Here is a 115,470-nt window from a genome sequence, read left to right as displayed (position 1 = left end):
CGAAGAATAAAGGTTCTCAGGACAAATATTGAGTTTCATAGTAATTAGAAGTGGACAAACTCTTTTGTCTTATACTGTATTTCCATGTATGTTTGCATATTTTAATGAATCACTGCAACTATTTCCCGTTTCCCAGGCAAAAACAAATAAATTGGTTCAAGACATTTACATTTTTCCATGCAAAATATGTTTTTAAAACTTACCTCTATTTTTATAACTACCTTAAACCCTCAAGTCATGCAGGATTTGGCACGACCCAGAGCTGTGCAATCAAAAGGGGAATTTATTTACAACACCGCATTAGATATACATATAAACAGTGATCAAGGAGAGCGTTGCAGGGTGTAACGTGCGGTGGAGATGAAGCCAGCCGCGGAGGTGTGCAGGTGGATAGCGAATGAGCAACAGCTTCTGACTTTCCAAAAGTACTCATTTATTTACAATATCAAAAATAAAAGTGTCACCTCTACCACACATTACTAACGAGCACACTAGTCCGCGTACACACGGGAGCATCCATTACAGGGAGAGTACGAAGAAGAACAAAAAGGGGGTGACACACCAGTCATGAGACAGAAGGCGCCGCCATGTGGTGATACACTGCATTACAACAGCAACTGTTACATAGTCCCCCCTGGTGAGAAAAAGGCTGTCCTCAGCCGTACACAGCTGAAAAAGCACACACCACACCTAACAGAACCCTATACATAGAGGTTATAGTTAAGATCGGCACACACACAGGGCAAAAGACCATTTAAAAATGAATCTGGGGAAAATAGGATGAATATGTACAGTGGAAAATCAGTTTTCTTTTTTTTAGTAAATGTCAAGAATGAACCTTAACGCACTAAAGAGCCATAAAACTGGATTAAGTAGAGCAAACAGAAACATCTACATATCATGACTCAAAATAGAAATGCAACAAGATAGCATCAAACAGGTTTAACCAAAACATTTCACTTCAGATCAAGCCTGGTTGTGTGAAAATCATTAGTCCATCTTTTGTTGTTCCAGCCAGACGTAATTCTGGGGCAACATCTGGGCCTGAGATTGTAATGTCCACCAGCAGCTGGGTGCTGAACAGATCTGGGTGAAAGACTGTCTGAAACAGCGCCCACACCAGAAGAAGAGTCAATGTCCGGTAAATCAAAGGGGAATGGCTCAGAGTCAATGTCAGTGACAGCAGGGGGGCCAGGGTGGGCCTGAGACTCAGAGTTCCCTGTGATCTCTCTCCCAGCAGGAGATGAAACAGAATGTTCTTTGGAAGTGAGAGAGTCCCAGGTATGGAACGGTTGCATGTTTACAACATGATAAACACCTGCATCCACACCGGAGTCCACCCAAGCGAGCCTGTAATTAACATCACTGAGTCTCTGAGATACACACAATGGTCCCTCAAACAGTGGTGCAAGTTTAGCAGTAAAGTTAGACTGAGTGTCTGACCTGGGGTGCGTCTTAACTCTCACAAGGTCACCAACACAAAACGTGGCATGTCGATGTCTCAAGTCATAGTAATGTTTTTGTCTGTCATGGCTATAGTCCAGAGCTGCTTTGGCGTGGTCGTGAGCTTCCTGTAGGGAGGCTCTCAGAGTCTCAGGGTAAGGTACACCCGGTTCATCAACACCTGCTGTAGAAGGCTGAGTGATAAGGTCAAGCGGGGTGTCTAACTCACGACCATAAAGCATCATGGCAGGAGTCATACCTGTACTGTCATGGGGGGTGGTACGCAGAGCAAAGCAAATCTGAGGGAGAAACTTGTCCCATGATGTGTGTTTATCACCTACATAAGCGCGGATTGCAGTTTTCAGAGTCCAGTTGACACGTTCAGTAGCATTCGTCTGAGGGTGATAAGCCGTAGTTAGTCTGTGCACCGACCCTAAGGCAGAAACAACATGTTCAAAAAGCTCACTCACAAAAGGAGACCCTCTGTCAGAAATCAGGTAAGTGGGTGTACCATGTCTAGCAAAAATGTCAGTGACAAATTTACCAGCTGCTACCTGAGATGTAGCTTCTTTGACAGCACTGGCTTCGACCCATTTAGTCAAATAGTCAACAAACATGATCAAATATGCATTACCAGCGGGGGTGCGGGGCAGTGGTCCAACAAAATCCACACCAACATACTCCCAGGGTTTCTGGGGGACAATGGGAACCATAAGACCGGCTGCTTTTTTCTGACTTGGCTCAGTGAGTTGGCACACTGAGCATGAAGTCACATAGCACTTCACATCAGCAGCCATCTTGGGCCAAAAGAACCTAAAGCGCAGTCTAGCCAGTGTCTTAGAAACACCCAAGTGACCTGCTGTGGGGTGGTCGTGGTAATAGTCCAGCAAGGTGCCTCTCATGGAAGTAGGGGTGAACAGTTTCAGCTCTTTCAAAGGGTGCAAAGCACATGTGGACTTGGGGTCTCTGTAATACAAAAGAGAGTCATACACAACATACTGCAACAAGGTGGCACTGTCTGAGCTGTTCAGAGAGTCTGCTTCAATGTCTCTGAGGAGTGGACCTGTGACGTGATCATCCAGCTGCAGCTGTCTCAATTGTGAACGGTCAGCCAGAATGACGGGGGGCAGAGTATGAATGTCCAGGCTGCCCATGACAGCATGATCTGGTAAAAGATCTGTCGGCCTGTCAGAGGTCAGAGGCAAAGGGTGGTGTGACAGTGCGTCGGGAACTTTGGTTTGTGCACCAGGTTTGTGCACTATTGTGAAATCAAAGTCCTGCAAACGAAGTGACCAGCGGGCGAGTCGGCCCGTTGGGTTTTGACGAGACATGAGCCACCTGAGACTGTTGTGGTCAGTGAAGATAGTAACATGAACACCTTCAACGTATGGGCGGAAGTGTTCCAGGGCCCATATCACAGCAAGGCACTCCTTCTCCGAAGTGCAGTAGGGGAGTTCAGCTTTGTGAAGGGAGCGACTAGCAAAAGCCACAACATACTCACGACTCTTGTCATCCTTTTGCATCAATGCTGCCCCAAGACCAATGTCACATGCATCAGCGTGAATGGAAAAGGGACGGTCGAAGTCCGGAAATGACAGGATCGGGGCTGATGTGACATGGTCTTTCAAACTGTCCATGGCTCTTTGACAGCTGTCGTCCCAGTGGAAAGCATTGTCCTTTCTGGTGATGGCGTGAAGAGGTTCAGCATGGCGGGCATAATTCTGAATGAAGCGCCGATAATATCCAGTCAAGCCAAGGAACTGACGGACGTGTTTCACCGAGGTTGGGGTATCAAACTCCTTGACCGCCTTTACTTTGTCTGGATCGGGTTTAACACCTGATGATGTGATGCGGTACCCGAGAAAGGTGAATTCATCCAGGCAGAATTGACACTTTTTGAGCTTCAAGGACAAGCCAGCAGCCTGGAGTCTGCCCAGCACCTCCTCAAGATCCACCAAGTGCTGTTCAAAGGTAGGTGAGGCAATAACAATGTCATCCAGGTAGACTGCGCACGTTTTGTAAATGAGGCCAGCAAGCACAGAGTTCATGAACCTCTGAAAAGTTGCAGGTGCGTTGCAGAGCCCAAAGGGCAGCACCCGGAACTGGAAGAGACCACAGTGAGAGATGAAGGCAGTTTTAGGCTTGGAGTCTTCTGCTACAGCAACCTGCCAATAGCCTTGCACTAAGTCCAATGTTGTGACAAACTTTCCCCGTGCCAGAAAGTCCAAAGACTCATCCACACGAGGCAGGGGATAAGAGTCTTTTCGGGTAACTTGGTTGAGCCCGCGAGAGTCCACACAAAACCTTGAAAGTCCACACAAAACCTTGGTTCCGCGGCCGCTCTATTGACAATGACCACAGGAGCTGCCCAAGGGCTTGTGGAAGGTTCAATGATGTTGTCCTTCAACATTTGTTGCACTTGTTCTTCAATCACACGTTTCTTAGCAGGTGACGTGCGATAGGGTGGGAGATTGACAGGTGTTGCATTGCCAGTCTCTATGGCGTGCTCAGTGAGAGCCGTTCGACCAAGATGACCATCAAACAAGGAGCTAAACTTGCTGAGCAGATTGAGTAAAGCATCCTTGTCGCTCTCTGAGAGACTTGCTTCAGACAGTTTGGCTGTTAAGTCTGAGCGAATCAAGTCCAAAGACATCAGTGTTCCAGGCGAATGCGAGTAATCATTTGGAAGGTCCTCTTCATCGTCTGCGAGTGGGCAGGGGATGTCCTCAATGCAGACTGTTCTAGTGGGAATGTGAATAGAAACAGAAGCTCTTGCCATAAAATCCATTCCCAGAATGAAAGGAGAAGACAAATCTGGTATTATTGCAAAACGCTGGTAAAAGTTCTTGTTCATGAATCCAATATTGAGCCAAATAACACCCTCAGGGATGCAGGGAGCATTATTGGCGAGGTTAACTGCAGGAACATTCCACTCACTTGTGTTTCTAGGGTAAGAGTCATTTACTTGAATGAGATCTGGTCGTACAGCTGAGAGGGAAGCGCCCATGTCGAGGGTAGCATCCACAGATGAAGCATTGAAGTTCACTTTCGTTCTTAGTGGGGTATTCCAGTGGACTTGTGAAAAATTGTCTTCCAAGTGTCCAAGACTGTGTCCACCCTGCAGTGAATGGGGCATGTGAGGCTCCGTTAGTAACTGGGGGAAGGCTGGCCTCTGTGAAATGTCCTCCCCCCCGTGGAGTTTCCCGACTGCTTGTATTGCAGCTGGGATGCAGTGCTGCTTAATTCCAACCTTTCGTGGCCTGGGTCAGAGGGGCCAGGCGCCGGCAATGGCTGGACCGGGCCATGCCTAGCGGAGTTTGAGGGTCGTTGTGGCAAATGAGGTTGGGTGTTACAGTTTGGGCAGGTGCGTGTAGTGAACCCTGGCTGAGAGCATTTGAAGCAGTAAGGTTCAGGCTTATAGTTTCTTTGCCACACGAAGGAGGCTGTGGTCTATGCGGTCCAAGCACTGAGTGAAGCTCATGAGCACGCAGCAGCAGGTCCATTACAGAAGTGACATTAGCGCCATACAGGGCAACTCTGTATTTTTCAAGAGCATGTTTACTAATTAGGTCGATTCTGTCTTCTTCAGGTGGAGGGCTCTTCAGTTTATCAAACTCACTCAACATGTGGGCAACAAAGGTTGGGAGTGGTTCGTCCTGAGCCTGAACACGATCCAATATCCCTCTCAGGATGCGTTCTTGGCTGTCGGAGGGCAGAAAAACTGTCTTAAACAGCTGACAGAATTGAGCCCATGACGTGATGTGGGAGCTCAATGCCTTGAACCATTTCCCGGGCTCTTTTGCAAGAAAGTGTGGCAGTTCGTTTAGCAATTGCCCATCAGTTAGGTTCAATGAGGCTTTGTATGTGCCAACTGTATTTAACCAGTCCTCAGGTTGCACTTTGTCATCCCCAGCATACACAGGAGGCTCCAGTTTGGCATGATGTAAAGCTGCCGCAATCACTCTGGAAGTGCTGCTGAGCTCGAGTGAGTGAGATGGGAGGAAAGGATTTGTAGGTTGAAATGGGTTGCTGGGCAGGAACGGATTGGTACTGTTGGTGGGTTCAGTTTTGTCCCTCGCAGGAACATGAGGGGTCGATGTGGCCATCGGGAAAACAGGAGACTGTGGGACTGCAGGAGGGGGAGAGTTCCCCGTTGTGAGTTGGTCCCACTGCTTCAGTAAACTCTGCTGTATGTTCAGTGAGTCACGTAAACAGTCACTAAGCCTATTCACCTCAGTTCTTAATTCCACCACTTGTTGGCTAAGGCTAGGAGTTACATTGTCAACTATCTGGCACACTGGTAATGAGGTAAGTTCCATGTCTGAGTCAGAGTCATCTGGGTAGTGTGCCATTGCGATTTCAAAAAAATTAAGCCGCTCCAGCGCACAGCACAGTCATTTATATCACAGTAAAAGAGTCAGTTAGGTCAGACTACAAAGACAAAACTGCAAAAATGCCGTTCAAGACTAAATTTGGAAAAACCACATATGAAAACGTCACCCAACAACTAAAATTAGACTGAAGTGATCACAACCATGTTATTACAATAGCATGTCTGCAACACTAGAGCTCAATGCAAGATTAGTTTTAAATCATTTCATTATACTGAGCCGAAGACCAGCACTAACAGTTGTAGTCGGCCAAGTTATCACTTACACGTGCTACAGTCCGTCTAGTCTCAGCAGAGGGAAAGAGGAATGAAAAGCCAGCAGAAACGTTCATTTCCAGGCTCCCCACAGAAGAATTAATCCTTAGAAGACGAAAACAACAGCATGTCCGAATAACAGATCCACAGAGTCCATTCGCGACGCGGAGTCAGCTTCTCTCTTTTTCTTTTTTCCAAGCAGAGCAGCGGCACACCGCGGTATCCAGAAATTAGTCGGGTCCCACCTGAGCTGAGGCTGCGGCCACGGCTGGGGAAAACGTCCGAGCGTCCGCAAAAGTGAGAAGATTTCCGAGACAGTTCACGTGCTAGAAGAGAAGAATCCCCGGCGGGATACAAAAATCGTCTGAGGTCCAAGGGAAAAAGTTCGGGCGCCAGTTGTAACATGCGGTGGAGATGAAGCCAGCCGCGGAGGTGTGCAGGTGGATAGCGAATGAGCAACAGCTTCTGACTTTCCAAAAGTACTCATTTATTTACAATATCAAAAATAAAAGTGTCACCTCTACCACACATTACTAACGAGCACACTAGTCCGCGTACACACGGGAGCATCCATTACAGGGAGAGTACGAAGAAGAACAAAAAGGGGGTGACACAGCAGTCATGAGACAGAAGGCGCCGCCATGTGGTGATACACTGCATTACAACAGCAACTGTTACAAGGGCTGGGGGGTTACACGCACACACTCCTCTTTGTACAGTCCGTCACACAAGCACACACAAATGTTCAGAGTTAGGCAATGTCACACATACTGAACTTAGAACTTAGTGAACTTTGCTCTCTTTCCTTTCTCTCTGTGTAAAATACAGTAGCTGAACCTTTCGCTAGCAGATACGCAGTGTGACAAGCTGCATAACAACAGTTGTGTGTTTGTTGAGCTGGTAGAAACATTGCTCACAAAAAATAATGCTCACTTTATATTCACCCTTCTTCTGTAGGACTAGTGACCACAAATTAAGGACATCAAAAAAACACCGTCCCACTGTAACCTGTGACTATGGCAAACAGTCTTGCCTCCTTTATATCTTTTTATGTGATTAATGTGCCAACAGTATTGTCTTTCATGCATTATTGTTTACATTCAAATTGGTTTGATGTTTGAAGACCCAGAGTGAAAAATAAGTAAGTCTCCTCAAATGTCTTTAAACCAAATGTAATGAGCCTATTTTGAAAATGTAAGGAGTAGAAAGTACAGATATCTGTTTAAAAATGTAGGGACTAAAGTAAAAAGTAAAGTAGAGATATCTCAAAATTGTACTTAAGTACAGTAACAAAGTATTTGTTCTTTCTTACTTCCCACCTCTGCTAATAAAATTGTCTTAAGGAAGCAGGACTGATTTTAAAAGTATTGTCTCAGCACAGAATTCCATGTCAAACCTGTATGTGTGACTCACAGGTGCTTCCAGGTGGCTAGAGTCTTTCCCAGCTACCACTGGACAAGACACAAGGTATGCCTGGACCCTGTCTGCCACAGGGCTGGACGCTGGTTTAGCTCACTGTGTTGAGCGAGCGCCCACATGCCGTATGGCTGAGAGCAGCACCCCCAGGCTTGAGTTGGACCCACGGCCCGTTGCTACATGTCTTCTCCTCTGTCTCCCTCTGCTTTCCTGTCAGTTCTTCACTGTCCCTATCAATAAAGGCCAAAAAAATGTTATTAAATTAAAATAAGGTCTGCCACAGGGCTGACACAGAGAGACAGAGAACCATTCACACTAACATTCATGCCTACAGGCGGTTTAGGCTCACCAATCAACCTAACCCCACTAAGTTCCTATCTTTGGATTATGGGAGTAACCTGGAGAAAGTAGTGGGTGGCCAATGAGAGCCTCTTTACTGGGAGGCAAAGTTGTGAGGCAGACATGTTAACCATTATTCCACCGTGCTGGCCTAAACATCAGTCCATTAATTTTAAAAATATACTGAGTTAAAAAGGCAAGCCATCAGGGCACGTCTCCTCTCCCTTATCTTAGTCCGGATCTTCTCTCCCAGATCCACCTGCGTAGTTGCACTGCTTCATCTTTGGGCTGAAGGTAAATTATGCCAGCAACAACTGTGACTACCACCTGATCTATTTTCCTCTTTTCTGATGTGTTATTCTCAATTATATACTCAACTTTATTATCACTTGATTATTTCCCACCATTGGCCCTTTTTACAGGCACACATCTTGCTATAGTAAATATAAAGTAATTAGAAAGTATTTTAACTTGTATTTATACAACTTGTATTTACCTGATGAAGACCCTGGAGCGGTTGGTCCTGGCTCAGCTTCGGCGCCTGGTGAGCTCATCACTGGACCCACTTCAGTTTGCCTACCAGCCTGGGATTGGAGCGGATGATGCCGTCATTCACCTCCTACATCGTTCCATTGCTCACCTGGAGACCACTGGGAGCACTGTGAGAATCATGTTCTTTGATTTTTCCAGTGCCTTCAAGACTATTCTTCCCTCGGTTCTGAAGGACAAGCTGGAGAACTCAGGAGTGGACCATCACCTCACTACCTGGATTTTGGACTACCTCACCGACCGACCACAGTATGTGAGGACTCAGGGCTGTGTGTCGGACAGGGCTGTCTGCCGTACAGGGGCCCCACAGGGAACGGTTCTGGCTCCGTTCCTCTTCACCATCTACACTGCAGACTTCTCCCACAACTCCACCCAGTGCTTCCTGCAGAAGTTCTCTGATGACTCTGCAATAGTCGGCCTCATCACTGATGGGGACGACAAGGAGTACAGAGGACTAACCCAAGACTTTGTGGACTGGTGCCAGCTGAACTACCTCCAGATCAACACCAGTAAAACCAAGGAGCTGGTGGTAGACTTCCGCAGGCACAAACATCCTCCACTGCAACCACTGAACATCCAAGGTATGGACATTGAGGCTGTGGACAGCTACAGGTACCTTGGTGTTCATCTGAACAACAAACTGGACTGGACTCATAACTCAGATGCCCTCTACAGGAAAGGGCAGAGCAGGCTGTACCTGCTGCGGAGACTCAGGTCGTTTGAAGTGGAGGGCCCACTCCTGAAGACCTTCTATGACTCTGTGGTGGCCTCAGCCATCTTTTACGGTCTGCTGGGGTGGCAACATCTCTGCCGGGGACAGGAAGAGACTGAACAGGCTGATTAGAAGGGCCAGCTCTGTTCTAGGATGCCCTCTGGACCCAGTGGAGGTGGTGAGTGACAGGAGAATGGTGGCTAAGCTGTCATCCCTGTTGGACAACATCTCCCACCCCATGCAGGAGACTGTGACAGCACTGAGCAGCTCCTTCAGTGGCTGTGGCACCCACGGTGTGGGACGGAGAGATTTCGCAGGTCTTTCCTCCCCACTGCTGTCAGACTCCACAATAAAGACTTCAACTGATCAAACACACACATCCACACATGTGCAATAATATTAAGTGCAATATTCTTTTTTTGACATAGTTGCATTTTTACTCAGTTCTATAAAGGAATTGCATTCTATTTTTATCCTATTGTATATTTTATTCTATTTATTCTACTGTATATAGTATTTTATTTTATTCTATTCTGTACAGTTGTGTACAGTATTTTATTCTTATTGTATTCTAATTTTGCTATATAACTTTTGCACTGTCCACTTCCTGCTGTGACAAAACAAATTTCCCACATGTGGGACTAATAAAGGTTATCTTATCTTATTTATTTACTTGTACTTTTTCACTGATAACAAGCACTGTCTAGTCTAGTGAATGTAAAATTGTGATCAACATAAAAAATGTAGAGTACTGTATGTGAGCTGGCTGAGCCAGCGATATCATTAAGTACATTATTGTTCCAATTGTAGAAAATCCCCACTGTGTTCTACAAGACCGCGCTGGCACGGCTGGCAGCCTTAATCCAATTTCCCTCGGGATGAATAAAGTATGATCAATCAATCAATCAATCAATCAATAGCAATAGAATAGAATAGTTGGTTATTGTCATTGTACGAAGAAATTTCAGGTGCTCCACACCAACTGTGAGGCTATAAAATATAAATAGTAAGATAGCAAGAATAATATTAAACAGGATATATACATAAAAAAATATAAACATAAGAGATATATATAGACGGGAGGAATATATACAAAATAAGAGAAATATAAACAAAAGAAGACAAAGGCACACATTAGAAGAACAGGTTAGAAAGTCCTTGGAATAAGTGGAAAAGGACTTGGTCTGAGTGTAGAGACCGTGTGTGAGTGGCCTCAGTGATGATGGTTACATTTCTTCAGCTTGCTGTAAAGTGTTGTATAGCTTTAATTTGGACAGTGATGCATAATTGTATTAATTTTTCTATCATATCCCGAAGACACAAAGCCACTCCACCAACTGTTCCATAGAAGTTTTGAGTGGGTCACTTAGCCATCAATGCTCAGTAAATTCATCAGCAAGGGTAGTGATTTACTCTAATGCTCGAATCACAGTGCCATCAGGTGCAGGGATGAATGAGCAACAACTAGCCTCGAACATCCTGCATAAGCCACCCTTTGCTGCCAGAAACATTATCTAATGCCATTCTATTCTGCTAAGTCATCAGAGAAGTTGCATGTAGCTGTTCAGAGAGCCCCTTCACTAGATCCCGAGGGTGATTCAGTAATCTCTGTTGATTGTAATAAAGAAAATTAATCTAATCTACAATTTTTTTCTTTTAAATTGTCAGTCACCAAAAACTGACTGACTGATGAGAAGTGGGCTACTGGAACAAGAAGGTGTCGGTGGGCAAGAGACAAAAATAGCGCACCGTTGGAGTGCTACTACGCAAGTAACCCCAGCAGAAGGGGTTACATGAATATGATGAGTGACCTATGGAATCTTCGATATCCAACATCCACACTGACACTGGTAATCGGAGCAATCGGTGCAGTGACACCCAAGCTGGGCAAGTGGCTCCAGCAGATCCAACATTGGATATCTCTGTCCACAAGAGCAATCCTAGGAACAGCTAAGATACTACACAGGACTTAAGCTCCCAGGCCTCTGGTAGAGGACCTGAACTTGGAGGACAGACCGCCTGCAGGGGAGAGCAGGGAATTATATAATATGTGTACAAGCAGAGTCATTTGTGCTGGGCCCTGTAATTACTGAATGAATGTTTGATACCTCTGCTTCTATTCATTACACACATTTTAACAATAATAACTTAATCACCATAATTCCAAGTGTAATCAAATTAATATTGTATATTATTTATATTTTTATTTAATCATTATATAAACAATGCACAAATATCTTATTTGAATAATTGCTGTCATATAGATGAGAGAAAGTGAGGATAAAACACAGAATGAGCTCCACTGACTCATCTCAGCAGAGAGAGGGAGGCCAACACTGTGCTGTAAACTTATAGTGTAGTTTTCAGCTCTGACGCAGTCTGCTTTCTAGGTTTCTTTCCTCATGTTCAACAGTTAAAACTGTTACATAATTCGCCACCACAAAGAATATAAATTGATTTATTGTGAATAAGATGACCAAAACAGAATTAGAGTTTTACACAAAAGCATTGAATGTTTACCTGTTTCACAAAGCCCTGCTTTGCCCATTACTCATAGAATAAAATAGAATAGAATAAACCTTTATTATCCCACGAATGAGAAATTTGGGTGTTACACAGCTCTTGTAGCAAGGGGAATATAGAAGGAAGAAACAAAGTGGTCCTTTATACATAAGCAACTGAAATTTGTATATGCAGATAACAATGTACAGAAATATGTATAAAAATTGTACAGAGATATGCACACAAGTGTGTGTGGGGGGTGGGGTGAATGATTCTGGTGAAATGTACAGTGAACAAACAAGCTGATGAGTGAGATAACCATGTTAAACTGTGTTATAGAGTCTGACAGCTGCTGGTAAGAATGACCTGCGGTAGTGCTCCTTCCTACACTGCCTACATGCCTAATTAGGTATGGAGAAAAAGGACATTTACAGAGAAATACTCGGTAATTAATCGTTCAGGACATCGCGTGGGTCTATGTACACTGTTTTTGTTGTCACGTACATTTTGCACTTACAACACTTCAGATGGTCATCATCCCTCCTGCCCTTTGTCCTTTCTGTGCAATCCCCTGCCCAGTGTTCACATCTGCCACAGTTGTAGCAGCTTCCAGCCCTATCCTTGGTTTGGCCAGGCCTGTCTCTACGCCTGGTAGAAATGAAATAGTTGTCTTGGCAAAGTGGTCTGTATTGTTACTTAGCACACAGTGCAGGATGGTGGCTATATTGACTGCAGACAACTTTCTGCTAGGAGTAGAGATTGTTGTGGAAGAAAAAGATGCAATGGGGAAATAGGTGTTGTCACAGTCCTGGGTCATGTGACCCAGTGTTTTGAGTTTCCCTGTATTTAGATATTCATTGTTTATGTTTAAGTTCCTTTAGTCATCTTAAGCTCCGTTGTTCAGTTATAGTTCTTTGTTTATTAGATCCCTTCCTCCGGTCCATTCGCACCAAAACCTCTCGCCATAAGAACAGTTTCTTCCCCTCTGCTGTTGGACTCATGAACAATAACCATATGACTGTTCCCACCACTAACACATGACCCTACGCTGTGTTTACTGCATCATTCCATGTTTGGCACTGATCACCACCTGCACTCATGTATATATCTATCTACTTAGCACTTTTAATTCTTATTTTTATGTCTATTTAAGCGTTATATGACAGTATGTTTGCACTAAGCACCGCAGCAATTTCCTAATGTTGTAAACCTGCTCAACATTTGGCAATAAAAACCCTTTCTGATTTCTGATTCTGATTCTTTATTTCATCACCACCATGTTTAAGTCTCCTCTAACCTGTCACGTGTCATGTCTGCGTGTCCTGTGTTGTCAAGCTCATGTCATGCCTGTGTTCCATTGTTCCTGTTTTATTTTGAAAGTCATGTTTCTATGTTCATCGTGTTTGGTGTTACTTTTCCCTATGGTGTCATTCCAGTCAGCTGGTTTGCCCATGTGTTTCCATTTCCCCTGATCACCACCGGTGTGTATTTAGTCTGTTTTCTTTCAGTCTTTGTCAGGTCGTCTGTTTGGTTTCATGTCCAGCCACATCATGTCTCAGAGTTCTTACTAATCAGGATCAGGTTCATGTTCAGTTTATTTCATAGTTCCATAGTCACATGTACCTGTTCAGTTCCATGTCCATGTCTCTTGTTGCAGTTTTCATACTTATTTAGTTTTCTCACAGTTCGCTCTTGGTTTGTTTTTGTGTTCACATTTTGTCAAGCCAAATAAACGGCTTGCCTTTTGTTTAATCTCAGTTCCATCTCCTACTGTGTCTGCATTCGTGTCTCAGTATTCACTCAAAACGTATTCACTGTCATGGTCGGCTCCCGTTGACCATGACAGGTGTTTGTTCCTCTGTTATTAAGAGGGTTGCTGATGGCTGTTCTCTGCAACAGTATGGGGCAGGATGTAGACTTAGGCCTGGAGGGGGCTTGGGTAATCATCTTGCAGCCTCGCATAGATTTTTCTCTCTATTTTAGTTTGCTCATGTTTTTCAGCTTTTTCTAATTACATGTGCACATCCACATTTATCTAACTTGCTCTCACTTTTGCTGCTTTATCCTTTATTTTTCCCACTGTTTACATTTCCAATCATCTGTCTCCTCAAACCTGAACTGTGTTTGCCATAAGGGAAGAAGCACAACTGCCCCCCTCAACCATTTTTTCTGTAATTTTATTTTTGTTTTAGTTTATTTTAGTTTTATTTTTTTGTCTACTTTTGAGTCACCACACTATTTCATCTTCTGTTTATGTATTTTATTTTATGTATTTATTTACTTTTTATTCATTTTAGGATAGAGGTTAAGAATGTCCTAAAGCCACCAAGAGAAACATGTTTTAACCTGTTTACATTTCAACTGACTGTTTTTACTTAGTGAATGAACAAAGTAATATAAGAGGAAGATTAGAATAGAATAGAATAGAATAGAATAGAATAGATTAGAATAGAATAGAATGGCTGCTTATTGTGGGTGCTCCACACCAACTGTGCAGCTATAAAATATAAATAGTAAGATAGCAGGAATAAATATCAAACAGGATATATATATATAAATATAAACAAAAGAGATATATACAGACAGGAGGAATATAAACAAAACAAGACAAAGGCACACATTAGAAGAACAGGTTAGAAAGTCCTTGGAAGCAGTGCAAAAGGACTTGGTCTGAGTCCGTGTGTGAGTGACCTCAGTGATGATGGTTACTCAGACCATGGGTCAGATAGGTGAGCTGGGTGGGAAGGGGTGGGGTGAGGGGGGTAGTATTTGTTAACAGTGTGAATGGAGCAGCAGCTGTTAGTGGGTCTGCAGGTGTGGGACCTGATTGACCTGAGGCTGATCATTTATCAGTCATTTGTTCATTATTTGCTCACAATAAAACAATCTAAGTAGAGACAGTGGCACTCGAGTACAGACTATATTTGTTGAGATTATTTCTTTTTCAACTGAGCCACAGTATGTAGACTCATACAACTTCATATTAATTTTTGTGACTTTTGATTGAGAAACATTAAAAAAAAAACAAGCAAAAAAAACCCCCACATTGATGGTGGTAGACATCTTGTAGTTCCCCATATATTGTTCCCATTTCTTACATAAGCTAGAATAACAGAAATATTGGTTGCATAATTCTAGAAGACAAAGAAGATACGTAGCATACAACTGTAAAAGAAAAAAGTCATTAAAGAGCTCAGAAGGGTTAAATTTGAAATGTTTTCATATTGTTTGACCTTGGATGAATTTGTGATTGTATGTAGAACAAAAACATTAATCTAGATGTCAAAATAACATTAAATTCTTTTTAAGTGAATACAACGAAGAATTAAAGATAAATTTAAAAGAAATGTGAATAAAAAACCATGACAAGTAAGGCATTCATATGGCTTGCCTGACACACCCACCTGAGCTACCGAACCAAAAAGCTCCGCCTCAGTCTTTATATCTTGAGGCTAACTTCAGGCTATAAAAAGAAGGATCAAACTGTAACAAGCGCACACTCTTTAAGTTTGCTTGGTGATCTCCTTTACAAGTAAAGTTAGCTTAATGCTTTAATTATTGAGAACACAGCATTGTTTCATTCGATAGCATTGTTGAGTTTTTCTCTAACTTGCAACCTGTAAATCTCGAGCAGAACCATGGCAGGAGACCGGTCAGATCATCGGGTGCTGCAGTATGAACAAAGTCTTGTAAGTCTTCACTTGTCACCATATGAACTTTGTTCACTTTTCCCACAGTGCGTCTACTTACGAGTAAAACGTGAGTAAAGTGTGATCAAAGCTGGACTAGAGATGTAATGAGTGAATTGTGGTGCGTAACTTATGTAAGTTTATGAAAAAGAAGTATATGCATGTACTTTTTGTCTGTGTGATTCTGACAACTTCTCTGGGTGATTGTATGTTTGAGAAAATATAAGTTTTAAATGATGTTCTACCTCTGGCTTTCAAGTAAAAAGTCTGTGGAGCCATTTTGTCCATTGTTTCAGATTAACTGGTCTTTGATTAACTAGTGAGAGTGAAATGGATCAAAGGCATAACATCCAAAATGGCATAGCCCAGGAGCCAGAAGAAACAAGAGTCCTTCTACATTAGAGAGTATGCATATATCCATAGCATTACCTTAAAATGGACATTAATATCTTTAGGTCTAGGTTCTATCTTCTGAACGAAAAGCCCAACTTTGTTTAAGCAGCATATATTTTTCTTATGAAATTAGTTTTAGCCCTGCAAATATCCCTTTATTTGTTTTTACTTTAATAGATCATCTAAATAATTTGATTGAAATAGGTAATGTTTCTAGAACTGGGTATGCCGTGGAAATACAGTACTTGTACTTCCTAAGCTTGCTTTCTCTCATTTTTGCAAAATACGCATGAACCTGTTGACATCAACTATGCAGCAGTTTCATTTCCAGCAAGTGTCTTACAGCCAACGTTGTTGGTGCGGTGACATTAAAAAAGATGTTTAGCAAACCAAAGCAAAAAAGTGGTTCTCAAAAATGTAAAGAGACAAGAGAGCAGGATGAGGATACCACCAGGTGTATGGATTTGAGCAGTGTTGCAAGGCCCAACGTTACAAAGTTCTGATTGGCAAGCAGTAGCAATCTTTGTGTTTTTGTAAAGGACTAAAACATTGCACCGTTCAGGATGAAAATATGCACTCATATTTTAATACATGCATGTGATATGTCGACAGGCTGGTGAATTGGAAATGACTGTTGAATGAGGAATTCTATAAATCAGTTTGTTTTGTTAGCAAGACTCAACCTGTTTTAGGCTTGTGGTAGCCTATTTGAAGAAGACTGTGTGAGTTTAAGAGCATAAGAGTAAATAAAGGTGTCCCTTCACGCAACCTCTGACTGAGGTGCTGATCAAAAGCTTGAATGATGACAACTGCTATATCTTATTTTTGCTCTTACAGTGTGAATGTGAGTGAGACAGAGAATGAGAGAGAGAATGTAAGATGGCGTGATTGCTCCTGTACAATGTGGCAGAGAGGGGCCCCAAAAAATATCTGCCCGGGCCACAGACACAGTTATGTCACAGAGTTTTTACTGTGGACTTGCTTTTCGGGAGCTGAAAAACAGAAGAAAAAAACACTGTGAACATATTTTCTTTAAAGAGATTTCAAGTTATATAGCTGAGACTGCAGCTACAACACCAATGCCTGCTCATAATTTCACCAAAGCTAATTAAATCTTTGCAAAATGTTTTTGCTGACACTAACACTGTTCACACACACTGTTATGTACTGTAATTTGAAGATTGTCATACACTTTACAGTGGCTTGCAAAAGTATTCGCCCCCCTTGAACTTTCCCACATTTTGTCACATTACAGCCACAAACATGAATCAATTTTATTGGAATTCCAGGTGAAAGACCAATACAAAGTGGTGTACACGTGAGAAGTGGAACGAAAATCATACATGATTTCAAACATTTTTTACAAATAAATAACTGCAAAGTGGGGTGTGCATAATTCAGCCCCCTTTGGTCTGAGTGCAGTCAGGTGCCCATAGACATTGCCTGATGAGTGCTAATGACTAAATAGAGTGCACCTGTGTGTAATCTAATGTCAGTACAAATACAGCTGCTCTGTGACAGTCTCAGAGGTTGTCTAAGAGAATATTGGAAGCAACAACACCATGAAGTCCAAAGAACACACCAGACAGGTCAGCGATAAAGTTATTGAGAAATTTAAAGCAGGCTTAGGCTACAAAAAGATTTCCCAAGCCTTGAACATCCCACGGAGCACTGTTCAAGCCATCATTCAGAAATGGAAGGAGTATGGCACAACTGTAAACCTACCAAGACAAGGCCGTCCACCTAAACTCACAGGCCGAACAAGGAGAGCGCTGATCAGAAATGCAGCCAAGAGGCCCATGGTGACTCTGGACGAGCTGCAGAGATCTACAGCTCAGGTGGGGGAATCTGTCCATAGCACAACTATTAGTCGTGCACTGCACAAAGTTGGCCTTTATGGAAGAGTGGCAAGAAGAAAGCCATTGTTAACAGAAAACCATAAGAAGTCCCGTTTGCAGTTTGCCACAAGCCATGTGGGGGACACAGCAAACATGTGGAAGAAGGTGCTCTGGTCAGATGAGACCAACATGGAACTTTTTGGCCAAAATGCAAAACGCTATGTGTGGCGGAAAACTAACACTGCACATCACTCGAACACACCATCCCCACTGTCAAATATGGTGGTGGCAGCATCATGCTCTGGGGGTGCTTCTCTTCAGCAGGGACAGGGAAGCTGGTCAGAGTTGATGGGAAGATGGATGGAGCCAAATACAGGGCAATCTTGGAAGAAAACCTCTTGGAGTCTGCAAAAGACTTGAGACTGGGGCGGAGGGTCACCTTCCAGCAGGACAACGACCCTAAACATAAAGCCAGGGCAACAATGGAATGGTTTAAAACAAAACATATCCATGTGTTAGAATGGCCCAGTCAAAGTCCAGATCTAAATCCAATCCAGAATCTGTGGCAAGATCTGAAAACTGCTGTTCACAAACGCTGTCCATCTAATCTGACTGAGCTGGAGCTGTTTTGCAAAGAAGAATGGGCAAGGATTTCAGTCTGTAGATGTGCAAAGCTGGTAGAGACATACCCTAAAAGACTGGCAGCTGTAACTGCAGCAAAAGGTGGTTCTACAAAGTATTGACTCAGGGGGCTGAATAATTACGCACACCCCACTTTGCAGTTATTTATTTGTAAAAAATGTTTGGAATCATGTATGATTTTCGTTCCACTTCTCACGTGTACACCACTTTGTATTGGTCTTTCACCTGGAATTCCAATAACATTGATTCATGTTTGTGGCTGTAATGTGACAAAATGTGGAAAAGTTCAAGGGGGCCGAATACTTTTGCAAGCCACTGTATATTATCTGCACTCAAAGGGACTGGATGTTAGTCCATTAGTGCTACTGTGTAGCAAAGCCGGGCACACATCTGGACCTGTTTAGCTAATAATACGCATTTTATATTCAGTACATCATGTGCTTTGCTGCTCACCTGTAAATAAACAAAATAAATACAATGCTAACATAAATTTATTTTCCTAAATTATTTCTTTCTTCAAAAGCCACTTAGGAATCAATGTGCTACTTTTGGAGTGTTTATTACTGCTGCAGTATGTTTATAGAAAAATTAGGAACATCAAATGAACAATGTAAATATGTAACCACATAATAGTAAAAAAAAGAAAAGAAAAGAGTCTTAGCTAGAAGCCAAATCCCTTTCAAATTGTGTCAACTCTGTCTTGTCTTTTAAATGTTTGCCTCTTCTTCACCTCTCCTGCTCTTTTATCACTCTGCGACACACTTAAGTCCCCATTTGCAAGTCGATACCTGTTATAGGCTTCTTCTGCAGATGGGTTTCCAATTATCCAATTCCCAGTTAGTAGTTCACCTTTTCTTTGTAATTAAAAGCACCACTTTATAATCAGTCAGCTGTCAGTTATGCAGAGATCACATTGCAGAATTAATATCAGCTCAGAACAAAATCTACAGTTCCCATCTTTCAGTGAATGTGGACAGTAATGCATTTGCTGTTAGGCTGTCTGCAAGCTTCCTTGCACTGGGAACATTTAGGCTTCTGTACATTACTATAACAATCACTGTTTAAATCAAACTCATCTGTATAAAGATGCATAACTGATTAATCAGGCTATCTGCTGGTAATGTAACTGCTTACACATTTCCTTATTTGCAGACCAGATTCTACAAGTCAATTGTATTCCCCATCCCACATAAGCTTTTTTAACTGTTCAGACATTGCTGATACTAGCACTTATTGCAGGAATTAAAACTAATGCAAGTTAAAGTTACATGCATATTGTTACAAATTTACACTGCAAAGAATTTCAAAAAATCTTAACTAGGTGAATGATACTTGACTATTACTGATTTCCTTATCACATCATTTGATAACAGTTACAGCATAGTTAGCTAACTGGAGCCTCACCTTCTAAGTGTAGAATTTCAGACCCACAGCAAAAACTGCATCGAGTCATTGGTATGAAACAAGATGCCTTACACAGACATTTCCAGGTATAAGACAGGACATTAAGAAATGGTTTATACTCTAAATCGGTCATGTCTACACAATTCCAAATCCATTGAATCAAGTCGCAATTGGCACTCATTTTTCATACATGACTGAGCCTCCTGGAATTTTACTGAACTTAGTAACAAAACTTATGTGGCAATAGCGACTAACCTTGATATAAACAGGACTTGCACGAGATTTCTCAGCTTGTAGTGAGGAGAAAAAGCAGGAGTCAACTTTTTTCCTGACACAAATGTAACAATACACACAATGTGACCTGAGTCAACAAATAAATGTGACTCAAAGCCATTGTTTCTTTGAACTAAATGTCCTGAGTGTGTTTGTGGTTCAAACACACTCATGGATGAATATGTGTGTGTGTGTGTGTGTGTGTGTGTGTGTGTGTGTGTGTGTGTACTATGTTTACATATCTGTGGGGACTATGTGGTTTTAGTGTCAGTGTTACAGTTAGGTTAGGGCTAGGGTTAGGCATTCATTGTTGATGGTTAGGGTTAAGGTAGGTGGGTAAGGAAAGCATTATGTGAATTAGATGTGTTTGACTAAATTACCTGAATTGTCATTATAAATTTCAGGCAACCGTGGTTTGAGCATTATAGACAAATTTGAACATAAGTCAGATCTGTATTTTCAGGACAATGAGTGATCAGCAATATAAAGTACTGTGCAAAGGTCATGATCGATCCTTCATGTTTTTGTTTTTCTGCTTTCTAGGAGCCAGACTGTAACAAATTCAAGGAAAAACATGCTCTGTAATTCAACTACCACAAAATATTTTATAGGAAAATATTTATTATGAGCCTGCTGCATCGTTATGAAATTTATGGTTCTTTGGGGTTCTTAGAGGTTGGATTATTTTTAGCAGAGAAAGCATGTGGGGGAATATTACACAAATAATGATCTAGCTCAGCACACTCAGAACACTCCCTCTCAAAGACTCATCGGTTTACCTGTATATTTTGCCCGTTTCTCCTCTTCTTTTCTCTTTTTTTCTAAACTGAGGACCTGATGGCTTTGACCTTTTCTTGTCCATCTTTCATCAATAATTTTGCACTCTAGTATCAACACCCAACCCCACAACATAAACTATTAGACTAATAGGCCTACACCTTGTATAGGGTCTCTTTTTTTCTGGGATTTCACACAACCCAGGAAAAATAATTAATACACATAATTTACAGCATTATGAATGAAATGTGGTCTATTTGGAAGCAGCCCGCCCCCTCCCCTGTCGACAGGTTGTGTGTGAGACTTCAGCACAGCAGCAGCAGCAGGCGCAGCGAGGGCCCTCGTGCTCACTTTTCACCTATATGTGTGTGATAGAATTTAGAAAACACATTAGTGCAAATTATAAGTCTGTATCATGTCTTCAGTTTTTGTGTTTGTTGTAGGGCTTTCAACGTTAACGTGTTAACGCCGTCATCACGATTAATGTGATTACAATTTTTAACGCAATCAACCTATCTGGAGCGCAGAAGGGACAAACTTTGGACAAACTGCCTGAAATGCATTGACAGAGACATTTCAGAGATTTTGAGTCATTCTGCGCTCCAAATGGTTTAATTGTGTTAAAAATTTTAATAGCGTTAATCATGATAACGGCATTAACGTTGACAGCCGTAGTTTGTTGGTTTATTTTTGTTTAGTTTTGTTTTGCGAGCTGGTTATTAGATGCCGCTCCAGCCAGCCAAAGAATGCCCAGCTGCCCCGCTCTCTCCTTCCTGTGTGGCAAGCAGCAGGCACACCTCACAAACAGAGGGTGCCTTTACTCTTTGCAATAGAAAACTGTTCGGTGCCTAGGCATGATGTCAGGGCAACATGGGTGCGAGCAACTTTTTTTTGCTGATGCCGTCCCCACCATGATGCCACACGATGCCGCCCTGGGCAACGGCTTATGTCGCCCATATCAAAAACCACCACTGCCCCTACGCACGGGGGGCCAAATATGGATTTTTGCAGATGGAAATGAATTCAGACAAGAAATCAGAGCAAAGATACAATTCTGATTTACATCACACAGCCCATTTTGGGACATGTTTAATGTGTTTGTTCTTTGAAAGCTAAATGATGCCGGTGTTTGTTTGCAGATGTATGGGCGCTACACCCAGGAGCTCGGGGTGTATGCCAAAGAGGAGGCCACTCGGCTGAAGGAAAGTGAGAAGAAGGTCAGTCAGCCAAGCCGGACACTGGAACACGACGATGGATGCTGTGCCAAGTGTAAGAGTCAAACCACACAGCCAGCATGGAATATGAAGGACAAGCAGCAAGTGTTATTATTCCTGTTTCTGAAATTAGTGCTTGTTTTGTTATTTTATAGAAAACCTTCTTACCATTTCTAACCATGTGATGGACAAATGCCTATTCACACCACAATGAACAAAATTAGTTTAAAGAAAAAAAGTGCAGTGATACAGATTTTCTAAACCCTATCAAAATTTGGACCTTTTTATCTTTCACAAAAGTGTTCACACAGTCTAAATTCCTGTAGCGGTAGAGAGCAGAGTCACCATAGCAATTTGTATATGGTAGAAATCCACACTGTGTAGCTCGCCATTTGAATATTGGCATTACCACTGAATGAGGCTCAAGACTTAACTGTTCAGGTTTTAATGCTGTTTACTTTTTTGACCTTTGAACTGAGCCTCCTGTAGTACTGAAAACATCACTGAACATGGTCATTTTTTACTGTAGTTTGGCCATTTGCACACTGACTGGATGGCTCTCAGACTGAAACAAAAAAAAACCCCACTGACATCTCTAGTATGGAACATTTCCATTGTTATCAAATATGCATTACATGGTCATATGGGATTTTAAGTGGTAGAAAAACATAAAAGATTAATAAGCAGTCTTTGGCAATGGCACAGCTCAGGGCAATCATTTCTTTTCGTTGTGAGTCCAGTTCAGAGAAAAAATACAAAGAGTACACACTCCATGAATTGCTCAGAATCCAAGCCTTGAGAGAAATTGTTTGAACATTAGCTTTCCGTTAATAATAATAATAGTAATGGGGGCAGGGATAGCTCAGTAGTAAGCCTTGAGAGTAATTGATTGAACATTAGCTTTCCGTTAAAAAGGTAATACTACGATCACTTTGATGTCTCTAAACTAAACCCTGTGCCTTAGGTGTTGCTTGGGAAGCATTGATCTTGCTGAGCAGTTAGATAAAGAAGCTAAACAATATCTGCAGTGTCAGGCAATCATGGCAAAAGCATTCCTTGCAGCGTTTCATACAAATGATCCACTGCCTTTCTTACCTTACTGTTGGTGTTGTCAGGTAGCTACAGTAATGAGATTATGTAGGACTAAATGGGATGCATTAAAGGATAAAACAAACACAAGTGGGAAAGTCTCTGATGTTCAAGCGGAATCTCCAAGGCACACATAGACTGTTAGTTTTAGTCTGAGAATCGACAGCTTTGACAGTTCTAATCATGGTGAAGCTTTAGTGATACAGATGTTTGTCTAAATCCAGTATGTATGGATTGAGTTGGATTTCACGCCCAATTCATTTGAGTCACCTACAGATGAGTTTGAACTCAGGATAAATTTCTGTCAGTGATCATTTCTTAAAAGATAAAATTCTGACTTACAGGCAATCTTCATGTGCAATATTCAACTTGTCCATCCATCCATTCTCTTCCACTTATCCTTGTCAAGGTCGCAGGGGGGCTGGAGCCTATCCCAGCTGTCATAGGATGAGAGGCAGGGTATACCCTGGAGTCTGTCGCAGGCCAAACATAGGCCGACTAACCATTCATACCTAGGGTCAATTAGGAATTACCATTTATTACCAATTACTGTGGGAAGAAGCCGGAGTACTCGAAGGGAACCCACGCAAACACAGGGAGAACATGCAAAATCCATACAAAGGCCCTGACCAGGGAATTCTTGCTGTGAGACAACAGTGCTAAGAACCACGCCACCGTGCTGCCCCTATTCACACCAACCCTATCCGTGTCCTTCTTCAGAGCATCTATGAACCTCCTCTGTGGTCTTGCTCCCGTCCTACTGCATGGCAACTCCATGTTTGTCCAGTATATCCTCTATCCCTCTAAGCATGGCCCGACCATCTCAGCCCAGATTCTCTAACCTTGTCTCCAAACTGCTTAACCTGAGCAGTCTCTCTGTTGTAGTTAATTCTAATCCTGTCCATCCTGCTCACTCCCAAAAAGAACCTAAGCATCTTCAGCTTGGACTCCGGTCTTTTTGTTAGTGCTTCATCTCTGAACCCTACTTCAGAGCAGTTCTCACTACCATCTTGTAAGCTTTGCCTTTCACTCTTTCTACTTGTTTTCTCTCACTTATCTCCACCCACTCCACCCTGCATGCAGTGTCTTCTTAACCTCTTTTTTCATTGTTCATTGCTTTGGATGGTTGAACCCAGGTATTCAAAGTCATCTACTTTCTCTGTTTCTAATGCTTCCAGCTTCACTATTGTCTTCCACTTGCACCCAACTCTCACTAGATCATAATGTTGTATACAAACATCTTAATCCACCTTTCTCCACTCCCCCACACTTATTGCAAAATCCTCCCTCCTGTATATGGCAGTGGAAACCCACCCAACACCTCCTCATCACTTGTGTTCCCTTCACTTCACTTCCATTGTCTCCATCTTTGTAGCCATGTGTCAGTCTATGAAACCAGTTGGTCTTCAATTCTCCTGTCTCTTTCTCTCGCTGCTGATATCACAAACTCCTGCGGTCTCCCAGCACTCACACAGACATTTATGCACACTCAGAATATGCAGCTGTGCCCAAAAAGGTGACCAGAGCTACATTTCTCTGTAATTTTGAAAAGCAACATGTAATGTAGTAGATAAATAATATAGAATCAGTGTGTGGGGAAAGGTTTTAGAGAGCACACGGAGGCATAAACACATCAAAGTGATAACAGAGTGTTCAGTGTGGTTCACAATGACCCTTTACCTGAACATATTTAACTGCAGCTTTCCCCTCTAACGTCTCCTGCATCTTTGACTTTGTCACAGTGTCCCCATTTTAGTTATTTTAAAAGTTTCAAATATCATCAAGGCAACGTACCAGAGAGTGGGCAATTGGATTGTGATACAAGATGCCCTTTACTTCAGTGTGGACTACATTTAACAAATAAGTAACTTGTACAGTTAATGGACTGCTCCTCCATTTAAATGCTCTCAGCCAGCATACACACACACACTTATTATTACCTTCAGTTCTTGATTTGATGAAAGAACAATATGTTTGCAGTGTTGGGAATAACTGTGATTCTGATTACCGGCAGCTGATGCAGGGCAGTTTTCGAAAAGCAAATGAAGGACCTAATAAGTTAGGTTTTGAAATAAATGTTTGACAGGGAATTCTTGGATATGCTTAAATGAAAATGCTGAATGCCATAAAAGTCAGCCACAACATGATTATTTGGCGTATTAAAACATCGGCATTTGTTCTACAAGCTCAAGTGTACAAAGGAAGCAGGGAGATGAAAGCAACGTGTGAGGCTCCACCTGACTGCACTCAATCGTCTTTTTCCTGCAAGTAAGAGAAGGCTGGGAAGAAAGAAAGAAAGAAAGAAAGAAAGAAAGAAAGAAAGAAAGAAAGAAAGAAAGAAAGAAAGAAAGAAAGAAAGAAAGAAAGAAAGAAAGAGAAATGGTTTTCACCAGGAATAGAAACTTCTGGAAATGTCTTCTTTATTTTTACAAAAATTACCCCAAAACAAATTTATAATTACTGAATTTCCCAGAGAAACGCACCTGAGGGATTATTAAAGTTTTATCTAATCTACTTCTTTGTTATTGGGCATGGATGTGTTTATATTTGAGTCAAAGATAAGAAAAATGTGGGATAAATTACAAACTTTTTCATCTCTGGTTTACTAACTTGTAAAATGTTATAGAGGATGAAGCAGTGGTCTTTTGGGCTGACAACGTGTTTATTGCTGTTCAATATTTCAAGAGCTATTGGGATGAAACACAGCTGTTATTGGAAAATGTAGAATAAAGTGATCTGTAATAATCTCTGGGTGCTGTAGTCCTAATGTATTATGGTGTGTTCTTGATATCCCATTAGTCGGCCCATTTCGCTGGCTGAAGTTCCTGATCTCATTGATCGGGGAGGACTGGATCTTCTTCTTCCTGTTGGGGCTCTTCATGGGCCTAACTAGCTGGGCAATGGAACTGGGCATCATCATGCTCCAAAAAGGTGAGGGAGAGACTGGGTTGGTTTTGTTTGTTTGTTTGTTTGTTTTTAAGAATGCAGCATCACTACACACTAACAAAGTGGTAAACCTTGAGACATGCAATCACAACAAGGTGATAGGGATCTTGCGAAGAATACAAACCCAGGGCCCATTTTAATTGATTTGTTTTAGTACAAAATTGTTCTGGGTCCTTGTACCGGCTTCTCTTCCTTTGTCTGAGCCCCCCAATATTGTTGAGCAGATGTTATTATACCTAGACTACCCAACCATACAAAATCTATGTCTGACTTACACTGACACTGGATTGTGTGGCCCCGTGTAGATGCAGTTCTACATAAATATGTAAACAAAGGAGGCAAAAGCGAGGCTGCAGGGCAGGCCCACTAGCACGGCTAAAGAAACAACCACTGTTTCCTGTCCACATTAGATTCATAACCAACAAAATTGACAAACAGAGATACAGATTATAGTTTGTCTGTAAAATATGATATTGTGTTTAATTAAAATTATTAAGTAGACTGAACTCAATTTTTCTCACTTTGTTATTAGAACTCAGTTTAAGAAAGTTACCAGTACTATTTATTCAAAAAAGCAGATCAACTCAGTTTATTTGAGTTCTCTTAACTTAGAAAAACTAAGCTGGAAATTTTGCTTCTCAGTGCAGAAGCATAAAACGATGTATTTTCTGAGAATCCTCAGAAAAATGGACCTGAAGAAGGAGCTGCTGATTGTCTTCTACCACTGCTCCATTGAAAGTGTGCTGACTTACTGCATCTGTGTGTGGTTCTCCAGCTGCACCACGGCGCACAAAAAGGCACTTCAGAGGGTCATTAACATTAGCTTTATCATTAGAGTATCAGCTCAGTAACTCTTTTTTGTATGTTAAAGGTTCTCCAAGGGATAAAAACTAGAAGGTACAGTAGACAGGAATGAAAGAGGTATTTAAAAGTGTAAAAAGGGGGAAAAAAAAGTTTGGTGTAAAGAAGTGAGTAAGTAATGAAGATGAGAGCAAAGGGGACAATAACCAGGGAGGAGAGAGGTGGATAAGGGAATAATAAGTAAGAAAACTGTGCAAACCAGAAAGTGGAAATTAGACACCTGAACTTTTGAAATTCATCAGAAATGTCAAATCTCACAGGTTGAGAAATTCAAATACATTTCTTCAGCTGCGTGTTTTATACTTTCAGAAAGGGAAACTAACCTAGACCTGTCAGTTCCAATTTTGTTATATAGGTCTATAGTCTGTAACTGCACTGTAAATCTGTGAGGACGGTTTTACACATTGGGCCTGGTTTGTGTGTCCACAGGACAGAAGTGGATATATGGTAGACTGGACAGTAATGGGTTCCTGCAGTACCTGGGCTGGGTTGGCTATTCTGTTGCTCTCATCATGTTTTCTGCCGGCTTCACCCAGATCGTCTCCCCGCAGGCTGCTGGTATGTAAACAGATGAGGCAAAAGTACAGACTTTCTTTACTTATGTAGAAGTACAGACACCAATATTTAAAAAAAAAAAAAATACTCCTCAAGTACTGAAAAAAGTTCATTTCTCAAGTAAAAGTGAAAGAGTACTTGATCTCAAATGTATTCAAAGAAAGAAAGTAAAAGTATCTCTTTGAAGGATAATTCTACTAACCATTTTTGTTCAAGGTAACTGAACCTTGTGCTATATTAATATACTGATGAAACAATACTACTATATAAGAATACAAATATTATTCAAAGCTGAATTCTGCTTCCAGTGACTGTGGTTAGTTTGATATGTAAGAAATAAAAAATATATATATATTTTCAGTTGGCCACATGGTGGCGGGTAACTTTGCCTCCACACCTACACAATAAAATAAGAAAATTCAGTGGTTAAAGTGGGATTCAACAGGTGGAGGAACACTACAATCTATGTAGTGTCTCGCCGTATGAAAAGGAATCACAACTGACAATAATTTCTAATGTAAGCTTCAGATTTTATTAGTGTACAGCTGACCGGCTGCTTTTTCTGGATGTACACAATTGAATTCAACAGGATCTTGGCTGATGTCCTTCCCCTACACTGACACTGTACTGCTTCCACTATTTTTATACAAGACATATGGTTTGGTATAAAGTTGGAATTCAGTGACTCTAAGCATCATCATCTTAAATTCAAATTCATCTCTGCTATACTTGATGTAACCTAAATCTAGCTAAAAGACTAGCTAGCAACACATTGTGCGACAAACTGCACACAAGCACTTTTTATTCACGTAAAACTCTCATTGAGATTCATTTTCAAGAGATCACGTGTGTTTGCTGTTGTCTGTTCAACTGATGAATTTGATTTACCTGCCACTTCCCTTCATGGCTCCTCCTCTTCAGTAGAGCTTGCTAGACGCTGAAGTTCTGCAAACACTGTCTCAGTTCTGCCAGAAGATCTCTGAGGCCGGAGCCTTTGCCATAACCTAGTCAATTTGTTAACATTTTGATCAAAGTCAGTTTCATCTTAATGTAATTGTTAAAATTATCCAATAATTACCTAGTACTTTTTCCATTAAAATAAAATCTGTAATTCTTGTCCATTGTTGTTCATTGGTAATGTAAACAATAATCTTTTGTGGTCTAACAGAAAGTTTTGACATTCAGTCAGCTGTAAGAGCCCGTTGTTGTCCCCTACAGGTTCAGGGATTTCGGAAATGAAGACCATTCTACGAGGAGTATTACTGAAAGAATACCTCACCTTCAGGACCTTCGTGGCTAAAGTCATCAGTCTCGCTTTTGCCTTGGGTAGCGGTATGCCCCTTGGCAAAGAGGTAAAATAGATGCATACACACAAATCAGCTGCACACTCTTTAAATGTCTTCATGTACATGTACTATTGTATGTTAGTGTGGGTAGGCGTCCATTTTCTGTGTCTGTCTGCAGTTACCATCCAAACCGTCAAACTGGGAATAATTACTCGGTAGTTTGAAGGATCTAATATTCTGAAAGATAGATGTCTTTATCAGTGAGTTTTTGTGAGGCAAAATCCCATTTAGTTTTGATTTTCAACAAAATTGAAGTTTTGATCCACATTCTACTGTTGTTGACTTGCACGGTTTCAGTGAGTCACAGCATTAAGACACCACCACTAAGAGACAGCCCTTTTAATATGGAATGGCGGCTTTTAAGATATCCAAATAAACAGTAAAGATCACTCAGAAGACGGGCTTACACTCGGACCATAGCTGGTCCTTAGAAACCCACACAGAGTAAATCAAAGCAAAGTGTTGGAACCATTTATGTGAAATCTCTTTTATTTAAATTAGATTTTCACCTGGGATCACTTCTCATATTCTGCAACTGGCATAAAAACTGCAACATGTGTAAAATGTGGAGGAAGACTGTTTTCCTGTGAATATTTACATCCCTTTACCTTTCAATGCAGGTGTTTATCTTTCCTAGGCTAATTTGTGTCTATAATGGGGTAAAGGTGACAATTTCTTAGTGTTTTGCAGCAAAAAGTATTCAGTTGCTAAATAGAGCCTTGCAGGAAAATACTGTTTTGTGACACACTCGCGCATACAAACACTCCTCAAGCCCTTCTGATTGCACACTACTGCAGCAAAATCCTCAGTTTATATTCAGCACAGGCCTGGCAGTGCCTTTTAAACCTAGCATCACATTTTTGTTGCTCTTACTTTCAATCCTGTCAGTTCTACTTTAATGTTCAATGTTCATGTGCACATGCTCAGACTTTCTCACTGTTGACAGACTGTCTCCCAACAAACAGCAGCTAGAGAACCTGTTTTATGCCTTTATTTTTTCCTTCTGTCAGGCTCCCTTTGTACACATCGCCAGTTTGTGTGGAGCTCTCCTCAGCAAGTTGCCTGTGTTTCGAGGAATCTATGAGGTGAGTCTTACATCTTTTTCTTTCTCATGTGATTGAATTCATCTACTGTTGATTTTATTTTTTTAATGCTTTGCAAATGTCCTACACATATTTTTGTCTATAAAAACCAACAGTCATATTTCTATGCAGGCACTAGTGAACTGTCTCAGAGATGTACAATTATGGTTGGAGAGAAACTTATGGATAGAAATTATTTTATTTGGGCGTCCCAACCCGTTTGACGGGTATGACAGTGCTATTGGTCCTTTAGTGTCTTATTGTCAACTGGTTACAAGGAACCTTGGTGTGACTTTTGACTGTGCTTTAAAATTTAATAAACAGATCAGCTCTGTTGTTAAGACAAGTTTCTTTCAACTGAGTCTCCTCAGTAGGGTGAAGGCCTGCCTCCGACCACACGGCTTAGAGACAGTAATTCAGGCTTTCATTTGCTCTCATCTCGATGATTCTAACTCTTTACATGCTGGCTCTAATCAATCTTTACCTCATCACCTCCAAGTCGATCAAAATGCAGAGCTCGCCTTTTCATGGGAAAGAAGCAGTGTGATCATATTGCAGCTATGCTGGCCTCCTTACACTGGCTTTAGTGACTGTTTCTATTTAATGAATACTTTGTGTAACCTTTTGTTGTTTAAAAACATGGTATGTAAATAAACTTTGACTTTTTTCATCGGTCAGTGTACACAGGGGCTACATCCAGAAGCATTTCATATCTATTTCATACTGTTACACTTAAGGAGCACAATATGAAAGAATACAAGCAGCAGTGTGGCTTCCAAAGTTGTGATGAATTTCTGATGATGAGTGAGAAAACATTGTCTGCTTATAAGCTGAAAACTGATTCAGAAGCAATCTATGGTTTGGTGAAGATTTTAGTTATAATTTGCATGCTCTTTGAAGAATAAATTAATCTACAAGTGTTGATCAGCTCCAATGCCTTTTTTGGAACACCACACCACGAGATTCTGACAAATTTGGTAAAACCACAATGACAAAACTGACTAAACACAGGAGAAAACAGAAACACAGACTAGACCTGAGGGAAATAGGAGGACAAGAAAAAGTTAATAACTAACAAGATCAAAATGAAAACATAACCTATGCAAAAGTATATCCAGACTGAAAACAAGAGTAACGTCAAAACAGGTGGGAGAAAAGCCAGGATCATGACAAACAGATGTGCCAAAAACGCTTGATTATGTGGGGGTAAGAAAGTATAACATACTATAGCTATAAACTTGTGTGCAGAACATCAGTTTCATGTTTTATACTTGGACTATGTTAAACTCCATTGTCCCTTTTAAATAAAGAATTTTTCTTATTATTATCATATTTTACAATTTTATTTTTCGAACCTTTTTACCTTCAAAGCAAAGGAAGATACAATTTCATACAGTATATCTTTGAGCAGAGAATTACCACTATTCATAATAAACACTTAAAATGATCTTCCACCTTCTTACAGTTACATTGTAATTGTAGCTAATTTAATGTAGTCTAATCTATTCAATATTGCCTAAATGGTGAGTAGGTTATTTATTTCTGTATTCCACATCTATTTATTCTGAAGCTGAGATGTAATCACTTCTGTGTGATTTCAGAATGAGTCCAGGTACAGAGAGATGCTAGCAGCAGCCTGTGCTGTGGGAGTTGGCTGCGTTCTTGCTGCGCCCGTAGGAGGTGAGGTTCATCAAATGTGACGTGGTAACACTCCGTAGTAAGCTACATCTGTAAACACTGTTAAGGCTTTAAGTTGAGCAGTGTAATATAACATGTAATATGATAAGGTTTATATTGCTGAAATCTGTGGAGCAGTTTCAGTAATGTTTCACAAGCTATCTTGTAATTGAGGGTTTCTTTTTTCATGCCTATGTATCAGTGCCCATTTCTTCAGCTTCAAGATTTTTTTGAGCCTCTCTTGTTAAGTCATGTATATATACAGCTCGCCATGAATTAATGTACCCAAGATGAGCTGGAAGTAAATGACACTGAGATCTGAGTGAAGATGCTGGCTAGCAAATTCAACAGACAAAAGAAAAAATTGTTCTTCAGCATTACACAAGTGCAAGATGGGATTTTGAAAAGTCAGTTTAACTTTCTGAATATTTTAAAAGTCAGTTCCAATGCTCATGCCTTGTGTTGTTTGTGTGTTTCAGGTGTGCTCTTCAGTATTGAAGTAACATTCACATTCTTTGCTGTGAGGAGCTATTGGAGAGGGTTTTTTTCTGTTACCATCGCTGCCTTCTTTTTCAGGGTATTGGCTGTGTGGTACAAAGATGAAGGTATGTTTTTACCAAGTGTTTTAAGGAATTCACAGTGTCACACCTTTTAATACTTTAAAAAAAAAGCATTGATCATTAAATGAAACCTTACTGCTTTCATAGATACAACAGTGCTAATTTATGTTGAATTAAATTGCAGGCTGTTTGCAGTTATGAATTCAGGAAAATGTGGACTCAAAGCTTGTTGGGAGTTACTAACTTTGGTGTGACTTATGAATTCCTAATTTGACAGATGTAGTCTCTTTAAAAAATGTCAATTTAAAAAGTAGTCAAGCACTTAAATCACCAGACCCCTGAACACAGAACGCATAAACAAATGAAGATGTGTCTCCACGTTACTAATACATGTAGCTGTGATTTGTATATTGATAGTATATTTAAGAGAGAAAGTTAAAGTAAACGCAGCAAAATGAATCACAGCGGAGGTGCAAGTTTCAGTTTCTAGAGTTCTTCCCCCATTATTTGTGTAGTATGAAAAAACATGGCTAGGTTTTGAGGTTTGCTCAGTACTTTCTCAATAAACTTCAGCAGGATCATTTTTTATGCATTCACCTAACAAATCATAGATTACCTCATTTGTTTTTGGGACAAGACATACACCACATTCCTGTTGCATCTGAAAGGACATCCATTGTAAAAATCTTCTAAATCAAGCATGGAGAGCTGCTCACTATGCTCAGCCCTACTGAATAAGGGAGGAGCTGAAACTAGCTTTACTCCCCATTTTCCATCAGTTATTCAACATCTGTAATACTTAATTTTATTGCTAAAGTTTGGATACTTGCACCTCGAGGTTTTGATGACTATCTAGTGATACACTAAGTTGTCCTCTTCCTTTTGCTTTCTCTCGCACCAGAGACCGTCACAGCCCTTTTTAGAACCCATTTCCAGGTAGACTTTCCCTTTGACCTCAAGGAGATTCCTGCCTTCGCTTTTCTTGGGTAAGTTTCCATCTTTAAGTCTGAAATGCTAAAATTTGCTTTAAAAATAGTAAAATTGAAAAATACCCACTAGTTCCAACTCATCAGTTAAGCATCAGGAAAAAGATGTGCATACGAAATACTTTTTGCTGACTGAGTTTTTTAGCAATCATTTAAAAGCCATTTGTTCTGACAGATATTCCAACATATTATGATTGCCGCATATATTCTAATATTATTAAGGAGCACTGCTTAAGTAAGTTTGATTCAGTTTTATTTATGTATTCACAACAACAGTCACCTCAAAGTGCTTTATATTATGAGGTAGAGACCCTACATTAACAGAGAGAAAACCCCAGCAATCAGATGACAAGTGCTTGGCAAGGGTGGGAAGAAAAAACGTCCTTTTAACAGGAAGAAACCTCCTGAAGAACAAGTCTCAGAGAGGGGCAGCCATTTCCTGCTGAGTCTTTGGGGGTGAGGGGAGAGCGTAAATTGATGTTGAAGTGACATCTTTTCTAAGTAAATTTGGACGTCCATTTTTGGTCCACTGAAGGGTTTGTTTTGTAATGCCAGGCTTTGACCTTTTTTCACATCTATTATACTTTTAGTGTGACATCAGTAAGACCTCAGTATACGGGCTATTTATAGTCCAAATGTGGTTCCTGTGGACATCTTTTCAACTCAAAACTAAGACTAATTTTAGACGTTTTTTAATATTTCTACATGTATAGGCTCTGTAGTCATGTTTTCAGAGGCATGTTTTCTGTAGGGAAACAGTTATGTATTGAATGCAGAGTGATCAGCATACATTTCCAAGATGGGGCAGGCTGTTCAGCTAAAAGAAAGTGTGGGCCCCCTAGACTTTGTGGATTCCAGAGAGCAGGGGTGCCCAGCGGGGGCGCTGGCCCCAGGGAGGCCAGGGAGGGGCTACTTGCCATGTCCCATGTCTCCATCAAAGGGAAAAGAAGTAACGGTCACTGGGGGGACTCAAACGCAGGACTCCTTGCTCAAAGGAAGAACAGAGGGTTTTATTCACAAACACCAGGTGAAGCGTGTGACAGTGACTCAGTGCTATATACAAGCGTGCAGGAATTAGGGCTCCAGGGAATCCACGGGGAAAAGCAGGGGATCACTCTCACTCCTCTTCAGTCTCTCTTGGCGTCATTTACTCCTCTCTCACACCAGAAACTCCGGACCATGACAAAAGGGTAACATCTCCTGGGTCTAGGTGCGGATTCCCCTTGTGGGGGTGAGGGTACCTGGTATAGAGTATGTTTGGGGAGTGTGATTGTGTGTACAGTGTCCATTTGTCTGTCTTTACGTTGGGTGAGTGCTGAGTATTTGTACATGTGTGCATGAGGGTCGGAATGCACGTTTGTGTCTGTGTGCCTGTTCGTCTGTGTCTATATGTCAGGTCGGGTCTTAGACTCCGCCCTTCTGGCAACATCTCAGGCTCTCCAAGTTATGGGGGCACACTCCCGGTGGTGTGCCTGGCGGAGCCTGGCACCCGTGGCTCGGTCAGGCTCCATCCGGGGGTGGGGGGCTCAGTCCACTCTAGCACAGCTGGCCTCTACTCCGTGGCTGCTGAGTGACCCCTCGTCTGGGGCTCTCCTCAGCTCTTCCCAGGAGGTTGGCACAGATGTCCCTCCTCAGCTCCTCCTTGGGCTCTCACACTCTGGGGCCTCTGGATGTCTGGGGCCTGGATCTCCTCCATGCCTGCTTCATGCCCTGAGGGACGGGGCTATGGCTCCCCACACCCACTAGCAGATCGTTACATGGAGAAACCTTTTGAATACAAGCGCGCTGATCCACACAGGTGTGCACACAGTTGTTCACAGGCACAAATTACACCTTTCTTGGCTGCTATCTCAAAGCACATTGTGTGCTGTCCGTCTTGACTGCTGCACAATAACATTGAAAATTCAGTATTTAATGTTATTTACGCTTAGCTAGGTTAAGTGCTAAGTGGGTTGCAGTGGTGTTGTGTTTAATATGTTGCTCTCTTTTTGCTTGTTTTCTCTTTTTTCATTTTTCTTCTCTCAGCCGGTGATCCAGGTGATTGTTTTTAGTGTCCTCTCTCACTGTCCCTCTTCCCCTGTTTTTCTTTCCTTCCCTCTCTTTATCTCTCCCTGTCCTATCCCCCAGTGATGTCTGTCCCGTCTGTAATAACTTAATAAAATAAAATAAAATAAAATAATAATAACAACTGACGAAAAAGACTAATACAGCAAGGCTGTGATGATCCACTTGGTAAAGTAAATCCGTTGGGTATCTTTCTTGGCCTTCACACAAAAATTCTGACGGCTAAAGAAACAAACAGGACAGGGAAAAAAAAGAAAGAAAGAAAGTGTGCAGCTGCACAGTGGATTAGGAGCAGAAACATCCCCAGCTTCTTACAGCCAGTTTACAAATGTGCACATCGACAAAGACTGTCAATCAGATAGTCAAGGTTATATATACACTTGCAAACTTCTTGTACTTTCTGTCACAACTTCTCTCTGTCCTCCTTCCATCACAAACATTCTCGCTTCCTGTTACACAGCTCTTCACAATAAAACAGGATAACAACCTTACTAAATTAAAAATGAATCATACATAAAGCAAATGCACTTTTAAATGTATTAAACACATTGTACTCCTTTGGCAATGATTACAAATTCTTTCTAAATACTTTAACCATTATTGTTTTACATTTTAACATGGATTTCAATGTGTTTAATATTTATTTATAACATTTTTAACTGGTTTACAAAAATATCAGTTGATTCCAAAACCATAAAGTAATGCTTACCTGTGCCCCGGAAGCACTGTTGCTGTCCTCCATCTTCAAAATGTATTACCCTTCCAGGACCTGAAGCTCAGTAAGGCGCCCCTCTGACAGCCAAACACAGTCAAGTGAGGGAACTTGAGCGCAGGATGCACAAAGATAAAACTTTTAGATATTTTGGTTTACAATTCAGTTCACAACTGCGCAGTCTGATTTATAGGTACAAAATATTTATGACCAGAATTTGAGCCCATATGAAGAAAAAAAACAAAAACAAAATCACACAATGTATTAGTTTTTCCAAAAATATATAAACTGAATTTTAAAAACTTACATTTTCTAATAGACACTTTTCAAATTGTGAATTGTGTATAATACACATGAAAATGAAATACAATTATTAGCAAATCTCAAATCAATATTGTATTCACAATTTAACATTGAAAGATATCAAATGTATATATGTTAATATTTCATGAAACACATTAGCTCATGTACGAGACAGTTTTTTCTTTTTTGGGTGGTTGGTTTTTGGGTGTCACTGTATGGGTAAACTGTTGTGAGGCGTGACTCATGGGTGTGTATTACACAGTACAGGTGGGTGCACTCACCTGTTCACCTCCTCACCTGGTGTTTGATGAGGAAAAAGATAGGGTGAGCATGGGGGAAACTTTCTGTTGACTGCAGTTTGATTCTGTGGGTTGATGTTGCAATTTGGTGTGATAATTGGTGCAGCATTCTGTTGGTTTGCAGTTTGGTATGTTTGTGCAGTCTGTGCATTTGGGTCTTTTGTATCCCATGTACTGATTTATGGTTTGGACAGTGTAATGGTTAAATAAATAGAACAAACAACTCAGAATTGCATTTGATGTGTTTATTGGTGTGTTGTTTAGCCATTGGTTGTGGAGGAGCTAAGCAACAGCTTATGTTGAAGTTGATAGCAGCGATAATTCTCAATTCTCTTGGTTGGAAAAACAAGTGATTAGTTTAGATTAAGAATGAAAAGATCTCATCCAGGCAGTTTCTGTGATGGGAAGATGGGCAGAGGTTCTGCAAAACCGCAGAACAAGATTTAGTCCCTCAATATAAAAATCATATTTCTTAATGTCTCCAAGGCATTAACTTCCTTCTCTTTTTCTGCAGTATTATCAGTGGTTTTGGTGGGGCTTTGTTTGTCTACCTAAACCGACGGATTGCCCAGTTCATCAAGAAACAGAAGCTCTTCAACACATTCCTCATGAAAAAGTAAGTTAGGATTTTTTAATATGAGGCAGTGAATGCAAAGCATTGTTGCAAATTTATGACAAACATGTTAACTTGTCAAGAAAACTGATGCAGCCCATCTGCTTCAGCAGTCAACATGTTGTGCATTCAGACATGTATTTCTGTAGACCTTGGATGTAACAAGTGGGGGGGGTTTAGCTACTGTTCTCTTCTTCCCAGCTCAAAGCAGTCTCCTCTGACCTCTGGCATCAACAAAGCATTTTTACCCAAAGAACTACCGCTCACAGCATACTTTCTCTTTTTCATACCATTCTCTGTGAACCCCACAGATGTTTGTGTGGGTTAGTTCTATTACGTCAGCAGTTTCTGAAACAATCAGACCATTCCAGTCACAATTTTTCAAGGAATTTTGAAAAAAAATAAATTTATGACAATTTAGAAAAAAACTAAATCTATATAATAGGGCACTGTAAATACTGCAGGCTACTTTAGTATTTACTACTTCAGCAGTATTAATGAGTGAAACCTGGATGAAAGGCATTGTCTTCTTTCCAATGCTGTTCGTGATAAACTACTGTTCAATTCAATTTTGCTTATATAGTCCCAAACAACAGTCCCCACAAGGCATCTTATATATCGCAAGTTAAAGTTCCTACAATAATAGAGAAGAAACCCCAACAATGAGACAACCTTCTAGCATTTGGTAATTAGTGTGGATGCTGATTAAGCATCCACAGTATTGTTCTTCTATTCTTTATTATTATTCTATTTTATTATTATTATATATTCCGTAAGTTTTTTGTACTCCTACTACTTCAACACCATTCAGCTTACCACCGTTAGATTCCTATTCTTTTGGACATTACTGCTTCTATTTTTTTCATTTTTAACTTTTATATTTTTAAATTTTAAACTTTATTCAACAAAACTTTACCATGTATTTCAATGGGGAGACCCTTCAAATCATCATTCAACTTCGCCACCGTTGTTCTCTTTCCAACAGTGTGTCTTTCAAAGCTCAGAGATGTAAACTTTTTAAACTGTGTGGATCCAAGTAGAGGGATAACCTTCTAACTGACCCATATAAATACATTATATTTTCAGTCAGGAGTTTGTCTCAACAGCAGGAAAGAACCTACTTTTTAAATCGCTCCTGTGACCACATTTCTGACAGCAGGAACATAAAGAACACTCTGTTGTGCAGAAGAATTCCTCGAGATCCTTGTTCAAAAATGATTTTAACAGGAGTTAGGGTCTTGGATTTATATGCAATTTTTCAACAAGTGCACCAAGGCAGATTCAATTGGGTTTTGTAGTTAGTTAGTAGTTAGTGTAGGCCAACTGGATAGAGCAATCTGGTTGGCCCATTAAATTCAAGCTTATTGTTCATTGGTGGATTTGTCTTCTGCATACAGGTGGTTCCGATCTGGGCAGTTGGAGTCAGATGATGACTTTCAGAATAATCTTTTCTGACTGGATGATTAAAACTTACAGCATTTACCTGTCTTCAGTGGATTTTCCCACATTTCATTTAAATAATATGAGGTTTCAATATTCATTCAGATATTTTCTGACTCTAAATATTCTTTTGTCATTACTCAACTTTTTCAAATGCACATTTTAAACATATTCAACTACTTTTCAACTTCTTCTGAGTGAATGTCAGCTTTCAACAGTTCTGCACTTTTGTTTTCAGGTGAAAAATTCTGTATTTTTCAGCTCATTCAACATTTTTAACTTAACATTCAGCAATTATTTCCTTTCAGCTCAAAACATTCAGGTATCAGCATCCACACTGCAGTTTCTTCAGAAAATGCATTTTATAGTTTCACTTACAATTTACTTATAATTTAACCATGTAACTCTGGAAGCCTGCACAGCACAGTCAGACATAATAAAATGGACCCAAATTTGAAGGTTGAGACTTTGGGAAAGCATTTCCTGAAGCCTCCTAATGTTAGCCCACTTTACCCATTCCAAAACTAGTTTTGATGTGTGTTTGGGATCATTATCCTGCTGGATCACCGGGCTATATCCAGGTTTCATACATCTGGCTATTGATTTCAGGTGAAGTTAAAGAATATGGAGGTAGTCCTCCTCCTTCATTATTCCACTGACTTTGTATAATGTACCAGTACCACTCGCAGCAAAACAGACCCAGGGCATGTTTGACAGTTGGTGCAGTTCACATTAACTCCTTCAAACATACCACTTGTCATTATAGCCAGCCAGCTCGATGTTTGGTCATCAGACATTAATACTTTTCTCCATAGGGCATTTGGCTTGTCCATGTGGTCAAGCTATAGATTTCAGTTAAGCTACCAAGAGTCTAGTCGAAGTTCAACTGTTAAAACACATTTGACCAAATATTAATAGGGGCATATGTATATTTGTGTCCCTCTCTGCATACTTTCGACCCCATGTATTAGAGAAAATCCTAAATACATTCAAACCTGTGCACAAAATTCCTGTTTCTTATATTCATTTAAAATGAATAAATGACAAATCATAGATTGACAGAATGATATGGTAAAGCTCTAAACTCCACATGCATAAATACATTGAGTTGCTGACTTGTGATTGGATAATTTGATATTTGCCTTAAAAATAATTTTCATAGGTATACCTAACAAGGTGGCCTGTAAGTGTATTATTTTAAGTTAAACAAACTTGTGTAAATAAAGGAAAAAATGTACCTATAAAAATAAATATTATATAGTGATTGGTTTTACGTTGCTTTTTCACTGATGCATAAATAACTATGGTTTTCTCAGTAACTGTTAGACACGCATTATTCCCTGTTTATTGTTTTATGTTATGGTTTTAAAACATGTTATTGTTTTACCCTTGCTTACTTGTTCTGTCTGTTATATGTCTATGTTCTTAGATGTCTTGTTTATCCAGTAATGGTCACTTTCCTCATTTCGTCACTTTTGTTTCCTTCTGGTTTTGGACAATTTATGGCTGGAGAGGTAGGTTCACAAAGCCCATTAAGCATATATTATTTTTATTACATATAGTCATCACTCTACAGTTATTACAGTAGACATCAAAGAATATTTTTTAAAATGTGCAGGGTTTTGGGGGGAGGGTTCTCAGTGGTGTTTTTTTATGCATTTAAATGGCTTTATTCTAATTAAGCTAATTTTGAAAATCCATGTATCTAAAGAAGATTTACATGTCATACATGTTGAATGGTTTGAAAACAGTCTTTATCCATCTTAAATCATTTAATTATTGATATACCAAATTATTGATATATCAATAAGTTCTTGTTATATTGAGGTGATTCATTGTATGATAAAATACATCATCAACCAACTCAAAAAATTTAAAATTGTCATTTTTCTGTGGATTACACAGGATAATATTGAAACCATTAGAAATTATCTTCTAGAGTTTCAAGCCAAACACTGAATTTTGAATGAAATAATAACAAAAACACGAATAACAGTTGCTCAAACATGGAAATCCATGTGTTTCTGTTCCTATTATCTGTGAAAGGGCTCCGACTCAGTCACAGTCATAGTAATTGTATTTTATTCATTTGTTTAATTTTCCAATTTTTTTCCAGCTGACCCAGAATGAGGCTTTGGTGACATTACTGGACAACCGCACATGGACTAAAGACGGCATCGCTGAAGAGTTTGACTACATTGGAAACGCACGAGTCTGGATGCACCCACAAGTCACCGTCTTCGGCACACTGGCCCTTTTCACCATAATGAGGGTAAGGTGAAAATATATGTACAAAGCTGTAGGTTTGATTTATGTTAGTAAATGTGTCCGTCTGCAAGTTTTCATAATGTGTAAAATTAATTTGTCATTCTATGTAAAGTATGTTAAATTCATACACAATTCCTGACAGGGTTTATGTATTATAAATATACGGGGTGCTATCCCCCCCTTTTTTTTATCCAGAGGTCCACATTTATATTTAATGCTTTAATGGGCAGCTGGATTTGTCTCTCTTTAAATGGCTGGACACAGAGGACATCGAAGCTGACTGAACTGAAAAGCTCAACTCTGTGGGGGTCAAAGTTTGCAGAACTACGAACGCAGCTGGAATCCATAGCTGTGCATGTTCACGGAGCGTGCATTTTCACCTGCTGGACATCACTACCTGACAAGTTTAACTGTTTTCAGAGCATTGCACAGGCCTTATTGACAGTATTTGGCTCCACATATCTGTGTGAGCAGACTTTCTATCACACAAATAATGTTCTCAGCGGCTCCCGTAGCCGTCCGACTCCCGGACACTTGGAGACCTGTGTCTCTGAGTGGGAGACCAGAGATCACACTAATATGTATTAACAAACATGCCTTAGTATTTTTTCCTTATCACTGTTGTGAGTAGACCATAAATAGCATTTGTATTTTCTGTTGTACAGTTCCTTTGCTGTTATGGTGTTCTTGTTTTGGATAAAAACTGTTTTTGTTTTTTGTTTAAAACAGCTGATCTGCACTTTGCCAACATCTGCAAACAAATATAGTTCTATAAAGTTGTTCTATATAGCGTGGAACTGTTGAGCATTATTGCTAATGCAATGGTTGATATGGAACATTGACTTCTGAGGACAGTGGCGGTCCTAGCCTGTTTGGTGCCCTGGGCGAACACTCCCTCTGGTTTGTTTGTCCATCCATCCATCCATCTTCATCCGCTTTATCCGAGGCCGGGTCGCAGGGGCAGCAGCCTAAGCAGAGAAGCCCAGACTTCCCTCTCCCCAGCCACCTCCTCCAGCTTATCCGGGGGAACACCACGGCGTTCCCAGGCCAGCCGAGAGATATAATCTCTCCAGCGTGTCCTGGGTCTGCCCCAGGGCCTCCTCCCGGTGGGACATGCCCGGAACACCTCACCCAGGAGGCGCCCAGGAGGCATCCGGCTCTACTCTGAGCCCCTCCCGGATGGCCGAAACTCTCACCCTATCTCTAAGGGAGAGGCAAGCCACCCTTCGGAGGAAGCTCATTTCTGCCGCTTGTATCCGCGAGAAGGCTGGGTACTCTGAACTGCCATAAGCGCAGATGACAGTCAGGACCCGTTCCCCGACCCTGAGGGGCAGGGAACAAACCCTCTCATCCACCGGGAAAAACCCCAACGTACCGGCAGCAAGCCGAGGGGATATTAGAATACCCACCCCAGCCCGCCGCCTCTCACCAGGGGCAACTCCAGACTGAGACAGAGTCCAGCCCCTCTCCAGGAGACTGGTTCCAGAGCCCAAGCCATGCGTAGAGGTGAGCCCGACTATATCTAGCCAGTACCTCTCAACCTCACGCACTAACTCAGGCTCCTTCCCCACCAGAGAGGTGACATTCCATGTCCCTATTGCCAGTCTTGGCAGCCGGGGATCAGTCTGCCAGGGCCTCCACTCCTGGCCGCCGCCCGGCACACAATGCACCCAACCCCTATGGCGCCTCCTGCGGGTGGTGGGCCTGCGGGAGGATGGGCCCATGTCTCCTCTTCGGGCTGTGCCCGGCCGGGCCCCATGGACTAAGGCCTGGCCATGGTTTGTTTGTATTTTCTTTTATTTTGTGAGTTGGTTATTAGATGCTGCTCCAGCCAGCCAGAGAATCCCCCGCTGCCCCGCCCTCTCCTCCCTGTGCCGCAAGCAACCTCAGAAACGGAGAGCGCCCTTACTCCCAGCAAATGGGCGATAGAAAACCGATCGGTGCATATGCCATTCCCAATATGCACTGGCTGATGTCGGGGCACCATGAGTACGAGCAATTTTTTTTTTTTTTTGCCGACCCCTGATTTAGACAAAGGGTATTCAACTGAAATTTAAGGATGTCTGGTCAGAGAAAACTTCCTCAGTCAATTTACTATGCAAGCTGCAATGCATGTGACCAATTTGTGCATCTCCTGTGTGCACACACTGCCTACAATAAGCCTATAGAAAAAGCTGTGCAAATTAAAATAACCCTACAGTAAATATAAAAAACTTTGAGCAGAGTAAAACAGAAATCGTGCATTAAAATCAAATAGATCAAGGTCTGTATAAAATAGCATCTGGTTTTAGACTGCGGTCTGCCTTGTGGTGAGCTGGAATCTAGAAACACACCAGATAATACCCTGCAGCTCCTGAAATGTCACCCTGTTCTTTCTGTTGATGTCTTCTTCTTCTTCTTCTTCTTCTTCTTCTTCTTCTTCTTCTTCTTCTTTTAGTTCTGGATGTGTGCCTTGGCCATCACCATGCCAGTGCCCTATGGAGCCTTCATGCCAGTACTTGTCATTGGTAAGATGTGTGTTTTTCTGTGAAGAAGAACAGATGAAACACATTTGAAGGGGTTAACACAAGGCTCAGGGGTGAAAAGACTCCCCCAGCAGGCTAGACCTAAGGCAGCATAACTAAGGGAGGATTCAGGGTCACCAGCCCTAACTATATGCTTTGGCAAAAAGGAAAGTTTGAAGCCTAATCTTAAAAGTAGAGCTGACTAACTGAATGCTTATCAGGGAGTTTTTAGGACATCCCGATAATAACAACTGACAGCATTCCAGCCTAGAAGTAACACATCCATGAATTTGTTTTTCAACATCACTCAGACAAAATATTTGAATAGTATGTTTAAAAAATGCATAAAGGCAGACCTATATTTTGTTTAACATGTGCATTGAAGGACATTTTCTGAGTCAGATTCCTCACTGTGTTACTGGAAGATAAGATAAGATAACCTTTATTAGTCCCACATGTGGGAAATTTGTTTTGTCACAGCAGGAAGTGGACAGTGCAAAAGTTATGAGGCAAAAATTAGAATAAAATAAAATAAGAATAAATACAGTACACAACTGTACACAATAGAATAAAATAAAATACTATATACAGTAGAATAAAATAGAATAAAATATACAATAAGATAAAAATAGAATACAAATGCTATATACAACTGAGTAAAAAATACAACGATGCCAGGAAGATTATTGCACATGTGTGGATGTGTGTGTTTGATCAGTTAAAGTCTTTGTTGTGGAGTCTGACAGCAGTGGGGAGGAAAGACCTGCGAAATCTCTCCGTCCGGCACCGTGGGTGCCGCAGTCTCCCACTGAAGGAGCTGCTCAGTGCTGTCACAGTCTCATGCATGGGGTGGGAGATGTTGTCCAACAGGGATGACAGCTTAGCCGCCATTCTCCTGTCACTCACCACCTCCACTGGGTCCAGAGGGCCCAGTGGAAGTTCAAGTAATGTCATGCATGCCTAGCTTTGAGTAATCACCAGTGGACAAAAGAAGTATTCTCGAAGGGTTTAGCTAGTGGTTGTGGGAAGTTGCTTGCTTGCTGTCATTATGCAAAAATGGTAACAGAGAGGTTTTTATGCCACTACTACAAAAACATTGTGAATGATTTGGTTACTAGCAGATTGCTGGGGTTGACAGTAGTTTGCACAAACAATTGCCAACAACCCATCGAGGACACTGAAACTGTACAGCTGTATACACACACACACACACACACACACACACATATATATATATATTTTTATGCTAGCAGGCAAGGCATACATGGAACGCCATAACCAAGTGGCCGGCATAGTGTACAGGAACATCTGTGCCGAGTATAACCTGGAAGTCCCGAGGTCAAAATGGGAGATGCCCCCAAGGGTGATGGAGAATGACCGAGCTAAGATCCTGTGGGACTTCCAGATGCAGACGGACAAAATGGTGGTGGCTAACCAACCGGACATAGTGGTGGTAGACAAACAGAAGAAGACGGCTGTAGTGATCGATGTAGCGGTTCCGAATGACAGCAATATCAGGAAGAAGGAACACGAGAAGCTGGAGAAATACCAAGGGCTCAGAGAAGAGCTCGAGAGGATGTGGAGGGTGAAGGTAACGGTGGTCCCCGTGGTAATCGGAGCACTAGGTGCGGTGACTCCCAAGCTAGGCGAGTGGCTCCAGCAGATCCCGGGAACAACATCGGAGATCTCTGTCCAGAAGAGCGCAGTCCTGGGAACAGCTAAGATACTGCGCAGGACCCTCAAGCTCCCAGGCCTCTGGTAGAGGACCCGAGCTTGAAGGATAAACCGCCCGCAGGGGCGTGCTGGGTGTTATACATATATATATATATATATATATACATACATACACACACACACACACACACACACATACACACAATCCCAGTTGTATAAGGAATAGGTAGGGTAGACTGATTCAATAATGATTTTCAAAACTCATATTTTGACTTAGCATAGCAGTTCCACCCGCGGAACTGCTATGGGCAACCATGCCTTGGTTGGCCTCACCCTGGGGACCAGCATGGCTACTGGAGCAGACTGGGTATGTAACGGAGGGTTGGTGTTTCTTTGCACAGATGTTAAAAAAGAGAGAAACCCTCCTAAAAACGGACAGAGCAGTGGGGCAGCCAAGGGAAAGCACACTAATAAAGACTGTAAGGATAAAATATAATTTATTACATTTAAACAGTTAAAAAAAAAAAAAAGATTAAAACAGCCCTGGCCAGGGGACAACAATAAAAATCAATAAAGCACAACGTTAAAAGATCCAGTGGCGTCCGCCACGGTATAAAAGTCACTAATCACAAATCCGGTGAAGCGATACAGGGAGGGAACCCGGCGGCGTCCTCGCCTTCCTCTCCGCGTTCTGCGCCCCGATGCGCTAAAAAAGGAAAGGCAGCAGCAGTCACTACTCTTTTAGGGAGTTATCATTCATTAAAAGGGGACAAGTCAAAAAGACTTACCCCGGGTGGGCAGAGCTCTCAACTCGCCCGCCGGTTCCTTGTGACCGGTAAATGGCACTGGCCTGCCTCGCCGCCTCTAATTCTTCGCAGACGCGTAATCTGGGCTTCCGTTGCTGCAGCCGTCAGACCGCTCGCTCCGCGTCCTCGGTCGCTGGCGCTGTATCTCCCTCCCGTTGCTGCAGCAGTCGGACCGCTCGCCCCGCATCGCTGGCTTTCCCTCCTTTCACGCCAGGCTCTACAGTCTCTCTGCGGGCTTGCAGGCGCCGCCGCCTGACACCATTCGCTACGCCATCGCTGCCGCTCTGTCTCTGCCCCCCTCATGTCAGTAGTCTGGTAGGCCCTCTTATTGGTCTCCGGGAACCTCGCAGGTGTATATGGTTCATAATCAGGGAGGGGCGGAGTCTTTCCGGACAAGTCACCGATAAATACAATAAAACATGCAACAAAACTCATAAAAATAAAACACTGTACAATATTAAAGTAAAACACAGCAAAACATGCACCAAAAACCCGCAGTAACTTGTCCATTTCCACCCCGTGACATCCCCCCACACTGAAAGATTAGCAGTCCCTGCTAAGGCCCAGCTTCCAGTCCTGACCTCCTTGGAGTCTGGTTCCTTTTCCTACCCCCAAGCGAAAATATAACAAAGTGTGCCATACAGTCAAATGCCACAACGAACAATCCCTTTCACGTCCCCATAGCATAGCTACCCTTGAGTCATTAGGTCCTAAACTGCACCTAGCTGCTACTGTGGGGATACTTCCAGGCCTAACCTAGGTTTCGTGCTTAATCCCAAGCACTGCTGCCCACGTCCCGCAAACTTGCAGTTGACCTCCCATGACAACCTACGTTGGACATTCCTTATTCACTCTTCTTGTGGCCAAACACTCATACCTGCGCACACTGTCTATGCCCATCTGCTCAGTAGTCCTTGGCTCCAACAGTCTATCCTTTTAAATTACAGCCAGACTGGGGCACCAGAATACACATAGATCATCAATTTTACTATTCCCCTGACTAACCCAACTGCTCTTAACTCCGTATCCTGTCGACAACGCCAATTATGTAACGGAGGGTTGGAGTTTCTTTGCACAGATGTTAAAAAAGAGAGAAACCCTCCTAAAAACGGACAGAGCAGTGGGGCAGCCAAGGGAAAGCACACTAATAAAGACTGTAAGGATAAAATATAATTTATTACATTTAAACAGTTAAAAAAAAAATAATAAAATAGATTAAAACAGCCCTGGCCAGGGGACAACAATAAAAATCAATAAAACACAACGTTAAAAGATCCAGTGGCGTCCGCCACGGTATAAAAGTCACTAATCACAAATCCGGTGAAGCGATACAGGGAGGGAACCCGGCGGCGTCCTCGCCTTCCTCTCCGCGTTCTGCGCCCCGATGCGCTAAAAAAGGAAAGGCAGCAGCAGTCACTACTCTTTTAGGGAGTTATCGTTCATTAAAAGGGGACAAGTCAAAAAGACTTACCCCGGGTGGGCAGAGCTCTCAACTCTGCCCGCCGCTTCCTTGTGACTGGTAAATGGCACTGGCCTGCCTCGCTGCCTCTAATTCTTCGCAGACGCGTAATCTGGGCTTCCGTTGCTGCAGCCGTCGGACCGCTCGCTCCACGTCCTTGGTCGCTGGCGCTGTATCTCCCTCCCGTTGCTGCAGCGGTCAGACCGCTCGCCCCGCGTCGCTGGCTTTCCCTCCTTTCATGCCAAGCTCTACAGTCTCTCTGCGGGCTTGCAGGCGCCGCCGCCTGACACCATTCGCTACGCCATCGCTGCCGCTCTGTCTCTGCCCCCCTCATGTCAGTAGACTGGTAGGCCCTCTTATTGGCCTCCGGGAACCTCGCAGGTGTATATGATTCATAATCAGGGAGGGGCGGAGTCTTTCCGGACAAGTCACCGATAAATACAATAAAACATGCAACAAAACTCATAAAAATAAAACACTGTACAATATTAAAGTAAAACACAGCAAAACATGCACCAAAAACCCACAGTAACTTGTCCATTTCCACCCCGTGACAGGTACAGTAGGCTGGGTTACTGCTGCCCTCACATTGGAAGACAGGACAAGCACTGGCAACAGCTGGGCATCAGCTGTCCCCGCCTGAATAACAGATATGGGTGCAAGAATGTTTTTGAGCTGCGATTATTTCAATGATTTTTTGTGTTTGTGAAGCTGACAGCAAAGTGAAATTATTGTCTCAGAATTGGAAAATGTTCAAGGTGACTTTTACGTTTTTTGAGTCAGCAGAATATATCACTGGGTTTTCTGTTCACCAGCCTGGGAAATCAGACACTTAACTCACTGTTTCCAGTCCTGTAGAGACTGAGTTCTTGGTTCCCCAGTCAGCCTTTTCCAAGACTAAAATCTGTGAACTCCTTCATTTTCCAGAGCTCTCCAGTGGACCACATTGGAGTCTTTGCAAGGTTCATTTTGGCCCCTGAGCCATATGTTTGACAACCCTATTTTAGATTACTGTAGTGACTGATTCAATAATGACTTCAAAACTCCATAATTTTTTTGTTTTAGATAAGTTTTATATTTTGACTTGGCAATTTATTTTTGTCAGGCTGGTGGTGCTCAAGCTATAGCAATTTCAGTTTCCTGTGCACATATTTGAAAATTCTTGCAAGTCTAAGAACTGCTGATTTTTGATAAACAGCCACATACTGATTATGAATCTCTATCTCCTTCCACATTTCAGGGGCAGGCTTGGGGCGTCTGGTTGGAGAATGCATGGCATTCTGGTTCCCAGATGGCATTCATACAGGTCATGCTATCTATCCCATAGTGCCAGGAGGCTACGCTGTGGTGGGTAAGTTAAAGACTCTCTCCTGACTACATTCTACTTAAAATGACAAATACTTTCTTTGGTACAAAGTAAATAAAATAACATTCTTAACGTTTTGGAAGACCCTTGTAGCTCACAAAGAACCCCATGCACACACCTCAGGAGTTTCGTGAACGTTAGTTTTAAATGTTTCAGACACTTTTGCTTTCCAATGGAGACACTGTATTGGCCATGGTCTGAACAGAGGATAAAAGGGTAGCCCAGGAGGTAATAATGAAGAGGGTCAACCAACCACTGTATTGCCAGATACTCCTCGTCAATGGAGTTGTATCTGCCTTCCCGCTCAGACTGTCACGACCGGGGCAGCAGCCGTGTGAAGTGTGGCGAAGGAGGACTCAAATGCAGCACTTACTTGAGAAGCAGGGTGATTTATTATAGAAGACAGAACACAAAGTGGGGATGGCAAAACAAAACTAAGGATAAACTAAACTGGGAAAACTAAACTATAGACGGCAAACCTGAAACACGAGAGGAGGACTGCAGGGAGAGCGCATAGTGGAGTCACGGAGAGGTTAACGGAGCAAAGCAGAGTACGCAGGGTAACGCAGAGGATGAACACAAACGACGTGACAAGGAACACAGGCAGGCACACACTATAAATACACAGAGGGACACTGGGAAATCACACACAGGTGGGAGACACAGCTGGACCTGATTAACCTGACGAGACAGGGGAACACTAACACCAGGAGCCAACAGAGGGAGCACAAACCCAGAAACCCAGTATCCAAAACCCCAAAACACAAACCATCCCAAAAGAGCCCACAAATAATAATAATAATAATAATAATAATAATAATAATAATAACTAGAAAAAGATGCATTTCCTGCGAAAATGCTGTGTGGATGCTGTAACGGTGAAGCTGTCTGCTGAAAATGGCTGAAAAAGATGAAAAGTTGCAAAAACTTGTATGGCGGTGAAGAAACTCAAAATTCTGTTGAAAACAGGTGAAGAAGAAGAGATTTTTGCTGAAAAGTGGTGCAAAGCAAAAAAATTCTACTGAAAAGAGGTAAAGAAGCTGAATTTTGTACTGAAAAGAGGTGAAAAAAAATGTCCTCACGACCAGGATTTGAACCTTGCCCTCCTGGTCTCGAAGTGGTTACTCAGCTCACTGAGCCAAACTAATTCTGAATCCTTCTGAGTGGAGAGACTGACAATTCAGCTGAAATGAGCAGAAGCTGCTGTGAATTGTGCTGATAAGAGGTGAAAAGGCTGAAAATTCTGCAGAAAAGAGGTGAATCAGCAGAATTTCTGCTGAAAAGACGTAAAGAAGCAGAAAATTCTGCTGAAAAGAGGTGACGAAGCAGAACGTTGCACTGAAAAGAGGTGAATCAGCAGAATTTCTGCTGAAAAGAGGTTTTTGCTGAAAAAAGCTGAAAGAGCTGGAATTTGTGCTGAAAAGGGGTGAAGACGCTAAAATCTGTGATGAAAAAAAGTGAAAAAAGTTCAACTGTGAACTGAACATATTGTTGTCACAAGCGGGATTTGAACCTGGGCCTCCCGCTCTGAGAACGGCTGCTCATCTCACTGAGCTAAAACACAGCTCAATCCGGCAAGGAAAATCAGTGACCCCACTGATAATGTGGAAGAAATGGGCAAAAAATATTGTATAAAAAAATTCAATATCTCAAAACTTATTGAAGGTATGAGCACCAAAAGTCATAGCAGGAAAGAGCAGAAAGAGCAGAATTTTTTAAGCTTTGAACGGTGTAAATAACTACTCCCTCAGTTTTTGTGCTAAGTGCCAAAAAACGTACGGAAGCAACTAGAAGATGAAGAATAATAAAGATAAAGAATAAAGAGAAACAGGAACTCAATAGTGTGGATGCTTTACAGCATCCACACAATAACAACAACAACATCATCAATAAATGCACTAAACACAAAATCACTGAGTCATGGACTCAGGACCATGACACAGACAGCTTCTGGCTTATATAAATGACCAGACAGTCAAGCCCCCTCACCTGCTGGGACAAAGCTGCCCCAACCGTCTGTTTAAGGCATCAGTCTGCAGAATAAATTGGAGGGAAAGGTTAGGAGTGTGCAGCACAGCAACCTTGTTTACCTGCAAAAATGGTACCTGGTGCGTCACCATCAACTGTACAAAATCTGGGCCACTCTTTTGGGTGAGATCAGTTAATGGGGCTAGTTTGATCCACAAAACCAGGAACAAACCAGTGGTAGAATCAGCATTCCCCAAACACCACCCCACCTCCTTTTTGGTCTTGCAACATGGGCAGGATACGATGGCTGTCGTTTTCTCTATCTGAAGGTTGCCTGCAGATAGATACTGTACCTCTGTCCAACTGTACACTTCTTTGGGTTGGCTAAGAGCCCCACCTGCCTCAGGCGCTCCAGGACAGTGGATTTCCATTGCATATGCTCCGCCCAAAGCTGATCTGCTCTGTGGCTGTCCCAATGGCAATATTGGCTACACACCCACTCCAACGTTCGAGCAGGGAGCCACTCCACAAAGTGTTTGAGCACTCCCGCCTCCACCAGAGCCAGGGCCGGGCCACAGCTACAGGGCCGTAGTCACCTGGCAACTGCGCCAACAAGCCGTCTGGCATAAGAGTACGGCGAGAAAAAAGACACTTCTTCTTTCCAAAGCGTTCCAGCTGCGTCCTTTCAGCTCCACAAACCACACCGCCCTCTCCCCCAGCCCTGGCTACTGAAATATGGAAGACATGATTGCTTTGATAGATAACACCTGGCCAACCTTCCTGGCCCTGTCTCTTGAACCCACTACTCTACCCCTCCCCTGCAGCTGAGCCTCAAACCACACTGTTGGGTCTGCACTTCCACAGCCCCCGCTGGTTTAGAAACATATTCCCGTTAACGACGAAGAAGCAAGACGAACATCTTTAACTGGTTTTTACTTGCTAGCAAGGGAGGCCCGCTCAGTGTCTCAGGAAAGCACTCTGAATCCAACCACAGACAACCTCGACTCTGGCCTCCGCTTGCCGCCTTTTATTGAAAACAGTTACAGTACACACAAGCACCTCCCATTGTAAAACCCCCCCTATGGTTCTAGAAGATAAGGTACTATGTGTGTATGTGTGTGCACGTGCAAGCATGTGTGTGTGTGTGTGTATGCATGTGCGAGAATGTGTGTGTGTGTGTGTGTGTGTGTGTGTGCGAGAATGTGTGCGTGTATGCATGTGAGCATGTGTGTTTGTATTTGGGGGTGCGTTTGTGTGACCTCCTGCCCACAAAAGGGTCATAAAGGCAGGAAGCTTACTAAGCAACAAAACAGAACCCTCACGTAGATGTCCCATAATAAAACACTACAGCCTCCCCCACCATTTAACAGGCTGGCAGAAACAAAGGAATGTCTTTGATCCTAATGTTTGAACCAAGACTTACAAATTTAAGTAACACAATGACAATATTTAACAATTTGACTCCAACACACACCCCACTAATACTTCATATAAAAACACAAGGTGTGCACTGCTTTCACTCATTTAACAAAATTAGTAATTTGTCACTAATAGTTTTAACTTTGCTGTCAGTAGATAAAAACTTCACTAATGAATCTCACAATTTTCTTTAATTAATCGCAATTAATCACAATTACTTGATCAATAGCCTGGCTGCAATTACGCTTTTCAACTTTATATTTAAGCTTGTAACAGACATTTATGCAATATAATGAAATAAATGGAGAATAATAAAATAAAATTAAATCGATTTAATTTCATTCATTTTTATTCTATATTAATCGCATTTCATTTTGCATGAGCAAACAGACTTGAGAAAAAAGGGAAAATATACGAACTAAACATGTCTATTGAACATCTTGAACATTCATGTTAACAAAAACTCTGTAAACATTTATCCACACTCTCTGTCACTCTTGGGGAGGCACTTCAAGTCCTTGAAACGAGGAACCAAAGCTCTGTAAAGTGCATGTTCTCAACAATATTAACAGGTCTGCAGTTTGTTGCAATCCACTTGGCAGTTGTGTCGGTCAATATGTCCAAGGTAGACCTACTGCATCCCTGATGCTCCGTGAGTGGTTTGTCGCAAGCTGACGCGTTAGCCAAAGTGCTAGCAGCATCCCTGACTAATGAATGCTTCGTGTCAATGTTATATTTTAAGCTGGAAGTGCTTCAGTGAAAAGAAAATTCCTTCTTGCACAATGTGATTGGTTCAGCTGCCCGTCACTGAAATGCGTTGACAGAAACATTTCAGGGATTTTGAGTCATTCTGCACTCCAAATGCGTTAATAGCGTTATTTTTTTTTTTTTATCACATTAATCGTGATGACAGCTTAATCTACGTTAACGTGTTAATTTTGAGAGCACTAAACAATACAGATTAAAATAATCCAAAGTGTACCTAAAACTATTTTTCTTCAACAGTTCTGTTTGTCATGTGCTTGGGGACAGTAAGATTATATTTACTCACCCTTAAAATCAAACCCTGAAATTAAATCAACTTAATGAAAACAATCATCCATCCATCCATTCGCTTCCGCTTATCCTTTTCAGGGTCGCGGGGGGCGCTGGAGCCTATCCCAGCTGTCACAGGGCGAGAGGCGGGGTACACCCTGGACAGGTCGCCAGTCTGTCGCAGGGCCAACACACAGGGACAGACAACGATTCACACTCACATTCACACCTAGTGACAATTTCGATTATCCAATTAACCTATCCCAAAAGCTGCATGTTTTTGGACGGTGGGAGGAAGCCGGAGTACCCGGAGGGAACCCATGCAAACACGGGGAGAACATGCAAACTCCACACAGAAAGACCCCGGCCTGATGGTGGAATTGAACTCAGGACCTTCTTGCTGTGCGGCAACAGTGCTAACCACCGTGCCACCGTGCTGCCCTTCGAAAACAATCAGAAATGCAAAAATACCCCAAAAAGCAAGGTCAAAGACCCAGAATGATGACAAAGAAAACAACACATTTAAGCAGTATTTTCTCTCCCTGTTCCTCTTCCCAACAAAAGGTGCTGCAGCTTTGTCCGGAGCAGTCAGCCACTCATTTTCCACCGTGGTCATGGTGCTTGAGTTGACTGGACAGATCTCCCACCTTCTGCCGGCCCTGATAGCAGTGGTCCTGGCCAACCTTGTGGCCCAGTCCCTGCAGCCCTCCATCTATGACTCCATCATCAAGATAAAGAAGCTTCCCTACCTCCCAGAGCTGGGCTGGGGTCAGCACGAGTATGTATACACTGGAGAAACACAAGCACACAACTGTCATGATAAATAGGTTTTGGCCTTTTGAAAAACTAGAAGTGGGAAACATCAAACAAGAATAATTTTAACTGTTAAACGAAAAGCTAATAATAACTGCCAAAAAAAAACGTATTATGTAGGTAATTAAGAACATTTGGAAATGCTTGAAATTAATGTAAATAAACAATACTAAGTTAGTATCTGATCAGGTATTTGGTGACTGAAATGATACAAACTTCATAAAGTTGTCTTGTTCGATGTTCAAGTCTAAGCCGGTCAGATGACAACCAACAGTCACAGCAGTTGGTTGCTCCTCACTGGGTCCGATTCTCTTCCCATTAAAATGGAGTTGCATGGAATTAAACTAGAATCTGTAAAAAAAAAAATCTTCCTACAGAACTTTGTTGCTGCCATTCATTTTCCCCAAAAGCATGCTGGAGCTGTGAAAGGATAGTCATCAATTTAACTTTGTATTTCAAGTGAAGTGAGTGTAGTGACTTGTCATGACAACTGGAGAGGAGCGCTGTCCCGAGCCTGTGAACTCTGACTGGCAGCTGACCCTAACCCTGATGTGATTTCAGTGTTGTATTTGGAGGGGAGTGGTTATAGATCCAAGCTGAAGTTGACAGTTTGTCTTTGGCATGGGCAGACCATTCAAAGAAAATTTTTTAAAATTACGTTCATGGCTCCATCCTCCTTTTTAATCTCATTTTTTTCCTACTCACTCGAGTCCTTCCTCTCTACGGCAACTTGATAAGCCTCCCCGTTCTCATTTCAGGGTGTATAACATTCGTGTGGAGGACATTATGGTGCGCGACGTGCAGTACATCACACTCAGCTGCAGCTACAGAGACTTGCTAAACATCCTAATGAAAAGTCGGCTAAAGGCTCTACCCCTGCTTAAATCAGCTGGTAAGTCACTGCTACACACTGTGATGTTCATATGAAGTTATAACTCACTAACCCCATGAAAAAATACATACATGAACAATAGATAAGCCCTTTGGGCTTAACAGGCTATTAGCCGTAGCCCCAAAACAACATCATTAATACTTCATATTCATATTGCATTTTATGATAAAACCTGCAATATACTCAGCAGTTTCCTTTGATATGAAGAAACCTAAAACTCCATCATTTTAATATTTGGTTCAAAGCGTGTGATTTAAAAATGACAGTATAAATTGTCTCTTTGGACAGATGGTAATGTGCGGACCACAGCAACAACTGAGTGGACCAAAAAACAAGTAAAAACCTCAACTGCTAGGTTTACCAAATTTTACTGAACCTTAAGTTTGTGACTTAATGTGTCAGGCTTTACAGGGTTCATTTATTCATAACTCTGCAGCACATAGTTCTAATTCAAGACCACAGCTCTAGTCCTTTTATGCTACTGACCAACACAACTAAATAACAATAAGGAAGAATAACCTTGATTCATTATTATTTACCATTATTCAGCAGTTTTCATAACATGGATAAAAGAGTTTAATGGAGATGACAGACAACTGGAGCTTCTGCTCAGTTTTGATCATATTTAAACGTTTTAGTTGAAAACTAACTCCTACACAGCTCCCACTCCCACTGCAATTGACGCCCGTCCTTGTTAAAAAAAAAATGTACACAGTCTGTAACTGACTTTATGCAACCTGGTGCAAAAAACATATAATTTTTTCCCATTTCACTTGCTGTGGAAAAATGCTAAAGTTTAACAAACATAAAATAGTATTTTTTTTAATCTACCAGAGCCAAAAAACCTGGAGTATCCTGCATGGTGTACAGTGTGACCTTTATTTTTTTGTTTTTTTTTAAAAAAGAAGAAAAAAAGAGGAAACTGTACAAGTGGAGGACAAAAGAAAAAGTAGCAGGCCTAAAAAAGAATCTATCTATGTGACCTTAAGAAAGAGGACATGCCTTAAGGACATGGTTGGGATCGCCGCAGTTAGCTCACTCCTTATTTCTAAAACAAGTTTACACAGTCTTCTCTTATCTCACATAAAAAATTGCTCCTTCACCCCTTTTTATCCTCTTCTTCCCTCTTCCTCCTCTCCCAGAGTCAATGATCCTGTTGGGTTCCATTGAGCGTGCCCAGCTCCAGTCGCTGCTCTCGCAGCAGCTCAGCCGTGCCAGACGTCTGCAGTGCATCAAAGAACGAGGCGCTGAGGAGAAGACGATCCTCTCCACTGAGTCAAACCCACCCAGCAATAACAACAGCAGCCTGCAGACAGGCCAGGAGGAAGGCCACATCCAGGTGAGAGGTCACTGGAGGACACATGCTTTGTGAAAGGAGCTCTAACATAAGTGACAGATTCAACATTTTCTTTCACCCGAAACCTTAGACTTATCTGCATGTTTGTTGTCCACCCATTCACCTGCTCATGCTTCATTGTTTTTTTCCTCAGTTCTCACTCTTCCTCTCTTCCCACATCCCATCTGGTCCATTGCTTGCTCATAGCAATTGTTGTATATCAAAGTGTTGAATTGAATGAATGTACGAGGTCATTTCTGTGTTTACAGAGGAAATAAACTGAAATTGGCAGACAGGTTGAAGATAGATGTCTATAGATGAAAGATGGTTAGTTGCAGCTGCTGCACTGCATTGCTTAAACATGAGTGAGTGGCTAAGCAGAACATCCTCAGGCATGGATGTGGAAGTCGAGGAGTCTGCTGTGATGCTGTCTGCTTTTGATTTGATATTGTCTGATATGTTGACAAGCATATTTTCTTGGCAAAACCTGATTTTTTTCCATCCATCCATCCATCCATCTTCATCCGCTTTATCCGAGGCCGGGTCGCGGGGGCAGCAGCCTAAGCAGAGAAGCCCAGACCTCCCTCTCCCCAGCCACCTCCTCCAGCTTATCCGGGGGAATACCAAGGCGTTCCCAGGCCAGCCGAGAGATATAATCTCTCCAGTGTGTCCTGGGTCTGCCCCGGGGCCTCCTCCCGGTGGGACATGCCCGGGGAGGGTGCCCGAGGGCGAGCGTCTGGTGGCCGGGCCTTAGTCCATGGGGCCCGGCCGGGCACAGCCCGAAGAGGAGACATGGGCCCATCCTCCCGCAGGCCCACCACCCGCAGGAGGCGCCATAGGGGTCGGGTGCATTGTGTGCTGGGCGGCGGCCAGGAGCAGAGTCCCTGGCGGACTGATCCCCGGCTGCCAAGACTGATTTTTTTCGTCCATTTCAAAAATCCTCAGTATACATAGAGAAAATGTTGTCAGGGCAAGGAAAGTCAGCAGGGGGATTGACTGAGGTCATACATTTGAGGCTAGGCTAATATGAGAATTCTTAGTGTAGCTCTCAACCCCTGCAGGTTTGTTCTCTTCATTCGTGTGCTCTTGTTTCTGTTGCATCAGCCCACAGTAGTGCACATGATTGTGATTTTTTATTTTTTTAATCAGTGTGTGTGTGTGTTTGTGTGTGTGTGCAGATCACTAATGAGGAGCTGCACCCGCCCCCTGTGGTGGAGCGACCCACTGACCTTTCCAACAGTAAGAACTACACTTACCTGTGCAAATTCATGCACACAGCAGAGTTTCAGAAGACCAGACTGAAACAAAAGGAAATAGAAATTCAATAGAAGTCTGGGTTTTGCTCTCTCTGTTCCTAATGTGACTAATTCAAACAGTTTCAGGAGCTGACTAAACAAGTATAAATAAAGCACACCTGTTTTTCTAGGTCACATTTTAAATTTTTGCTTTGTGGCCACTGATTAAAAATACAAGACAAACCAGCTAATTTCACTCCCTGAGCTCACTAAGCTGGACCTCCTGACTATGTTGCGGTCTGTGTGTCTCTGTCTCTGATGCAGGCTCACAAGATGAATCAGGAGTCACACTGAGAAGCATTTTCTGTGCCAGTTCAGATGCAGAAGAGGTAAGAGAGTGACATCCCACGCACACACCCACACACCTACACTCTCAGACTTCCACCCTGCAGAAAGATGTCCTAACATAGCCCCCGTCTCACTCAGACCTCTGGAGTATTTTTGGCAGATTGCTGCAAAGCACAGTGTTGGTAGTTTGACACTGGACGTCATCATCAAACAGCATCTGCCTTAAGTTGCAATGTTGATGTCCTTGTAGTCACTCATTCAGTGACTCATGTCATTTTGTCCATCTTCTGTGCACAGATGTAGTGCTAAATGTTTATGGAGGTAACAACCTGCTGAGGGCTGTTATTTGCCTTTACCTGTGTGTTTGTGGCATTCACACCGAATTGTGTTATTGGGTTCAGTGTACACGCTGATTATCGTTGCTTTCTGTATTTTTTTTTCTTTTGCTTCTCAGGTACAAGATGATCGAGATGTTCAAGATCCCACTAGTGAGGTAAGATGTTCAGACAATCCACACAGACAGAACAACCAATGAGAGCAGAGCACAAGCGGTCGCAGCAGAGTGTTCATTGCTCTGGGAAATGAGAAAATGGGGGGACTACAAAAGTTTCCACCCAGCCCCCTGTTCAGATTTAGAACTGAGGAATTCTCTTGGATAAGAGGCGAAACATCTTCAAAAACAAGAGTTTGAAAAGAAGGTGATGGAATTGTTTTCAGATTGTCTTAGCCAGCAGTGTGACAGCAAATTGCTCTGTTGGTGTTTAAGATAAGATGAGGCTTAATTATTCAAAAAATACACTTTAGGCCAAGAATGGCGGGCTGTATTACTGTAAGCGAATTATTTATTACAAACTAAAGTCATCTTAAGGGAAAATAATGTAGATCACTAACTGCTATGAAGTGATCAATCCGACACGGGATGCTAAAAAGGCGTTTCACTCTTGTTGACTTGCAGATTACAGACTGGGAGGCAAGGCAACTTGATGAGAGGGTCAACTTCAACAACTGCAAGATTAACCCCGCCCTGATCCAGCTGCTGGAGTGTACATCACTGCATAAGGTTTGAATTCTGAATACTGCGATAGTCATACTGTATGTGTCTGTCACAATGACAGCAGTATTTTCCAGTATTTTAAAGTTGTGGGACAACGGTTGACTTGTATTTGATCCTTTAAAGAACGTACATAAGATTTAAAATGATAAATCAATGCAAGGTGACCTAAAATGAAAAGATCCACAAACAGTTTGACAGAACAAAACGTACATTACATCATATGTCTACATATACACTCATGAAATTTCAAACTGCACCATTTCTGTTACTTTCAAAATAAATGTATTCCATAACAAAGCAATTGTGGCAAATATGATTATTAAACGACTGGGTGGTGGCTCAACGTTGTCCTAACAGTGATCAATTTGAGAAAAACAAAGATTTGATTTTATAAGAGCAAAGCAAAAAAACAAAGGAAAAACAAATACATCTCAGATACAGGTCAACTGCAAAGAAAAGGAAAAAGAATAACCGAGTGTCGATCGAGTTACACAAAGTCAATGGCAAAAATGATATTGATTATTTTTCTAATTTTTATGGTGATTACAGCAGCATGTGTGGGCACTGTGTTGCATTTTTCTGTGTTTTGCAATGGCACTCTGCAAGATGATAAGTGGTTACAGAGGTCAATCACACGGGAAATATTTGGTGCTGTGCTGCAGGGAAGAGCAATAAGCATCTGAAGCGCTTTGCAACCAGTGCTGCTATTGTTTTGCTGAAAAAGCAAGGTCCTCACAAAAACCACTACTACTTCTACAAGGCTGCCAAAACCAGCATAGAATAGAATAGAATTCAACTTTATTGTCATTGCACATGTCACAGGTACAGGGCAACGAAATGCAGTTTGCATCCATCCAGAAAGTGCTTTAGTCGTGATATAGATATATTACAATATAAATTAGCAATAATAGAGATGTGTAAGTATATTACAGAAATGGGTCTATTATGGTATGTTATAATGTACACAGTGTGAAGTATGCTATGAATATTCTATAATTATAAGTATGTACAGGCTGTAGTGAGTACAAGCTATGTACAGGCTATGAACAGGATATAAATATGAAATAAAAACTATACAGAAATCTGAGATATACAGCTATACAGAATGTGAACTATGCAAGTTATAAACAGTTGTGGGATTAAAAATTATCGTATGTACAGAATGATTATCTACACAGAACTATACAGTAGTGGTAAAGTGCTAGTGGTTGTGGGTGTGTGTATGTTCAGTCCATGAGTTTAACGTGGGTCAGATGTCAGGAGGCAGAGTTCAGGAGTCTGACAGCTGTGGGGAAGAAGCTGTTCCGGTACCTGGTGGTCTTAGTCCGGAGGCTCCTGTAGCGCCTCCCAGAGGGCAGGAGGGTGAAGAGTCCATGTGATGGGTGACTGGGGTCTTTGATGATTTTCCCAGCCCTTTTCAGACACCGCTTCCTGTAGATGTCCTTTATGGCAGGAAGTGGTGCTCCGGCGATGCGCTGGGCAGTTTTCACGACCCTCTGCAACGCCTTCCGGTCCGAGGCAGAGCAGTTCCCGTACCAGACTGTTATACAGTTGGTCAGGATGCTCTCGATGGTGCAGCGATAGAAGTTCACCAGGATGTCTGAGGACAGGTGGTTCTTCCTCAGAGTCCTCAAGAAGAAGAGGCGCTGGTGAGCCTTCTTGACCAGCTTGGAGCAGTTGGTCGTCCAGATGAGATCCTCGGAGATGTGGACTCCCAGGAACTTGAAGCTGCTCACACGCTCCACAGCCATCCCCTTAATGTGGATGGGTGGATGTGGGTCAGCATTCCTCCTGTAGTCCACGATGAGCTCCTTAGTCTTCTCGGTGTTAAGCAGTAGGTTGTTTGTGTCGCACCACTCAGCCAGACGATCCACCTCCTCCCTGTAGGCGGCCTCATCGTTGTCACTGATGAGGCCAATCACCGTGGTGTCATCTGCAAACTTAATGATGGTGTTGGAACCATCAGCAGGTCTGCTGTCGTGGGTGAAGAGGGAGTAGAGGAAAGGGCTCATCACACAGCCCTGTGGTACACCGGTGTTCATTGTGATTGTTGATGAGCAGCGGTTATCCAGTCGGACATGTTGGGGGCGGTTGGTCAGGAAGTCCAGTAACCATTTGCAGATGAGCATGTGTCATTCACCAATATTAGTGCCTTCACAGATTTGTGCTAATGTTCCTCATCGAGCTGCCGCTTTAACTGTCTGCTAACAGCCCTCGGTTCAATTCAATTCAATTCAATTTTATTTATATAGCGCCAAATCACAACAGAAGTCACCTCAAGGCGCTTTATATTGTACAGGAGATCGCACAATAATACATACAGAGAAAAACCCAACAATCATATGACCCCCTATGAGCAAGCACTTTGGCAACAGTGGGAAGGAAAAACTCCCTTTTAACAGGAAGAAACCTCCGGCAGAACCAGGCTCAGGGAGGGGCGGGGCCATCTGCTGCGACCGGTTGGGGTGAGAGAAGGAAAACAGGATAAAGACATGCTGTGGAAGAGAGACAGAGATTAATAACAGATATGATTCAATGCAGAGAGGTCTATTAACACATAGTGAGTGAGAAAGGTGACTGGAAAAGAAAAACTCAATGCATCATGGGAATCCCCGGCAGCCTACGTCTATTGCAGCATAACTAAGGGAGGATTCAGGGTCACCTGGTCCAGCCCTAACTATATGCTTTAGCAAAAAGGAAAGTTTGAAGCCTAATCTTGAAAGTAGAGATAGTGTCTGTCTCCTGAATCCAAACTGGAAGCTGGTTCCACAGAAGAGGGGCCTGAAAACTGAAGGCTCTGCCTCCCATTCTACTTTTAAATACTCTAGGAACAACAAGTAAGCCTGCAGTGTGAGAGCGAAGTGCTCTAATAGGGTGATATGGTACTACAAGGTCATTAAGATATGATAGAGCCTGATTATTTAAGACCTTGTATGTGAGGAGCAGGATTTTGAATTCAATTCTGGATTTAACAGGAAGCCAATGAAGGGAAGCCAAAACAGGAGAAATATGCTCTCTCTTTCTAGTACCTGTCAGGACTCTTGCTGCAGCATTTTGGATTAGCTGAAGACTTTTCAGCGAGTTGTTAGGACATCCTGATAATAAAGAATTACAGTAGTCCAGCCTGGAAGTAATAAATGCATGAACTAGTTTTTCAGCATCACTCTGAGACAGGATATTTCTAATTTTAGAGATGTTGCACAAATGGAAGAAAGCAGTCTTACATATTTGTTTAATATGTGCATTGAAGGACATGTCCTGGTCAAAAATGACTCCAAGGTTCCTCACAGCATTACTGGAGGCCAAGGTAATGCCATCCAGAGTAAGAATCTGGTTAGATACCATATTTCTAAGATTTTCAGGGCCGAGTACAATAACCTCAGTTTGATCTGAATTAAGAAGCAGAAAGTTAGCGGCCATCCAGGTCTTTATGTCTTTAAGACATTCCTGCAGTTTAACTAATTGGTGTGTGTTACCTGGCTTCATGGACAGATAGAGCTGGGTGTCATCTGCATAGCAGTGAAAATTTATGCTATGTCTTCTAATGATACTGCCTAAGGGAAGCATGTATAATGTAAATAGAATTGGTCCTAGCACTGAACCCTGTGGAACTCCATAATTGACCTTAGTGGGTGAAGAGGACTCTCCATTTACATGTACAAATTGGAGTCTATTAGATAGATATGATACAAACCACTGCAGTGCAGTACCTGTAATACCTACAGCATGTTCTAATCGCTCTAATAGGATATTATGGTCAACAGTATCGAACGCAGCACTGAGGTCTAGCAGGACAAGCACAGAGATGAGTCCACTATCAGAGGCCATAAGAAGATCATTTGTAACCTTCACTAAAGCTGTTTCTGTGCTGTGATGAGCTCTGAAACCTGACTGAAACTCTTCAAATAAGCCATTCCTCTGCAGATGATCTGTTAGCTGTTTGACAACTACTCTTTCAAGGATGTTTGATATGAAAGGAAGGTTGGAGATTGGCCTATAATTAGCTAAGACAGCTGGGTCTAGAGATGCTTTTTAAGTAAAGGTTTAACTACAGCCAGCTTGAAGGCCTGTGGTACATAGCCGATTATTAGAGATAGGTTGATCATATTTAAGATTGAAGCATTAATTAATGGCAGGACTTCTTTGAGCAGTTTTGTAGGAATGGGGTCTAAAAGACACGTTGATGATTTGGAGGAATTAATTATTGAAGTTAACTCAGAAAGATCAATTGGAGAAAAAGAGTCTAACTTAACATCGATGGTACTAAAAGTAGCTGTAGATAATATTACATCTGTGGGATGATTATTGGTAATTTTTTCTCTAATGATTAAAATGTTATTTGTGAAGAAGTTCATGAAGTCATTACTAGTTAACGTTAAAGGGATGGTTGGCTCAGTAGAGCTCTGACTGTTTGTCAGCCTGGCTACAGTGCTGAAGAGAAACCTGGGGTTGTTCTTATTTTCTTCAATCAGTGACGAATAGTAAGATGTTCTGGCTTTGCGGAGGGCTTTCTTATAAAGCAGCAAACTATTTCTCCAGGCTAAATGATGATCCTCTAAATTTGTGACACGCCATTTCCTCTCCAGCTTACGAGTTATCTGCTTTAGGCTACGTGTTTGAGAATTATACCACGGAGTCAGGTACTTCTGATTTGAGGCCTTAGTTTTCACAGGAGCTACAGTATCCAGAGTCGTACGTAGTGAGGAGGTAAAAATTATTAACAAGATAATCGACCTCTGTTGGAGTAGCGTTCAGATAGCTGCTCTGCTCTATGTTGGTACAGGGCATTGAAGATGATAACAGTGGGTGGATTATATTCTTAAACTGAGTTACAGCACTTTCAGAAAGACACCTACTGTGATAAAGTCTACTCTCCACTGCTGTGTAATCAATTATTGTAAATGTAAATGTTATCAGGAAATGATCAGACAGCAGAGGGTTTTCAGGAAACACTGTTAAATGTTCAGTTTCTATGCCATATGTTAAAATAAGATCTAGAGTGTGATTAAAGTGGTGGGTGGGTTCTTTTACATTTTGAGAGAAGCCAATTGAGTCTAATAACAGATTAAATGCCATGTTGAGGCTGTCATTTTTAGCATCTACATGGATGTTAAAATCACCCACAATAATTATTTTATCTGAGCTGAGCACTAAATCAGATAAAAAGTCTGAGAAATCAGACAGAAACTCTGTGTAAGGCCCAGGTGGACGATAGATGATAACAAGTAAGACTGGTTTCTGAGTTTTACAGCTGGGGTGGACGAGGCTAAGCATCAGGCTTTCAAATGAATTAAAAGTCTGTCTGGGTCTTTCGTTGATTAATAGACTGGTGTGAAAAATTGCTGCCACACCACCCCCTCGGCCTGTGCTTCGAGGTTTCTGGTAGTTAGAATGACTCGGGGGTGTTGATTCATTTAAACTAACATAATCATCCGGCTGCAACCAGGTTTCTGTAAGGCAGAGTAAATCGATTTGTTGATCAATTATTAAGTCATGTACTAACAGAGACTTGGAGGAGAGAGACCTAATATTTAATAATCCACATTTCACTGTTTTACTCTTTGGTTCAGATGTGGATACTGTATTGTTCTTTCTTTGTGATTTTTTATGTTTAAGTTGTTTATTGCTGGTTTTTGGTTTGTTTTTTGTCTGTTTGGGAGCTGACACAGTCTCAATGGAGATGGGTTTTTGGGAGGGTAGCAGGAGGAGAGAAGCTGCAAAGAGGCGTGTAAGACTGCAACTCTGCTTCCTGGTCCCAACTCTGGATAGTCATATTTTGGGGGGTTAATAAATTGGTCCATATTTCTAGAAATGAGAGCTGCTCCATCCAAAGTGGGATGGATGCCGTCTCTCCTAACAAGACCAGGTTTCCTCCAGAAGGTTTGCCAATTATCTATGAAGCCCACATCGTTTCTGGGACACCACTCAGACAGACAGCAATTTAAGGAGAACATGCGGCTAAACATGTCACTCCTGGTCTGATTGGGGAGGGGACCAGAGAAAACTACAGAGTCCGACATTGTTTTGGCAAAGTTGCACACCGATTCAATATTGATTTTAGTGACCTCCGATTGGCGTAACTGGGTGTCATTACTGCCGACGTGAATTATGATCTTACTGTATTTACGTTTAGCCTTAGCCAGCAGTTTTAAGTTTCCCTCAATGTCGCCTGCCCTGGCCCCTGGAAGACAATTGACTATGGTTGCCGGTGTCTCTAGCTTCACATGTCTGAGAACAGAATCACCAATTACCAGAGTTTGACCCCCAGCGGGTGTGTCGCCGAGTGGGGAAAAACGGTTAGACACATGAACAGGTTGGTGGTGTACCTGGGGCTTCTGTTTAAGACTATGCTTCCTCCTCACCGTCACCCAGCCGCCCTCTTTCCCCAGCTGCTTGGGGTCTGCCAGGGAACAGCTAGCGGGGCCTACGCTATCTTCGGCTGCACCAGCTACAGGGGCCTGGCTAGCTACGGGTGAATGGAGGGTGCGAAGCCGAGTCTCCAATTCAGTAATCCTGGCCTCCAGAGCTGCAAATATGCTACATTTGTTACAGGTATCATTACTGCTAAAGGAGGCCGAGGAGTAACTAAACATCTGACACAATGAGCAGGAAAGTGCAGGAGGGACAGGTGAAGTAGCCATGGTGCTAACGAGTCGGCTACGAGCTAAGCTAAGCTAGCGAAACAGTACAGAGACAGTGAGTGAATACTTTGGCTATAAATTAGGTAGTGAGTACACAGAAAGGGTGCTTCAGATGAAGCACGTGAAGATTATACAATGAAAAAGGAATGTATCTAAAAGATTTTAATTAAATTGCTAAGCAGATAAGCTACTCAGAAACACCACTGTGTTTGAGCAGGAACAGGAAGTGATACTCTACCACAAAGCGAGCGAACACCAAGTGACAGCACCACCAAGAGTCCAAGAGAGACTTGCTCTCTTGCTCTATAGATGGTTATAGACAAACGTGACCACTACTGAGAAGTCAACAGATTCGGCCTTTCAAAGTTGAAAGACATCATCTAACTTTCAGCAGCACTTATTTAAAGATTTAAGTAAGTGTGTTCATACAGTTGAGCCAGTGTGTATACTTTTGAACATGTGTGGAGAAAATCCGAAACAGATCTGAACTTGTGCACCCAGTTCCTGCTTTTTAAAGATGCTGTGCAATCATTCAACAGTTCAAAGAAATCATTAAAAGCCACCTTGATATTCATGCTCATGATGAGTGTTGTAAACTACTGACCACAGTTGTATGTATGCTAACAGCAGCCCATATTACCGCCTCACTAGACTTATCAAAATAATAGCCTATATTATTTCCATACACACATAATACATCCAATGAAATCCTACGTGCAGGTTGCGTGTGCAGATTAAACAAATGTGTTTTAATTTGCTTCAAACATTTCTTAAAGCCATCAAGTCGAGTTAATAGGCTCTTCTGTCCACAGGAGGTGTACACGGCTTTGTTAAGCATGTCAGTTCCCTCTCGCAAATTTCCCACAGTGAAAAAAATCCCATTTAGCTGAAAATGTGACAGGTTGAATGAATCAAATGTGATTAGATATTGGTGAAGTTTGGATAATTAAGATCAATGGTGCATTTTCCAAACTGGACTTTAAGTAGAAAGACAGTTTTTACTAACAGAACTTTGCTGTTTTCCTACAGACCTACACCATCTTCTCTCTGCTGGGCCTCGACCACGCCTATGTCACCAGGATCGGACGCCTCATCGGGGTGGTTTCCATCAAAGAAGTAATAGTCTCTCTTTACAGGACCTTTGGAGTGTATGGGTTTGATCACTTTGTCAGCTGCGCTCCACCAACTGAGTTGGCAAAAATACAGATATTCTGTACTTAAGTACAAGTACGAATACTACTATTAAAAAATACTCCAGTAAAAGTTGAAGTACAGAATCAACTTCTTTACTCAAGTAAAAGTAAAAACGTACAGGCTCTGAAAAGCACTCAAAGAAAATAAAAAGTAGCTCTTTGGAGGATGTTTCTGTTTTTGTGCAAAGCTAACTGAACCTTGAGCCATATTAGCATAATAATAAAATAATATCAGTAGATGTTAATTAAAACTTTATTAAATTCTAATTATTCTCAGCTTGAATCAGAAGAAAAAGAAGTAAATAAAAAGCAGCTCTATTTTCTGATGCCTACATTATAGTTGGGGACTTTGCCTGTAAACAGGGTCACCGTCAGGGGTTAAAGTGGATTCAGCAGTTGGGGGAAACTAAACTGGTTCTAATGGTTCAGTGTGGGGAAAAGAATCAAACTCACATTAATTTCCAGTAGATTTTCTTAGTGTACAGGCCAGAGGTGGGACCAAGTCATTGTTTTGCAAGTCTCAAGTAAGTCCCAAGTCTTTATCCTCAAGTCACAAGTCAAGTCTCAAGTAAAGTCAAGCAAGTCAGAGTCAAGTCGCAAGTCAAGACAGACAACTTTCAAGTCAAGTCCCAAGTCCGAAACTTTGAATTTCAAGTCCTTTCAAGTCTTTTTTTTAACCCTCTGGGGTCCAGGGTATAATTGGCCGTTCTTGACTACTTTTGATTTTACTTCTATATTTCACTTTTAAAATATGTTTTTCTTGCCTTGTTTGGTATCATTATTTACAGCACAACCTCAAATATCTGAAATTTGAGTTATTTTTTTCATTTTGGTATACTATATTAGCACAGTTGATCTAAATTCAGACAAAAAATTCAGAATCCGAGTAGAAAAAAGTTATATTTTTTTACATGTTTAACGAATCATTTTCATAACTTGAAATGCAAATAGAAATTGTACATTTCTAAAAATTATGCACAAGTTTTGCAAACAACAAAGTTATATGGTACTATTTACCTAAAAATGTAGCCAAGGCCTCAGGCGTTTTTTATATAACCATTTAAATCTATTTACAGAACAATCAGGTGTGCTGCATCAAATAAGAAGGCACACAAATTATTTGTGCCAGTCCAAAACATGTAGTTTGTGTTCAGTATAAGACAGAGGAGAACACCACAGGCCTAAACCCTGCAGGTCTGACAACTGGAGGTGCAACAGTCCAGTTTTCTATGTGGAGACAGCGTTTACACTGGAATCTGCCTTTGACAGCTTTTTTAGATCAAATATGAAATTCAGCAGTCTAACCGACACACAATACAAAACAATAACTACACAACAAACTAACTACAGCCTCCAAACACGCTAAACGTCACTAATGTCTCACATATGAAAACTCTCTCTCTCTCTCTTTCGCTCGCCCGCTTTCCGTCGCGGGTGTCACTCCTAAAAACTTCCCCTTCTCCCTAAACAACCAAATGTCACATGTTGCCTTATCATTTTTTTGATTGGCTGACATGGTAAACTCTAACACCAATAGGGAAGGGGTGTTTTTTCTTTTTCCACTCGCAAGTGGAGAGCGTATGCTAGGCTGTCTGTAGAAAACGCCGTTTTTGTCTAGCATCCCTGTTGAGAATAACCTTTGCAAATAAACAACAGCTAATAATATAAGATCAAAGTATTTTATTTGATGTATTGACATAAATGACAGAAGAAAAAGGCCATGTATAGCAGGACTACTCAATTACACACTAAGGTGGGCCAGATTTTCTAACCAAAAAATTTTTTTTCCCTGGCTCAGACATGCAAAAGTTAAACACGACCATACACTAATTGCAAATTAAACACAGTGATTTTGAATTGTGATGTGATGGTAAAATAAATATTTGTCAGTCTAAACTGGGTTAAATCTACGGGGTTAATGATGGGGAGGAGACGGAGAGAGACTGAGTACAGCTACAGAACCCACTTTCTGAAACGGACCCTGCTCACCATTCACCGACAATTCTGAGCTAACAAGTTGCATGTTATTCTTGGATGCGCTTGCAGGACCGGATTTAAAATAGCATGACAAACATATCATACCTGTTAAAGCCAAACAGTATCATCAACGTAGCCCGGAGAACATTTGCTAATAAGATGAAGTTAGCTAAGTCAGCTGTCTCATCGTAGCAAAAAAAAAAAAGAAAAAAAAAAAAGCACCACCTACCTTCTTTATGCAACTTCAAATGTCGGACAAAGTTGGAAGTTGTTCCATCTCCGTCTGTGATTCTCTTCTTGCATGTTTTGCATATTGCATTTCGTTTTTTGTTGACTACTTCGTAGTTTATGTACCCGAAAGAAATTACTCTTGGGAGCATTTTTGGCTCGAGCGTTTTTGTTCTTGTTTTTTTCAAATCTGGTTAATTTGATTGGCTGTGCTACAGCCCACGCTCACATATATACGGAGTGTGGTAAGAATGAATGAATGAATAAAGTGAATTAATGGTCCGCACTTTTTATATAATATGTATGTTAAATTTTAGATTTGGGTAAAATATCAAGTCTTTTCAAGTAAACAGGTTCAAGTCCAATTCAAGTCCCAAGTCACTGGTGTAAAAGTCCAAGTCAAGTCACAAGTCTTACAACCTTTTTTCAAGTCAAGTCTAAAGTCATAAAATTAATGACTCGAGTCTGACTCGAGTCCAAGTCATGTGACTCGAGTCCACACCTCTGGTACAGGCTGTGATCAGATGACCTGCTGACACACCTGGATTCAACCAGATGTTTCCTGAGTGGTCCTGGATGATTTCCATCCTCTGCACTGACAGTAAACTGTTTATGCTGCCTTTACATTAGACTGGATAAAGTTGGTGTGAAGGTGGAGTTCAGTGAATGCATCTCTGCTACACTGTGAGCTAACTGTGACCATGAAACACAGCCACTGTGCAGCAGTCACACACTGTTCTTTACTTTAAATCCATCACAGTGCAACAAACACGCCTGTTTATCCTGCACTGACCTGCAGAGGGTTTCCATGCAGTCTTTAAATAACACAGTTAGTCTGCCTGTCTTTCTTATCTTTCTCCATCTCTGAATGAAGCTAGCGCTCTCTTTTCTCTCCCTGTGAAATCCAGCAGCTGGACTTTAGCTACAACACACTGTGAGACAAACTGGACACAGTTTGTGTGTTTGCTGATGTTTGTAGAGCTGATAGAAATGTCACAATTACCTCACAATTTAAAAAATGGTTTATGCTCTCTCCTCTTCTGTAGGGCTAGCTAGATGCCAAAGTATCACAACCGCAAATTATGGACCTGCAGTCGTTCCGATGTTGAAAAGAAAAAAAACAAAAAACAAACCAAGAACTCACCACCGTCCCACTTTAAGCCCTGACTTCTCTATGACATTTCCTGGTGATTAATAAATGAACAGAAAGCCTTTCATCTGTTTCTGTTTAGACTCAAACCAGTTTGGTGTTTGGAGGCTTGCAGTGACGTGAAATAATAACTCTCCTCTGTTACAGCAAAAGTAATGAGCCTGTTTTGAAAATGTAAGAAGAACAGATATGCGTTTAAAAATGTAGGGAGTAAAAGTAAAAAGTAGTCAGAAAAATAACTCCTCTGGTAAAGTACAGATACCTAAAAAATTGTACTTAAGTATAGTAACAAAGTATTTGTACTTTGTTACGTCCCACCTCTGTCCAACAGCAAGAAAAAACACAAACCCAGTCAGGGCAGATAAACCCATCCTCTCCCAGTCTGCCGGTCTCTCACACAGACACACTGTCACATCTCTGGTCCACAGACAGCTAAACTCTCAGAGCACATTGACAGGATCTGCAGCACTTTTACTCACAACAGCCAAAACATCCAATATTTAAAAGAAGCCAATTAAAGGAAAAGCTCTGAAAGACCAAAAAATTGAGGTACACCCTTTTTAATAAAGAAATTATACCGTATTAGCTGAAAAAAAGTCTTCTACTTCTTCTTATCAGACAGAACGACACATTACACATGTTCCTTTAATGTGGGGATAATAGGTTAATTTGCACATAAAATGTATACGTCATTGCTTTTATTAGATATGAATTTTTATGTGCTGTACATAAAAAAAATCTTCAGGCTTGAGAAAATAATCTGAGCCTTAAAAAGCATTTCATGCAGGTGACTTGGCTCCTACTACTACGTTTCTTTCTCTCCACTGTCACCACTTCCTTCTTTCTCTCTTTAATGCTATAAGACTATGGTGGTGATCTGGCACTATATAAATTAAACTGAAATGGAACTGAATGTACTGCAATCCAAAATAATAAGCTTAAAGCCTTGAGTTATGTTTGTGTTTGCATGGCTCAAACAACTTTATTGGGATGTTACTCACCTGGAATTGAACAATTCCTGCCTTCTTTCTTCATCTAGCTCCGTAAAGCCATAGATGGCTCAATGACTCTGAAAGGTGTGAAGGTAGCTCCCCCTATGGCCACCTTCAGGAACAGCAGCTTGAGCAGCAGCCAGAATGAGACCACCTATCTCCAAGCTGTGAGACCACCAGAAGAGCACGCCAACGATGCACCAAAGCACGTCTGCTGACGTGACCAACGGCAAGTCTCGGTAGGAGAAGGAGAATGAGGAGAAGGAGGAAATGTCAAAGTGCTGAAGTCTTTAATCTCTCAAAGCTACACGTGCAAAAATCAAATACAGACAGTGCAATGTGTATAGGTCTGTACATTAGGGGGCAGATGCCTCAGCTTTTGTGTTTTCGAGTTTCCACTCTCATTCCTTTCTTCTTCACTGACATACCTAATAGTCAGGTGTTAATTGTCATGTATTAGTGGTTATGTCTTAATAGTCAGGCTGAGAGCACAACCTGTGCAAGCAGACGTGCTCCCTGGCAGTGATGGAGGCACCTGTAGCTAATCTCATTCTGTCCTTACATTCTGTTGCCACAGCTCTCACAGGCATAGAAACACACTTTTATTGTAGTCCAAATGCTCATTTCACAAGTGCCTCCTCTTCTTTATCACCAGGAATAAGCAGTGTGTGTGTGTGTGTGTGTGTGTGCGTGCGTGTGTGTGTGTGTGTGTGTGTTACATAAGTGGCGTAGGTGAGGTTTTCCCATAGAGTACAATGGTGCGGGGGGAAGTCAGTTTGACCACATTCTACTTGTACTAAACTAAACTTTAACCACATGTAAATTTTCCACGTACTATGTAGTATGTTCAGATTAATAAAATTGTAACAGTTTAGCCTTAAAGATGAAGGATTTGAATTAAAAAATTTGATGTGATATTTTTCAGTTTCATTTGACTCAAAATAGTTGCTTCATATTTACTGAGGGTAAAAATTCCTTCTTTTTGTGTGGAGTTTAACCCTCACCCAACCAGACTGAATTGAACAATATCCTGACCTATATCACCTTCACACCAAAATCAGACATTGTGTTGTTAATCAACAGTGAATAAATGCGTGACATATTAACAAACCTCTGTTTTGTTGAAGAGTTCTTTCTGTCTCTACATTTTCATCAGGATTTCTGCAGCTTGCTCATCTTTGCTGTCTGCCCTCTTTCTACCCTGTAGTAACAGCTGGAGTGAAGTTTTCCAGATGAGTTTAGGAAACGAGTTACGTCTAAAACATTTGCTGATACATGTTTTCAGCAGTCATTCACACTTTTGCTAAATTTTGAAAGAAAACAATTGTACATTAGTAAATCAAAAGTTGAAAGTAATTCAAAGCAGGACTACTTTGTCAGTAATGTCTTGTTCATTACTTTTTCAATATTAGAGGATTATGATTGTAATAAGTGACAGCTCCCTTGCCGCAGGTGGTGACTACAGAGAGTTCAGCAGGCTTGACTTGGATTTTTAGACACTATATTCTATTTCTGTCACAGTCTGTTTGGCTACACTCAAGCAGCAACCTTTCACTTGCTAACTGAATGCCTACACCACAAGACTGTGGAGAAAACCACTTTGTATAACACTAAGCAGTCCTTAAATTTTCTCTTATGATCACAGCCATAGAAGAAGAGTCTTTTTTATGAGTAAATATCACAGAAAAAATAAAAACTGCATCATGAACTAGTTCTTACTCTGCAGCATGTGCACTGGTGCACATCTGTGGCTGCTCTAAGTTTCCTGCAGCATTCTCTCTTTGTAAAGCAGTACTTCTAGGGGCCACTGGGAGGCAGCCTTGTCATTGTCAACATGAAGGCAAAAGTACTCAGTGTAACTTTGACCTGTAACGCACAGGAATAACACATATAACACATATAAGTGTGAGCTGACAGCTCACACTTTTTGCAAGTCGCCAAAGACAAACATGTGCAGACACTGGACTACATTCTGATGTCACTTCCTTGCTCTGTTACAACCCGGCATAGAGGTAACAGGGACCGAACATGAAGCTGCAACTCCCCACTCCAACCATTCCTAAGAAAGGGCAGCAATAAGGTAACTGAAGGGGCTAGCAGCAAATTATTTACTTCAGACGTGAGCCGTGCAAAAAAAAAAAAAAAAAAAAGACAACAAAAAGGTTTCTGATGTTCCCAAAGCTTCCCTATTAAAACAAAAGCAAACAAAAGACAATTTCTAACTATCAGAAAACATGGGGAAAAGGGTTCAACAAAAAAAGGCCTTGTCGCTCCTACTAAATCTGCTGCAGTGCTCAATATATACAGTGAACACAAAATTACAAGCAATGGTTATATAACTATTTTCAAAAGGTGCTGTTCACACAAGCTGTCTCAATTACTGACAGCTCACACGTTCCAAAAACACTGCAGCTCAGGTTTTTCCACACAAAAGCTCAAAACTACAGAGAACCAGCTGGCACTTTGTTGGTGGTAGAGGAGTCAAGGAGAGGGGCGAGGTGGCTGTCAGCTGGAGGTTAAGGTCAAAGGTCAAGGTCAAATTTATTTATATAGCACATTTCCAGACAGACGATGCTGCACAAAGTGCTTAACAATATAAAAATGCCATTAAAAAGAAATAATGTAGAACAATAATAACAATATAAAGCAATGATAGGACAATAAAAGAATTAAAACTAGAAAAATTTGCATTTCCTGCAAAAATGCTGTGTGGATGCTGTAACGCTGAAGCTGTCTGCTAAAAATAGCTGAAAAAGCTGAAACTTAGCAAAAAGCTGAAACTTAGCAAAAATGTAATTACTTAGTAGAACTACAATGACGTAAAGAAAACATAATACTTGGCAGAAATACAATAACATAGCAGAACTTACCAGAAATATTGTAACTTAGAAGAAACATGATAACTTCTCAGAAATACAGGAATTGGTACATGGTACAAGATTACAGAGATAAATTATTTAACCAAAAATACCTAAACATTGCAGAAATACTGTGATTTAGGACAAATACTACAACATAGCAGAAATGCTGTGATTCAGCAAATATACTATGCTATGGCACATGCTATGCAAACTGCATTTCGTTGCCCTGTACCTGTGCATGTGCAATGACAATAAAGTTGAATTCTATTCTATTCTATTCTAAATAGAATGAATATGCTCAAATACTATGATTTTGCTCAAATACTATGATTTAGCAATAATACTAAGATTTGGCAGAAATACTATGCTTTGGCACAAATACTATAATTAATTACAAGTACAATAACATAGCAGAACTGTCAAGATTTGGCAGAAATACTATGTTTTAGCAGTAATACTATGATTTGGTAGAAATACTATAATTACGCAGAAATACTATATTTACTACAAATCCTATAAAATAGTAGAAATAGTATGATTTAGCTGAAATACTGTATTTAGCACAAATACCGAAAAGTAGCAGAAATACTATAATTTAGCAGAATAGTAATAACTTACACAATTACAAATATGGACACATCAAAATCAAATCAAATCACTTTTATTGTCACGTCACATGTGCAGGTACACTGGTACAGTACATGCGAGTGAAATTCTTGTGTGTGAGCTTCACAAGCAACAGAGTTGTGCAAAAAATACAATAACGTAAAACAAGCAAAATATATTTATTACTTTCAGATTTAGCCATTCTTATACAGGGAGTGCAGAATTATTAGGCAAATGAGTATTTTGTCCACATCATCCTCTTCATGCATGTTGTCTTACTCCAAGCTGTATAGGCTCGAAAGCCTACTACCAATTAAGCATATTAGCATATTAATGAGAAGGGGGTGTGGTCTAATGACATCAACACCCTATATCAGGTGTGCATAATTATTAGGCAACTTCCTTTCCTTTGGCAAAATGGGTCAAAAGAAGGACTTGACAGGCTCAGAAAAGTCAAAAATAGTGAGATATCTTGCAGAGGGATGCAGCAGTCTTAAAATTGCAAAGCTTCTGAAGCGTGATCATCGAACAATCAAGCGTTTCATTCAAAATAGTCAACAGGGTCGCAAGAAGTGTGTGGAAAAACCAAGGCGCAAAATAACTGCCCATGAACTGAGAAAAGTCAAGCGTGCAGCTGCCAAGATGCCACTTGCCACCAGTTTGGCCATATTTCAGAGCTGCAACATCACTGGAGTGCCCAAAAGCACAAGGTGTGCAATACTCAGAGACATGGCCAAGGTAAGAAAGGCTGAAAGACGACCACCACTGAACAAGACACACAAGCTGAAACGTCAAGACTGGGCCAAGAAATATCTCAAGACTGATTTTTCTAAGGTTTTATGGACTGATGAAATGAGAGTGAGTCTTGATGGGCCAGATGGATGGGCCCGTGGCTGGATTGGTAAAGGGCAGAGAGCTCCAGTCCCACTCAGACGCCAGCAAGGTGGAGGTGGAGTACTGGTTTGGGCTGGTATCATCAAAGATGAGCTTGTGGGGCCTTTTCGGGTTGAGGATGGAGTCAAGCTCAACTCCCAGTCTTACTGCCAGTTTCTGGAAGACACCTTCTTCAAGCAGTGGTACAGGAAGAAGTCTGCATCCTTCAAGAAAAACATGATTTTCATGCAGGACAATGCTCCATCACACGCGTCCAAGTACTCCACAGCGTGGCTGGCAAGAAAGGGTATAAAAGAAGAAAAACTAATGACATGGCCTCCTTGTTCACCTGATCTGAACCCCATTGAGAACCTGTGGTCCATCATCAAATGTGAGATTTACAAGGAGGGAAAACAGTACACCTCTCTGAACAGTGTCTGGGAGGCTGTGGTTGCTGCTGCACGCAATTGATGGTGAACCGATCAAAACACTGACAGAATCCATGGATGGCAGGCTTTTGAGTGTCCTTGCAAAGAAAGGTGGCTATATTGGTCGCTGATTTGTTTTGTTTTGTTTTTGAATGTCAGAAATGTATATTTGTCAATGTGGAGATGTTATATTGGTTTCACTGGTAAAAATAAATAATTGAAATGGGTATATATTTGTTTTTTGTTAAGTTGCCTAATAATTATGCACAGTAATAGTCACCTGCACACACAGATATCCCCCTAAAATAGCTAAAACTAAAAACTACTTCCAAAAACATTCAGCTTTGATATTAATGAGTTTTTTGGGTTCATTGAGAACATGGTTGTTGTTCAATAATAAAATTATTCCTCAAAAATACAACTTGCCTAATAATTCTGCACTCCCTGTATGTACAATATATAAGAGTATATGCATTACTGGATGTGTATACTAAATATGTTTTTCTACGTGTGTGCGTGTGTGTGTGTGAGTGTGTATATACATATTTTACAAATTAAATAGAGTAAACAATAAAATAAAATATATAAAATATACAGAGGTTGGTAGTTGGACATGTGCAAAACAGTGGCATTAATGTACAGTGTGGAGTGCATAATGTTGAAGTTCAAGTAGTGAAGGTGAGGTGTCTATGACGTGTTCAGCAGTCTGATGGCCTGGTGGAAAAAGCTGTCTCTCAGTCTGCTGGTTCGGGACCAGATGCTGCAGAACCTCCTTCCCGATGGAAGTAGTCTGAACAGTTTATGGCTGGGGTGACTGGAGTCCTTGATGATCCTCCCCGCTTTCCTCAGGCACCGCTTCCTGTAGATGTCTTGGAGGGAGGGAAGCTCACCTCCAATTATCCGTTCAGAGCACCGCACTACTCTCTGGAGAGCTTTGCAGTTGTAAGCGGTGCTGTTGCCGTACCAGGTGGACCGGATAACCGGACGCGTAGTTTTAATACACAGGTTATTTTGATGAAAATACAAACTCAGTGATAAATGGTGGTGTATTACTTTTGAATGATTTAAGGGCTTTCTTCGTTTTGAAGGAATCTGAGCATTGAATGAGTGAGGCACACCTCTCATTGTTTGGAGTGGATCAGAGAGAATTAACTGGTTTTACGTTTGCGATTACGTTGGATCCCGCAACTACTGGAGTGCTAGGAGAGGTGTATGTGGAGGTGTCTGTTTGCTGCGAGACAGAGCACAAAGAGTATGACTTTTATAGAACAGTGATTCTAACTGAATTAGAGTTCCCTAACTGAAGGGGATCTTCTGAATGCGCAGGTTGTTTGCTACTGTGAGACAGTGGAGAGAACTTACGAAGTTACCTTCTTTCACCAAGTAAGAGTGGAAGATCTCGTAACATTCCGGTGGAGATGGGGCTGAGGCGGAGGGGGAAATGTCATTAACAATGACCAGTGATGAGCCAAAGAGAGAAAACACTCCCTCTCTTTCTGGTTGAATTGTTCACAGCGCCATGTCTCCATAAACCTGACAAGTGGGCTCTAACTTCTGGCTGAGGACAAGGAATGCTGTTATTTAAGGTGGGAAATCAAAATTGGGGTTAGCAAATTTGGGAAAGAGAAAACTGACTGTTTAAGTGGAAAATTGTGAAGGAGTCTGAAAAAACCACAAGAAGAAGCATATACACAATCACACACACAAATAGAAAATGCATTAACCTTAAAATACAGAAGAGTTCATGAAGATCAGATAGCATGTTGAGCATATGAGTCTGTTTATCATCTTGTCCAACTCGCTTAGTGTGTAGTAGTTTTTAGAAAAAGAAAATTTAGAATTTAGTGATGATGGTGTGCAAGTTGTGTGGTTTTTAACAAGATTTTCTGTGTATTGAGCAGGTGAAATTATGTCAGTTGACCTCAGAGTCTCAGGATGCTGAAGAACCTGAGGCAACTGAAATATGATGTGGGGAAAATGAACAGAGAGAGTGATTTAAGTCTGATTTCAGACAATGTAAGTATTAATTAAGCCAAAAGTAGGGTGAAACTTTTGTGACCCTGAAGTTCTAATCCCAACAGCATATGGATAGATTAATAAGCAAAATGTTCTGTGTTTAAGATTTTTGAGGTTGTGGTTTTAGTGATGGGTTGATTCGGTCGGTTAGATTTAGGTTGTCTTGTTGTTGTTTTTGGTTTTTTTAATAGAGGGAGTTTTATTAAACATGGATGTGTCTAGAATTGGGCCCATTATTTTTGTAACAGTGCACTTAGAGACAACCTGTCAGGTGATTTTGTTTTGTGCTTTGATGAGCAAATAATCAGCTCTCTTTTTCTCATTTTTGTTCTAAGCAGGCTTGCAACAGTCAATAACAGCGCTGAAAATTCTCAGGAGAGCAAATATCAGGTGGGCTTTCCAGATTACAACTGCCTGAGGAGAAGGCTACCTGTGGGGAACTGATCAGATTGAAAGTCCCTATCTAAAAGGATTGTAGCGATTCAATCCAGTCCAAAAGCATAAAGAACTATTCTCCTAAAAACAAAATAAAACAAATGAATGAGCTCATGTTGCTGAGGGTGGAGAATCTGATTATTTGCGCGGGAGTCTCCACTATCAGCAATACCTGGTGTGAATGCGTGTGAATGGATGTGTGTAAATGGATGGTGACTGGACGGACGAGGACCGACTGGACACTGAGATAAAGACTGGACTAAGGTTAAACACATGACTGATAACTGTTCTGTTTTAAGTTTCCTTTCTTATAACACAGATTGGATCATAAGTGAGGAAAACTCAGTATGAAATGTGAAGTTGAGGTTAACATACAGGTTTTGTTTCTAGGAAGTTCCAAGGATGCAGGCTGTGGATGGAGCCAAGAAAAGATTTGACATGATGATTAAATTGATTTCATTCCTTAAACACAGGTTTGCAGGGCCAGAGCAGATATACCTGAGAGGAGGATGACTGAGGTGTGAAATGATATGACTAACCTTTTTCTTTTAATTTCCTAAGCTCGGGTGAAGCATCTTGAGTTTGTGACACATAATATGTGTCAAAAGGGGGGATTTAAGGTTTAATTTGAAATGGGTTTTAGGATCGTTTTATGACTTTTGGGGTTTTTGATAATTTAGATATGGTAAAACTGAGGCAGAAATTGTTATTTTCATGTTCTTTTTGATTTCTAGAATAAGAGGTTATAATTTAGGCTTACACATACAGATATGTCAAAGGAAAATCGTGTATATGTGATCAGCTACATGAAATGTATTCTTTTAGGATCACTAAGCAAATGTCTACGTGACTTTTCACCTAATAACTTTTGTGATGATAAACTTATTTACCAACTAGCAGCTTCCTCTTTTCTAGAACATACAGACTTAGAAAAGGGGAATTTCAGCTCTGAGTTCCGAGAATAACTCTGTTATCTTTGTACACACACAGACACAAGCTTGTATAAATAATGTGTATCTGCTCATTATATTGTTTTATGTACTTTAATAATGAAGGCTTGTAGAGCAAGGCCACCTTTGACTCACAAACAAGTGCTCGGCCAGACTGAAAAACAGGAAGTTTTAGTGCACAAGGCATATTAATAAATCAAGACACAGAAAAGAGGAACTTTCCATATAAGCAATGTTCGAGACTGTGTGACGCGTAAAGTACCGAAATAACACCATATAAGTCACAGCTGATGATTCTAATGTTAGAGAGCTCTTGCAACTGACGTCTGAGCTGTGCAGAGGTCTCTCTCTTCCGGAAGATGATTGAATAAAGAAAGACAGGTACTTATGCATGTCAGCATAAGGTTGAGCCCAACAGAAGCAAGGCACCCTACTAAAAGTTCTGACTACACACAGTGTGGTGGCATATGTGAACTCTCGAGCGTTCACTATGACATCATTAGCACAACAGAGACTGAGTAAAGTTTTAGATGCTCCAAATCTGACATTTACACATGAAGGAATCAATATGGCAGATTTAATGGGATCAGGAACCTCATGATTGTGCTAAGAAAGCAGAGGTTGAAGGGAAAGTCAGGGAAGATTTAAAAGCAGAACCTATTCCTGGAGCTGAGGATTGGTTCACAGAGGGCTGCTGTCATCGTGATGAAGAAGGATTGAAAGCAGGCTATGCTATAGTCTGCAAACAAGGAACTGAATTTGAGGTAAAAGAAGCAGGGAGAATTGAAGGACGCTCTCAGGCAAACACCATGGTTGCAAAAGGAAATCAGAAAGCGGATGAAGCCGCAAAGGAAGCAGCAGGCTATAAAGGACGACAGCAAATGGTGCAGGTAACTGCTGAGGAGGAGGCAGGCATCAATATGTTGGAGGAGGCCAGACAGGCCCAAGAGGAGGCTTCTTTTGAGGAAAAAGAGGTGTGGCAGAGCAAAGGAGCCCGAAAAGAGGGTGGTCTTTGGAGAGGACCTGATGGACGACCAGTCCTAACCGATAAACTGGCCAGACAGAAGATAACTGAGACACATGGGCTTGGCCACGTGGGAGTGGCACAGATGGAGAGAAATTTGTGTCACTGGTGGCACCCAGATCTAACAGCCATGATGAAGGAAAAAGCCCGAACATGTCTAATTTGTGGAGCACACAATCCAAAACCAGTGGTAAAACCAGAAGTAGGTAGGTAAGTTTCTCCTGCCAGAGAGACCAGGAGAAGAAATTGTGATTGATTTTACTGATATGATTGATGTGGGCCCAGGGGGAGTCAGATATTTGTTAGTGTGTGTGTAGATGCTCTGACCGGTTGGCCCGAAGCGTGGCCTACGAGAAGAGAAGATGCTAAAAGTGTGATTAAGTGCTTAATCAATCATTACATCCCCAGGCATGGGTTTCCAAGGTGTATTAGATCAGATAATGGAACCCACTTTAAAAATCGAGACCTGGACGAAGTAGAGAAGATGTTGGGAGTAAAACACAGGTTTGGGACAGTGTACCATCCCTAATCTCAAGGGAAAGTAGAGAGAATGAACTTAAATCTGAAGGACAAAATATCTAAAATCTGCGCAGCGACGGGGCTAAACTGGGTTTCAGCTTTGCCGATTGCTCTAGTGACTATAAGATGTTCTGTTAATAAGTCTACAGGGCTCAGCTTGGACAGAGGTCCCGGCGGAACACACCACAAGGAGTAACAGGTCTCATGCAGAATATTGGGATGAATTAAAATGTCTTGTCTCCAGTTTCACAAAACAGGTTACCTCTGGACTGCATAAGGTGGACCAGGTGACCCCAAAGACAAAGGTGGTGTGGCTGAAGGTTATCAAACGCAAGTGGAAGGAGCCACGCTGGACGGGTCCTTACGAGGTCATTGCCAGAACAACTATAGCAGTTCAACTAAAAGGGAAAGGCGATACTTGGTACCATTGGTCGCAGTGTGCGCCAGCACATGAGAGTTTGATAGAGGAAAACTTGTCTTCAAACCAACACAGGTGGTAACGAACAGAGGCAGAATAAATCCTCTCACCTGTGCAACGGGCCAACCAGTAGTCCACCTGGGAGGCTGAAGAAAGAAGAGGAGTAGCGCAGAAGGTCGCCACGCCAGCAGAAAGGAGCGGTGACAAGTTGAGGACTCCAAAAAAGGAGGGGAGTTTCATTCCAGAATACAAAGTTTATATAACATGATGCAAACACACGAGTCAGAGACACGTAATGAGAAAAACTGATTAGAATGTTCCTTACAACTACATGTCTATTGTATACAGTGATATTAACTATGGCTGTGTTGTTTGTCTATATTTTGCAGGGCACTCCGGACCACTTGTCTGAACACGGAGGCCAGTCCAGCACAGCACTTCCTGAGACTGTAGTTGCTAAAACGGGATCGGTAAAAAGACAGAAGCGCGAGGTGTCAGGTAAAGGTGATGAGTGTCTCAGCATGAATAATGGCATAGAGTTGAATTATGTTAAAGGGTCTACCAGCTCATTCACGTTTGATTTGTGTGACGTCATTAAGTGTGCAGGAGCTAGTAGTAGCTGGAGAGCGTATGATGTGTGTGTCTGCAATCACCCCCTGATATGCCTCCGTAAGGCTGTTTGGGGCCCCTCGTGGGGCAAACACGTCTACACCTACGTAACAGGTCAGTGGTGTGCTTGGGAAAATGTGGTAAGTTGGACAGGAGTAGGATGGCAGCCAGATGTGCCGCAGGCCCTGAAAGGAATAGCCATTCAAAGGGATTATTCTATTTCTCATAACCCTGTCACCCTTTCCCTAGGACCGTGGGATACGCTCCCCAAATCCGGGATTCCGGGAGGCATGTTTTATCTGGTAATCGGGGTGGATGTGATAGGGACAGATCCATCAGGGGTAATTAGGGTAAACTTAGTTGACCCGAAGTCTAAGTCGCTTGTAAAAAGCTAAATCACCACTCTGACTGATCAGACGGTAACTTCGGGAACGGTTGCTCAAAAGGAACAGGAACCAAATGGGAGACCAGTTGTGACCAAAGATTACACTAGACTGAAGCCGCAGGATTTGATTGAGCGTGCCATCGGTTTCGAGGACAGTAATCTTTGGCTTGATTGGGTGGCTCAAAATGCTAGAGAACAACATGTATCTGACTGTGTTGCCTGTGGTTCAGCTAGGCCACGTTTCAGGTCAAGTCAAGTCGAGTCAAGTTGGCTTTATTGTCACTTCAACCATATACAGTTTGTACACAGTGAAGCGAAACAACGTTCCTCCAGGGCCAAGGTGCTACATGCAACATAAATTTACAACATAAATTAACAGAAAAACACTAAACTAGCTAACTAGAGACAGGACAGACTGACCTAACATAAATTACAACATAAATTAACAAAAAACTAACTATCTAACTAAAACTATCTAACTAGGTAGGTAGTGCAAAGGAAACAGTAAACATGCTTGGTATGTAGGTAGTGCAGGAACAGTAAACATAAAAATATTGGGCAAAAAGAGCATTTACAGGTTGATGTGTAAGTCCAGTCTCAATGCTTTGAGGTAGTTGAGTTGAGTTGAGCTGAGTGTGTGTGTGTGTGTGTGTGTGTGTGTGTGTGTGTGTGTGTGTGTTTATCAGTCCAGTCCCTTTTTGTTGAGGAGACGGATGGCTTGTGGAAAGAAGCTGTTGCACAGTCTGGATGTGTGTGCCCGAATGCTTCGGTACCTTTTTCCAGATGGCAGGAGTGTGAAGAGTGTGTGAGAGGGGTGTGTCCAATCAGCCACAATGCTGGTGGCTTTGCGAATGCAGCGTGTGGTGTAGATGTCCTCAATAGAGGGGAGAGAGACCCCGATGATCTTCTCTGCTGTTCCCACTATCCGCTGTAGGGTCTTGCGGTCTGATATGGCACAGTTCCAGCCGCTCAGGATGCTCTCGATAGTTCCTCTATAGAAGGTGGTCAGGATCGGTGGTGGAAGCTGGGCCTTTCTCAGTCTTCTCAGAAAGAAGAGATGCTGTTGGGCTTTCTTGTGCAGGAAGCTGGTGTTGAGGGACCAGCCGAAGTCCTTCTCCAGGTGGACGCCCAGGAATTTGGTGCTGTCAACGATCTCCACAAAGGAGTTTGTTTACAGAGCCCGCACCGTTGCATTTAGAGGATGAGTGGGGCTATGATTGTATGTTGCAGCTAACTAGAAGTGCAGTGACTACTGGCAACTGTACTCTGTTGTCCAGGCTTTTCCCTCCCATTTCAAAACAGATAACAGTGGGACGATTTATGCCAAAACAAGATAACTACACATGTTTCAAGTTCTCTACAGATAATGAAAAGTACAAGGTGGGAGAGATCGACCCAACTTGGTGTGCCGTCACACTCCAGGGACGAACCACCAATAATGTAAGCAACCCAAACATGGTAATTGGAACATGGGCAAGAAGTGGGCTGTATTATTATTGTGGGGAAAATACTCTGTTGGTTCGTGTTCCTATGGGAAGCGTAGGGACATGTGCGATGGTGCGATTGGGAGCTCCGCTCATGCTTATTGGGAACCAGGTAAAGGCTATTCCACAACATAACACACGTACCTTAGCCGCCAGACGTAAGAGACATATTTTGGCCAAAAGAGGGACCCAGGGTACACATGCTTATGATCCTCGCCTGAACTCACCGACTTGGATAGACTCCATAGGAGTGCCCAGGGGAGTTCCAGATGAGTACAAGCTGGTAAATCCGGTAGCTGCAGGATTTGAAAGTATATTTCTTTGGGTAACAACTAACAAGAATGTTGATCGCATTAACTATGTTCATTACAACCTGCTGAGACTCTCTAACCTAACCAGGGACGCCATGGTGGGGTTCGCAGAACAATTGGGTCCGAGTTCACTGATGGGCGTGCAGAATCGAATGACCCTTGACATGTTGTTGGCAGAGAAGGGAGGCGTGTGCGCCATGTTCGGAGACATGTGCTGCACTTTATCCCGAATAATACTGCCCCAGATGGCTCAGTAACCCGAGCTCTGGAGGGCCTGAAAACTTTGTCTAAAACCATGCATGAGTACTCAGCTATCGAAAACCCGCTGGAGTCCTGGGTGACATCCGTGTTTGGACAATGGAAAGGTGTGGCTATGTCAGTGATATGCTCCTTGGCTGTACTTTTGGGAATACTGGTCATCGCTGGTTGTTGTATCATTCCTTGTGTCAGAGGATTGTTGGTAAGGATAATAGCGAGGGTTGCGAACCCTGGCTGGGTGGAGGCCATCTACCAGATGAACTTAGAACCCATAGAGTGGGGCAGGGAGTGATACAACACGAAGTGTGGTGACATTCCTTGTTGGAATGTCAAAAGAGGGAATGTTAGGATTCAGGGATTCTTCTATTGCTGCCATATAACCAGCCTTATGCTAAATGCATTAATAACATGTTTTTCAGCATTATTTTATCAGTAATATTTCTCACAGGGTTCATATTGCATTGAATATGTTTGTCATCACATTGACCTTTCTATTCACAGGTTGAGTTCATTTTATACACATTGCATAACTGTGCTCGTTTGGAGTTGATGTTCCATCCAAGAGGGTTTTAAGCTTCACTGGTGAGAGTGTCCAGGTGATACATGTTGAGGGAAGATGAGAACATAGCAGGTTAATTGCATGTATGCTTACAATACACATAATTCTAGCAACAGGCCTGAGCGAAGGCCCAAGTGTCTTCTGCTTCTTTCTGAGACCTGCTGCAAATTAGTTTACTTAGTGATTGATGACGAGGGTCAATTATTAGCCCTTAGAGACCCTGAAGCTTGAAGTTTATTACCTTAAAAGGCAGGTGTTATAGAAAAGAAAAGTTCTATGTCTGTTTATAGTTATTAAGATGTACCCTTGTCTGTAAACAATGTATTTTTTACCTGTATTGACGTGTATGTGTGGGCGTTAATTTTCTATGCAATAAAACCAGCATTCAATGTATTTTTGTCAGAGGAAAAAGAAGCCATATGCTGATGGTTCTTCTCCTGTGTTAATAAACTCATCGTTTGATTGCACTTGTCTGGTGCCTCCGTCGTTTGTTGTTCTGGTTTCCAATTGATTGATCTCGCTTCAATACCCATCCCTACTTATTTATGTACGAATGTTTAATAATGAAGAACATTAAAACATTACTGTTGGCCACATGTCGGCAAAGTTATGTGACATTAGTGATGTTTGTACTAACTTGGTTTTAAAGCCTTTACTTTCAAATATACACCATTCAATAGTTGACCTTAATCCTACAGAGAATGTGGTGATTTTATGGATAATTAAAGTCAGTCATATATCCACAAACACAACAAGCTGAAAGTCAGTGAATGCTGCTCGGTTTGCAGTCCTGAATATGACGGCACAAGCAGGATTCACTGCACTGTTAATGTTAGCTATGTTATATTGCTGCCTCTGTTCAGTGGTGTCGAGCCAAACGGACTTTAACGTGTGTTTGAACGAGCTGACGGTTCACTCGTTAAGCTGAAAGAAAGATGCTTTAATCACAGGAGTCACACATGTGTCAACTGTACCATCTGGGAACTCTTCTTGTTTAGCACTTTCGTGCGTGTGTGCATGCGCGTTCAGGTGTGCTCGGGGGTATGCGAGTTCATGTGTGGAAACACAGGGCGTCAGTGGGGTTATATGAGTTCATGTGTTTTTAACTGGGTTTTAATTTAATCTAACCATAGGGTTTTTAATTAAACTACTTTTATCGCTTTGGCGTGTCTCAACATCCAGTTATGCAGACATATGCGTTCTTAAAAGCAATTCTTTGTTTTTGCGTGGAGGGGTGAAAGCCGTTTTGGTTCACAGTGCACCTTAACAAAGCGGGAATGCTTTTTATTTACATGTAGTCAAAGTGTTGGTAATAGTGTTTTAATCACACTAATTTTGTGATTCTGATTCAGCATGCAGTGATGCAAGTATTTTATTTTAAAAACGGCACAAGTGGGAATTTCTTCTGTACGGGCAATTTCAGCCTGTTCACAAGTGTTTCATTTAATCAAACCACTAGTTTTTAATCTAACTAGTTTTTACGCATCTACTGGGGTTTCTTTCACGGGGTGATGCGATCATTTTCTTTAAAAATCGGGATTTCGGAATGTTGAACTAAGAGGGAGACAGAGCCAGATAGTTTTTTAACACAGTAAATGGTCACAAATAACATTCAGCCCCTTTAGAAAGTAAATGCTATAAGCAGCCAGTATCGCTCTTTTCAAACTAATTGTGTTTTAATCACACTAATTTTATGATTCTGACAATGTCTCAGCATGCAGCGATGCATGCATTTTATTTTAAAAACGGATCAAATGGGAATTTCTTCCATAAGGGGTTCATGGTTTCAGAGTAGTTTTTAACACAAGAGATGGTCGCAAATAACATTCAGCACTTTAGAAATAAACGCTGCAGTGATACTTCTAAAACCAGTCGCACAGACCCGCTTCGTCTTTTCAACAGCCGGTTAATTGTTTGAAATTGTTCAGGATTGCAAAAGCCCACCGCGGGTATCATTTAATTGTTGTGATTCCTTAGGAAGACAAAAGATAGGTGTATCACTTAGTTGTTGAGAGTACCATGCGAACAAGGGCCCAACCTATTGTCTGAAATGGGTGGTATCGGCTCTTTTTGTAATTCTTCGAGAAGGTAAAAGCCCCGCAGATGTACCAGTCGAACAGGGTCGCGCCTATTTTCTGAAGTAGCCAGCAACAGCGGACCCTTAGGCCTATCTTGGCCAGTTACACCGGAGCTCAGTAACTGCATGCCACACCCTCATTGTTTTAAAATTGCACAGCAAGGTGTGATGCCCTGCAGGTGTATCAACCCCAGACTTATCGGTGTTAGGATGCCTGGGTCGTTGACCCAGGGCTTTTGAGTTTATTATATTATTTATCATTTCTAGTCTTTGGTTTCTTTGTTGAAGTTCTGTCTGATGGTGTATGTCTCTGTGTTATCCTTAGTTGCTGTCTCCCCTGTCGGCTATATCCCCGTGTCTGTGTCTGCCCTGTTCCCACCTCTCTGTTCCCTCTGTAGTGCTTGCCTGTGAGTCTGTGTCTGTAAGTTCAGTCTGTGTTACTTCCTGTTTTACTTTGAAGGTCCGGGTCTTATGTGAATGTGTCCTGCTTTGCTTCCTTGTCTCGTTAGCCCTGATTTGCCCCAGCTGTGTTTCCCTCCTGTCTCCCATTTCCTGATTACTTCCCAGTGTACTTAAACCCTGTGCTTCTTTGAGTCAGTGTCGTGTCGTCCCCCATGCTGTGTGGATCTCCCTGTGTTTCCTGTGAGTTTTTGTTGTGTCCTAGTTTAGTTTAGTTTAGTTTAGTTTTTAGTTTAGTTTAGTTTAGTTTGCTTTGCTTTGCTTTGCTTTGTACGCTTGTTTCCCTGTGCCAGCAAATAAAGCTGAGTATTTTTGAGTTCATCCCTTGAGTCTGAGTCTGCACTTTGGGTCCACCACTCCTGCTTGCCTGCCTGCCACACAGCCAACCTTAACAGAACGACGCGACCATACTATGGACCCAGCAGACATTGCACTTCAGGAGCGACGCCGAGCAGCCTTTGACCAGCTGGAGGAGGAACTCCGCTGGAAGCCATGGCTCACCCCTGACGTCGGGCGCATTTTCCATGGCACTCGACTGGCTCTCGGCGGTCCCCGGAGCTGCCAGAAGTCTCCACCTGTTGCTCCGCTGGCACTCAAGATGCGGCCACTTCAGTTGGGAGTCCTCCGTATGGCTTCAGGCGCTCACGCTCCTGCCTCGGCGTCACCGTTCTGTGCACCAGAGACTCAGTTGCTCGCGCCGCCAGCTTCCTCTGCCCAAAGGAAGCGGCGCTCACGCCACTGTCATGTGAACACCTCTGAGCAACCTACGGTGGTGAGTCAAAAGGACTACATTTTTCACACTCCGCCTGAGCCAATCCAGCAGTTTTCCTCGGACTCTGTAGGCTCGGAAAACCTGGCTCAGCCATCCGCTCATCTACCGCCTCACCCACCATTACTTCCATCATTACAACAGTCAATAGAACTTAAACTTCTATCCATAGCTCAAACATTAGCTCGCCTCTCACCTCAGCCGCCTGTTCCCGCTGGAGGGTCCGAGGGGCCCGTCCAGCCTCCTGTTCCCGCTGGAGGGTCCGAGGGGCCCGTCCAGCCTTCGTCTGCCTCCGCTGGAGGGTCCGAGGGGCCCGTCCAGCCTTCGTCTGCCTCCGCTGGAGGGTCCGAGGGGCCCGTCCAGCCTTCGTCTGCCTCCGCTGGAGGGTCCGAGGGGCCCGTCCAGCCTTCGTCTGCCTCCGCTGGAGGGTCCGAGGGGCCCGTCCAGCCTTCTGTTCCCGCTGGGGGTTCTGGAGAACCGCACCAGCCTTTGTTCGTCTCCGTTGGAGGGTCCGGGGGCCCGTCCAGCCTTCTGTTCCCGCTGGGGTTCTGGAGAACCGCACCAGCCTTTGTTCGTCTCCGTTGGAGGGTCCGGGGGGCCCGTCCAGCCTTCTGTTCCCGCTGGGGGTTCTGGAGAACCGCACCAGCCTTTGTTCGTGTCCGTTGGAGGGTCCGAGGGTCCCGTCCAGCCTTCTGTTCCCGCTGGGGGTTCTGGAGAACCTCACCAGCCCTTGTTCGTCTCCGCTGGAGGGTCCGAGGGGCCCGTCCAGCCTTCTGTTCCCGCTGGGGGTTCTGGAGAACCGCACCAGCCTTCTGCCTCCGCTGGAGGGTCCGAGGGCCCGTCCAGCCTTCTGCCTCCGCTGGAGGGTCCGAGGGGCCCGTCCAGCCACAGCACCCTGCCTCCGCTGGAGGGTCCGAGGGCCCCGTCCAGCCACCTGCGGCTCCCACGCCGTCGCCTGCAGTGCCACCATCTGTTTCGTCGCCTGCGGCTTCGTCCTCGCCTGGTCCGGCTTCGGCTTCGTCCTCGCCTGGTCCGGCTTCGGCTTCGCCTGCTCGTCCTGTCCGGCCTGCTCGTCCTGTCCGGCCTGCTCGTCCTGTCCGGCCTGCTCGTCCTGTCCGGCCGCTTTCCAGGCCGATGACTGGGCGTCCTCGCCGTCGTGGACGGCCTCCTGACCTGCTCCGTTGCCGCCGGTGCCTCCCGCCCGGCCGGCCTCCTGACCTGCTCCGTCGCCGCAGGTGCCTCCCGCCCGGCCGACCCCTGAACTGTTTTCTGGGCTCTTGGGCCTCCGGACCTCCTTCGCCTGGGTCGCCGCCGCTGCCCTCTGCATGGCCGGCCTCCGGACCTTCTTTGCTTGCCTCGCCGCCGTTGCTTTTCACACGGCCGGCCTCCTGAACTGCCCAGGTTTGGACTTTGGTGCCGTCAGCCTCCGGGCCGGCCCCCTGAACTTTTTTTTTTGGAACTGTCGTGTGCCTGGTTTTGTTTGGTTGTTTTCTGGGCTCCAGTGTTTTCTGTTTTTGGTCTCTGGGTTGTTTGGTTTGTTTCGAGCCCTCCATCCTGGACCCCCACCACCCACCCTGGTTGGGTTGTTTTTTTTGTTTTGGTGTTTCGGTTTGGGCTGTCTGGGAGCCAGCCCTTTAGGGGGGGGGTACTGTTAGGATGCCTGGGTCGTTGACCCAGGGCTTTTGAGTTTATTATATTATTTATCATTTCTAGTCTTTGGTTTCTTTGTTGAAGTTCTGTCTGATGGTGTATGTCTCTGTGTTATCCTTAGTTGCTGCCTCCCCTGTCGGCTATATCCCCGTGTGTGTGTGTGTGTGTGTGTGTGAAAAGATTTTGTTTATTATTCAAATATGCTTTGCTTGTGTTTGTGTAAACTGAGTGACGATTCACCCTGATAAACATGAAGCCTTGCCTATGCTTATCATATGCCTGTGAAGACAAGTTTCTGTGTAAAGAGGAACGGAAAGTTCCACTTAAGCAGATGTTTAGTCTAAGTATGAACAGAACGTTTTAGCAAGATATGCATTTGCAATCTATATTCTGAGAACAGGCGGAGACTGCCTCCGTCTGCTGTGTCCTATATAACCTGCAATAAAGAAGAGTACTGTGTGACTCTCTCTCGAGACGTTCACCCATGTACATGTGATTGATTATATTGTCTCACTGTGTCTCTGTTTTACTTTGGCAGCCTTCTATTTGGGAAATTTCCCCCAACACCGTGTCTGTGTCTGCCCTGTTCCCACCTCTCTGTTCCCTCTGTAGTGCTTGCCTGTGAGTCTGTGTCTGTAAGTTCAGTCTGTGTTACTTCCTGTTTTACTTTGAAGGTCCGGGTCTTATGTGAATGTGTCCTGCTTTGCTTCCTTGTCTCGTTAGCCCTGATTTGCCCCAGCTGTGTTTCCCTCCTGTCTCCCATTTCCTGATTACTTCCCAGTGTACTTAAACCCTGTGCTTCTTTGAGTCAGTGTCGCGTTGTCCCCCATGCTGTGTGGATCTCCCTGTGTTTCCTGTGAGTTTTTGTTGTTTCCCAGTTTAGTTTAGTTTGCTTTGCTTTGCTTTGCTTTGCTTTGTACGCTTGTTTCCCTGTGCCAGCAAATAAAGCTGAGTATTTTTGAGTTCATCCCTTGAGTCTGAGTCTGCACTTTGGGTCCACCACTCCTGCTTGCCTGCCTGCCACACAGCCAACCTTAACAATCGGCCCCCCATCTATTGTTTTTGGAAGCACCCGGTCCTATATGAAGCGTTCCTCAGAGCGTGAGACCCTCCCCCTTTCGCGTCAGGACCAGCGCCGGTGCAGACCATTTTCTACCCACACAGAGCATTTCTGACAGAGTGGCGTTGCTTATGCATAAGAGAGAAGCAAGAATACAACGCAGTTCTCTGCTCCAAGACATCCGCGGTCCTTTCACACGGTAAGCATGTGTGTTATAGCCAGTGCTTCATAAATGTCTGTCTGTCAGCGCAGATTTTTCAAACTGTTTTTAAAACGTGATCATTTGTTGCCCAAAAAACATTTCCTCTAAATTTGCAAAGTTAATGATTTAAAAATATATATTTTCGATTTTTTAGCTGGATGTCAAACATATGATAGACTCTTGAGCATATTTATATAGCAAAATTCACAGTGGTATAACCATGTTAAATAAAAAGATGCCCAACAGTGCACCAATGCACTCTAATGCAGGCCTTTAAACTGTATGCTGATAAGTGCATGAAGTATACCTTTACCTCAATAGCTGAAAAGAATCTGTATCCATAATTTGTGGATCTATTGATTTGTTTTTAATGTGGCACTTTTTTTCCATGAACTGCAGATGATGAAATCCTCTTTATTTGAGAAAGTGTCCCTAAGCTGCTGCGGCTCATATTTACTGAGTTCCCTAAATACTTCTTTACTATGTCAGTAAACTTTTTCAACAAGAAAGGTATGGTAGATTTAAAGACCCATCTTAATTGAAGCAAAGGCAAAAAATTGAAATGAATTTTATGTGGTTGTTCATATTAAACCCATCAAAGAGTGAAAATCCAAAAAGCTGCTGCAATCCTTTGTATCAATGATCTCTCTCTCTGTGTGTGTGTGTGTGTGTGTGTGTGTGTGTGTGTGTGTGTGTGTGTAACGAAGGTCAAGGCAGGAGCTTTTTTTTTTTTTTTTTACAAGAAGTGTAGCTCATACATTGCAATAAATGTATTCTGCTACATCTGCTAATGAGAGAACATGTTTTTTTTCATCATAAAGACTGTGATATGAAGCATTGTTAAAGTGTCACTTCAGTAATGCTGCTGAGAGAAACAAGTGTTGACTCATTTTTTTTAATTTTTTTTTTTTTAAATACATGACTTAAAACACTAAACTCTAATTTCAAAGGTGTATTTTAAGTTTAAAGAATATAAGAGCTGGTAAGACGATGAGTTTTACTTCTCACTGTCCGTGTTATGTTGTAGTATCCATTATCATGTATGCTACTTTGCTCTGTGGACTGTAAAATGTTTCATTGTGTTCATGAAATAAACCAGACTTTCAATGTCTGAATCTTTTACCGTTTTTCTGCTTTTGTTCACACCAAGTTGACAAAACCCACAGACATCCAGAGTTAACTCACTAACAATGTGGAGCAATCTCAGTGTATTTAGCTGCTTTTACCCTAAACACAATCAGCTGACTGAGAGAAATGTCTGTAGTCATCCACTTTGGTCATTATGAATGTTGAAGGAGATTTGTTCCATAGGCACCTTATACTAGTGTTTTCTACACTTAATCCAACACTACTATGTTCTATTTAAATCCAGATTCCTTTTATAGTCCATCCATCGATTCGCTTCCGCTTATCCTTTTCAGGGTCGCGGGGGGCGCTGGAGCCTATCCCAGCTGTCATAGGGCGAGAGGCGGGGTACACCCTGGACAGGTCGCCAGTCTGTCGCAGGGCCAACACACAGGGACAGACAATCATTCACACTCGCATTCACTCGCACATTCACACCTAGTGACAATTTCGATTATCCAATTAACCTATCCCCACAAGCTGCATGTCTTTGGATGGTGGGAGGAAGCCGGAGTGCCCGGAGGGAACTCGCGCAAACACGGGGAGAACATGCAAACTCCACACAGAAAGACCCCGGCCTGATGGTGGAATTGAACTCAGGACCTTCTTGCTGTGCGGCAACAGTGCTAACCACCGTGCATCCTTTTATACTGCGACATCCTTTTATAGTTTGCAGTGAAATTTGTTAAACCATTGCTTAATGGGACAGAAGTACAAGTTGCTCTTTACTAACACATTGTAGATAAGTTTATTGCTGGACAACCCAGCTAGCAGTCTCACATTCTCTTTAGATTTTTGAAGTATTGTGCGTAATGGTTTAGTCTCGCACACCTTACCCTTTTCTCCCCAGCATCACAACAGTATGACTCCCAAAGTACGGCTCAGTAAACAAACAATTACTCTAAATTCAGAACAGAAACATACAGTTGGAAGATTAATGATTGCGGGGGTTTTTGTTGTTGTTGTTTTTATATGATGCATAGTAAACTACCCCCTCTTCTTCTTCTCTGTGTTGTTGTTCTTGTGTGTGTGTGTGTGAATGCCTTACAAGTCAAAGTATACATTAGCCGTACTTACAAAAACCATTTTTAATTTCATTTAGAACTGAGATTCTAAGTTGTAAGCAGAAATCTTATGCTCAGCCAGGAGTATGTTTCCCCACTTTCACAATGCTGAGGTGTCAAATCCATGATCCAACAGATGGTTTGTCACACGCGGGCGAGAAGGGCAAGACACCACTTACTTACACAACCTCACACACTATAGATTTTTAAAGTTCTTGGGTACAACGGTTTAGCTACAGATATAACTTCTACTTTTGATAAAGATCACTCCCTCTGCATATTTCTTAAGAAATGAAGCATCTTTACTGGGATATTTATTGTCAAACTATGCGATTTTCCAAATGTGTGTGGAGTAAAATGTTGTGACCAAGAATCATTCAGGATTAACAACACAAACTGTTTTGATAGCAGAAACAGTCTGCCTTATAGTTCCCATACTTTACTGCTAGTTTTACAAACACATTCTTCTTCATGTCTGTTTAATTGGTTTTTATGAAACTGATTTTCAATAGATAGATAGATAGATAGATACTTTATTAATCCCCAAGGGGAAATTCAAGGTTCCAGCAGCTTAAGAACACCACACACACAGCATTCACTACAATGTACCAGGATGATACACAACAATCAACAAAACAACATTACTAAATCAATCTAAATCTAAATCAATCTAAATCAGCAGTAGCCAAGCGTATAATGTGCTGGGGATGCAGTCCTGTTTGAGGTGTGTGTCAGGATAATAATGCAATGGTGCAACAGTGCAAGGTTAAAATCTAGTGACCAACAGTAAATGTGTGCATATGTCAACATGTACAATAAAATGTAAGCACAGTAATTTAACAGTTCTAATATAAATATATGGGCAAATAATATAAAAACTAACCAGCAGTAGTATAAGAATTATGGCATCAGTGCAAGTCAGATACAATCATTGGTCAAAAATGACATATATGGACAATAAAAAAAATGTAAACATGGTAATATAACAGTTCTAGTATAAATATAAATATATGGGCAAATAAGATAAAACAGAATAAAGTGTACGCATGGTAATATAACAGTTCAAGTATAAATATATTGGCAAATAAGATAAAACAGAATAACAGTAGGCTAGTATAAGAGTAATAGCATTAGTGCAAGTAAACATAGTAGTATAAGAGTTCTAGCAGCAGTGCAGGGATAAGGTACAATACACAATATGGGCAGATAAGTCCTGTGAATGTATTAGAAGGTGGCGGTGCAGATAGACTATGCAGAGAAGACCAACTCTCCTTTTCCCTTAAGTGAAGCATTGTAAAGTTGTATGGCCCTGGGTACAAATGACTTCCTGAGTCTGTCTGTTGCGCATGTCAGGGAGCGCAGTCTCCAGCTGATCAAGCTCTTCTGCTGTATGATAGTGGTGTGGAGTGGATGACAGTCATTGTCCAGGATGTTGAGTATCTTGTTCATAGTCCTTTTGTCTGATACTGAAGTGATACACTCCAGTTCAGCTCCCACAACAGAGCCAGCTTTCCTTACCAGCCTGTCTAGTCGCCCAGTATCCCTCTTCTTAGTGCTTCCTCCCCAGCATGCCACAGCATAGAAGAGGACGCTGGCAACAACAGACTGGTAAAACATCCTGAGGAGCTTGCTGCAGACATTGAAGGACCGCAGCCTCCTCAGGAAGTACAGCCTGCTCTGCCCCTTCTTGTAGATTGCTGCAGTGTTGGCTGACCAGTCCAGTTTATCGTCTAGATGTATTCCCAGGTACTTGTATGTGTTCACCACCTCCACATTGACCCCCTCGATGGTGACTGGCAGCAGGGCATGCTTAGACTTCCTGAAATCCACCACCATTTCCTTGGTCTTAGCAGTGTTGAGTTGTAGGTGGTTGAGTCTGCACCATTGCACAAAGTCCTCCACCAGGCTCCTGTATTCCTCCTCTTGCCCGTCCCTGATACAGCCCACAATTGCAGTGTCGTCCGAAAACTTCTGCATGTGGCATGACTCCGTGTTGTAACAGAAGTCAGAAGTGTACAGGGTGAACAGGACTGGAGAGAGCACTGTTCCCTGTGGAGCTCCGGTGCTGCTGATGACAGTGTCGGAGAGGCAGTCCTTCAATCTGACGAACTGTGGCCGTTCAGTCAGGTAGTCTCCAATCCAGGATACTAGGTGAGCATCCACACCCATCTGCAGGAGCTTATCACTCAGTCTGGGGGGGTGGATGGTGTTAAAAGCACTGGAGAAGTCAAAGAACATGATTCTCACTGTACTTTTCCCCTTGTCCAGGTGTGAGTGTGTCCTGTGTAGGAGGTATGAGATGGCATCGTCGACGCCCACTTTCTCCTGATATGCAAACTGCAGCGGGTCTAGTGCATGGCGCACCTGTGGCCTAAGTATCCTCAGAACCAGTCTCTCCATGGTCTTCATCAGGTGTGATGTGAGCGCGACTGGCCTGAAGTCATTAAGCTCACTTGGGTGTGGTTTCTTAGGGACAGGTATGAGACATGATGTCTTCCACAGTGTTGGGACTCTCCCGAGGTGCAGGCTCCGGTTGAAGATGTGCTCCAGTGGCTCTCCCAGTTCAGCAGCACAGACCTTAAGCAGTCTTGGGCACAGTCCATCCGGCCCGGCTGCTTTCCTGGGATGGAGTCTCTTCAACTGTCCCCTGACTTGATCTGCCGTGATGAAGGGGGGGGGAGGGAGGGAGAGGGGCAGGTGTGAGGGGTTACCCTGGTCTTGGTCACCCTGAGGAGGCGGGGGGTGGAGAGGGAGGGGAGTGTGTCTGTGTGGGGTTGCCATTGGTCCGGTGGGGGAGGGGTACGTGTTGCATTGAGAGTGAGAGGGGAGGTGTAAATTGGGCAGTTATGCAAACAGTGTCCGGGGGTGGTGGACAGGCCGCATCCATTGAGGCTTGAGCAGGGCAGTCAAACCTGTTGTAGAAGTGGTTTAGCTGGTTTGCCCTGTCCAAATCTCCCTCCACAGAGCTGCTACTCCTCTTCCCCAGGCCTGTAATGGTCTTCATTCCATCCCAGACCTCCTTCATATTATTCTCCTGCAGCTTCTTTTCCACCTTCTTCTTGAAATCCTCCTTGGCCTCTTTCAGCCTGACTTTGAGTTCCCCCTGCACGCGCCTCAGCTCTGCCTGGTTCCCCTCCCTGAACGCCATCTTTTTTCTATTCAGGAGGGTCTTGACATTGCTGGTTATCCAAGGCTTGTTGTTTGGAAAGCAGCGTACAGTTCTTGTGGGGACAACAACGTCCATACAAAAGTTCAGGTAGTCGGTCATACAGTGTGTGACCTCTTCCAAATCTTCTCCATTCTGTAATACACTCCAGTCTGTGGACTCAAAGCAGTCTCTCAAAGCCTCATCTGCTCCAGGTGTCCACTTCCTGAAAGTGCGTGTGGCAGAAGGTAGCCTCTGTACTTTTGGTATGTACAGTGGCTGTAGATGAATGAGGTTGTGATCCGATTTTCCTAGTGGTGGTAGGGGGGTGGCGTTGTATGCGTCTCTCACGTTTGCATACATGAGGTCTATTGTCCGGTTTTTCCTAGTCGGGCAATCAACAAACTGGTAGAAGTTCGTTAGCGTAGAATCCAGTGTTATGTGGTTGAAGTCGCCAGAGATCGCAAAGAGAGCATCTGTATGCTGAGTTTGGAGCCTTGCAATTGTAGAGTGAATGATGTCACACGCTACGTCCGGTAGTGCTCGTGGCGGAACGTAAACACAGACAACAATGGCGTGCGAAAACTCTCTCGGCATATAATATGGTCGGAGACTGACAGCAAGCAACTCCACGTCCTTACAGCATGCAGTCTCCTTAACTGTAACATGACCGGGATTACACCATCTGTTGTTTATGTACATCACCAATCCACCTCCCTTCTTCTTGCCCGAAAGTTTAATGTCTCTGTCCAAACGAGCCACACTGAAGCCGGGTAGCTCTACGTTAGCTGTTGGGATGCAGCTAGTTAGCCACGTCTCTGTGAGGCATATTAAGCTACATTCTCTGTACAGTTTCTGATTTCTTACCAGGGAAGCCAGTTCGTCAGTTTTGTTAGCCAGTGAGTTCACGTTCCCCATCACCATCGATGGAACTGCAGGCTTAAATCTCCACTTCTTCTCCCGTCGCCTCGTCCTCACTTTGTCTCCTGCCCTACAGCCGCGAAAAAGCCACAGTTCCTCCGGGATGGTCACTTGAACGTTGCTGGCGTGTTTCCGCAATGCGAGCAGTTGTTTCCTTGTGTAGACAAGTCTGCTATCGCCAGAAGAGTATATCTGATCCATATCCATAGGAAAAAATAAAAAATACTCCTTAGAATGTATAATCCGAAGTAAGTAGTAAGCGAAAGTAAACCAAAACAAAGTAAACCAAAACAGCACTCAAACACACGAAACATACGGAGCTACTAGGATGGCTGCCACTCGCGTCGGCGCCATGATATTGCCAATCATTGCCATCAATAGTACAACCACCCTCTAACTTTTCTTTGCTCCCCAGTATAAATGCAAGAATTTTGCAGGCTTTATTGAAACTGTCACAATTTAACACTCAATGCCATAAACAGAGTTGATCCATGTCTGTATGGACACTGTTTCATACATCAACAGCTCTGAAAATCACTTTTAAAGTAATGTAGAACATGATCTCTCTCACTCTCAGCGTCTCTAAAAAACCCACCAAACTGACAATCACCTCTAAAGAAGGGGGTTAGTTTATAGGTTGTTTGTTTGTTTTGTTTTGTTTGCTTACAACGTAGAATCTCAGTTCTAAATGAAATTAAAAATGTTTTCTGTAAGTACGGCTAATGTATACTTTGACTTGTAAGGCATTCACATACACACAAGAACAGTGTTGGGCAAGTTACTTTGAAAAAGTAATTCAATTATAGTTAGTTAGTTAGTACTTCAAAAAAGTAACTGAGTTAGTAACTGAGATACAATATTCTAAAAGTAATTAATTACTTTAAAAGTAACTATTGTGTTACTTTAACAAAAAAAAAAAAAAAAAAACGTTTAACCCTCTGGCGTCCAGGGTATAATCGGCCATTTTTTACTACTTTTGATTTTCCCTCCACATTTTACCTTTAAAAACTATTTACTTTGCCTTGTTTGGTATCATCCTTTTCAGCACAACCTCACATGTCTGAATTTACAGTCATGTTTTCATGTTGACATACTGTATTAACACAATTGATCCAAAATCAGACAAAAACCATAAAATCAGAGTAGAAAAAGTTATATTTTTACTGTAACAACCACAAACATCTTTAATGAATCATATTTCATAACTTTAAATGCAAATATAAATTGTCAATGTTAAAATCCTATGCACAAGTTTTGCAAACAACGTTACAAAAGTTATTTGCATCCATTTACCTTTTACCCTTTTTAAAAATAACCATTTCAAACTATTTACAGAACAATCAGCTGTTCTTCAATAAGATGCCACACAAATTATTTGTGCCACTGCAAAACATAATCCGTGTCCACTATAAAGGAGAACATCACAGCCTGATACCTGCAGGTCTGACAGCAGCAGGTGTATCACTGCTGTTTCTACCTGGAGACAGCAGTCGCCTCATTGTTCTGACACACAACACAAAACTATCCACAACACTACACACTAACTACACAAGACAACACATTAACTACACACTCCAAACACGGTAAACGTCACAAATCTCACATCTCAAAACTCGCTGTCTCTCTTTTTCTGCTCTCTCTCTCTCTCTCACTCTCTCTCTCTCTCTCTCTCTCGCCGTCACTCCTAAAACTTCCCCTGTTTTGTTTTGTTTTTTTGCTCATAAACAGAGAGTGCTTGCTAGCGCTAACGTGGCGAAACTATTGAGGCAAAAACGCCGCGTATATATTGTTTATCATGACTCTGGTTTTACGTGGCCTATCAACACAATTTATAAACTGGTATATATCATATATCACCTTGTTGCTTTGTCTTTAAGTGGTCATGTGATTACTTTATTCTTCCTCAGTCAAACAGCAGCACTCATGCGATTGTTTTGCCCCCTGAGCTCCAGGGGCCTGTTCTTCGTACCTCGCTTACTACATCCAAGATCAAATGACACATCCAAGATCAAATCATCGCGCTAACTTTGAGCTCGCTAATCCGGTTCTCCGAACACACCTGTTGTTGACGATTAGTATAGCTGGATGAAGTAATCTGAGATCACTGGGTGGCTTAAAAGGGGCTACGCATCGATAGTAGAAACATTGATCGGCAACCCTGTGATTGGTCGGCGAAGATGTCGAAGGAGTGCGCACAGTATTTCACGGCAGCAGACCAAGAACTCTTGATTGAGGGATATCAGGAGTTTCAGAGTTTAATTAAAACGCAGGGGAACACTGCAAAGGCTGCAAAAGCAAGGAGAGAGGGCTGGCAGAAAGTTGCTGACAAATTAAACTCGTAAGTGATCCATGATATTACATTATATCATGTGATATTATTTTATTCCACATTATATTATATTACATCCTCTTTCACATTAGAGCCACAACAGGACCCACTAGAACATGGGAAAAAGTAAAAGTGAAATATAAAAATATTCCACAGAATGGTAATATTTATCACTTATATTGCTTTTAGTCTATGACAAGAGACCCTGGAATAATCTGTTTGTTTGTTTATAACAGCAACCAAGAAAAGAGCAGAGCAAATAAAGACAGGTGGTGGTCCTGCACCCCCTCGTCACACCCCTTTTTGTACTGTGACATTTATTGACATTGTGGGTTTTTTTGTGTGTAGTTTGACATAACACTCCATCACTTTTACCTGTTCCCATGCAAGGGGTGACTGAAGCATGCACAGTAAGTCGGGAGTAAGTATATACAGTACAGTAAGTATATATATATATATAGAGAGAGAGAGAGAGAGAGAGAGAGAGGAAGAAAGTAAATAATACCCTCACGGGAGAATCGATATCTCTCTATGAGCACACCGTCGCGCTGAGCTAAAGGATCCCGTCTATCCCGCAATATACGCTAAATTCTGTAAACTCTCCTTATCAATCTTGCACCTTCCTTGCTCGCGTACAAACGGACAGGACATGGCTGCGACAGACTTCCCAAATCCACCTTCGCTTTTTTAGCCGTGGTCTCTCATCTTGATTGCACGTAGTAATTTACTATTACTACTCTAACATATGAATTACATCTGACATGATCTACTACATGTAATAGAATGATTAATAGTACATTTCCCTTTTTTTCGGAAATGACCTGTATGTATCTGTATGAAATCAATAAAAGAATCAAATACATTATCTTTAGTTACATTGATAATATTTATTTATGGTAAAACAGTGGCGAAATATCGCTCTTGCTTTCATATAACTTCAGCGGACATACCTGAGAGGCCGCGATCTAATCCTGTTTACATAAAGTAAACCTGCTCCCGAGCAGGCTTACTCTTACGGATCTGTTGCTATGACAGCAAGCCCCAGATGAGCTTCGGAGAACCGAACGATCCAAGATCACGCGAAATCGTCAACATTCAAATCCGGCTAACTTACTTAGCGAGGTACGAAGAACAGGCCCCAGGTGTTGTGCTAGACAGTGATCGTGATTAGCGTCCGCGGGAGCGCGCAGCTGCTTAAAGCTGTAGCGTCCAGATTACTTACAGCTACTTCCTGCAGCTGATATAAGATGCGGTAAGCTGAACACAGCTTCAACCGTCTGTTTGTTGAAAAATAGTAACGGACCGCGTTTCCTTGTTAGTAACTGTAACGGCGTTGTAACGATAGGAATAGTAATTAGTTAGATTGCTCGTTACTGAAAAAAGTAACGCCGTTAGTAACGACGTTACTTGTAACGCCGTTATTCCCATCACTGCACAAGAACAACAACACAGAGAAGAAGAAGAGGGGGTAGTTTACTATGCATCATATAAAAACAACAACAACAACAAATAACGCAATCATTAATCTTCCAACTGTATGTTTCTGTTCTGAATTTAGAGTAATTGTTTGTTTACTGAGCCGTACTTTGGGAGTCATACTGTTGTAATACTGGGGAGAAAAGGGTAAGGTGTGCGAGACTAAACCATTACGCACAATACTTCAAAAATCTAAAAAGAATGTGAGACTGTTAGCTGTGTTGTCCAGCAATAAACTTATCTACAATGTGTTAGTAAAGAGCAACTTGTACTTCTGTCCCATTAAGCAATGGTTTAACAAATTTCACTGCAAACTATAAAAGGAATCTGGATTTAAATAGAACATAGTAGTGTTGGATTAAGTGTAGAAAACACTAGTATAAGGTGTCTATGGAACAAATCTCCTTCAACATTCATAATGACCAAAGTGGATGACTACAGACATTTCTCTCAGTCAGCTGATTGTGTTTAGGGTAAAAGCAGCTAAATACACTGAGATTGCTCCACATTTTAGTGAGTTAACTCTGGATGTCTGTGGGTTTTGTCAACTTGGAGTGAACAAAAGCAGAAAAACGGTAAAAGATTCAGACATTGAAAGTCTGGTTTATTTCATGAACACAATGAAACATTTTACAGTCCACAGAGCAAAGTAGCATACATGATAATGGATACTACAACATAACACGGACAGTGAGAAGTAAAACTCATCGTCTTACCAGCTCTTATATTCTTTAAACTTAAAATAAACCTTTGAAATTAGAGTTTAGTGTTTTAAGTCATGTATTTAAAAAAAAAAAGAGTCAACACTTGTTTCTCTCAGCAGCATTATTGAAGTGACACTTTAACAATGCTTCATATCACAGTCTTTATGATGAAAAAAGGAACTCAGTAAATATGAGCCGCAGCAGCTTAGGGACACTTTCTCAAATAAAGAGGATTTCATCATCTGCAGTTCATGGGGGAAAAAAAGTGCCACATTAAAAACAAATTAATAGATCCACAAATTATGGATGCAGACTCTTTTCAGCTATTGAGGTAAAGGTATACTTCATGCACTTATCAGCATACAGTTTAAAGGCCTGCATTAGAGTGCATTGGTGCACTGTTGGGCATCTTTTATTTAACATGGTTATACCACTGTGAATTTTGCTATATAAATATGCTCAAGAGTCTATCATATGTTTGACATCCAGCTAAAAAATCGAAAATATATATTTTTAAATCATTAACTTTGCAAATTTAGAGGAAATGTTTTTTGGGCAACAAATGAGTCACGTTTTAAAAACAGTCTGAATAATCTGCGCTGACAGACAGACATTTATGAAGCACTGGCTATAACACACATGCTTACCGTGTGAAAGGACCGCGGATGTCTTGGAGCAGAGAACCGCATTGTATTCTTGCTTTTCTCTTATGCATAAGCCCAGTAGCGATTTTAGATATGGGCGATTGCCCGGGGCGGCATCGTGGTGGAGGGCGGCATCACGGGCATCGGCAAAAAAAAAAAAAGAAATTGCTCGTACTCATGCTGCCCCAACGTCATGCCAGCGGATACTGGGGATGGTATAGGGCTTTGGAGCATGATATCACGGGGGTGGGTGTGGAAAGGATTTTGGCCCGATCCGCCATTTTGGGGGTCTAAACAAAGCGCAAGTGAAAAAGGAGCGAAAGCACAGCCATGGTTCGTACTTGTGGTCGGCTGCAATGTTCAATCTTACGACCGGCACGGGAATAAGCTTGGGTTGTCTTTTTATGCTTTCCCAACCTGGAAGCAACATGAAGGAGCTTATGTATTGGATGTTACCAAACGAAGGCGTCTAGCCTGGATAGCAGCCGTGAGACGAGCTGATATCCAGTTCTGTTACATCTCCAGATATCAGTTGGTGTGCTCAAGACATTTTCATTCCGGTAAGTTCTAAATATGTTCATATCACACTTTATAGCTGAATAATATTATCGTTGGTGGTCTCGGAAGTTATAAAAATTGTGATCAAACATCGAATGGAGTGACTTTGCAGACATATGTGCTATGTTAATGCACTCCAGCTGACTTACCTTGGTATGAATGACGAGGTACTCACAGTTTGGTGGCTTGAAAATAGCCAAATCTTGCACCCAGCCGTTTGTAAATTGGATGTGCGCCTCCAGCGACTTGTAATTACGAAACTGGTTCGCAGTGTAAGCTTACTCCACAAACAAGATACTTAAAGATATCAGGGTAGGACAGTGGCGGTAAGTCGTCTGGGTCTTTACTCCACTGCCGTATTTCATATGGGTCCAGATTTGCGATGCACTCTATTTTTTTCAAGTACCGCTGCTTCGCCTCTGGATGCAATCGGTCTCTATACCGTCCGTTTTCTTTTGAGCTGCTTTTAAGCATGTTTCTTGTCGTCGTCGTTCCAACACAGTGTGTTTGTTTTGATTCGTAGACCCCGAAAATGGCGCCGCGCTCCCACAATGCATTGCGGCGTGACGTCAACTCCAAAGCCCTATATGCAAATATCGGTTTTCTATCGCCCATTTGCTGGGAGTAAGGGCGCCCTCCGTGCGAGGTGCGCCTGTTGCTTGCGGCACAGGGAGGAGAGGATGGGGTGGTGGGGGATTCTCTGGCTGGCTGGAGCGGCATCTAATAACTAACTCGCAAAATAAAAACAAACCAACAAACACGAACACAGCAGACATTATACAGACTTATAATTTGCACCAATGTTTTTTCGAAATTTTATATGTGAAAACTGAGCGCGAGAGCCCTCGGTGCGCCTGCTCGCTGCTGAAGTCAAAGTAAACTTTATTGTCATCTCCGCTACATACAGTCCAGTATATAGAGAGACGAGACGACGAGGCTCCAGTTACAGCAGTGCAAGTAAACAAACAATAAATATAAGAAGAGTAAGAAAATAAATATACACTTTAGGACTAGAGGTAAAGGGATCAATAACAATTAAAAATTTATATTTTATATTTTGATGATTTAATGTCTTACACACAACCCTTGGAAAGGGGAGGGGGGCCAGCTGCTTCCAAATAGAGCACATTTCATTCATAATGTTGTAAATATAAGCCCATTGTCACGTCTGGTGTGGCAGACGTGTGGAGTTTGTAGAAAGGACCCAAAAGGCGGCAGCTCTGGTGCAGGTGAGTATTTATTTACAGGAGTGGGCACAAACAGCAATGGTGGGTGAACATGAAACTGGAAAACCTAAACTGGGTAAAACTAACAAAACAAACCAGAAACGAAGATGCAGGGAGGTCCGGGGAAATACACATGGAGATACGCAGGGAGACCGAGGGGAAACAACACAGAATGACGGAAGGGACTAACGCAGACGAACCAGCAACCACTAAGACAGAAGACACGACTTAAAAACACTCAGAGAACAAAGGGAGATTACACACAGGTGGGGGACACAGCTGGGAGTGATTAACGTGACGAGACTAGGGAGGCAAACTGAAAACACTCACATAGGACACAGACCTTCACAATAAAACAGGAACTTACACATGCAAGAACACAGACTAAGAAACGCGGACATGACACAGGAACACACGGGCAGCACAGAGTAACACTAAACAGAGGAAGAACAGAACCAAAATCACAATAATAGAAAACACAAAACGCTGGGTCAAAAGGACCCAGGATCATGACACCCATTATGTATTCATGATTTGAATCCTGGGTTCAAAGCCATCAGGTCCTCAGTTTAGAAAAAAGATAAAAGAAGAGGAGGAGAAACGAGCAAAAGATACAGGTAAGCAGATGTGTCATTGGATAATGGCAGGTCATGTATACTGAAACAATCAGAATCAGAATACTTACAGAATACAGGCGACCGTGGCTCAGGGGGGTTGGGAAGTGCACCTGTAACCGTAAGGTCGCCGGTTCGATCCCCGGCCTTTCTGTCCTGGCCTTTCTGTCCTGGTCGTTGTGTCCATGGGCAAGACACTTCACCCTACCGCCTACTGGTGTTGGCCAGAGGGGCTGATGGCGCGATATGGCAGCCTCGCCTCTGTCAGTCTCTGTGGCTACAACCGTAGCTTGCCTCCACCAGTGTATGAATGTGAGCGTGAATGAATAATGGCATTGTAAAGTGCTTTGGGTGCCTGGAAAAGCGCTATATAAAATCCGCGCGGCAGAGGGAGTCTTCGCCCAGGGCGCTAAACAGGCTAGGACCGCCACTGCATAAGCCTGTCAGAAACGCTCTGTGTGGGTAGAAAATAGTCTGCACCGGCGCTGGTCCTGACGCGGAATGGCAAGGGTCTCACGCTCTGAGGAATGCGTCATATAGGACCGGGTGTTTCCAAAAACAATAGATGGGGGGCTGATAAGTCTGGGGTCGATACATCTGCAGGGCATCACACCTTGCTGTGCAAGTTTAAAACAATGAGGGTGTGGCATGCAGTTGCTGAGCTCCGGTGTAACTGGCCAAGATAGGCCTAAGGGTCCACTGTTGCTGGCTACTTCAGAAAATAGGCGAGAACCTGTTCGACTGGTACATCTGCGGGGCTTTTACCTTCTCGAAGAATTACAAAAAGAGCCGATACCACCCATTTGGGACAATAGGTTGGGCCCTTGTTCGCATGGTACTCTCAACAACTAAGTGATACACCTATCTTTTGTCTTCCTAAGGAATCACAACAATTAAATGGTACACGCGGTGGGCTTTTGCAATCCTGAACAATTTCAAACAATTAACCGGCTGTTGAAAAGACGGAGCGGGTCTGTGCGACTGGTTTTAGAAGTATCACTGCAGCGTTTATTTCTAAAGGGGTGGTGAATGTTATTTGTGACAACCTATAGAGACTGAAAATGTGACGTCATTCCAGGGTAAAACCGCAAGGGATTCTGGGAATGCGTGGCAAGCGGTACTAGCGCACGCAGGCTTTCACATGAAAACAGTCACACAGCGATAAAAAGAAACACAAAAAAATGGCAAGAAGCTGTTGTATTATTAACTGCAATAGCCGGTCGCATGACAGCCACGGGAAGCCGACGGGTAAAGAGATCGGTTGTTATCGGATTACGTCGTGGAAGAGAAATTGTTCAAGCCATGTTTCTGAAGTAACAAAGAGCCGACGGATGGCCTGGATTGCAGCCATTCGAATACCAAATATAACGTTCCAGAACACTCCAGCTCACGTTAGTCTGCTCCAAGCATTTCCACAAAGGTAAGTCTTCTGTTGTAGTTATTACGTAATTTATCATAACATAATTGATGATGTAGGTTACCAAAAAGTCTTTTATTGATTTGAATTGAATTCGTTGCGCTATGCTGCTTTGTTCACTGTGGCTTTGTGGGCTAATGTTTGTTGTGTTTTGTAGGAAAACCAGCCTACAAAATGCTGGAATACGATCCAGACTGGGCACCTCTATCAGCCTGGGTCAGACCGAGTTTAAAGCTGCTACCACAGCCAGATTTGATCGGTTAAGAGAGAGAGCGATATCAAAACAGCCACGAAACGTCCCGCATATATGTGCCCAAGGGTTGTATTGAAGCAATCAAGTGATGAATAACTGTTTTCCAGTATGTTGTTTTGCAATGTTTTTTGTTTTGTTTTTTTTGCATTGTTGATTTGTTTTTCACTGAAGCAGCTAATAAAGCATGATGGATTTTTACAATTTTGCCTCTTTCCTGTAAGATTCTATAATAGAATGAAACAATAATGCCAGTTACAAATAAAGACAATAAATTGAATGAATTACGAAACACTCATTTTATTTCTATTAGATCTGCAAATGTTGTGTAATACTACAACCTGAAACGACAAATAGATGCGTTTGCCTGTACAGGAGATAAAGGAAAAGAATGTAACAGCAGCTGTGAAATGGAATAGTCCAAATCACCAAAGTAAACTGGACCTGGGCTTGTTGCAGGGATCTGAAGTTAATAAACATCTTGTGAGTGTCTGCACTCACACTTAGGACTATATAATAATAAATATGTGCGTGATGAAAGTTGGGCAGCACGCTAACGTCCTTACTCCGCTCTGTACGCTCGTACGGGTCTGACCCTTTCACTTCTTTGATTTTTTCCTCGTCCTTTTTTTTTTTGCCTTTTCGTCAAGTCTGTCTTTGTACGGACCTGCCGTGTTCTTCGTCGTTTTGTACATAACTGTTTTTGGGGCAAATAAAATGCAAGTAGGGATTAAAACCGCAGAATTAATGATTACTGATGCTGGAAATACTAGCGCTTGACGCGGTGTTTTGATTTTGTTGCCACGGGTACCCACAAAGCAATGCGCGAAAGTCACGTGGTCTGTCAATCTCTAGTGCGTTAAAAACTAGTAGCCTCTGAAACCGTACAGAAGAAATTCCTGTTTGAGCCGTTTTTAAATAAATAAAATGCTTGCATTGCTGCATGCTGTGACATCAGAATCACAAAATGAGTGTGATTAAACCACAATTAGTTTGAAAGAGCGATACTGGCTGCTTTGGGGGGAAAACGTGACATCGTGTGCAACGTGTTTTATAAGTAGCCCAATAGCGTTTATTTTCTAAAGTGCTGAATGTTATTTGCGACCATCTCTTGTGTTAAAAACTACTCTGAAACCATGAACCCCTTATGGAAGAAATTCCCATTTGATCCGTTTTTAAAATAAAATGCATGCATCGCTGCATGCTGAGACATTGTCAGAATCATAAAATTAGTGTGATTAAAACACAATTAGTTTGAAAGAGTGATACTGGCTGCTTATAGCATTTACTTTCTAAAGGGGCTGAATGTTATTTGTGACCATTTACTGTGTTAAAAAACTATCTGGCTCTGTCTCCCTCTTAGTTCAACATTCCGAAATCCCGATTTTTAAAGAAAATGATCGCATCACCCCGTGAAAGAAACCCCAGTAGATGTGTAAAAAGTAGTTTAAATTAAAACTAGTGGTTTGATTAAATGAAACACTTGTGAACAGGCTGAAATTGCCTGTACAGAAGAAATTCCCACTTGTGCCGTTTTTAAAATAAAATACTTGCATCACTGGAAGCTGAGACATTGTCAGAATCACAAAATTAGTGTGATTAAAACACTATTACCAACACTTTGACTACATGTAAATAAAAAGCATTCCCGCTTTGTTAAGGTGCACTGTGAACCAAAACGGCTTTCACCCCTCCACGCAAAAACAAAGAATTGCTTTTAAGAACACATATGTCTGCATAACTGGATGTTGAGACACGCCAAAGTGATAAAAAATAGTTTAATTAAAAACCCTATGGTTAGATTAAATTAAAACCCAGTTAAAAACACATGAACTCATATAACCCCACTGACGCCCTGTGTTTCCACACATGAACTCGCATGCGCACACGCACGAAACCGATCAAACAGGTTGTCAAACCAGTTTGGCTGGCCGCCATCTTGAAGTAGTGCCATCTTATTACTACTAACATGTATTTATAAGTTACACTTGTGTTTGAATCCTGCAGCTTATCACACATTTGATTTCTATGTGTGACGACTGCAAGTGTCCAGAGTGAGGACAGACTGAGGGACCCACTGCTGCACATCATCTGTGAGGCTTTGCACCCCTGATGATCCACCAGGACAAACTCAGCAGTGTGTGAGGAAGAGGAGGAGGAAGAGCCAGCAGCAGCTGACAGATGGAGAGAATAGACAGACTGTTCCCTGTTTGTGAAGGACTGCTAGGAAAGTTTAACATCACTAATTGTCTGTCCTGAATCAGTCTTATTAGGTAATGTTCAAATAATGTTATCATCCCAGTGTTTTCAGTGTGGGAGAAAGTACTCAGGGCCTTCAAGTTACACACTATGAAAGGCAGCAACAAGTTTAATATTCAGAAACCTAAAGTATGTATCAGCAGCAGAATGGAGCTAAAAATAAATGTTTGTTTCAGTTCTATGAAGCTTTGAGTATTTTGGATTAGTAGCACTGCTGTGTTTGTTGCATCCTATTGCTGTAATTGTTTATATGCTTTATATATTCTGAGGTAAGTTGATTTATAGTGTTACATCATATTCTATAAGGCACAGGTGTCGAACTCCAGGCCTCGAGGGCCGGTGTCCTGCAGGTTTTAGATGTGTCCTTGATCCAACACAGCTGATTTAAATGGCTAAACAACCTCCTCAACATGTCCTCCTCAACAGAAGCCTGGTAATGAACTAATCATTTGATTCAGGTGTGTTGACCCAGGGTGTTAACTAAAACCTGCAGGACACCAGCCCTCGAGGCCTGGAGTTCGACACCCCTGCTATAAGGGGATTGGGGACGAGTGACAAAACGTTTCTCCCACTGAAAATGCTGAAATCTCTTTTGGGATAAGCAGATGAACTGAGAACAGGTAAAGGAAGACAAAGGACTGAATACAGAAAAGGAAAATGAGGGGATGGAAACACAGCTAGGACTAATCACACACACAAAACCCCACATAGCACACAGGTCTGGCCCGGATCCGCCATCAAGCTGGCACTTCTGACTGACTGGTGTCATGGCAGGGTGTATGCCAACCAGATGTGGGCCAGGTCTGGCAATGATGGTACTATTTATTTTCCTATTTTAGTTAAAAGACCCTTCTGTCACTCAAACAACCAGACCCTTACTTCAAATCTCAATGTTGCTCTCAAGCAGCTCAATAATCATTAAAATAGGCCTAACAAAATAAATTGTTTATCAGTTACTTAGACTTAAATACTCCCCCGACTTCCTAAGAGTTTTCTCCTATATTTTTCCTGATAACTTGCTTTGGACATAAAAAAGAAAAAAAAAAGAAAGACTGAACACAGAACAGAACACACTGAACAACATAGAATTAAAAGAGACAAATAAAGCAAAACAAAAGGAAAACGAGCTACCACAACTACAAATAACTTTCATGTTCAAAAAGGAGCAGGAAGAAGCATAAGTTTATTTAATCCCACCCCTTTTCCACTATCTAGTAATCAATAGACTACAGAAATACCTCCTTGCAATTACATTATATGTTATGTGTATTTTTTTTGTTATTATTAATTTTTTTATATATATACACATGTGTTTCTATCTATCCATACATATGTATATACACATACACACATATACACATTTTCAATAACCATAATAACTGTCACGGTTCTGGGTCAGTTTGACCCAGTATTTTCAGTTCTCACGTTTTGGTTTGATTTTGTATTTTGGGGTATTTTCTTGATCTATTGTATGATGATGATGATGATTATTTAGCAGGTTTTAGCTCATTCTGGTTTAGTTCTGCCCGCGTAAAGTCTGTTTGTCTACATCTTTGTAAATTGTTTCCTGTTTTATTGTGAAAGGTTGTGCCTCATGTCAGTGTGTCTAGATTTGCTCCCCGTGTCTCGTTAGCCCAAACCCTCCCAGCTGTGTCTCCCTCCTGTTTCTCATTCGCTGATTACTTCCCTGTGTATATAGCCCTGTGTTTTCCTGTGCTCTCTGTCGCGTCGTACCCTCAACAAGCTGTGTGTTTTGCCTCCATGTTTCCAGTGTTTAGTCTCCTGCTCCAGTTTAGTATTTCTGTTCCAGTGTTTTCGTCCTCCAGGATTTTTGTTTGTCTTTTGGTGAGTTTAGTTAAGCAAGAGGTTTTTCCCAGCAATAAAGCTGCGCTTTAAGTTTGACTTCCATGTTGAGTCCTGCATTTTGGGTCCCCCACTCCTGCCTGCTTGCCTACCTGCCACACAGCCAACCCTGACAGTAACACCTCAAAGGATACACAACCTACAGATATATCTATCTATCTATCTATCTATATATATATATCTCTCTATCTATCTATATATATATATATATATCTATATCTCTATATATATATATATAGATATATAGAGATATATATCTATATCTCTATATATATATATATATATGAGAGAGAGAGAGAGAGAGAGAGAGAGAGAGAGAGAGATAGATATATAGATAGATATAGATATCTATATATAGAGATATAGATAGATATATAGATATATCTATAGATATATATATATAGAGATATAGATAGATATATAGATATATCTATAGATATATATATAGATATATAGATATATATATAGATATATAGATAGATATATATAGATAGATATATACCCATACCAACATACCCATGCACCTGCACACACATGAAAATATTGGACAATAACACCCTATCAAATCTCTACCTCCTCCCTGTACCCTGTAAAAACCATATCCTTAAACCGCTTTTTAAACTGCGCCATGCTCGGACATTGCTTCATATCTTTACTTAGTTTGTTCCACAGCTTCACTCCACACACAGAGATGCAAAAACTTTTTAATGTTGTACGGATACAAGGATGTTTTAAATATAATTCCCCCCTCAAATTGTATCCCCGTTCCCTTTAAGAAAACAGTTTTAGAATATTGTCAGGAAGCTGGTTATTTATTGCTTTATACATAATTTGTGCAGTGAGAAAATGAACCAGATCTGTGAATTTTAGAATTTTTGATTTTAAGAATAGTTGATTTGTATGATCTCTGTAACCAGTTTCATGGATTATCCTTATGGCCCTTTTTTGTAATATAAAGATTGATGATAGCGAACATTTGAAAGTATTGCCCCAAACCTCTGCACAGTAATGCAAATACGGTGCAATCAAGGAACAATAGAGAATAATGGATAATAATGGATTGCATTTATATAGTGCTTTTCGGGGCCCTCAAAGCACTGTACAATTCCACTATTCATTCACTCTCACATTCACACACTGGTGGAGGCAAGCTACAGTTGTAGCCACAGCTGCCCGGAGCAGACTGACAGAAGCAAGAATGTTGAATGATTTGTGGACACTCAAACAGACAAAGGAATATCAGCTCTATGTTGCGTGCTGGGAGTTGGGTGTGTGACAGGTGTGCTTGTGGAACTTCAGCAGAGAGGTGTGTGTTTGTTTGAGGGGGGGGGGGGGTGCTCCCAAGAGGAGTAAGACGGGGTGAACAGTGATAACAGTGTCCCATTGACTTGATTTGATAGCGAGTGATGTGACTGGTTCACTCCAGTTGACCATCTGTTTGCATCTGTTGGCCGTTCCTCCATTCATTCCAATAATGCTCTTAGAAACAGAACTGCAGAGGTTTTGATAAGTTTGCTCACAGGTTTTGAACCTGAGGCTGACATTCGTCCAGCCTCTGAGGATACAGGTTTCATCATCCTGGACTGGTCCACAGAAACAGCGAGCCAACACCACTGCTGGGATGGAAAAAGGTGAAGAGCTGGGGGTTAGAGGTGAGCAGATGCCAGTATCGATATCAGTTCTGCTATTGGTATCGGACTGATACTAGCATGATAGAATCAATACTTTGTTTCTATCCTCTACGTTCACTATGTAGCTCACTGAAGTGTGTTAAGTTAATTATATTTTTATAAATGAAAAAATAAACCTCAGGAACGCACTATAAAAAAAAAAAAAATGTCTGAGCCTTTCTGTGTTGACTGCGACATCACTCACGGCACACTTAAACAACAGAACCTAAAGTGCTTTAGAGAAGAGTCTGACGAGGCTGGACCTGATGGCGGTGATGCGGATGCAGCAGGCGGTGATGCTGCAGGCGGTGATGCTGCAGGCGACGGTCTAGAAGTCGCAGGGGATGATTCAGCAGGTGACGGCTGAACAGGCTTCCCCGGACCGCCAGCTGACATGAGGATGTGCTGGCTGGGTCCTCCGGGACCCCCAGCAGACGAGGCGTGGTGCTGGGTAGGCTCCTCGGACCCACCAACTGCCTTGGCTTGAAGCTGGACGGGCGACTCGGGCCCTCCAGCAGATGTGACATGAGGCTGGACGGGCTCCTCGGAACCTCCAGCTAACTTGGCTTGAGGCTGGATGGGCGACTCGGGCCCTCCAGCAGACGAAGCATGATGCTGGCTGGGTTCACCTGAACCCCCAGCTGACGAGACCTGGGGCTGGCTGGGTTCTCCCGAACCCCCAGCTGACGTGGCTTGAGGCTGGACGGGCTCCTCCGGCCCTCCAGCTGAGATAGACGGCTGAATGGGTCCTTCTGATCCTCCAGCAGAGGACGGAGGCAGAAGGGCGAACTCACTGGAGCTCTCAGCAGGGGATGACGGCTGAGACTGCTCAGTAAAGTTCTCCAGTGAAGCTGCTGGTGCTGGTGTCTTGACCTCTAGGGGTCCAGAGTTGGCTGGTGACTGACACCCAGCCTCTGGGGAGGCCCTAGAGGGAGCAACTGTCTCTGAGATGGCCAGCTTAAGTGAACCAGCTAAAGTTTGTATGAAGTGTGTTCCCTGCTTGTAATGAGGCGGTGAGGATGACTGAATGAATGAGTGGGTAGGCTGCTGAGCTAGTGGCGACTGAGCTATAGGTACCTGAGACGACTAAACTGAGGGCAGCGTGGCGGCTGACTGAACTGAGGGCAGCGTGGCGGCTGACTGAACTGAGGGCAGCGTGGCGGCTGACTGAACTGAGGGCAGCGTGGCGGCTGACTGAACTGAGGGCAGCGTGGCGGCTGACTGAACTGAGGGCAGCGTGGCGGCTGACTGAACTGAGGGCAGCGTGGCGGCTGACTGAACTGAGGGCAGCGTTACAGACCTGATGTTTGACTGGGGTGAAAGTAAGGATGGGACAATATGGCCAGAAAAACCTGTTTCAGAAAGGTTTATTGCTTTCCCTGAAGGAGCTGACGGAGACAAGAAAGCTTCCCTGACACTTAAATTCCCAATGTTCGTAGTGCTAGGCTCAGCTATTCCGGGCATGGGATCAACAGTGTGAACACAGTCATTAACACGAAAAGTCGGCTCAACAAAGGCAGTCTTAGGAGCAATGGTCATGGGTGAGACAGAGAAATCCTTGTTATTTTCAGAGGAGACACAAAAAAATAGCTCCAGGAAAAATAGACCTAGTATCTGGGTCAGAAGAAACGGAAAGAGTGTCTGTTTCACTCACCACAGCTGGCTGTTTTGACATCCTGAAGTCCGGCTGTGGGGTGCCGCGCCGGTGACGCGAACGTCGCTTCCTCCTTGGAGTCGGCTCCGACGGGCCGGGTAACACCTCATCTGGCGGTTCAGACGGCACGTCCTTCATTGAAGCAAGCGGGCGAGCGGTAGCGGCGGAGGGTTGAAGGTGGAGTTCGTGGAGAATGAAGTTTTGTACCAGCAGGTGCAGTGAGTCCAATAGCCAGGGATAATCGGAAATAAGCTGTTGTAGCCTGGCTTCCAGAATGTAGAGAAACGCTTCTCCCTCATGCTCTAACCACAGGTTGATTAATTTTGAAGCTGAGTCCGTTATGAGCTTCCGAAGCTCCGTGGGTGGGGTGAATGCCGCTGGATCCATATCTGGCTAGTCCGTACTGTCACGGCGAGTGAGATGAGCCGTGTGGAAATAATAAAGGAGGATCCAATCGCAGGCAGTAGTGAAGGTGAGAGGGTGGTTTATTAAACACAAAATAAAAATGGACAAAAGGCGAATGGAACAAAGACTAAACTATACTGGGAACAAACTGACTACAGAACACGAACCTGAACATGAATGAGAGCGAGCAGAAACAGATGGCGGTAGACAGCAGGGAAACACACAGATGAAGCAGGGTGGATACACAGACGGACCAGCAACTACAAAGACAGAAGACGCGACTTAAATACACACAGGGAAACACAGGGAAATTACACACAGGTGGGGAACACAGCTGGGAGTAATCAACAAGACGAGACAGAGGTAAAACTGAACACACTCACATGAGACACAGACCTTCACAATAAAACAGGAAACAAGAACACTACACAAAGACGCAGACTCGACACTGAGAGACAGACAGAAAATGACACATGGAACTAAACCCACACAAAACATGAGAACACAAATCCTAAACACAAATAAACAGAAACATAGAACTCTAATAATAATCATCATCATAATAATAATACTCATAGCACCCAAAACCACAACAATCATTCAAAAATAAACTAACAATCAAAACTCAAAATACTGGGTCGAAACTGATCCAGAACCGTGACAACTACATCATTAGTAGAGTCTGGGACATCTAATTGATTAACATCAACATTGATTATTATGCACTATTATTTTTGTTCAAGGAGAGCAAAAAATATAAAACTCTCTCTCAGCTTGTTCGTTGCCAAAAATGGCCACCTTTTGTGTATGTTCACAAAATGCTGTAAAATGTTTATTTATTAAAACATTTATCTGCTTTTACCGACTTGACTCTTTAAATTAGCACCAGTCCTTTTCATCAAAAAACCAAAATTTTATCTACATTCTTGTTTTTACTCTTTAAATACCAGTTTTGCCAGTTATATATTACCAGTAACTTTTCAGATAAAAAGGTGATAAAGTCCTAATGGTTTCATAAATCTTCCTATTTTATTTTATTTTTTTCATATAAGCATCGGGGACAAGGCTGTCTTGAAATTGTTGAGGTCACTAGTGTGCGCCCTATTTCTTCCAGGATCACTCTTCATTTGTAGGTTTTAGTGGACTCCTAGTACTGTGAAGTGGTTTTCATGGGACAAGATCTGGGAGATTGTAGAAATGAGCAGTAATGCCCTTCTTGCCATCTTTCCAGAAAAATAAGTGATCTGGAAGCTGTTAGGCTTACTTACAGCAGCAGCACTTTCTGCACCTGCATAAACTCTAGGACACATTTACTAACAGTTTTTGTTGCTGTATGTGCTGCAGCTTTTTTTGAGAGTTAATATTTTGGCTATGGTGTCTTGTTATGAAATGTACAAGAGTATAAGTGTTTTTAGCATGTGCTTCAAAGATAAGTTTGACCTGGCGGGGCTCCATGGAGAGTTCAG

General features: G+C 42.3%; 2 protein-coding genes across 3 annotated transcripts; one reads left to right on the top strand and one right to left on the bottom strand.

Moving 5' to 3' along the window:
* The first annotated feature begins 15,068 nt into the window (after positions 1 to 15,068).
* Positions 15,069 to 71,838, top strand: LOC100699530 (chloride channel protein 2). 2 transcript variants are annotated; one of them, XM_003459762.4, is made up of 24 exons: positions 15,069 to 15,138; positions 15,241 to 15,295; positions 21,762 to 21,891; positions 25,725 to 25,856; positions 27,162 to 27,290; positions 28,506 to 28,639; positions 29,644 to 29,718; positions 31,317 to 31,395; positions 31,872 to 31,997; positions 32,854 to 32,938; positions 36,831 to 36,932; positions 39,799 to 39,883; positions 40,486 to 40,641; positions 43,075 to 43,144; positions 48,321 to 48,431; positions 53,433 to 53,646; positions 54,440 to 54,573; positions 55,716 to 55,912; positions 57,088 to 57,148; positions 57,469 to 57,533; positions 57,947 to 57,985; positions 58,448 to 58,552; positions 66,217 to 66,303; positions 70,775 to 71,838. In XM_003459762.4, the coding sequence occupies exons 2-24, from the start codon at positions 15,245 to 15,247 to the stop codon at positions 70,943 to 70,945; spliced, it is 2,538 nt and encodes an 845-aa protein (XP_003459810.2). In that variant the 5' UTR covers positions 15,069 to 15,138; positions 15,241 to 15,244; the 3' UTR covers positions 70,946 to 71,838. The 2 variants fall into 2 exon arrangements, with proteins under 2 accessions (XP_003459810.2, XP_013122832.1); XM_013267378.2 differs by having other exon boundaries at positions 15,089 to 15,295.
* Positions 71,839 to 112,146: 40,308 nt separating this feature from the next.
* On the bottom strand, positions 112,147 to 113,986 carry LOC109200111 (proline-rich protein 2-like). The gene is made up of 4 exons (XM_019355540.1): positions 113,600 to 113,986; positions 113,023 to 113,225; positions 112,740 to 112,870; positions 112,147 to 112,574 (listed from the first exon to the last, which is right to left on the bottom strand). The coding sequence occupies exons 1-4, from the start codon at positions 113,984 to 113,986 to the stop codon at positions 112,147 to 112,149; spliced, it is 1,149 nt and encodes a 382-aa protein (XP_019211085.1).
* Positions 113,987 to 115,470: the final 1,484 nt, after the last annotated feature.

The sequence above is a fragment of the Oreochromis niloticus genome, linkage group LG14 (genome assembly GCF_001858045.2).
Source record: "Oreochromis niloticus isolate F11D_XX linkage group LG14, O_niloticus_UMD_NMBU, whole genome shotgun sequence".
NCBI lineage: Eukaryota > Metazoa > Chordata > Actinopteri > Cichliformes > Cichlidae > Oreochromis > Oreochromis niloticus.
Note: the sequence above shows the minus strand (reverse complement) of the source record. Positions and strands in the feature narration are given on the sequence as shown.

What these genes read in the sequence shown, in the direction of transcription:
- LOC100699530 (XM_003459762.4), top strand. Translation starts at nt 15,245, where the DNA reads ATGGCAGGAGACCGGTCAGATCATCGGGTGCTGCAGTATGAACAAAGT. An exon ending in TGTTTCGAGGAATCTATGAG is followed by an intron (nt 29,719 to 31,316) that starts GTGAGTCTTACA and finishes GTGTGATTTCAG; the next exon opens with AATGAGTCCAGGTACAGAGA. An exon ending in GACAATTTATGGCTGGAGAG is followed by an intron (nt 39,884 to 40,485) that starts GTAGGTTCACAA and finishes ATTTTTTTCCAG; the next exon opens with CTGACCCAGAATGAGGCTTT.
- LOC109200111 (XM_019355540.1), bottom strand. Translation starts at nt 113,986, where the DNA reads ATGGATCCAGCGGCATTCACCCCACCCACGGAGCTTCGGAAGCTCATA. An exon ending in TGTCAAAACAGCCAGCTGTG is followed by an intron (nt 113,226 to 113,599) that starts GTGAGTGAAACA and finishes CGCTGCCCTCAG; the next exon opens with TTCAGTCAGCCGCCACGCTG. An exon ending in ATCCCCTGCTGAGAGCTCCA is followed by an intron (nt 112,575 to 112,739) that starts GTGAGTTCGCCC and finishes CTGGGGGTTCAG; the next exon opens with GTGAACCCAGCCAGCATCAT.